Source organism: Sus scrofa, chromosome 14 (genome assembly GCF_000003025.6).
Source record: "Sus scrofa isolate TJ Tabasco breed Duroc chromosome 14, Sscrofa11.1, whole genome shotgun sequence".
NCBI lineage: Eukaryota > Metazoa > Chordata > Mammalia > Artiodactyla > Suidae > Sus > Sus scrofa.
The window spans coordinates 104,618,268-104,741,143 of NC_010456.5; the positions used below are offsets into that span (position 1 = coordinate 104,618,268).

A 122,876-nucleotide genomic window follows, 5' to 3' on the forward strand; every position below is an offset into this window, starting at 1 on the left:
CTAGGATGGCTGCTAAGTCATGTCCTTAGAACCTTGGTGTCCATGGAAGAGTCAGAAAACAACTGAATCAGGTAATGTTTGATATTCCTCTAAGCATTACCAAACCATGAAAGACCTAGATGAGTAATGCCTCCATTTCCTCAGTGGGACTGGAGGTCTATGTGTGTTATTTTGTGTGTGTGTGTTCATGCATAAGTGTGAATTTATTTTCCTTTTTATAGCCACACCTGTGGCATATGGAAGTTCCCAGGGCTAGGTCTCAAATCAGAGCTGCAGCTAAAGCCTACCCCGCAGCCACAGCAAAGCCGCATCCAAGCCACATCTGTGGCCTATCCCACAGCTTGTGGCAATGCCAATCCTTAATTCACTGAGCGAGGACAGGGATCAAACCTGCATCCTCATGGACACTATATCAGGTTTTTAACCCACTGAGCCACAATGGGAACTCCAAGAGGGTGAATTTATCAGGGGAAGCATGAAGTGCCACAGTTAAAATGCTCTAATCCAGCCTCTCCTTAATCAGCCCTGCTTCAGTTGCAAGTGTCAGAACCCAAGTCAAAACTATCTTGTGTATCAGGGAAATCATTGTTACATTTAACTAGGAAGTCCCCCCCATGGATCCAACTTCAGGGCAGGGGTTTACACCTATGTCATATCAGGATGCTAGTTCTTTCCACTTCTCAGTTCTTCTGTGGTCTGCAGGCTTCCTTATTTGGCAGGTGTTTCTCATGATATGGCCACCAACAACTCTAGGCCGACCTGCTACCAGCCCAGCAACCTCCCCAGAAAGAAAGAGCGTCATAGTTGATAGTTCCTATGGAAGTCCCGTATGTCTGCCCTCATTGGCCAGGTGTGGGTCACATGCTCAGCTTTGAACCAATAGCCGTAGCCAGGGGAATTCAGACCCGTAATTGGCCATCTCTGCCTACTTAAACCGTTGGACACAGGCCTCTCCTGTTATTGGATTTAGGTTCCTTTTGCACTCACATGCAACAAGCCAAAGTGCTAAGATGCTGGGCTTTACAGCAAAGAGAGGGGTTATTCTCAAGACAGCCAGGCAAGGAGAACTAATCTCAAATCCGCCTCCCTGAAGGCATAAAGCTGGTGCATATATGAGGTAAAGACTAAAGAAGCAGGGTGGTCTGAGGGTGGGGAAAGGTGAATGGAAAAAGGTTCCGTAATTGTCATTCTGCGCAGGTGTAACTAGGCTTCCTGCCGCTTGGGGGATAAGCAAGTCTTAAAAAGACTTTGATTAGTTAAGCAGGTGAAAAGGATTTAACCCACAATTTCAATTCTTCAAACATTTAAGGGGCTGCTACAAAGAAGGAGGAAAATATTCTCAAGAGAGGAGCCCTGCACTTGCAGGGATGATAACTTATCATCCCGACTGGAACCCTTTGGAGATTAAAGGGGGCTCCATTCATGGTTACAGCAGGGTGATAGATGTAGACGGTCCTGTTCTGGGCAAACTAGAACAGATGGTCATCCTAACACCCCTTAGAGCAGTTAAATGACTTTGCCAAGCTGGTGAATGAGACAGCTGGGTGTAGAATCCATTCCAGTATTTTCCATGAAAAGGTCATTATTGCCCACCAGAGACTTGCCTAGGGTTGTCTCAATGCAATAAGTTTTCATAGAGCAGGTATTGCTAATAGCACCTCTGATGAAATTAGGCCAAGGGAGGCATCGTTTGCAGTGTTATGTCAGTGACCATCTGCAACAACTTTCCATCTTTGACATATTCAGACATCCTGCATTAAATATTCTGGGTGCACACAAATGAGCCTTTCCACAGAAAAGAAGCACATGGACTTGGAGAACAGGCTTGTGGTTGCCATTGGGAAGGGGGAGGGAGTGGGATGGACTGGAAGTCTGGAGTTAATAGATGCAAACTATTGCATTTGGAGTAGATAAGCAATGAGATCCTGCTGTATAGCACAGGGAACTATATCCAGTCACTTGTGATGGAACATGATGGAGGATAATGAGAGAAAAAAGAATGTATATATATGTGTATGTGATTGGGTCACTTTGCTGTACAGTAGAAAATTGACAGAACACTGTAAACCAACTATAATGGAAAAAATAAAACCCACTAAAAATAAAAATAAATATTTTGGGTGCTAAGACAATATACCGGAATGGGATAGCATAGTCAGTGGTTAAGGACTGGGGGCTGGAATCAGCTGGGTTTAAATTCAGCTCTACCATTCATTAGCTGTGTGGCATTGGGCAAATTACTTAACCTTTCTGAGTCTGTTTCTCTTCTCTCTTAAAAAAGACTAAGAGCAGCACCTCCCTCAGAAGTTTCTTGTGAGGATAAAGTGAGACATTGTTTATCAAGGGCGGCGCTGGAACGTGGTCCATGCTCAAGAAAGGTGAGTGTTTTTAGAAATTCTATTATTAGCCTGCCTAGAGAAACGTGTGCGGTTCCTGGCTTGGCCTCCCACTCACTGTTGGTAAAGTTTGGATTTCAGACACTCTTTGGGGATATGTGTAGGAGGGCTACTGGACCATGCGGCAGGCACAATGACCTGCTTTGTATCTGGCCGCACACCTGCCCAGGTGTTTCTCCTCCGTGGCCAGCCCTTCTGTGCTCCGACCAGGTATTTACAGTACCAGCAAGTGGGGAGTGGTCAGCTGGCCTATGCGGCACTGACACGGCATCTAGAAGCGTTTGATAGGAAACTGCAGGGATTTTATAGCATCTCTGGGGAGGGTTAAACTGCAAGGAGGAAGAACGAGGTAAAGGACAGATAAAGATGAATCTAAAAAATTCAAGTTAAGCCATCACCGACTCGCCACTGTTTTTACACTATTAAATTCCAAGCCCCAAAGAAAAATACAAGCCAAATATTTTAGTGAATGTCTTGAGCCTCAGACACCTGGTTTGGAGACACATCACCACCTGTGCTGCATTAAACGTGCGAAAAACCCAGGAAGGAAATACAGTGTGTGAGGCCAGAAAAGGATGGGCTCCTGGATCCCTTAGGTCAAACAGCAGGCTGTAAATGACTCTTTTCAAAACAGACATATTACTTCCCAAGATTGCGGCCTGCCACAAAGGAAGGTACACACAGCGGTTGTTCCCAGCAAGAGTTATACTATATGGCTATTAGGGGGAATGGAAGCAGCTTGATTCTCACCAATGACAGGAAATAAGGTCAAGTAAAGATAACAGGTCTTTGAGTTAAGGAGGCTTTAAACACACATCCTGGCCTCACGGCTTTAGCAGCGAATAAGAATTATGGAATGAAGCCTCGGGTTTTTTTCACTCCCTTTAGGCTGGACTTTGGAAACGCACCCCTCCCCTGATGAGCACGAAGGAGGGCCTGTGTGGGGAAGGCACCAGCTTCCTCATACCTTCAGCTTGTTTACGCTCTTTCTAAATAGACCTCACGGCCACGTTGCTAGAGAGATTTGGGCTGGGATGGTTTCAGGAGTTAGGTTGCATAAGTAGCATGGTTGATGGTCTTGGTGGGAAATAGCTTCAGATTTAGCGGTCAAGATTGCATAACTTCTGTCTAGGTAACGGGGAAGGGAGCGGGAAAGGCCCACAAGTGCTGTGGCCAGTATCTTTCTTTGTTGCTCTATTCTTCAATGACAAGGTATCCAACAGACTTGACTTAATTCAATGCGACAGAGTATCAGGTCAGGGGAAACACACACACACACAAGCAAGACTAACATCCAAAGCTTGTTTAAAAATGTACAGAAACACCTGGTTGTTAGCTTGGATTCCCTGCCCTGTCATGCAGGCTGTGTTTATTATATACTCACTTTGATTTTATTCCTCTCTGGGTGGGAAGAGGGACTTGAAGGGGGGAATGTAGTTCAAGCAACCAATTATAACAGAAAAAAAAATCCTATTAAGTCAGTTAGCCAACTGGTTAGTCTACAAATAACTAACTGGTTGACCAAACTCAACCTTTTCTTGATGGCTCACTGGTATTGGTTCTTGCACACATGACTGTGGACCTGGGTTATTGCGCCACCGCCCCCACTCCCCAACAGTAACTGCTTGAAGAAAGGACACAGATTGTTTGTGCTTTTAACGTGTTTCTTTCCTGGTAATTAAAAGAGAAAAAAGAAAATCTTGATTTTTGACAGTTAAGCGAGGACCCTGGCAAACATGGCTGAGAGATGTTCTTTCCTGGTGACATCCATAGGTGTGATACCTGGAAAGGTCAAATGAAAGGATTTGCATCTATGCAGGGCCAGAGGTCAGGACTGTGCTTGCTAGCTGTGGGGCGTTAGGCAAGTCACTCTACATTCCCAAGCTTCAGTTTTCTCACCTGAAAACTGGGAATAATGGCAGGGTTGCTTGTTGGTTGGTTTGTTTTCTTTTTAGGGCCACACCTGTGGCATCTGGAAATTCCTAGGCTAAGGGTCCAATCAGAGCTGCAGTTGCCATCCTATGCCACCACCACAGCAGTGCCAAATCCAGGCCGCATTTGCGACCTACACTGCAGCTCCAGATTCTTAACCCACCAAGCAAGGCCAAGGATCAAACTCGTGTCCTTATGGATACTAGTCAGGTTCATTACCACTAAGCCACAATGGGAACTCCCTTCAAGGTCGTTGAAAGGTTGAATGAGATAAACCAGTGCTTAGCCTGATGCCTGGCTCAGAGTAAAGAAGAGTTCTGGAAATGTTGACTGTTCGTCATGTCATCGTTGGGATCTTTGAGGCTCATACACCTCATTGGCTTCATGGAGAGTCTATAAAGCTGTAAGTTTCAATTTCTGTTGTGTAGAGAATGGTTTGAAGCCTTGCTGAATTTTCTTGCTGTGGTTTGATTTTTAAATAGATCTTCCATTCCTTGGTTTTTACCTGAATTAAAAGCACAATTTTAGGAGTTCTCTGATGGCTCAGTGGGTTAAAGATCTGGCGTTGTCACTGCTGCGGTGCAGCTTCGATCCCTGGCCCAGGATCTTCTGCATGTTGTGGGTGTGGCCAGAAACAAAACAGGAAACAAACAAAAAATACAAAGCACAATTTTAGGTTCTGGCATGCTTAAAGATTTTTAATATGTATAGATGAGCTTTTTTTGCTTTTACACAAATGCAATTCATATGCATTGATTAAAAAAGCAAATGAATATCATGAAAAAGAAGAAAATAATGGATAATTCTACCATTTAGAGATTACCACTGTTCATATTCGGGTGAATTATAATTGTACATGTTTTGCAATTTTTTCCCTAATTATCAAATGTCTCTCACATCATTAACGAGTCTTCAATGTTATGTTTCATGTCAATAGAGAATTTTATCCATGAGACACCTCGTTTATTTTAGCAATCCTTTTATGGACAATCAGACCCTTTCCAGTTTTTCCACTGTGGAATAACATCATTGTTAAACTCCAGGTCACCAGATCCTGAGATGTGGTTTCCAGCTTGGGGCCCTCATGCCTCTATAAACATATGGGTTTTTCTGAAAGTTAGAAATCCCTTACATCCAAAACTAGCACCAAGGATTACCCCTTCAAGAGCTTGGGAAGTTAAATTCCTCCCTCCTTCGGAAGTGAGATGGGGCAAAATTGGGGTCATTTTCATGACAGCTTTTACTGCGGCTGAGGTGCTCCAAGGAGGCTCTCCCAGCCTTTTGCGTTTTCCCTTAATCATAGGCAATTTCCTTACTGAGGCAGCAGCTCCACCTTTCAAGAGCCGGTCAAAATGTGTCACCCAAATAGATGGTCCTGAAGTCAAGGAGAGAGTTCACACACGTGTGTTCTGTGCAAGCTCTAGCGCCCTCAGACAATATGTCACCTCTCATTCCGGGGCGGAATTGACCAGTGAGGCCTTTTCCTGTGATTGGCATTTGGACTCATTTGAAGGATATACATGACTTCATTTGCAGCTGAGGACAGGTTGTTCAGTCCAGGAGTGGGGACACCAAAGAGATTTGGAAGGATGAGATAAGCTGCTCAAGAAAGAGAAACGGTTCAGGAGGGCAGGAGGTGTTGGTGGGCAGTTTTGGTTGGCTTCCCAGCCGTAGTTAAGACCTAGGCTAGTCCTGGGCAGAACCATCAAGGAAGTGAGGGCTATCTTCTGGGCCCTGCCTTTTCACTGTCCCCATTCATTTAAGAACATCACAGACTTCTGGCTCCCACAGGGTCAGCTGCTCAGGACACCTTTTAGGGAAGCCCCTCAAGGCAAGTTAGAAGAGGCTCAGCCTTGTGCTAGGGGAGGGGAAGCCTTTATATTTTTGCTTTTTTTTTTTTTTTAAAGGGCTGCACACAAGGCATACAAAGTTCCCAGGCTAGGGGTTGAATCAGAGCTACAGCTGCTGGCCTACACCACAGCCACAACACCACCAGATCCTTAACCTACTGAGTGGGGCCAGGGAGCCTGCATCCTCGTGAATGCTAGTCGGGTTTGTTACCTCTGAACCATGATGGGAACTTCCAGGGAATGCTTTTCTTTCTGCCAGCAGACAGAGGTCAGTCAGGACACAAAGGTTACTGTAAAGACATAACTCCTTCTTATGAGTAAAGCTGCTATTTGGGGATCTCAGAAGAAGGAGTCTGTACAGGGCTCACCAATGGAGTGGCTGATAAAATACAGGACACTCAGTGAAATACAGATTTCAGAGCAATAACAAATAATTTTTTTAGTGTATAAGCCACTTTACTGGGCTTGAATACCAAATGCTTGTATACTTGGAAATAAGACACTTGACTCCTGAAAAGCACAGGACACATTCACAGGAACAGGATGAAGGAGTCTTTTAGAGGGAGGCCAGCTGGGCTGGATGTGCAGCTTGCTGTGGGCAGGACATTTTACAGAACAATGATCAGTGGTTCATCAGTGAATTTATGTGCCACAGACTAACTACCAAGAGAGTGACTTCTGTGCCAAGTTCTCAGTGTCAGGCACGCTGCGAGTGTTCTATTTGTTACTTTTAATTAATCTGTTGTTAGAGGCTTAATTTGTTTATAGTTTTTTAATTCTATAAGCAAGAATGTGATACTCTTGTTTAATCTTTGCACAAATCCTTTGTTGTTTCCTTGGGATAACTCCTAAAATTTTATAAATGAGCCAAATGAGATGTAGGTCTGCTTGTGAGAGTGAATTGTTACATTTCCAGGAATTTTGTAATCTGATTGATAAACACAGCTGTTGTTAAAAATAAACTTTTAGAAACATAACTATAGTTAAATAAATTGCATGTGAGGTAAGTAAACAAAAATGATAAATATTCAAAACTCATTCCTCCCTCATTATTTGACTCTGTTTTACTACTGCTGAAACTTTTGAGCTTATACGTGTCTATCGCGTATGTGTAGGAGAAATACTAGAAAATGATGGGCTATTGCATGTCTCCAGAAAGCCAGCCATGGTACAAGTCTTTACACCATGGGTATCAGCAAGGGATACAATTTAGGGCCATATATTACTAATGTTAAGTATTTAGAAAAAGAAAAAAAGAAGAGAAAAAGGCGGGGGTGGAGGGGGGGAGTTCTGGTTGTGGCTCAGTGGGTTAATGACCTGACATTATCTCTGTGAGGATGTAGGTTTGATTCCTAGCCTGGCTCAGCGGGTTAAGGATCCAACACTGCCACAAGCTGCAGCATAGATCACAGTTGCGGCTTGGATCTGGTGTTGCTGTGGCTGTGGTGTAGGCCTCAGCTGCAACTCTGTTTTGATCCCTAGCCCAGGAACTTCCATATGCCATAGGTGTGGCTGTGAAAAAAAAAAAAAAAAAAAATTCATGCCATTGCACTTATGCCACTTTAGAGTAGTGAAATAGCTAAACTGTTAATGTCAGAACTGGAAGTGGAATCCAGTGCTGTTGGCTCTTGTCTTGAAAAGTTGTTGTTTTTCAATCCTTACCTTACTAGCATACTCTAATGTCTCTAAACAATCTTCACCCCAAAGCATGAAAATGTTTACACAAAGGCTATTGAGAAAGTCATAAAACTTCAACATTTATTGCGCATCTACTGTGTGCTATATACAAGGAAGACAAAGATGAATAAGACATCCCAGGTTCTTAAATAGTAGGTCACAGATTTCCTAAAAGTTGTTTAAGTCATTGTCTTGTATTAAATTAAATGGTATGAATGATGTATACATTTAATATTATTAACATATAAAACATATATATAGTAATATAAATCAAATGTATATATATACACGCAATTGCTGTACTATCATGTTCTGATCTACACTTAAAAAAACTATAAGTAGGAGTTCCATCGTGGTGCAGTGGAAATGAATCCTACTAGGAACTATGAGGTTTTGGGTTTGATCCTTGGCCTCACTCAGTGGGTTAAGGATCCGGTATTGCTGTGAGCTGTGGTGTATGTCGCAGATGCAGCTCGGATCTGGTGTGGCTGTGGCTGTGGCTGTGACCGGCAGCTACAGCTCCAATTAGACCCCTAGCCTAGGAACCTCCATATGCCATGGGTGTGGCCCTAAAAAGCAAAAAAAAAAAAAAAAAAAAAAAAGTAAATAGAGTCCTATAGTAGAAAGAGTTAAGGGAGATAACAAAAGTGTCGTGATTGAGACCTTGAGCTTTCAGGTCCAACTAACTCGGGATCAAGTCCTGACTGATCCCCTACTAGCTGCATGACCTTGGGAAAATTGCTCAACTTCTCTAAGTCCTGGCTTCCTTGTGAGAATAAAAATGGTAAAATCCCCTCAAAAGGTTTACTTGAGGATTTCACAATAATGCATGTAAAGCACTCTATTACTAGTATGGAGTCAGCGCACAATAATATAAGCTTAAAACAAACCTTGAGGAAATAAATCTTAGAAGAGAAAGAGAACTAATTCTTGGGAATTACAACCAATTCATGTATTCCTGACGTTTGAATTTCTGTTAAATGAGCCCCATTTATTCTGGGAATGATCACCTCCAGATTTAGAGAAGGGGCTCATCTGAGGTCTTTGCAGACACCCGGGGCACCCTTAGACCTGTGTCTATCCTTGCGCCCATTGTCCTCTGGTGAACTGACCCCACAGGTCACATCTCACTCATTACTCACCTCTCTATCACTCCTTAACACAGTCTCACTCTCAGTCTCCACAATCCATGGAAAGTGCTCTCACTCAGGGCACTAGAGATGTTCCAGTCGATCTTTTATGGCATGTGGTACCCTGATGACTCCTTCCATCTATAAGCAAGGTCTGGCCAATGGAGCTTTTAGCTGTACCCAAAGGTGGAGAAACTATAAGCAGGGAGGCTTGAGGGACAAGCAGGGAGGGGCAAAAATGTATATGAAAGCTGAGTTTTCACTTTGGTTTCTCTTAAGAATGAATATAATTCCTTAAGGTTTCTCATCACAAGGAAAAAATTTTCGATTTTCTCAATGTTATATCTATATGAGATGATAGGTGTTCCCTAAACTTACTGTGATAATCATTTTATGATAGCTCTAAGTCAAATCATTATTCTATATATTTTAAGCTTATCTAGTGCTGTATGTCTGCTATATCTCGATAAAACTGCAAGAAAAAAGAGGAATGGATATAATTCAGAGAAATTTTAGAATGGAGCATTGCCATATCTTTTAGAAAGTGAAGTGCTCCTTGTTGACATTATTCATGGTGATTTACACATTCAGAATCATACAGAGCTGCTCACACCTGTACCGTGTGCTTCAGCCCACCTTCTAAATCTGCGAGATCTCGCTGGGGTAATTTACCTTTTGGAGGTCTATCCTCTAAGAAACACTTTTTGTGAGAGTCTGTCAGTGAATTTTCTCCGTTTTTGTTTCCTAAAACTATCTTTACTCTCATTTTTGAAAGGTAATATCTCTAAGTACATACTTTTAGGTTGAAAATTTTTCTTTTCTCTTAGCACTTGGGAGACAGTGGAATAAAGTCTTTAAACTTCTTTCATTGTTGTTGAGAAATCTTCTGTTAGCATTATTTCCATTCTTTTGAAGGATTCCATCTTTGTTTTCTGACTACTTTGAACATCTTTCCTTTGTCTAGGACATATCCTGCTTCACATTCATGGAATTCCTGAATAAAAGGTTGGAATCATATCCATTTGGGAAGGTTCTCAGCATTCTCTTTACCTCCTTCTGGAATATCAGTTAGGTGTCTACAGACCTCTCACTATCCTCGTGCTTAATTAACCCTCTCTTTCATATTTTTAGGTTGTCTTTCTCTGTTGTTTTCTGTGTAGTGTCTTTAGATCTATTTTGTTTCTTTAGTTGTGATTGTTTTCCCTGTAGTTTAACCCTTCCATTGAATTTTAAATTTAAATGTTCATATTTAGAGGTAATGGTTTATTTTCAGATCTTTTGTGTGTGTGTGTTTTTAATTTTTCTTATGAAGAAGTCTTAAACATTCTTATTTTATGTTTTGTATGCAGAGGTTCTAATAAAGTCTTTGAGTCATCTTCTGCTATTAATTGTTTCTGCTAACTTTCACCCTTGGTGGCTTGTTTCCTTTATTTTATGTATTTTTTGATTGTGAACTCATTTATGAAAATCTTATTTTGAAATAAAAATTTCCTTGCTCTTTTTGTGGGCATTGTAGGTACTACTATTTGTTATCCCCAAAGCTCTGTGTGTAGCCAAATTTATGGTTACAAAATCTCAGGGAAATTTTATTGTTATTTTGTTACTCTTAGCTCCACCCAGAGCTGAGGCTGACACAGACCATTTTCTTTGTTGTTTGCCACTGCTAGGTGGGTTTCCTTCTATCTCGTTTTCCCCAGGGCATAGCTTACTTGAGTTGTGACTTTATGCAGAGAGGTCTGTTTCTTCACCCTAGTTGAGATACTTGAAGATCCATAGATGCCCACAGCAGAGGCAGCAGTGGTAAGCGTCACTTAGCTCTGGTCCCCTACTTGAGTCTTGGCATTAAGGAGGTAAAGTATGCTTATTTTATTGGAAGCTAATCTATTTGAAGAGGGCTTTCTGCATCTTTGTCTAGACTTTTAAACTTCCTTTGTAGCCATATTTCAGGCCAAAGATGATCTGTGGGCTTTTCTCTGATTGCTGACATTCTGAGTATGCTTTTATTTAATCTTACATTTGTTATTTCTTGCTAACTCCACAGTCAGTGAGCTTACAAAGGTTACCTTCAACATGCATTTACTTAGCACCATGGCTGGTAAGGAATGGAGGAGATAACAGACACAGGGAAGCCCTCCCATTGATAAGAAATTCACAAATCAGCATTAGTGCCATGATGCTTGGATAGGAAGGGCCAAAAACTCCCTCAGACTAGCTTCTTATTGAATTGGTAGCTAGAGAGAGCATTTTGTTCTGGCTACAGAGCTGGTGAACAGCACCTGAGACCTCCCTTAAAGCTATAAATGTAGAATTCATTCTTTTTTTAAAAAAATTGCTTATGAATTCACTCAGACTTTGGGTTACTGAACATTAATTAGACACCTCCTCTCTGCTATGTCCCAGCATGCCCTTTGGCCAGTAAGTACTCAGGAAATGGGTCATGTATACACACATTTGCCTGTATTTGGAAACTGACCCTCAAGTGCTTATAAGTATCTCTCTTGCCCCTCTCCCTACCTCCCACCCCAATGCTTTACTCTTGGGACCATGACCCACAGAGGGAATGAAATCAGTGAGAACTGGCTGCTGGCATGTGTTTGAGTCTGGACACTGCCACACACTAGCTGTTAGACTAGTTCTAAACCTTAATTTCCTCTTCTGTAGAATGGGAGTTCCTACTGCTGAGTGCTAAACACTCAGGAGATGCTCTCCTTACCTTTAAGAACTTTTTTTTTTCTTTAAGAGAAAGAGATTTACACAAAATCTCTTTTTTGAAAAAAAAAATCATCCTTAGATCTACATGAACATCTTTTTTCTTTTTCTATTTTGCTTTTAGGGCTGCACGTGTGGCATATGGAAGTTCCCAGACTAGGGGTCGAATGAGAGTTGCAGTTGCTCTGACCTACGTCACAGCCACAGCAACCTACACCACGGCTCATGGCAACGCCGGATCCTTAACCCATTGAGCAAGGCCAGGGGTTGAACCTGCATCCTCATGGGTACTAGTCAGGCTTGTGTTCATTTCCGCTGAGCCACAAAGGGAACTCCCACATGGACTTCTTGGCATTGTGATCATTCAGCCAGGATGGATGTTTCTACATCCTGACTGAAACTGGCAAAGATGGGCAGCCATTCCTGTGAACCAGCCACTCTTCCTTCTTAGAGATGGAAACTGCCAAGTATTGTCTTTAGCTCTCACTCCTCAAATGGTAGCACCGCGTAGGCTGCTGTTACCTGGCCACTAGGGGGCCAGAGTCATTCATAAAGGGCCACACTTAGCAATAAAATAATAAAACTCTGAAAATATCTTGAAGCTGGGGAACTTGCTTTTGTGAAACAAAATCCCCTTTGAGTATAGAAGCCTACAAAAAAAAAAGCAACAAGAACAATAAACAAAACTAACATGTTGACACCCCAGGAAAAAGCCATAGCATGCTGTTTGATGAACTAATGGTTCCAAGTCTGCTCCCAAAGACAATGCTGCTCATTCAAAAACTATGAAGGGCAATTTTTCATGACTTCAAAGTTTGGTTTCAAACCCCCTTCCACCGTGGCAGTGGGACTCCTGGACAGGTCCATTTGAGACAGCCTGTGTATGAACAGTGGAACTAAAGCTGGATGGGGAGTTGGTGGACTGGGAAATGGGTGTGTAAGGGTGGGTGTGGACACCCAAGGGCTATGAGAAATGTGGGTGGGCTGGGGTGAAAGGTTCCCTTGCAGCAAAAACCTCTTATGCCCCATACATGGAAGGTGACATTCCAGATGGGCCTCTGCTGGGTCCAAGCCCATGAAATGGATGTGCCGGATCTCTGACCCACTCTGAGGCTGAGAAGACAGTTCACTTATTGAGGAGAATGAATTGGACACAGATGCTGCAGGTCCTGGGCTTGCCCCGGCTTGCCCGTCTTCCTGGCAGGACAAGCAGTTATTAGAGCCTGGTGACGACTCCCTGTGTCTGGGGACGTGCTGTCTGCATTTCTAGGAGCCGACTTCTTCCCAAGGGGAAAGAAAGGTGCCAGACTGTGGAAGGGTCCAATTATTGGTGGCTTTATTTTGCAGAATGATTGTCTTTGAGTAAAGTATGTGTTGTAGAATCAAACTTGGTATTTTTAATTAACATAAAAGAATCTTCATTCTTACCTGCCATACACATACCAAAAAAAGGCATTCTTTATACATTTCTCAGGAAGTGGCTTCAGAGCTGCTTTGAGGCTCTGAGTCTTCTCAGACAATGACCCACAGGTAATTGCAAACACTTAATTTTGTAACTGGGTTTTTCTAATTAATTTGTCTTTGAATAGTTTTTAAAACTTTTTTGGGGGATTAAAAAAATTCCTTAATATTGCTATCAAAGGTAGTTTTTTTCTGCTAACACTGTAATCAGATCTGAGGGGTTGGATGGGCCATGGGCATCTTACCAGGGCCAAATACCTCTGAGAGAAGAATTTTCCAGGTGCTTAGGGAGATGTATGGCCCAGAAATACAAGCTGGAGAACTGGCAGCCACATTCCTGGGTCTCAGAGTGGGTCTGTGCTTGATGGATCATGGTTCAGAGGACAGTTCTGACCTTGACCTTTGAGTAAACCAGTGAGCTAATGCTATTGACCTAGCACCATGACTGCAAAAAAAGCAATTCTGGATTTTGGAATCCCATTTGACTTCTTTTTTTTTTCATTTTTTAAATTTTTTTTAAGTTTAGTTGATTTATAATGTTGTGGTAATTTCTGCTGTACAACAAAGCGATTCAGTTATGCATGTACTCTTATATAATGTATACATCCATTCTCTTTCAGATTCTTTTCCCACATAGATTATCACAGAATATTAGGTAGAGTTCTTTGCTATACAGGAGGTCCCCATTGACCAATCATTCCATGTACCTTAGTGTACATATACCAATCCCAAACTCCAGTCCATGCCCCACCCCCACTATCTGTCCCTTTTGGTAACCATAAGTTTTCAAATTCTGTGGGTCTGTTTCTATTCTGAAAAATAAGTTAATTTGTACTCTTCTTTTAGATTCCACATATAAGTGATATCATATGATGTTTGCTTTCCCCTAACTTCACTTAGCATGATAATCTCTAGGTCTATTCATGATGCTACAAATAGCATTAGTTCATTCTTTTTTATGGCTTAGTAATATTCCATTGTATATATGTACCACATTGTCTTTATCCAATTCTCTGTTGATGGACATTTAGATTTTTTCCATGTCTTGGCTATTGTAAATAGTGTTGCAATGAACATTGGGGTACATGTATCTTTTCAAATTACGGTTTCCTCCAGATAGATGTCCTCATTTGACTTCTAATCCTAGCTCTGCTCTGTACAAGCTATGTGATCTTGAAAAATCTAATTACCTTCTCTGAGTCTTGTAAAATGGGGAGATAATCCTTTCCTTACAGGACTATGGGGAGAGAATGAAATGAGATAATATATGTAAAGCACAAAATTCAAAGCCTATCAAGTGGACAATGTCTGATAGTGTTCCAGCTACCTCTAGCCCTTGAAGTCAGCCCCACTTTGAAAAAAAGAGCTTCAGGTTCAGAAGACTGTGGGTTCTGTCTTTTTTTAAACTTTAGGTGCAGAGAACAATTTGATCCTCCCAAGGTAGATGATCCCCACACTTACAATTCCAGCCTTGATATCTCTTCCAGGCCTCACGCCTATGTGGAATGTTTACAAATGATAGCTGTAGCACATAAGTCATCTCTGCTTCTGTTTCCCCACCCAGGACAAATACATGCAAACCCCAACCAGCAAACCTTTTTTTCTATTAATGACAGCACCATTGTGCAAGATGCCCAGACTTCAACTTAGAATCTGTTATCTGTCTCTTTTTTGACTTGGATCCCTTCCAATTAGCCTCCAAATCTGCCTAAAGCCTCCTTACTTCTTCCTCTTGTTCTATCCTCCCACCCTATCCTTCCTTTTTAAGCCATCGTCAGAGCCAGCAACTCAGATATGATTGAAAGTGTCCATGGGGCTATTCAGGTCTTCTCAGCCCATCCCAGATTATAAACTTAGAGGCTTCTCCCATCTACTATGTTGTCCCCTGCCCCCCATTTAGTTGTCTATTCAACTTCCTTTATGCCATTTTCCTGCTTTTGATCCTTCAAAGCCTCTACATGGTCTACAAGGAAGATTTCTTGGTTCAGTCTGCCCACCTTCCCTTTCTGACCCAATCCCTCACTTCCTCTGCTCCAGCCATATATGCCCACTTACTAGAACTGTTATTCCTTTCTCTAGTCAAGCTCTTCCATCTAACCGCCTACCCACCTCTTCCTGTGGTTCCCATAAGTCTCAAAGGCCTCCTAGACTCTCTTTTCAATTGGTTGGAGCCACAAACCTTCCTGACATTTGAATACTCTTCAATGTGCATTACCTCATTCCATTCTTGAGGCTACCAGCGTGGAGTCAAATAAGACATGATTTGTGAGATATTCCAACAGTTACTATGATACCCTGGGAGGTATTGCAATTTAGTGGTTAAGAATTTGCTGCTCTGGGAGTTCCTGTTGTGGTTCATCAGTAAAAAACCTGACTAGTATCCATGAGGACAGAGGTTCGATCCCTAGCCTTGCTCAGTGGGTTAAGGATCCAGCATTGCTGTAAGCTGTGGTGTAGGTCTCAAACACAGCTGGGATCCCACATTGCTGTGGCTGTGGTGTAGGCTGCCAGATGCATGATTCAACCCCTAGCCTAGGAATTTCCATAAGCCGTGGGTGAAGCCCTAAAAAGACAAAATAATAATAATAATAATAATAATAATAATTTGATGCTCTGGGGTCAGATGGATCTTGGCCCAAATCCCAGTTCTACATTTATAGTTGCATGAGCTTGGGCTAATTCTTAGGCCCAAGAATTAGCTCTCTGTTCCAACATCTATAAAGCTGAATAATAGGAGTTCTCTTGTGGCAGTGAGTTAAGGGTCTGGTGTTGTCACTGCAGTGGCTCAGGTTTCTGCTGTGGTGCAGTTTGATCCCTAGCCCAGTAATTTCCATGTACTGTGGGCATGACCAAAAAAAAAAAAAAGGCTGAATAATAATAGTGCCTACTTCAATGGTTGTGGTAGGTATGCTGAGAGGAAATTGCATGGTAAAGCACTGAGCACAGTGGCTGGAACCCAGTAAGTGTTTGATAAATAATGGCCATTATCTTTTACTTCTTGCTTTAACTTTCCATGGCTGATATATTAGATATATCAGTTATGAAGACTGTGATTCCAAATTTCTTGTTCTAAGGCTGTATAACATTTAAGATGGTCAAAAGATTGCAGATGGAAGTCAGAAATGGAAGTGATAGCTCCTTGGGTTGTAAGATTTTCAAAAGCAGTGATAATATTACTTTTATTGGGTATCCCCAGCCCTAGCAAGGGAATGTAGAAAGCATTCAAAAAATACATGTTTCTTTTAAGTTTCAGATAACTATTGGAAAATAATGCTACTTAACAAACAACCCTAAAATCTCAGTGGTTTACAACAACAAATATTTACTTTTCCACTGATGGGTCTGTGGGTTGTTTGGGTTGATTTTGGCTGAACTCAGTCAGGTTTGGCTCTGAGCAACAGGTCTGGGTTGAGTCCATGGAACTTATTTGGAGCCCCAACTTAAGAGACAGCACTACCATTTTCCAGTGAAATGATATGAAGCAGGTATGAGATGGGCTGGGAAAGAGTAGGTGGGGCTATAAGTGAAACAGCATCAACCATAAATTGCTAATTACTGAAACTGGGTTTGCTATACTCCACTCTTTTGTATGTTTAAAAATTTATGTAATGAAGAATTAAACTTGTAATATATATACGTGTGTGTATATATATATATATTTTAAGTCAACCAAATGTTGAGTTGCAGAAACTCAGTCGTAATCACCTGTGGTCAATTTTCCTTTCTATTACTTGTGGTTGTCAAAGTGAATTTCCAGAATGCTGGGATTCACTAATCCCTGTTCTTAAACAACAAAAGTGTGTCAGGAATTCCCATCATGGCTTAGAGGTTAACAAACCTAACTAGTATCCATGAGGACACGGGTTTGATCCTTGGCCTTGCTTAGCGGGTCAAGGATCCGGCATTGTCATGAGCTATGGTTGTAGGCCAGCAGCTGCAGCTCCAATTAGACCCCTAGCCAGGGAACTTCCATATGCCTTGGGTGTGGCCCTAAAAAAAAAAAAAAAAAAAAAGTGTGTGTATGCATGTTTGGGTATGTATTGTGAATACACATGTATACATTCAAATTCCCACAATTCTTTTATTTTTTTTTTTAATTTTTTTTTGGGGAGGGGTCTTTTTGCCTTTTCTTGAGCCACTCCCACGGCATATGGCAGTTCCCAGGCTAGGGGTCTAATTGAAGCTGTAGCCACCAGCCTACGCCAGAGCCACAGCAACAGGGGATCCGAGCCGCATCTGCGATCCACACCACAGCTCCTGGCAATGCCGGATCCTTAACCCACTGAGCAAGGCCAGGGATCGAACCTACAACCTCTTGGTTCCTAGTCAGATTTGTTAGCCACCGCGCCATGACGGGAGCTCCCCAACAATTCTTTTAGTTTAGCTTCCTTGGGTTTAGTGTGTGTCCCTCTTCCTGTTTTCTCAACCTAGAGTTTTCAGGTTTGGGTCTGACCATAGGTTTGTAACTAAGCCCCAAAGAGCTTTCCTGGAAGGAGCGCTACCTGCATCTGACCTTCCTGAGTTTGGCCCTAGTGTTAAATCTTCAGGAAGTCAGCTTCCACAGTGAGCTAGAAGAGGTCATGGAGAAGCCCCTTAGGTCTGCAGATCATCGACAAGCTGTGCCATTTCCTTGAATATCAGCTGCCTTTATATCTGGGTCACTCCACTGGGCTTGTCACAATATGGTTCCTGCACTGTGTAAGTTCCCAGTTAAGATGTATAAATGGGCATTCAGAATGTTTGCCTTGTTGGCACTCCTTAGGTTCTGGGAGCTTAAAAGATAGAAATTTAATGTATAAATTTTAATGCAACTCACACATTCATTGAGTGTTCATATTATGTCAGGCACCTTTTCTGGAAGAGTTAAGATTCTTTTAACACTTAAATAATTACTAGAGTGATGAGTGAATGAAGGCTGGGTTTTTCTTTCCCCCTCATTTCCTCCTTTCCGTTCCCTTCTATACTTTTTCAGTGTAGAAAAAAAGAGACTTTGAGAGGAGGACAAGGCATCAGAAGTATGGCCACTATGCCCAAGACATGCATTGGTCTGTATTGTAGACGTTTACTGAGGAGAGCCTGGTGTCCCCCTCCCACTCCCCCAGGGGGCAGGGTGGCTGGATGACTTCAAGGATCTGCTCTACTCCTTCAAATGGAATCAAGATCCCGAGGGAGGACCAAGGTGGTAGAAAAGACTCAGGTGTTCATGAGGATGGAGGGAGAAAAGAGAGTAAGGAAGGACCTTAGAGTCTCCCTTTAGTCTCCATCATTGGGATGGGATACACTCATACTGTGAATTTGGACAGCATCTTGGTAAGGTCTGATCATGCTATTCCTTCCTGAGCCTTTGATCCTCCAAAACTATTATTTTACTCCAGCCATGGGTTAAATTCATTCCAGTTCTGTGGCTTTGGTTGAGCTGACAGGGGTTAGGCCAGTGAAACTCTGAACTTCCATGTTTGATGTTGGGTGTGCAGGTTGGCTGCTGACCTGAGTGGAGGGTTCCTGAAATGTAGGCCCTGCTGATGGCTTCCTCCAGAGACTGAGGGGACTGCCATGGACCTACAGTGTCTCCTCCCCCATCAAGGAAGAGCAGAACCATCTTTCTGAGGGCATTTTTGGTGGAGAAGACACCTTCTTCTTTAGGTGCAGCTTTGCAGTTAGATAGCCCTGGGCCCTTATTCAGGCTTTGCCAGCTGTTGGCTTTATGGCTTGAAACCTCTGGCTTAGGAAAGGATAGATGTTTCAGGACTAAACTTGGGAGTGGAACAGGCAAGATGCACCCCACCCCCACCCCGTTAGGGGTGGGAGATGAAAAGGAAGCAGCAAATGGGACTGAAATTGTAATGAGAACTTGAATTTATAAAATTTATTAAATACTAAAAAGGAGTTAGGAGTTTTTTTGCTGTTCATAGCCAAGGATAAGAAGGACAGCAAGAATGTGAATCTTCTAGATTGTCCCCTGCTGCCAAGTGGCCCAGAAGGGAAGATGCTGTGCAAAGGGTGCTGTGCAAGGTCAGCAGAGACCATGGAAGTTGGAAGGTGCAGAACTGCAAGGAAAGGCACATGTTATCCCTCATGCGGGGTCAATGGTTAAGAGGGCTTTTCCCAGGAAGACACATGTGAGAAATTTAGTTCTTATGCTAGGATTCATGCTCCCGAATTTACAAACACTGTCTGAAACTCATTAACAAACCCATGTCCTTAAATTTCATGCCTGTGAAGGAAAGAGTCTAGAGCTTGCAGAATAAGAGCTCAGCTCTGGATTAGACTGCATGTGTTTAAATTCTGGCTCTGCCACTTGTCCGCTATGCAACTTGGAGTGAGTGATTTTTTCCTCTCTCAGCCCTAATTTTCTGATTGGAAAAAATGGAGAGGATAATAGTACCCACTTAGTATTGCTATTGGGAGAACGAATGGGTTAGAGTCTATATAAACTACTGGCATGGGAAATGCCCCCCCCCCAAAGTAGGAATTGTTATATTAAGAACACCAAAGTTTTAATAGCTTTGTTGAGTTAGCTGATACGCATTCATAATTTCTGGTCATGCCAGGCCATCTTGCCCTGGCTTTAGAGTAAAAGCTACATCTCGTGTGTATGTGGGTAGGTGATGGAGAAGGTATACACTGGGGTCTGGTGTGTGGTGGGGCTTTCTCTGTCTCCTATCAGAGCTGTCAGCACAGACCTAGCCCTCAAGGGAGACCTCAGAATTATAGGCCTGTGGCTATTTCCACATGGAATAGAGTATTTGGGATGAGAGTGAAAGTAATCGTCTCTGGAGGGCTTCTGTATACTCTGAGCACAAGCGTCTCTATTGTAGAATGCTATGGAAACTTCTTTCATGGACTATTTAGGAACATGGAACCAGAGATCCAACCTCATCCTGTACTTCGGACTTGGACAGGAGACATGAACTTGGCTCACAGTTTGGGTTTGGATCTGTTATGTTCTCTCTGATAGCCTGGGAGGGGGTCTTCCAAGGAGGTCAGGCTTGAGGGAGGACCACAGCGTCCCAGGAGACAAAGTGACCTGGAGTGAAGAAGCTGGGCAAAGACAGAGTAAACAGCAAGGCTAAGAGCAATCGGGGGTTCCCAGGTGTGCATTGCTTCCTCCCTGACCCTCTTGCCAAAGCGTGCTCCAGAAGAGAGCTGGGTGCTAAAGTCAGAACAGTCACCTTGAACCCAACACCTTTGCTGTGGGAACTCCGGGGAACAGGAGAAGTTCCTGGCAGGTGTGTCAGAAGGAGCATGGTGGCAGCTCAGGCAGCACCCCATGGGAGTCAGGACAACAGCAGCTAACACATCGCAGGGTGGTGATAGTGACAAGCTGCTGGACTCGTGTGCTGTGTGTCCACCTCTCCATAAGGCACCCGCTTCCTAGAGTGCAGAGATCTGAGCACAGTGCCAGGTACACAGTAGGTACTCAGTCAGTGTTAGCCTTATTTTTGGAGAACCTTCTCCCAGGTGGAGCTCCTGGAGGGAATAGTTGTGAGTGAATTCTGGGAAAGGACTGGGCCTTTTGGAGAATGGTTGCAATGTGACCCATTATGCCCACACAGGGGTTAAAACGGCATCAGTGCACACAAAATCTACCCTTTCATCCCCTTGGCCTGGGGTCTCAGGCTGGTCCTAGAGGAGGCACATGCTTGCATAAAGCTTGTGGTTGAGCCATCTACCTGAAATGGATGGCTCTGTTCTGGCTGGGCTGATGGAACAGCATTTTGCAAAACCTCTGACTATTCCCTGTGACTTGCCTTTGGGGCAGGGGTCTATATTAGGACAAACCTTGCTTGGTTTCTCTCACATTGTTCTGTCAGCAGGGAGATTATTCTCTTCATTGCTCTATTACAGTGACTCGTTTCCCCCCATTCTGAAACCCCTTTCCTGCTGAGATTTCTCTCGGTTTTCAAGGTCCAGCTCAGGTCAGGATGAATCATTGCTTGCTCCCAGAATTCCTTGTCCACATACTACCATTGGTCATTAACCCATTCATTCTGCATCAGTGTATGTACCTCTGCTTTCCTTATTGTGTTGTAAATTCTTTGAGAGGGCACATGTGCAGGTGTGTATCTCTTAGTCACTATTTTACCCCCATGGGGTCACGTGATATTTGCCCAAACTAATATGAAGTCCATGAAGTAAGCAGTATCCCCATTTTACAGATGAGGGAACTGAGGCTTAGGCTATGTGCCTTGCTCAAGAAGCCAAGATCCAGCAATCCAGGATCCTAGCCTTACCCGCTACCCTCTACTGATTTTATGGGAGGAACTTAAATATGCCATGAATTGAATATGGTCAGTTTCACAGGCCTTGTTCTGAAGGTGATCCAAGATGTTTACTCCTGCCATGTAGGGGTGATAAATCACTTCCCCTTCTGAAAAGACTGCATCCAAAAGATTGCCAAGATCAGCATCTTCAATTGACTGTCATTACTAAAAAAAAAAATTGAAGGTTCCTACTGTGGCACAGTGGGTTAAGAATCCAACTGCAGTGGCTCAGGTCACTGCAGAGGCATGGGTTTGATCCTGGGCTGGTAGATTAGAGGATCCAGCATTGCTGCAGCTGTGGTGTAGGTTGCAGCTGAGGCTCAGAGTCATTCTCTGGCCTAGGAACTTCATATGCTGTGGGTATGGCAATTTAAAAAAAAGAGAGACAGAGGATTTAAAACAAAACAAGGAGTTCCCATCGTGGCGCAGTGGTTAACGAATCCCGACTAGGAACCATGAGGTTTCAGGTTCAGTCCCTGCCCTTGCTCAGTGGGTTAACGATCCGGTGTTGCCATGACCTGTGGTGTAGGTTGCAGACACGGCTCAGATCCTGCTTTGCTGTGGCTCTGGCCTAGGCCGGAGGCTACAGCTCCGATTTGCCAAGGGAACCTCCATATGCCGAGGGAGCAGCCCTAAAAATGGCAAAAAGACAAAAAACAAAACAAAACAAAATGATACTGCCAGAAGATTGAAAAGAAAATGTCATGTGGTGACAGTGCTGCTTCATCTGTAGTATAGTCAGGCCTCTCTGGGACTCTGAGATAATAAGCAATATCTCAAATTATAAGCCCCTAGTTTGAAAGATTTTGAACAAGGCTGCTTATGATCAGCACTGCAAGGTCTTTCTTCTGTCTTCTTCCAGCTAACACTGCAGTTCTTCTAGCAGAGTAATTTATCCTGGAACATTAAGCTATAGGGTCTGTTCATGTCTCAGGAAAAAAAAAATGTTCTAGTAACTCATTTTCTCTTTTCTGTTAAAGTCATTGAATTGAATCATCCCCTCAATGAAACTCTTTTAAAAACCATTAATGAAAATGTTAGTACGTTTGTACCACAACATCCATCTAGATTTAAATACTTCTTGGGCAAACAGGAGAAACGATGAAATCCCCTTATGAAAAATCAATCAAAACTGCCCCCCAAAGCCTCATCTTGTACATAGTGTCACATACCAGCCACACTCACCCTCTCATCTGCTTTTTGGCGCTAAATTCAGTCAGCTGAGACCAAGCTACCATGTAAGGAACAGATTAAACTAACATCCATCAAGGTGAAAGATAATTATTGCTTGTGTCAGACAACACCTGTTTTTGCAGCATTCCTCAACTTAGTTAAACTGGAGACAGGCTAAACTTTCCACTGAATTTTCCATTTGACAGTTGCTCCAGGCAGTGTGTCTGCAGAACACCCTTGCTATGTTTACATTTTTGAGGCAGATTAAAAATGCCATCTGTAGAATAAAACCTGAAAAATCTCAAACGTTAATATATTAACATATACAAATACGGGGGTTGAATGGGAATCACACTGAAGGAGAAAGCCAACCCTTTGCTGCTTTTCAAGCAAAAATCTTTCATCATCCATCTTTTATGATCTTCCATGAGCAGATTGGCCACAAATATCCTTCATACTTCAGATCGTGGTGGTGTTGATCACCCCTCACTTGACCGATTGAGGACTATGAATCATTTCTCAACAGCTTCTGGTATTTTCATACCCAAGGAGAGCCAGAAGTCAGGTGCCGTGTTTTGAGCACTGGGTTTCCTTTTTGTGACCCCATTTTCATGGCTATGACAATATATTTACCTAAGAAAGGAATCTCTGACCTGGGGCAACAATCTGAAGTTCTTCTTCTTCTTTTTTTTTTTTTTTTTTTTTTTTTTTTTTACTGAAAAGTGACCTTTGGTGGCTACTGCAGAAGTGCTAATGTCATTGCCAAGTATGCGGCTTGGGTCATCCACTGATGGAAGACAGAACAGAGAGACAAGGAGAGGGCCTGGTGCACCTCCAGATGTTGATACTGGGACACGTTTTGGTGTATTTTCCAAGGTGGAAGACGAAGGGAAAACATGGGGTTTCCTCTCTGAGGGAAGGTTATGGACTCTGCAGCCTTCTGGGGCGTTACTGTCATCCTTCACCTCTGCATTGACTTCAGTCACTGTTTCTTTTGACGTGCTCCAAGGACAGGCTCCAGCTCAGCTGAAGGTAGAGGGGAAGGAGACTTGAGACATCCCTTGAATACAAGCGTAGACATTAAAAGGCATTTAAGATATTTAAGTTTTAGGATTACAGTAACGAGCACATATTTAAAACTCCTGTAGTCACCTCCAGCTTCTCATCCCCATGCTCACTCAGTTTCCAAGCCCTCCGAGGGCTCCTGAATCCATCCTGTCTTTTTCCTTTTTCTCCCCACCCCAAGCCACCGTTTTGCTTTTGTTCAGACCATAATCTCTCACCTGGTCTGGTGTGGTGGCCTTCCATCCTTCTCCAATCCAGTCTCTCCCCAGTCTCAGTTTTTCTTATGGGTACCAACAGTCATTAGTCCCAAACACAAGTTAGAAGGTCGCTGCTCTGTTAAAAAGGTCTAATCCCTTGAAGATAAATGACTGTATTTCTCATCCTTTATGTGTGGCCTGATGCAAGGGTTTTTTTTTTTGTAATCTGGTTTTAACCTTTTTTTAAATTTTAATTTTATTCATTTATAATGTGGTATTAGCTTCAGATTTACAGCAAAGTGAATCAGTTATACATATACATATATCCATTCTTTTTTCCCCCATATGGTTTATTACAGAATATTGAGCAGACCTCCCTGTGCTATACAGTAGGTCCTCGTTAGTTATGTTTTATATATAGTAGTGTGTATATATTAGTCTCATCCTCTCAATTTATCCTTCCCCCCATGGTTTCCCCTTTGGTAACCTTAAGTTTGGTTGAGAAATCTGTGAGTTCATTTCTGTTTCATAAATAAGTTCTTTTGTATCATTTTTAATAGATTCCACACATTTAAGTGATATGTATTTTTGCCTTTATCTTTCTTCACTTAACATGAGAATTGCTAGGTCCATCCTTATTGCTGTAAATGGCATTATTTCATTCATTTTATGGTTGAGTAATATTCCATTGTGTATATTTTCTTTGTCCATTCCCCTGTTGAGGAACATTTAGGTTGCTTCCATGGCTATTGTAAATAGTGCTGCAATGAACATTGGGGCGCATGTATCTTTTTGAATTGTGTTTTTTTGGTTTTTTTTGGATATGTGCCCAAGAGTGGGATTGTTGGGTCATATGGTAGTTTTATACTCAGTTTTTTGTTTTTTTTTTTTTTTTTTGTCTTTTTTGCTATTTCTTGGGCCACTCCTGCGGCATATGGAGGTTCCCAGGCTAGGGGTCGAATTGGAGCTGTAGCCACCGGCCTACACCAGAGCCACAGCAACGCGGGATCCAAGCTGTGTCTGCAACCTACACCACAGCTCACGGCAATGCCGGATCGTTAACCCACTGAGCAAGGGGAGGGACCGAACCTGCAACCTCGTGGTTCCTAGTCGGATTCGTTAACCACTGCGCCACGATGGGAACTCCTATACTCAGTTTTTTAAGGAACCTCCAGACTATTCTCCATAGTGGTTGTACCAGTTCACATTCCTACCAACAGTGTAGGAGGGTTCCTTTTTCACCATACATTCTCCAGCATTTATGGTTTGCAGACTTTTTGATGAATGCCATTTTGACTGCTGTGAGGTGATACTTCATTGTAGTTTTGATTTTCATTTCTCTAATAATTAGTCATTTTGAACATCTTTTCATGTGCTTTTTGGCCACCTTCTTGTCTTCTTTGGAGAAATGTCTAGATCTTCTGACCATTTTTCAATTGAAATTTTTTTTAATATAAAGTCATGCGAAATGTTTGTATATTTTGGAGGTTTTAATCTCTTGTTGGTTTCTTCTTTTGCAAAATTTTTCTCCCATTCTGTGGGTTTTTTTTTTTTTAATGGTTTTCTTAGCTGTGCAGAAGCTTTTAAGTTTAATTAGGTCCCATTTGTTTATTTTTTTTTTAATTTTTATTACTCTAGGAGGTAGATCAAAAAAGATACTGCTGTGATTTATGTCAAAGAGTGTTCTGCCTATGTTTTCCTCTAGAAGTTTTATAGTATCTGGCCTTATGTTTAGGTCTTTAATCCATTTTGAGTTTATTTTTGTGTATGATATTAGAGAATTTCTAATTTCATTCTTTTACATATAGCTGTCCAGTTTTCTCAGCACTGTTTATTGAAGAGACTATCTGTTTTCCATTGTATATTCTTGCCTCTTTTGTCATAGATTAGTTGACTGTAGGTGCATGGATTTATCTCTGGGCTTTCTATTATGTTCCACTGATCTATATTTTTTGTGCCAGTACCATACTGTTTAGATGACTGTACTAGTAGTCTGATTCCTCCAGTTCTGTTTATATTTTTCAATATTGCTTTGGCATTTGAAGTCTTTTGGTTTTTTTATACAAATTTAAAAAGTTTTTGTTGCAGTTCTATGAACATGCCATTGGTAATTTGATAGGGAGTGCAGTGAATCTGTAGATTGCCTTGGGTAGTACAGTCATTTTGACAGTATTGATTATTCTAATCCAAGAACATGGTATATATTTCCATTTTTTTGTTTCATTTTTGATTTCTTTTACCAGCATCTTGTAGTTTTTAGGTGTTTTGCTTCCTTAGGTAGATACTTTATTATTTTGGGTGCTACAGTAAATGAGATTTCTCCCTTAATTTCTCTTTCTAATCTTTTGTTGTTAGTGTATAGAAATGCAAAAGATTTCTGTGTATTAGTTTTGTATCCTGCAACTTTACTGAATTCATTGATGATCTCTAATAGGTTTCTGGTAGCATTTTTAGAATTTTCTATGTATCATGTCATCTGCAAACAGTGACAGTTTTACTTCTTTTTTCCAAATTTGGATTCCTTTTATTTATTTATTTTTCCTCTGATTACCTTGACTAGGACTTCCAAAACTATGTTGAATAAAAGTGGTCAGAGTGGAATCCTTGTCTTGTTCCTAATCTTAGAGGAAATGCTTTCAAATTTTCACTGTAGAGAATAATGTTAACTGTGGGTTTGTCATATATGGCCTTTATTATGTTGAGGTAGGTTCCTTCTGTGCCCAATTTCTGGAGAAATTTTATCAAAAATTAGTGTTGAATTTTTGTCAAAAGCTTTTTCTGCATCTCTTGAGATGATCATATGGTTTTATTCTTCAGTTTGTTAATGTGGTGTGTCACACTGATTGATTTGGGGATACTGAAGAATCCTTGCATCCCTGTGATAAATCCCATTTGATCATTATGTATGATCCTTTTAATATATTGTTGGATTAGGTTTGCTAACATTTTGTTGAGGATTTTTACATCTGTATTCATTAGTGATATTGGCCTGTAATATTTTTTGGCATTATCTTTGTATTTGTTTGTTTGTTTGCTTTGCTTTTTAGGACTGCACCTGTGGTATATGGAAGTTCTCAGGCTAGGGGTTGAATTGGAGCTACAGCTTCTGGCCTACACCACAGCCACAGCAATACCAGGTCTGAACTGTGTCTGTGACCTATGCCACAGCTTACAGAAATGATGGATCCTTAACCCACTGAACGAGGCCAGGGCTTAACCCACAGCCTCATGGATATCAGTAAGGTTCATTAACCACTGAGCAATGAAGGGAACTCCTATTTGGTTTTGATATGAGGGTGATAATGGCCTCATAGAAAGAGCTTGGGAGTATTCTTTCCTCTGCAAGTGTTCCTTTTTTGGAATAGTTTCAATAGAATAGATGTTAATGCTTCTCTAAATGTTTGATAAAATTCACCTGTGAAGCCATCTGGTCCTGGACTTTTGTTTGTTGGAAGTCTTAAATCACATTTTAAATTTCAGTACTTGTGATTGGTCTATTCATATTTTCTATTTCTTCCTTGCTTAGTCTTAGAAAATTGTACTGTTTTAAGAATTTGTCCATTTATTTGAGGTTGTCCACTTTTTTTGGCATATAGTTGTTTGTAGTAGTCTCTTATGATCCTTTGTATTTTTGTGGTGTCAGTTGTAACTTCTTTTTCATCTCTAATTTCATCGATTTGAACCCTCTCCCTTTTTTTTTTCCTTGATGAGTCTGTCTAAAGAATTATCAATTTTGTTGATCTTTTCAAAGAAGCAACTTTTGGTTTCTTTGATCTTCTTTCTTGTTTTTTTTGTCTCTATTGCATGTATTTCTGCTCTGACCTTTATGAGTTCTTTCCTTCTACTAACTTCAGGTTTTGTTTGTTCTTCTTTGTCTGGTTGCTTTAGATCAAATTGCTATAAACGTCCTTCTTAGAATTGCCTTTGCTGTGTTCGGTAGGATTTGGATTGTTGTGTTTTCATTGTCATTTGTCTCTAGGTATTTTTATATTTCCTCTTTAATTTCTTCAGTAGTACATTGGTTGTTTAGTAGCATATTGTTTAAACTTTAGGTGTTTGTGTTTTTCCTGTTTTTTTTTTTTTTTCCTTGTAGTTGATTTCTAGTCTCGAAGTGTTGTGGTTGGAAAAGATACTAGATGTAATTTCAATTTCCTTAAATTTACTGAGGCTTGATTTGTGGCCCAGCATGTGATCTACCCTGGAGAATGTTCCATGTGCACTTGAGAATGTATATTCTGTTGCTTTTGGATGGACTGTTCTATAAATATTAATTAAGTCTTTCTAGTCTAGCATGTCATTTAAGGCCTGTGTTTCCTTGTTGATTTTTTGTCTGCATGGTCTGTTCACTGATGTAAGTGGGGTGTTAAAAAGTCCCCTACTATTACTGTGTTACTGTCAACTTCTCCTTTTATGGCTGTTAGCATTTGTTTTATATGCTGTGGTCCTCCTATGTAGGGTGCATATATATTTACAATTGTTATATCTTCTCAAATTGATCTTTTGATCATTATGTAGTGTCCTTCTTTGTCTCTTTTAACATCTCTATTTTATTCTTTTTTTTTTTAACATCTCTATTTTAAAGTCTATTTTGTCTGATATTAGTATTGCTACTCCAGCTTTCTTTTGATTTCTGTGTGCATGGAATACCTTTTTCCATCCCCTCACTTTCAGTCTGTATGTGTCCCCAGATCTGAAGTGGATCTCTTGTAGACAGCATATATATAGATCTTTTTTTTGTATACATTCAGCCTGTCTATGTCTTTTTGTTGGAGGGTTTAATCCATTGACATTAAATATAATGGTTAACATGTATGTATTCACTTCAATTTTAATTGTTAATTGTTTTGGATTTGTTATTTTAGGGTTTTTTCCCTTCCCTTTTGTTCTCTTGTAATTTGATGACTATCTTTAATGTTATATTTGGTTTGATTTTTCTTTTTTATATGTGTGTGTTGTAGTTTTTTGGTTTACAGTTCCCATTAGATTTTGATGTAGCAGCCTATATATGTACGGGATTGTTTTAGGTTGCTGGTCTCTTAATTTCAAGTGCATCTTCAATATTCTTCATTTGTATTTTCGTCTTCTCATGAATGCTGGTTTTGCTATCATTTGTTTCTGGATGATTTCTACTTTTATGTTTACCTTTACCAGTAGCATTCCCATTTGCAATTTTCTGGTTTCTCATTGTGGCCATTTCCATCTAGAGAAGTTTTTTTAGCAGCTGGTTTGATGGTACTGAATTCTCTTAGCTTTTACTTGTCTGAAAAGATTTTGATTTCTCTATCAAATCCGAATGAGGGCCTTGATGGGTAGAGTATTCTTGGTTGTATGTTTTTCCTTTGGATCACTTTAAATATATCATGCCACTCCCTTCTGGCCTGCAGAGTTTCTGCTGAGAAATCTGCTGTTAACCTTATGAGTTTCCCTTGTGTGTTATGGTCTTAACCTTTTTTAATCAGCTATATCAGTTAGGTTGTTTTTAACTGCAAGTGAGAGAAACCGTGACTCAAACAGTGGCAAAGTGTATTCTCTCACAATAGAGGGGGTCTACTGGTAGAGCCCCCTTCAGGTTGTTTGTTTCAAGGACTCAGTCATATTGGTAAAGAGCTAGGTTCTTCCCAGGTCACCTCTATGTTCTTTGTGTGTTGACTTCACCCTCAATCTGGATAGCAATATGGCAGCTGGAGGGCTTCTGGGCATCAAAGTCAGACCTCACAAGGTACAGAAGAAGAGAGGAGCCCCTCCCAGAAGACATCCTTTCATCTCTCACTGGCCATAAATGGGATAATACCCAATCCCCAATTAGCCACTGGTGAGGAACTAGGCGTCACTCTCAGGCCAACCAGGCCCCTCCCACCCTCACATCGCAGGTCATGCCAGCTTCCACTGAGGCACATGGCTTCATGGGGTAAGAGGTGGGGCCTGAACAAAATAGATTTTTGTTAAGAAAGAATCAGGAGGAACTGATGCTGAGTAGGCAACACACAGTGTCTACTACCACATTTGCTGGCACATGAAGGAGTTTATTGTATCCCCAATCCACCATGTTTTGCCACACCTATCATGATGTTTGTGTTTGTCCTGCTTCCCCGCTTTTTTCTGGAAAACTCTTATTCATCCTTTATGACTATACTAGTTTTTTTTTAAAAAAAAAAACACCTATTTTTAAAGACTTACAATGACTTACAATGTTGTGTCAATTATTTATATATATGATTATATATATATATAATTTTTAAAGCACATATTATTTTTCATCATGTTCTATCCCAAGAGATTGGATATAGTTCCCTGTGCTGTACAGCAGAACCTCATTGCTTATTCATTCTAAATGTAATAATTTGCATCTACTATTCCCAAACTCCCAGTCCATCCCACTCACCCTTGGCAACTACAAGTCTGTTCTCTATGTCGGTGAGTCTGTTTCCATTTTGTAGATAGTTTCATTTGTGCAATGTTTTATAGACCACATATAAGTGATATCATATGGTATTTGACTACACTAGTTTCTTAATGCTACTGTAACAAATGACTACAGACTTTGTGGATTAAAGCAAAGCAAATTTATTATTTTACAGTTCTGGAGGTCAGAAGTCTGAAATGGATCTTATGGGGCTAAAATGAAGGTGGTGGCAGAGCTGCGTTTGTTTTAGAGGTTGTCTAAATCCTCTGCTTCTGGCTACATCATTCTGACCTCTGTTTGTGTCATCACACCTATGTTTCTGATCTACCTGCCTCCCTCTTTTTTTTTTTTTTTTTTTGCTTTATAGGGCCACACCTGCAGCATATAGAGGTTCCCAGGCTAGGGGTCAAATCAGAGCTACAGCTGCTGGCCTACGCCACAGCAACACCAGATCTGAGCCGCATCTGTGACCTACACTACAGCTCATGGCAACGCCAGATTCTTAACCCACTGAGTGAGGCCAGGGATTAAACCTGCAACCTCATGGTTCCTAGTCAGACTCATTTCCACTGTGCCATGACGGGAACTCCTACCTGCCTCCCACTTGAAAGAATCTCTGTTATGACATTGCACCCACTCAGATAATGCAGGATTTTCTCCCATCTCATGATCCTTAACTTAATCATACTTGCAAAGCCTCTTTGTGAGATAACATGGGCACAGGTTCTGGGTATTATGACATGGACATCTTTGGGGGGAGCATTATTTTGCTTATCATAAGGACCTAGCATAAAAACCACGTTCTCTGAAGGGTATTCCCTGATTTCATTCCACAAAGGCCACTGTGGCAGAAACAAAGAGATTGGAAGGAGGAAGGAAGTTTGCCAATCCTGGGGCATGGTCTCAGTGCTGCCTCTCCTGGCTGTCCAGGTATGGCTGGATGGTGATGATCTAGGGCTACACTTCTCTCAGACCTGCTCTCAGGGCATGTTCTGTCACTTCCCTTTCCCTGTTCTTTGACCTGATGTTGAACTTCCTTCAGGTCTGAGTCAAAGAGATTTTATACCCAACCCATTGTGGTTTGTGGAGGCGTTCACTAAAGGAAACAAAGAGGAAATTCTACCCACAAGACAAAGTATTGGCTTTATCTGCCCCCAGGTTATGAGGATTTTTCTAGAGTGAGCCTTCTCTTCTGACCGCATGTCATCCTGGCCAGGCTTGGGTTCTGGTCTGTGGGCAAAAGTGGTTCAACTCATATCAGAATGTCCCTGTGTCTCTATCTCTCTCTCTTAAATATTTATTGTGCACCTGTGGGCACTGTGGTGATAGGGACATTGCTCAGCAGCACACAGATTTCCTGAGATGTGGAAGATCCTTGTCAGGTGATTTGTTTACAAGGGCTCCCAGCAAAAATCAGAAGGAGATGAGGAATAGGTCAGGGAGGGGAGGAAGCCAACCAAGGGTGCCCTCTCAAACAAAGCCCTGCCCAGAGTAATTTTGGATCAGTCTTCCGGGGGCACTCTGAGACATGTATGTCATTCCCAGCTTGTCCTGATCAGGTGCATTTGCCATTTATTAAGGGCTGCCTCCAGGGAGACAAATTCCCAAGCACTTCTGGCTCTTCAGGGCACCCAGGGAAAGCAATTCTGACAGCCTGAATGGGGTCCACCATTGAAAGAGGCACAGGTGCTGTTGAGAATGAAAGACCAGTGAGAGCCAGTATGCCTGGAGATGGTGTTGGAATCTGAGCAGGTCTGGACAGAGCACTGACATCTTCTGCTGCACAGGGAAGACCCTGTATTCAAGCATTCCCTCTTCTTATATGGCCTAGTGTCTCCATTGCCTAGCCTGTGGCATTAGCCCCACTCCCAGTTAGGAATTCTGTAACACCATTATTTACCTCTGGGGAAAGCTGATATTTCCAAGCTTGGGTATCCTGAATAGGCTTTAGGTCATGCCATGCTACTTTTCAGTTTGTCCAGGTTTTGGAATCCTAAAGAAAGAAGCCAATTTCCTTTTAGAACCGTAGTTTCCTGTGCTGACTTTCTAGTCACCTCGGGAAAAGCCTATTCCTACCCAAAACTACTTTACTGATTGAGGCTGGTGGATATATCTGTCTCTGAGCAATGCCAGGGCTCTACTTTCTGTCTGTCACTGTGATCCAGCAGCTGGCTATCCTCCTGGGCATCCAGACAGCAGAGGAGGCCATTCTGTCCCTGAATGGTCACCTTGTCTCCTTTGAGCATCTCTCTTCCCTTCCCCATCCTTGGAGTGTGACCACACTCTTTACCCTGCTGTCTTGGTTTAGACCTCCCTTCCATTCAGCAGAGGTCAGTTCTGCATTTGAAGCTTTCTAACTTCACTTCTTTTCCCTGAGGCTCTATAGTTCTTAGGTGCCACAGTCACTTTCTTGGATATTGACAAGTGATCCTGACCATTCAAGTAACCCAACTGGAGGACTTTCCCAAATCAAATCATTGTTTTAAAAAAATGCAATAGCTACTTTAGCATGAACTGATATGTATGCAATAATAATTACATCAGCTAATTTTTTTCTTTTTTAATTTTTTTTTTTTTTTTTTTTTTTTTTTTTTGCTTTTTGCTTTTTGCTTTTTAGGGTTGCATCTGTGGCATATGGAGGTTCCCATGTTAGGGGTTGAATCAGAGCTATAGCTGCTGGCCTATACCACAGCCATAGCAATGTGGTATCCAAGCTGCATCTATGACCTACACAACAACTCATGGCAATGCCAGATCTCCAACGCACTGAGCAGGGGGATCAAACCCGCATCCTCATAGATACTAGTCGGATTCATTTCTGCTGCACCACAATGGGAACTCCCAACAGCAGCTAATATATAAGCATTGTGCCATATACATTACATGTATCATATCATTTCATTCCCCCCCCCCCAACAATCCTATCAAGTGGAAATTGTCCTTATCTTAATTTTACTGGTGAAGAAATTGAGGCTTAGAGAGGTTAAATGATGCTGCAGGGCTTTCAGAGCTGAAACTTGAATCCAGGTCTATCTGAATCCATAAGCCTATGTTCTGAATCATCAACCCTATATTGCCTTTTACCTCATAGTGAGAAAGGAATCTCCTACTTAAATTTGAGGATGTTGAAGAGGAACGGATAGATCTGACAAATCAGTGTTTATTCTGAACTTTTTAATTCCAATGGTACTTAGTCACTCCATTTATTAGATTCCTTATCCAAGAATTATGCAGAAAATAGGTTCTTTCTCCCAAATCCCTTTCAGATGTGTTGGCCACCAAAGCAGGCTTCATCATCCCAAAGTGAGTCACTATGCAAACCAGCTTTATTTCAGTTGTGCTTTTCTGGAAGGGGGCTTAGACCCTCCACATCAGCTCTTTTAAAAAGAGCTTTCCTGGAAGCCCCACCCAGCAACTACTGCTTTTGTCTCTTTGGCCAGACCATGTAAAATGACTACCCAACCCTAGATGCAAGACAGACTGAGAAATAAAATTGGTGTTGTTAGAGTTTTTTTAAGTTTGACCTCCCAAAGTACCCAATGAAATCAGCATTTTCTTAGGAAGAAGGGGCTAATGGAGACTGGGTAAACAACTACCAACATCTGTTAGATCCTACTCCTATTTTTACTTCATTTTCAAATTGAGAGTTTATGGCCAATTATTTCAAACAATCTTGGCTCAATGTTTTAAACTCCCTGTCATTTATGCTTTCAACACGTTTGGAAATGTGTCCTCAACAGAATTTATCTTCTTCGCAAATATATTCCCACTAATCTGAGTAAACGGCATTGCTGTCAACCCAGTTATTCAAACTGGAAATATAAGCATCATCCCATCCAATCAGTCTCAGAGCTATGATTTGGATTCCCATTTCTCTAATCTCTCCTTCTCTATCCTTTGCTTCCTCTATCCAGCAGTGTCTCAAAAGCATAATATTGTCATGCTTGTATAAGGTTTATGCTAGGGTTACAAAAATGGTTCAATTTTAGGAAGTTTATTAGTGTAATTCACTATATTAACAGAGTACAGGAAAATCCATAAAATCATAGACTGAGACAAACATTTAATAAAATTTACACCTTTTCCTGCACTTAAAAACAAACAATAAGAACAAAATATGTAGAAATTAATTTTACTGCTATGTAAGACTTGTACACTGGAAAACTGGAAAACATTGCTGAAAGAAATGAAAGAGGACCTAAATAATTGGAAAGCCTTCCTGTGTTCATATGTTGGAAGTCTTTTTTTTTTTTTTTTTTTTTTTTTGTCTTTTTGTCTTTTTTGTTGTTGTTGCTATTTCTTGGGCCGCTCCCGCGGCATATGGAGGTTCCCAGGCTAGGGGTTGAATCGGAGCTGTAGCCACCGGCCTACGCCAGAGCCACAGCAACGCGGGATCCAAGCCGCGTCTGCAACCTACACCACAGCTCACGGCAACGCCGGATCGTTAACCCACTGAGCAAGGGCAGGGACTGAACCCGCAACCTCATTGTTCCTAGTCGGATTTGTTAACCACTGCGCCACGACGGGAACTCCGTATGTTGGAAGTCTTAATATGGTGATACTACCCAAAGCGATCTCCAGAGTCAATACAATCTTTATCAAAATTTCAGGGTTTTTTTTTTTAGAAATGGGAAAGCCAATCCTAAAATTCATATGAAATTGCAAAGGGTGTTGAATAGTTAAAACAGTAAACATTTTTGAAAAAGAACAAAATTGGTGGGCTTACACTTCCCAGTTTCAAATATTAATTACAAATTTCAAAGCTACAGTAATAAAAATAGTGTAATCCTAGCATAAGGATAAAAATATAGATCATGAGACTAGAACTGAGAGTCTAGAAATAAACTACACACACACACACACACACACACACACACATAATCAATTTATTTTCACAATGGTTCCAAGACCATTCAATAATGGAAAATTAGCTTCTTTAACAAATGGTGCTGGAGTTCCCGTCGTGGCGCAGTGGTTAACGAATCCGACTAGGAACCATGAGGTTGCGGGTTCGATCCCTGCCCTTGCTCAGTGGGTTAATGATCAGGCGTTGCCGTGAGCTGTGGTGTAGGTTGCAGACGCGGCTCGGATCCTGCGTTGCTGTGCCTCTGGCGTAGGCCGGTGGCTACAGCTCCGATTCAACCCCTAGCCTGGGAACCTCCATATGCCGCGGGAGCGGCCCAAGAAATAGCAACAATAACAACAACAACAACAACAACAACAAAAAAGACAAAAGACAAAAACAAAACAAAACAAAACAAAACAAAACAAAAAAACAAATGGTGCTGTGACAACTGTATATCCACAAGAAAAAGAAGAATATTGACCTTTACCTCACACCATATACAAAAATCAACTTAAAATGGATAAAAGACCTAAATATAAGTGCTAAAACCATTAAACTCTGAGAAGAATACATTGAAGTAAACCTTATTTACTTCACTTAAAAACCTTGGGTGTGGAAGTTCCCGTCGTGGCGCAGTGGTTAACGAATCCGACTAGGAACCATGAGGTTGCGGGTTCGGTCCCTGCCCTTGCTCAGCGGGTTAACGATCCGGCGTTGCCGTGAGCTGTGGTGTAGGTTGCAGACGCGGCTTGGATCCCGCGTTGCTGTGGCTCTGGCGTAGGCCAGTGGCTACAGCTCCGATTCGACCCCTAGCCTGGGAACCTCCATATGCCATGGGTGTGGCCTTAGAAATAGCAAAAAGACACAAACAAAGAAACAAACAAACAAAAAACCTTGGGTGTGGTAGTGGTTTCTTAAATATGACACCAAAAGCACAAGCAGCAAAAGAAAAAAAAATACAATGGACATCATCAAAATTAGAAACTTTTGTACATCAAAGTACACTATCCAAAAAGTGAAAAGACAGCTCACAGAATGTGAGAAAATACTTATAAATCATATATCTGACAAGGGTCTAATATCCAGAATATATAATATATATGTGTATATATATATGTCATTTAACAGCAAAAAGACAATTAATTTAAAAAATGGGTAAATGATCTGAATAGACATTTTTCCAAGGAAGATATGCAAATGACCAAAAAGTATGGGAAAATATGCCTAAATCATTAGTCATTAAGAAATGCAAATTAAAACCAGATGAGACACTACTTCACACCCACTAGGATAGCTATAATAATAAAAAGGGAAAATAACAAGTGTTGACAGGCATATGGAAAAATTGGAGCTCTTATTATTACTGGTAGATACGTTAAATGGTACAAACACGGTAGAAATCAATTTGGGGAGTTCCCGTCGTGGCGCAGTGGTTAACGAATCCGACTAGGAACCATGAGGTTGCAGGTTCGGTCCCTGCCCTTGCTCAGTGGGTTAACGATCCGGCGTTGCCGTGAGCTGTGGTGTAGGTTACAGACGCGGCTCGGATCCCACATTGCTGTGGCTCTGGCGTAGGCCGGTGGCTGCAGCTCTGATTCGACCCCTAGCCTGGGAACCTCCATATGCCGCAGGAGCGGCCCAAGAAATAGCTAAAAAGAGACAAAAAAAAAAAAAATCAATTTGGCAGTTCCTTAGTAAATTAAACATAAATTTACCATATGACCCAATAATTTCATTCCCAGGTATATATCCAAAAGAACTGAATCAGGTGTTGAAACAAAAACTTGTACATGAATGTTCTTAGCAGGACTATTCACAATAGCTAAAAGAAAGAAACAACACAAATGTCAAACATCTGACAAGTGAATAAGCAGAACATGAATAAATGAAATATTATTTGAATAAAGGAATAAAATATGATATATGCTACAATACAGATGAACCTTAACATTATACCACATGAAAGGAATCCGTAACAAAAAGCCATATTATATGATTCATAAGTATGAAAAATTTTAATTTCACATGTATGAAAAGGATTATCATATGATCCCATTTATATGAAACATCCAGAATATACAGTTACACTAGAGACATGAAACATATTGTTTCTGTGAAGAAATGGGGAGCAATAGCTTACTGGGCATGGTTTTTTTATGGGGGGGTTGATGAAAATGTTCTAGAACTAAATGGTAGTGAGGTTTACACAGCACTGTAAATGTACTAAATATCACCAATCGTAAATTTTATGGTGTGTGTACTTACCACAAGCCCCAATGTAAGTAAACAAAGAAATACCAAGCTTTTAGTAAGGTTAAGAGTAAAAGCTGACTTCCTCAAATTGACAAAGGGTATCCACTAGAAATCTACACTTATAATACTAAATGATAAAGCATTAGATGTCTTCCCACTAGTTAGAAATAAGCCAGGATGCCCATATCATCCGTACTACCAGCATTGGATTAAAAATCATAGACAATGCAGTATGACAAGAAATAGAAATTTCTTTTGGATCTTTAAAACTGAAGGTTTTCAGTGTCCTCTGTGTAAAGTTGATAAAGTTTTCAGCATAGGTGAATCCCAAAGGATATAGTGAAATGAAAGAATAGCCAGAGGCCTAAATTCAACTTTGAAAAATGCTGATGTGTATAGGGGTAATGGGACAGGGAGTGGAGAATAAGAATCGGGAAAGTCTATTCTGCAAGTCTGTGATTTTCTTTTCTGTGGAAAGGTTCATTTGTGCCTTATATTAGATTCCAGATATAAGTTATATGGTTGGGGAGCTTGGGGTTAATAGATACAAACTATTACCTTTGGAATGGATTAGCGGTGAGATCCTGCTTTGTAGCACTGGTAATTACGTCTAGTCACATGATGGAGCATGATAATGTACAAAAATAGAATGTGTACATGTATGTGTAACTGGGTCACCATGCCGTACAGTAGAAAAAAAATTGTATTGGGGAAATAACTATTAAAAAATAATAGAATTGCCAATTCTTAGATTGAAAAAAAAGAATTGGGAAAGGACAGAAGAAAAGAACTAGCATAATACATCACCATAGAAGCCAAACATGGCAGTGTGGGGAGTTTCAGGAAGATTGCAAATTATACACTCAGGATATAAATTCTATGGAGATACCAAAGACAACAAAAACTGAAAATGCCATTTTATTTGTCCAGTAGAGGCTATTGATGGCATTTGTGAAAGTGAAGGAAATAAAAACTGGCTCAGTGAGGGAGCAGCAGTGCTACAGAACATTGCTTTGAAAAGATGGTTGGTGTTTGATAAACAGTAATGGTGACTGAGATGTTTTGTGTGGCAGGGGATGGATTGGGGCTGTAGTTTCCTGATCAGCTCTGTCAATGCTCACAAAACTACTCTAGGAAAACAATCTAAGTAAAAATAGTGCTCTTCAGAAAAGCTCCTAGCTCACTCTTCTAACTAGAATATTATCAAAAATCACTTATACATTGAAATCCTGTAGCCATCACCATTGAGAAATTATTTAAATTTACTTGTTTAAGCATATGCCCTTAGCATCTCTGTCAGGGCACATGCTGAATTGTTCTCTGTGCTTGGTGATAAATTTCCAACTACATGGCTGGGTTAGCAATAGGGGTCATAAACCCAAGCAAAGGTCAGTTGGAAGCAAGGCACATCCTCCCAAATTTCTCATTTTCATCTTTCTGTATGATGTAATGAAAACTATCCACCATTTGCATATTTCATTTTGGGGGGTTGACAGTTACATTCTTTGTCTTACTAATAGATTGACTTATTTTTCAAAATGATATATGTTGTTTAAAAAATACCACATCACAACATTCCTTTGTAATGTTTTTGGTTCAAATGTAAGTTGTGATGAATGATCCTAAAAGAGTAGATTGTATTTAATCTCTCTTTTGGCCAAGAAATAGTATGCCCCTCTTTTATGCTATGCAGTAAGTTTTGACTCTATTTAGTCTAGTATATGTCTGGAACAGAATTTTTTAAAGGATTCTGTAGATGAAATAGCCCTAATCTCATTTCTCCTCAAGACTGCGAAGAAATACATGTATGAACACTCCTGTGGAATGTTCTCCTCACCAGTTCTCTCCTTATCCCATTAGTTCACAAATTTATACTCATTTAGTTATGCTCAATTCATCCATTTCTGTGATGGTTTCCCTGACTTCTCCAGACTGGTTTGACCTTTCTCCTCTTTGCATGTTTGATTTTTTCCTATAAATTGTCAAATTTTCTGATATATTTGTGACTGGTGCATTGGTGTTATTGTCTTCACTGGGCTGGGAGCTTCTTGAGAATAGAGACTCTGGCTCTCATTGTCATGGCCCCAAAGCCTAGCTCTTTGCTCATTGCTTGGTTGTTCATGAAGTATTTGTTGAATTGGATTGCAGTGAACCAATGTTAATGAGGATACATGCAAAAGCCACAGGAGCGCTGAGAAAAGACTAGCCAGGTCTCAGATTCTCTAGGCATGAGGAATAAGTTTTCTTGGCATAAGAAACAACAGGTGTAAATGCAAGGATTTAAGAAAACCCATGATCACTCAGAGAAAGATGGGAGATTTAATGTGATGGGAATGTAGAGATGAAGCTGGAGGAGATGCTATGATCCTGATGAATTGTACCCTAAGAGATGTAGACTTCAGTAGCATACACCCAACAGAGGTTTTTTAAGCAAGAATAATGTTTATTTTTCAAAAAGCTAACTCTAGAACCTTGATAAAAACAGTGGACATTGAGTAATAATGGCGTGTCAACATAGACTGGTCAATTTTAACACATGTACCACTCTGGTAGGGGATGATTATAGTAGAGAAGCTATGCATGTGTAGGGGCAGGAAGTATGTGGGAAATTTCTCTTGCTCTCAATTTTCCTGTGAACTTAAAACTGCTCTAAAGAATAAAGCCTATTTTTTAAAAAAGCTAACTCTAGCAATAGTGGGCTTCTAATGGGTGGCCTTTTAAAGATCATTTCTTTTATGTGTTCCAGAAGTGGGAAGAGCTATATTTTTCACTGGGTATGATGACTGTCAGTTGTCACAATCCTGCAAATAACACTGGGTCCAGCCATGGTCTTGTGACCAGAAACCTGAAGTGAAATGGAAGACCTTAGCAGGGTGTCAGAAGTTTGAGCCCAGAAAAATAGATCTCATGTTTTTCAGTGAGAAGGATTAAACTGGATGAGTAGAGGGCCAAAAGGACAAGGTTGTGTCCAGAAGCCACCTGGCCAAGAGACAACAGAGAATTGGAAGGGATGGGAACAAAGGCAGGAGTATCCATGAAGCTGGGAGGTTCTGCAAGTAGCCAGAAGACGTTAGTTTTTTTTTGTTTGTTTGTTTTTGTTTTTGTCTTTTTGCCATTTTCTTGGGCCGCTCCCATGGCATATGGAGGTTCCCAGGCTAGGGGTTGAATTGGAGCTGTAGCCACCAGCCCACACCACAGCCACAGCAACGTGGGATCCAAGCTGCATCTGTGACCTACACCACAGCTCATGGCAACACCAGATCCTTAACCCACTGAGCAAGGCCAAGGATGGAACCCGCAACCTCATGGTTCCTAGTCGGATTCGTTAACCACTGAGCTGCAACAGGAACTCCAACAGTTAGCTTTTTAAAGATTACTGATGAGGACATTTAATGAATCTCTTTTTTGTATCTAAGTGAATCATTGAAAAAAAAGCAGTGTGGTTTGGGTTTTAGACCAAATAATCTTCATTTTTAACCATTTCTCCATGGTATCCCAGTGGTGTTCTTTGGATGGGTTTCTTTTTTTTTTTTTTTTTTTTTGTCTTTTGTTTTTTGTTGTTGTTGTTGCTATTTCTTGGGCCGCTCCTGCGGCATATGGAGGTTCCCAGGCTAGGGGTTGAATCGGAGCTGTAGCCACCAGCCTACGCCAGAGCCACAGCAACGCGGGATCCGAGCCTGCAACCTACACCACAGCTCACGGCAATGCCGGATCGTTAACCCACTGAGCGAGGGCAGGGACCAAACCCGCAACCTCATGGTTCCTAGTCGGATTCGTTAACCACTGCGCCACAACGGGAACTCCTAGACGGGTTTCTTAATTTCGCTAGTCCTCAATCTTCTAACCTGTAAAATGAGGATGATGACACTTCACATAATGATGCAAGATTATTGTGAGAATCAGAAATAATATATGTACAAACATTTAGTAAAATTCCTGGAAATAATACAGAAATTGCTATTATTCTTATCCTGCATTTAAAATTTTTGACTTTCTGAAGGATGGATGGTGTATTGAAGTTTCTTTTCTTTAGAGGATTGACATGTTCACTTATGAAAAGCTATTTCTCTGCCAGTCTGGGTTTTCTGAAGTGGGTGGGTCATGGTTCTCATGCTGTATCTTGTCTGTAGAAGATACTGCTGGTGGCTTTGCTCCCGACTTGGGCTGCCCTGAGTGAGGAGGCCTCCAAATGGTATGCTGTGGGAGGCCTGGCCTTTGGTTCTGTGTGTGCCCAGTGTCTGCTGAGGCTGCTCCTGTTTGTGGCTTGGCCTTTCTGCTTCCTACTCCGCCTATAAGGAGCCACACTGTCTGTTCTGGGAGCCAGGCCTGTCTGCTACTGCTGGTTCTTGGGAATCAGCCACTTCCCTCTTCTGGGGAAGCATATCGTCACAGCATGGATGGCCGCCACTGGGAAATTTACCCCTGCCTGAAATAAGGTAATTTCAAAGCAGTAACATGGGAAAGCAAATCATAAGCTGAGTATATTGTGGTGTATCAACTGAATGTGTCTTCCAGACTCAGTTATGGTGGATATCTGTGTGTGGGCAGAGAGAGTAAGAGGACCTCAGATCACCACCAGGTCTCTAAAGAGTCAGCTTATACCCAGGACTATTGACATGGGACAAGCTGCCCATAAAATTCAAGTTAGTTGAAAGTAGGGTGAGAAATCGAATAAAAACAAACAAAAATTTCCTTCAAGTAATAAACTGTCTTTGTTTAAAGACACCTTAAAAAGCCTCTCCAGGCAGAAGATGAGATCCTGAGAGCATGAGTTAGCAAAGTCTAGGGAACAAACATGACAGGCAACTTGGTTATCATTAAATTGGAGCAGAAAGAGAGAGAAAGGAAGGATGAAGAAAAGAGGGGGAATTGCAGAGCAATGGCAGAGAAACTGAGAGAAGTATTAGGGCAGGCTGGCAGGAGATGTTAAGGAAAAAACATCTAATTTAAAGTTTAGGTCAGAGCATTTGGTTTATCATGGTGAATGGTCCATGGGCATTTGGAGAGCATGTGCATTCTGCAGTTGTTCAGTGCTCCATAAACATTGATTAGGCTAATATATTTAATAATGTTTAAATCTATATCCTCACTAACATTTTGTCTTTATGTACTATCAGCTGCACAGAGAGGAATGTCAGAGAGTCACTCAGAGAGGAGTCTACAATGGTACTTGTGGATTTATTTCTCCCTTTAATTCTGTCCTTTTTTTTTTTTTTTGGTTTTGGCTTGTGTATTTTGAAGCCTCATTACTGGGTACATATACAGTTAGGACTGTTACATTTTCTTCATTAATCATTGTGAAATATTCTTCTTTATATCTGAAAATTCTCTTTATCTTGAAGTATACTTTAATATTAACATGTTTAGTGTTTGCATTTTTTTTTTCATCCTTCTTTCAACTTGTCAGTGCCTTTATATTTAATATGCATCTCTTTTGAACAGGACAAAGTAGGGTCTGACAATCTCCGACTTTTAATTGGAGTGTTTACTCCATTTATAGTTGATGTAATTATTGGTATGATTGGATTCAAGTCTGTAATCTTGCTATTTGTTTTCTGTTTTTACTCCTTGTTTTTTGTTTCTCTGTTTGTAATTTTCTGCTTTCTTTTGGGTTAACCAATTTTTTTTCTTTTAGTATTCCATTTTGTTTCTTATATTGAACTTTTAGCTCCATCTTTTTTATTCTTTAAACAGTTATTCTAGGGACTAGAATTTGCATCTTCACTTTAATCACAGTCTACATTAAATTAACATACTATCCCTCTGCATATAAGAAACTTGCTACACAATTGATTGCATTTTCCTCCTCTCTCTCTCTCTCTTTTTTTTTTTTTTTTTTTTTTTGCTTTTCAGGGATGCACCTGGGACATATGGAAGTTTCCAGGCTAGGGGTCGAATTGAAGCTCTAGCTTCCAGGCACAGCCACAGTAATGCCAGATCCAAACTGCATCTGTGACCTACACCACAGCTCACAGCAACACCAGATCTTTAACCCACTGAGCCAGGCTGGAGATTGAACCCACATCCTCATGTATCCTAGTCAGGTTTGTTATGGCTGAGCCATGAAAGGAACTCCCCTCCTCTCATTTTTATGTAATTATTTTCACCTATTTTTCTTCTACTATACAATAAATTGGTATTATTTTTGCTTTAGTCAATTATCTTTTAAGGTATTTAAGAAAAATTAAAAATAGCCCTTTCTATGTACCCACATATTTGTCATTTCCAGTGCTTTTCATCTTGTAATGTAGATTTCTGTGTCCATTTCTTATCATTTCTCATCATCCCAAAGAATTTCTTTAGCATTTCTACAGTTTAGCTCTGCTGGTGATGAATCCTCTCAGCTTTCCTTTATCTGTAAGTATCTTAATTTTATCTTAATTTTTGAAGAATATTTTCTCTAGATAAAGAATTTTAGAATTATGGATATTTTCCCACAGCACTGTAAAACTGTATTTCATTGTTTTCTGGAATCCATTGTTTCTCATGAGCAGTCTACTGTCATTTGTATGAATGTCCCTTTCAGTGTTTTTAGTGGAATGCTCAAGGTGTTTACCAACTCCCTGTAACTTGCTGGGACCTGAACTGAAATTTTGGATCCCCAGAACCCCTGTGTAGCTGATTAGGTTTTTTTCAGCCTTCTAATTTTTGCTTTCCATTGAGCTCCTCTGGTCTTTCCCATGAATACACAGCTCAGGGGTTGGTCAAGGATTTGAGGAGAATTTATATGGAAAATCTGAGGCTTCTTCTCTGTGACTCACTATTTCTGGGATTTCTCACTTCCATTTTCAGCTGCTATGACAACTCTGAATTTCAAACTCTGACTCTTCAGCCTGATAAAATCTGACACTTTCTGCTTGAGCTCCATCTGTCCTGCACCATGCAGACTGAGGTGTGCCCTTAAGTGAAAATCTATATAAAAATAGATTTTATCCACTTAAACTCTCTTCTTTAAGACTCCCTCCAGTTTCTTCCAGCTTTTGATTGCTCTGTAGTGCCTTCAAACTGTCATTATTTTTGTTTTGTCCACAGTATATAATTACTGATAGAAGGTTAGTCCAATATAAGCTACATTCGCTGGAAGCTAAAAGTTCCTGAGTGATTTTTTAAAAATATAAATTATTCTTCAGTGGCTTCCCATCTTTCTTGGTTTGAGTTTCCTCAGAAGCAGATTCTGAGATAAGGATTTTTAATGAAAATTATTTACTTGGGAGGTGATCCCAGGAAACACCTCTAGGGCATGGAGGCATGAGATGTAGAAGCTGACAAAGGGTGTGTTATTAAATAATGAGCTACAATTGGAACTCAGTTCTGCTGAGGAATTCTGAAGGACAGTGAGACCATGCATCAGTTATACCAACCAAAGTACATGTTTGGGTTTCATCTACCAACTCCGTGTAATTATCTGCAGTGGTGGTGACACTTATCTACCTATACCCTGCCAGAGAGTGGTTTCTAGGGGCATTGATCCCCAGAAATTGACTGGCCATGCATGCAGTCCTCAGGTAGAAAATCACAGGTTTTTGCAGTGAGCAACCTTTGTAATTTAGATGTGAATTCTAAGACAATATGGGTGGGGCCCTACACATCCACTACTTCATCCTGCTGAGGACAAAACCCCCTATCTTATCTTAAAAAAGCACTGCCTGCTGTTCTTCATTCCTCACCATTCTTCTTCTCACCACTCATGCCTGAACACAGGCCTTTGTTTTTTTTCTTGAACATACAAGCTTGTTTTCTCTTTAGGGTCTGTGTACCTGCTGTCTGTCTGCCTTGAATGCTCTTCACATGATGGCACCTTAATTACATTCAAATTTTAGCTTACTGTTTCCTTCTCAGAGATATCTTCCCTGTGTACCCTGTCCAAAGTAGCCTCTAACTCACTTCTATCACATCACCCTATCTTAGTTCTATGCATATCATTTATACTAACTTTTTCTATAATTTGTACTATCTGCTTCTCCCACCAGTATAAAAGCTGTTTAAGAGCAAGAACCTTGTTTTTCTTGTCACAGCTCTAAACTCCTGAGCTTACAATAAGAAATCACAGATGTGTATTGAATGAATGAATAAATAAAAAGATGAATGAACATATGAAGGTTTTCAAATAACATAAATTGTAAATAAAAAAGGTAAAGTGGAAGCAACTCAAGTGTCCATGAACTGATGAATAAATGAACAAAACATGGTATATACATAAAATTGGATGTTATTCAGCCTTAAGAAAGGAAGGAAGTTCTGACACATACTATAACATGGATAAATCTTGAATGTATTAGACTAAGAAAAATAATTCAGGAAGTTCCCTTGTGCTGGTTAAGGATCCAGCATTGTCACTTCAGTGGCTCAGGTCATTACTGTGGTTAGGTTTGATCCCTGCCCTGGGAACTTCCACACGCTGCAGGTGTGGCAAAAAAAAAAAAAAAAAAGGAAAAAAGAAAAATAATCTAGTTACATAATGACAGTTATTTTATGATTCCACTTATATGAGGTACCTAGAATCATCCAGTTTATAGCAACAGAAAGTAGAATGGTGGCTGCCAGGGGCTGGCAGGAGATTTGAATGGGGAAATTAGTGTTTGATGGGTACAGAATTTCAATTGGATAAGAGAATAAATTCTGGAAATGAATGGTAGTGATGGTTGTACAGCAATGTGAATTAATGGCACAGAACTCTACACTTAAAATGGTAAATTTTATGTATACTTGATCACAATAGAAAATAAAAAATTTAAAAGTTACTCCTCAATCTCCAAAGAAAAATTAAGCCTGGATTTGATATCTGACTCAGTCCTTAATTACTGCACCACCTTGAGCAAGTTACATTATGAAATGTCTATGAAACAGTCTCCTCATATATAAAATGGGAATAATAATTGTACCCACCCTAAGTGTTATAATAAACTGTACTTATGAATCATTTTATTAATCATTAAAACTTCAAAATAATTTTTGGGGCTGATGTTCAAATGACATTATTTTTGTCAAATAAGATAGTTAAAAACAGAACACAACTCAAAAATTTAATCTACTCTGATCACTTCATAAAAGAAAATAGATTTTTAATGCAAAAAGAAATATAGAAAAGAAGAGTCTCCAAGTAAAGAATTTTTTTTTAATCGAAAATTTCCAATGTCAGAATTGAGGTAATCCTGACCAAATCACCTGCTGAGGATAACTAATCCTCAACAAAATATTTTTGAAGACATTGCGGAGGCAAAGAGATAGTGAAGAACTACAGGTCCAAGATCCAAGCGAAGAAAGAAACCCAGAAAAGTGATTCTGGTACTGAGAATATTTGTGAAATCTGGATGAGGTGATTAAGAGGTTGATCGGCACTTTTAACTGTTTCATGAGGTTACCAAATTTGGAATTTTAGACCTATAATAATGATTTTCTGACCTCTCCCACCATTGTCCCTTTGAACTGGGCTCTCGAAAGGTCATACCTTAGAAGAAAGAGTAAACTTTGGGCTTTCCCAAAACAGCTAGGGATGGTATTAGTCCTTAAAATTGGATTAAAATAATTCTGTATTGCTCATGTCCCTATGCACCTGCAACAAACAAATGTAAATTCTCTCTGGTGGAAGGTAATATCCTAGGTCTCAAAATAATTCTATAAGTAGTTTTCCAAAATCAACATGTAGCACACAATAAAAAATAACCAAGCACACTCGAAGACACGAAAACATGAATGAAACCAAGAGAAATAACATAATAGAACAAACATAGTAGAGACTCATATGGGCCCTAGATACTGGATTTTTTTTTTTAATGGCCACAACTGCAGCATGTGGAAGTTCCTGGGCCAGGGACTGAATCTGAGCCACAGCTGCAACCTAAACATCAGTGGCAATGCTGGATCTTTTAACCCACTTCAGTGGGTCAGAGATCAAACCTGAATCTCCACAGCAACCCCAACTACTGCAGTCAGATTCTTAACCCACTGTACCACAGTGGGAACTCCAGATATTGGAATTCTTAAATACAGACTTTAAAATAACTATGCTTAATATTCAAAGGAATAAATGATGAGCCTGAGACTTTTGGCAGAGATCTTGAAACTAAAAGTACATAGTAGATTTGAAAAAGAATCAGGAGTCCCCATCGTGGCGCAGTGGTTGATGAATCCGACTAGGAACCATGAGGTTGCGGGTTTGATCCCTGCCCTTGCTCAGTGGGTTAACGATCCAGCATTGCCGTGAGCTGTGGTGTAGGTTGCAGATGCGGCTCGGATCCTGTGTTGCTGTGGCTCTGGCATAGGCCAGTGGCTACAGCTCCGATTCAACCCCTAGCCTGGGAACCTCCATATGCCATGGGAGCAGCCCAAGAAATAGCAAAAAGACAAAAAAAAAAAAAAAAAAAAAAAAAGAATCAAATAGAAAATCTAGAACTGAAAAACACAATAACCCAAATTAAGAATTTAGTTGATAGGCTTTATAGATTAGATGGGGTTGAAAAGAGGCTTAGTGAAATGGAAGATTTGTCAGTGGAAAGATCCAGACTGATGCATGGAAAGTCAAAGAAATAGAAAATACAGAAAAGAGGGTAGGACATACAAAGAGTGAGATCTAATATACATGTATTTGGAATCTCAGAAGTAGAAAGAGAAAATGAGGCAGGAATAATATTTGAAGAGATAAAAGCTGAGAATTTCCCTAAACTAATAAAAGCATTAGGCCACAGATTCAAACCCAAACAGGTTAACTGTAAAGATATACACATGTGGATAAAACTGCTGAGAACCAAGCACAAGATAAATCTTAAAAACAGCTAGAGAAAGAATATAGATTACTTTAAAAGGAAGACTATTTAGACTGACATCTAACTTCTCAAATGAAACAAGGAGCGATTTCTCAATGACTTCTCAGTGGAAGCCAGAAAACATTGAAATGATATCTTTGATGTGCTGAAAGTATAGAATTGCCAACCTATTATTCTACGAATATTCCATAAATATGTATTTTAGAACTACAAACAAAATTTAAGAAAATGTATCATCAGTAGACTGTAAGAAAGGAAATATAAAAAGGTATTCTTCAGGCAGAGAAAAAATAATTGCAGATGGAAGTTCAGAGAGGCAGAAAGACATGAGAGCAACAAAACAGGCAAATATTTGGTAAATCTAAATTAACATTGACTGTATGAAACCATTCTAATGTCTAGGGTAACTGAAAATACAGACATAATCATGGCATAGCATTTTGTAGGAGAGGTTAATAAGGAAGGGGTAAAAATTTTAAATAACACTAGAATTTAAATCAAGGACACATGTTACAATCTCTAGGGTGGCCCCTAAAAATTAGTCTAAGTATATATAATTCCAAGTAAATTGTGGGACAACTAGACTAATAAAACAATATTCAACTAACCCGAAAGAAGACATAAAAGGAGGCAAAAGGAACATAGAAGAGGTATGATAGTTTAGGAAGCAAGTTAGAAAATGATAGACTTAAACCCACATAAGTCAGTGCTCAGTTAAAAGATGAACTTGTCAGAGTTCCTGTTGTGGCTCAGCAGTAATGAACCCAAATAGTATCCATGAGGATGTGGGTTCTATCCCTGGCCTTGCTCAGGGGGTTAAGGATCCAGCATTGCCCTGAGCTGTGGTGTATGTCACAGATGCGGCTTGGATCCCGTGTTGCTGTGGCTGTGGTATAGGCCAGCAGCTGCAGTTCTGAGTTGACCCCTAGTCTGGGAACCTCCATATGCTGTGTCTGCAGCCCTAAAAAGAAAAAAAAAGACAAACTTGTCAAATTAAAAGAGAAAATCTAGGAGTTCCTTGGCCCTCGTTGTTAAGGATGCTGCCTTATCACAGCTGTGGCTTGAGTCGCTGCTGTGGCACAGATTCAATCCTTGGCCCAGGAACTTCTGCATGCTGCGGGCATAGCCAAAAAAAAGAAGAGAAAAGAAAATCTAACTCCATATAGTTTACAAGAAGCATATGAAAAATATAAGAGAGAAAGTCTGCTGGACCTAATATGGCAGGGGTGTGTTAGTGGGAGCATCCATGTCCTTTTTTTCAAAGGAGGAATAATAAATATATAATAATAGGTAATTTTGTTAAGTGGTTACTAAAGGGCTAGACTAAGCATTTTATGCAGCATATCTGAGTTACTAGTATTAGCTTTTTCAGGAGCACTCCTGCAAAATGGTGATGGTGGTGGGTACACAGCAATAATAGGAATTAGCACCACACTGCAGAAAAGCTTTCTGAGCATATTTGCTCCCAAATCCAGGAGGAGATGTTTTTGTTTTAGAATATAAATTCTGCAGGAATCAATCTTATATTTAGTCAAGCAAAGTAAACCTTCCTTCCCACCCCAAGGCTGCCAATCCTTACTTTTAAACTCAATCCAAATTTGGGATATGGAAGCAAGGAAATCCGAATGACATCATGCTGACTTTGCAGTCAAGAGACAGAAGGAGAATAAGCTTTAGAGTCAGGGATTTTTTTGGGAGTTCCCTTTGTGGCTCAGCAGTAACGAATCCAACTAGTATCCATGAGGACACAGGTTCCTGGTCTCACTCAGTGGGTTAAGTATTCGGCATTGCCATGAGCTGTGGTGTAGGTTGCAGAGGTGGCTCAGATCTGGTGTTGCTGTGACTGTGGTGTAGGCTGGCCCCTGTAGCTCTGATTAGACCCTTAGCCTTGGAACTTCCATATGCCACAGGCGTGGCCCTAAGAAAGCAAAAAAAAAAAAAAAAAAAAAAATTATTGGTGTATAGTTAACTTACAAAGTTGTGTTACTTTCAGGTGTACAGCAAAGTAAAGGAGTTTTATATATATATATATATACACCTATGATTATATACATATATTCCTTTTCAGATTCTTTTTCCTTATAAGTTTTACACAGTATTGAGTAGATTTCCCTGTGCTATGCAGTAGGTCCTTGTTGTCTATTTTATATATACTTGTGTGTATATGCTAATCCCAACCTCCTAATTTATGCCTCCTCCATGTTCCCCTGTTGGTAACCATAAATTTGGCTTAGAAATCTTTGAGTCTTTTTCTGTTTTGTAGGTTATTTTGTATCATTTTTTTAAGATTCCGCATATTAGTGATATCACATGATATTCGTCTTTCTCTGTCTGACTTACTTCACTAAGTATGATAATTGCTAGGTCCATCCATGTTGCTGCAAACAGCATTATTTCATTCTTCTATATGGCTGAGTGATATCTTGTTGTGTGTGTGTGTGTGTGCGCACACGCACACACACACACACACACACACCATATCTTCATTATCGAATCCTTTCTTGATGGACATTTAGGTTGCTTCCATGTCTTGATTATTGTAAATAACGCTGCAATGAACATTGGGATGCATTATCTTCTTTTTTTTTTTTTTTTTTTGCTTTTTTAGGGGTGCACCTGCAGCATATGGAGGTTCCCAGGCTATGGCTTGAATCAGAGCTTCAGCTGCTGGCCTACACCACAGCCCCAGCAATGCAGGGTCCGAGCCACGTCTGCAACCTACACCACAGCTCACGGCAACACCAGATCCTTAACCCACTGAGTGAGGCCAGGGATTGAACCTGCAACCTCATGGTTACTAGTCAGGTTCGTTTCCACTGTGCCACAATGGGAACTCCCTGTATCTTTTTGAATTATAGTTTTCTCTGTATATATGCATACAGTGGCACTGGTGGGTCATATGGTAATTCTACATTTAGTTTTTTAAAAGGGAACCTCCAGACTGTTCTCCATAGTGGTTGTGCCCATTTATATTCCCATCAACAGTGCAGAAGGGTTCCTTTTTCTCCACACCCTCTCTAGCATTTATTGTTTGTAAACTTTTTATGATGGCCATTCTGACTGGTCTGAGATGATACCTCATTGTAGTTTTTATTTGCATTTCTCTATGTTGAGAGTCTTTTCATGTGCTTTTTAACAAAAATTTTAATTAAAGTATAGTTGATTTACAGTGTTGTGCCAATTTCTGCTGTACAGCAAAGTGATTTAATCATATGTATATACACATTCTTTTTCTCATACTATCCTCCATCATGTTCTATCCCAAGAGATTGGCTATAGTTCCTTGTGTTGTACATCAGGGCCTCATTGCTTATCCATTCTAAATGTAATAGTTTGCATCTACTAACCCCAAACTCTCAATCCATCCCACTCCCACCCTGATCCCTCTTGGCAACCACAGGTCTGTGCTCCATGTCTATGAGTCTCTGTTTTGTAGATAGGTTCATTTGTGCCATGTTTTAGATTCCCCATATAAGTGATATCCTATGGTATTTGTCTTTCTATTTCTGACTTATTTCACTTAATATGAGACTCTCTAGTTGCATCCATAAAAACATTTCATTTTTTATGGCTGAATAGTATTCTATTATATATATGTACTACATCTTCTTGTGCTTTTTGGCCGTCTGTGTGTCTTCTTTGGAGAAATGTCTATCTAGATCTTGTTTTTTGATTGAGTTGTTTGTTTTTTTGATATAAAGCTGTGTGAGATGTTTGTATATATTGGAGATTAATCTTTTGTTGGTCACTTTGTTAGAAAAAATTTTCTCCAGATCTGTGAGTTGTCTTTTTTTTTTTTTGATGGTTCCCTTGGCTATGCAAAAGCTTTTAAGTTTAATTAGGTCCCATTTGTTTATTTGTGTTTTCATTTTTTATTTTATTATTTTCTTTTTACAGCCATACATGTGTGGCATATGGAAGTTCCCAGGATAGGGATCAAAGTGGAGCTGCAGCTGTGGCCTATGCCACAGCCACAGCAACACTGGGTCTGAGCTGCATCTATGACCTATACCACAGCTTGTGGCAACTCTAGATCCTTAACCCTATCAGCAAGGGCAGGAATCAAACCTGCATCCTCACAGAGATTATGTTGGGTCGTTAACACACAGGCACAATGGGAATTCTGTGTGTTTTTATTTTTATTACTCTAGTGGGTAGATCAAAGAAGATATTGCTGCCATTTATGTCAGAGATTGTTCTACCTTTGTTTTCCTCTAGAAGGTTTATAGTATCTGGTGTATGGTGTTAGACTGTATACTAATTTCAGTCTTTTACATGTAGCTGTCCAGTTTTCCCAGCAGAGAAAACCAAAGAGACTGTCAGTTTTGAAGAGACTGTCTTTTATCCATTCTTGCCTCCTTTTTCATAGGTTAGTTGACCATAGGTACATGACTTTATCTCTGGGCTTTCTGTCCTATTCCACTGATCTCTATTTCTGTTTTTGTGCCAGTACCAAACTGTTTTGATTACTGTTGCTTTGTAGTACATTTTGTGTTGCTTTGTAGTACATTTTGAAGTCAGGGAGCCTGATTCCTCCAGCTCCATTTTTCTTTCTCAAGATTGCTTTGGCCATTCAGCATCTTTTGTATTTCTACACAGATTTTAAGAATTTTTTTGTTCTGGTTCTGTGAAAAATTCCATGGGTAATTTAATAGGGAGTGCACTGAATCTGTAGATTGCTTTGGGTAGTATAGCCATTTTGATGACGTGGGTTCTTCCAATCTAAGAACATGGTCTGTCTTTCCATTTGTTTGTATCATCTTCAGTTTCCTTCATCAGTGTCTTTTAGTTTTCAGAGGACAGGTCTTTTGCCTCTTTAAGTAGGTTTATTCCTAAAGATGCTGCCAAAAAAGATGCTACCAGATGGTATAGATATATACATCTATACAATGGAATAGAGGTCATCAATGAACTTGGTAAAGTTGCAGGATACAAAATTAATGCACAGAAATCTCTTGCATTCCTATACACTAACAATGAAAGATCAGAAAGAGAAATTAAGGAAACAATCCTATTTATCAGCACATCAAAGAAAATAGAGTCAGGGATTTTATCCCAACTCTGCTTTTGCCAGCTGTGTGATACTGGGCAAGTCAATTTACCCAGCTAAACTGGATTTCTTCAGTAATGTGAGGGGTAACCCTACCTGCCTCTAGTGTTAGGGTTAAAAGAGACACTGCGAATGAACTCTGTCTTCGGCATGGAACTCTCCCTCTGCAGTGCTCCATGTGCCTACACACCAGCACCCAAACCTCAAATCTCAGATCACTTTGTCCAACTTTTTGTTTTGTAGATGAGAAAACTGAGGCACAGAGAGGCCACATGCTAGCTGTATGGTCTTGGGCAAATTGGTTAATCTCTCTGGTCTCAGTTTCTTCAGCTATAAAATAGAGATGGTAAGATCAGCTTCATTGAGTTTTTGTGAAGACTGAATGGAAAAAAAAAGCTGTAAAGGATCTGGCACTTGGTAGCCATTTGATGCTTGGTAGCAGCTACTGTTTTTTAAATGACTATTATTATCATTTTGTGTGGCATATGAGAACTAATCCTGCTCTGAGGTATTAAGAGCTGGCAGGCTGTGGCCATCTGGTCACAAACCCTGGAGTTGGTGGCTTATCCTGGGAGGACCTTCCTCATGGGGTCAGGTAGAGTTCAGTGAACTCGCAAAGAAGCGTGATTTTAGACGCTCCAAGGTACATCCACTCATCTCCTTTCCACTCCCTCTGCCTGTTATTAAACTGGTAGTTTTTACAACATCAATAAAGAACTTTCCTACTCAATTACCCCAGACAATAGGCTGAAAAGCAGTTTCGACTATGAAAACTTCGTGTTGGGTTCATTTAGATTGTTTTGCTGTGTCAAATCCTCACTTGAGTTCAAAAGTTCAGCTGAACCATGAACTTTGTAATTTCACAGCAGGCAGTTCTACAAATATAGTGGGAAGTGAGAAAAACATACAATATTTAAGGTGGGCTTGCCGTATTGTATATAATCTGGTTAGGAATGGGTGAACATGAAATAGCCCTTAATTTACAGCGCCTGGTAACACATCAAGAAAAAAGAGAAACTAAATTAAACCAAACTATTCCTTGAATTACCTGACCTCCGAGGCTTCTGAGGGAACGCACATTTGTGACTAATCATTAGTGGACAAACTCAAGCCAGCTAATCTTCTTAATAAATTGTGAAGTCTTGTATACCTCTTGGTTTTAGTGGTGGCTTTTCTGCCTGTCTGGAACAGGCAGCATATCCAAACAAAAGGGTCATGACTTTATGTATTTGTTAAAGTTAAAATCCATGTTCTCATATAACTCAGGCTTGATTTGACCTGGTTACACAAGTGGAGGTGGAGCGAAAGTTTCACAGGAATGAGAATAATGCTGTGCTTTCACTTGTCTACTAATAAATACACACACATAGACACAAGTTCAAGAACCCCTCATTTTGTGTAAGACTTGTGTTGTTTGTGCAGCTTACATACGGGGTAAAGCAAATAAGATAACTAACCCACTTGGGCTAGGCTGTCTTTCAGCTGGTTTCCAGAGAGTCCTCAATACCATGGAACGTGATTTTATGTTGCATCAACATTTTCTTCATTTGTTATGAGGAGATGGGTTTCTCCTTGGCATTGATGGTGCAGTGTGTAAATGGAAGGGACAATTTAGGCAGACAGTTTAGGACAGGGGGTCAGTCTGAGCAAGGTGTGTTTTTATACAAGTGCTGTTTATTCCCCTTTCTTTTCTGAGGGCTTGGTCTGTGGGGCCACAAGAGGAAGACTACATTTGGTCATTTGTGGAAGCAGAAAGGAAGAGAGGGGGTGAGAAGGTCACGTCCTGTGATGGATGGCTCCTTATGAGTTAAATGAGACCGGCTTTTTGCAAACAGTTTCCCTTTCTCCTGACTTTTACCTTCAAGTTGCCGGGAATCTAGCTCTAGCCAGTTCAGAACACTTTTTAGAAAAATCCCCCAGTGGAGATAGTCTGATGCTGTCCTTCTGTCCTCACTGCTGTGCTTCTCCATACAGGAAGGTCTTGTCCAGTTTAGTCAAGAATTAGTGAAACACTCTGTTTTTTCCTCCAGACATAAATCATCACATTGAATTTCGTGCCTCTGACCAAGAACCAGAATAACAAAGAGCGAGAGAGTGGAACGGAGATTGTGAATCTGGTTGACCTAGTTAAAGGTGGTCTGTCTTCCTGGGGTTGTGAGGATGGAAGGAGAAACAAGGGTCACTGCCTTTGTGGCTGGATGAACCGTGCTGCCCAGATTTTATGGCCTGGTTTCTGGTTGACTTGCCCTCCACAGTGGGACTGCATGTCTCCTGATGAGGCCAGGACTGGAGGGAGTTGGTGGCATTCTTTTCAAGGGCTTGTAAGATAGTGAATAGCGACAGGGGTTTTTGTTCCTTCAGAAAGCATTTGTGGAGAACACACTTCAAGGGAACAACGGGGGCTGGTCAAGCAGAGGTCGGCTGGGAAGAGAAAGAGACTTCTGCAGGAGGCACTAGGAAGTGCAAGCGGGGAATGGGGCCCACGGTCTGGTCTGCACCCCTTTGTCGTGTCTGTACAAGAGTGAGGAGGGGATATGGGTTCTTGAGGGACCAGAGTGTGTGTGGCAGTGACCCCAGAGTAAAAGGAGGATGTATGGGAAAACAAGAAAGGAACAGGATTTCTGAGGGGGCCAAGCTGAGCAGGTCTGTACAGGCTTAGGAAGGGCTGAATTTAGGGTGTGTTTGTGTGGTGGTGATGGAGGTGATGAGCTGGAGGAGACGTCATTTCAGATACACAAAGTCCAACTTTCAGCTCACTATGGAATCTCTGTTCTGTCCTGTGATTTAACTGCCCGGATGGATCTTACTTTGCATTAGTTTTTAGGACCCTCAACAACTGTCCAAAGGTCACTATAGCTAGCAGTTACTTGCCATCTTCTCTGTATCAATACCTCTCTTTCTCCTCTCTCTCTCCATATATGTATATCCTCTAATTTTTAAATAGTCCTTAAAGGTAGTTTATGACTGAGAGAATTGAGGCCCTGAGGCCCGGAGGTTAAATGACTTAACAGGTGTACCCACTAGAAAGTGGCAGGGATGGTCTGGGAACCAATTCCCCTGATATTAGGCCTCAAGGAGAGAAGGTGGTCCATGGTGGAGACAGAAGTAGCTGCTTTGTGGATGGCCATGGCCCACTGTGAGGACTGCTTGGGTCTGTGCCTCCATGCTTTGGGATGGATTTGAGAAGCCCCAGAGACATTCTGGGGTGACATCCTTGGCCAAGTGCATCCTAGCATCGTTTCTGCAACCACAACAGGCAAAGTTTTGAGTCTGGATTCCTGTCCAGCAGGACTTTGTGGAAAGGGATAAAGATCTTTTTTTTTTTGCTATTTCTTGGGCCGCTCCTGCGGCATATGGAGATTCCCAGGCTAGGGGTCCAATCGGAGCTGTAGCCACCGGCCTACACCAGAGCCACAGCAACACAGGATCCGAGCCGCATCTGCAAACTACACCACAGCTCATGGCAATGCCGGATCGTTAACCCACTGAGCAAGGGCAGGGATCGAACCCGCAACCTCATGGTTCCTAGTCGGATTCGTTAACCACTGCGCCATGACGGGAACTCCAGGAATAAAGCTCTTTTTAAAGGGACTCATTAAGTCCAGGATAATTTGTGAGACCTGTCAGGGACGAGAAAAGAAAATGTAAAAACCAAGCTCAGTTCGCTTTGCACGTTCCATGTCTGCTCTGTTCTCAGCAGCTGGCCAAGGTGATGCTGAAGGCAGTGGCTCAGGTAGCCACGTTTGGATTGTGCCATCCATCCTTCACAGTAGAGCTGATTGGATGTGAAGGTTGCTGAGTTCTGAACCTGGCTGAAGAAAATAAGTTGTGCCATTTGGGAGGAGGATTTGGCTTTGGGAACCTGAGCAACTTGAGTGAGTGTGCAGAAGAAATTGAAAATGAAAAGGCAGGATTTGGAGAAGTAGAGAGAAATGGGAAGCCATTCTAGATAATGAGAACAGCGTGGTCAAATTCACAAAGGTGACAAGGCCTTTCCACTCTGGGGGATGATCAGTGACCACTTCTCCTGGAGTGGAAGGTTGATGCAGGGGAGTGGTAGGAAGTGGGGAGGAGGCAGAGTTGGGGGTGACCCTCAGATGCCAGGCTAAGGATGTTGGGCTGTAGGTTATGGAGAACTCTTGAAAGTGAGGGATGAGCAAGGAAGGCAGGAAGTATATTTTCAGACAATGAACCTTGCAACAGTGTGCCGAACAGACTGAAGGATAGGAATGTGGTAACTAATTAATGTCAGGCAATAATCAAATGTCATAATCACAGTTTGGGATGCTGATTAAGCTGACGCAAAGATGATCATTATAGGAATAACTTGTGTCTCTGCTCCCTCCTCTATTCTCAAACTGATTGCAGGTTTCTATTTATTTACCACATATTATTTGAGTCTTCTAGCCGTGTGCCTGTCCCTCTGTTCAGCACCAGCAGCCTTCTGTTTCATATAGTTATTTATATGTCTGTCTCCACCACTATAGCACCTCCCTGAGGAATCCAAATTTCCAATTGGAGTCTGTTTCCTAGAGCATGCCTGGACTAAGATTACTGGAGCCAAGGAGATCTCTATCAAAGAAATAGCAACCCTGCCTCCTAGTTCCTGAACTTGGCTTCCAGGGTGGAATCTATTATTAAATAAATAAGGTATTAACCAAATCAAACAACTTTTAATGACCCAGAAAAAATAATTCAATTCACAGAGAAAAGTAAAGAGAAGAGCAGCCATCTCAGCAACACAGCTCCCAGTGGAGTCCAAGCATGCTGGTAGCAGTGTGATTTCACAGTTAATCTTGCAAGAAACCCTTGCAGTTTCCTGGAGACGAGGCCCACCTGCCCTCCAGACTTGGTTTACTTGTGTTCATAGATAAGAAAGAGAGCTTGAGGTCATCCTTCTTTTCTTCAGTATGAACTAAACCGCACTGAGTGTCAGGGACTGTGTTAGGCCTTGAGGATGCAAGACAAAGAGGTCTCTCTCAGTCTTTGGGTTGCAGATGTTCCAAGTAATCCAGTGTGAACAGGGGTCCCCTGGAGGCTGATTCAGAGGACAGCTTAGGAAAGAACCATCAGTTCTGCTGTTGGGAAAGTTCAGGGTTCCAGGAAGGCTTCTGTGGGGAGATCAATTTCAAACTAGGACTTCGCGGATGAGAAAATCAGGTGGAATGGAGTGAAGAGAAGAGCATTTTAGGTAGGAACAAAGACAAAGAGGGGCTCAAGGTTTGTTGGTTGGTTGGTTTTAGCAGGGCTGCTACTGGCATTTTGGCCAGGACTGTTCTAAGACACTGGCTACTCCCCAATTATACTGCACAGTTTATATGCCTTCCCTACCTAGAACCCCAGCATGACAGTCAAAGCTTTCCAGACATTTCCAGAGACCCAGGGGAAGGAGGAGTGGGTGAGGGTATGTGTGTGATTCAGTGCCACATGGCATGAGAACCACTGGAGGGAGTGCTAGAGACTTGATGGGGTGGGGGGTGGGCACCATATTTTATAGACCCTTGTTTGAGGAAGGTTGGGCCTTTTCCTTAGAGTGTGGGAACCAGTGCAAATTCTGGGCAAGGGAGGGATCTGTGTTTATAAAGCTCATGCTGACCTCAGAGTGAGGAGTAGATTGGAAAAGGTAGAGGCTGAAAAATCCAAAGTAGATTCCCTCCCTCCGTCCTTCCTTCCTTTCTTGTGGACATATTTTTTTTCTAACACACAATTAGTAAGTTTGTTATTCTCTGCTTTTCCTTGGCCATTCACGTAGGAATTTCAAAGGATGGAGCATCTCTCCCATGAACTTCCATGCTGCCTGGAAAACTGCTTTCCTGAAATGGTTGTAAATGATCTCAGCTGTTATACCCAGGTCTTGTGCTTTGTCTAATCTTTACTTGTGAGGCAGGAACTGTTGTACCTACTATAGGGATGACAAAACTGAGGCTCAGAGGTCTGAATTTAAATTCTGCTCTTAATCACTCTACTATAGTGACTGGGGAGTTTTGGTTGGCATTTTATGATTAATTTAAAAAAAAATCAGGAGTTCCCATCTTGGCACAGTGGAAACGAATCTGCCTAGGAACCATGAGGTTTCAGGTTCAATCCCTGGCCTCACTCAGTGGGTTAAAGATCCGGCATTGCCGTGAGCTCTGGTATAGGTCGTAGACGTGGCTTGGATCTGGTGTTGCTATGGCTCTGGTGTAGGCCAGCAGCAACAGCTCTGATTAGACCCCTAGCCTGGGAACCTCCATATGCCATGCACGTGGCCCTAAAAATGCAAAAGACAAAAAAATTACAATAAAAAATAAATCAGCCCTGTGGTCCCCAAGGAACATCTCTGAAAGCTTGGGACTGGTTCTTTTGCCTTGCTTTTCTCCTTTCCATCCACTTTCAGAGATCCTGGAAACCACCTCCTGTAATCCTCAGCTCTGGGCCACCATGCTTTCGTGATCACCTTTGCCTGATGTAAGAGGCCTAGGCCTTCGGTTCCCCTTGGGGTAAAAATTATTTTACTGAAAATCACTCACTGCCCCCAACATCTTTAGCCAAGATGTTCTCATTTTCTCAGAGCCAGAATAAACTGGCAGGGTGCTAGAGTCAACGCCGGCTGGGTCCCACGTGTGCTTCCGCTGGCCGAGGAGTGATAGACCAGGCGCGGCATCCTTCAACTCAGACTTTCTGCGGGCCTGATTTATTGCTCTCGTCTCTTGCTCTGGCTTTTTGCTAAGATTCCCTTCCAAAAGCTTCGCTGCCGATCCAGGATTGTCCATGTGCGTTTTCACTTTGCCATTGTTGATGGAGAGCTTTGGGTAAATGCCCTGACACCGTCCACTCGGGCCTTATCTGCAGGAGCCATCTTTAATCTGTCAAAACCCAGGTGGACTCACATGCTACACAAGGTGGCGCCTGTCCAAAGCCACTTCCACCCCCTTCCCTTGCTCTGGCCTCATGGCGGCTGCACAACCAGCTTCAGAAGCTTGAGGACATGGCCTAGCCTCTCTGTGAATTCTGACCCAGCAGGTCTCCTAGTACACTCTCTGGTCAATTGCATCAGAGATCTCTTTTGTGAAAAAAAATGCAATAATGTTTTCTAAAGAGAACCAGAGTAGCCATTTATTTTGGCTCCACCCTATCGATTCAAGGAAAACTCTTCTCTCTTCTTTAAATTGTCCCTGGAGTCGACAGGGTTTCTGTGCTCTCCTGTTCGCCCAGGGCAAACCCCCTTCCATCTGACTCCTCTGGATCACATTTGCCAAAGTGGGAAAGCACTCAAGCAAAATATCTTCCCCAGAATTAGTGAAAGACTCCCTTTAAGGATAGTTAATAAAAATCAGGCATCTCTTTTGGTGTAATTTTTCATTTCAAAAGCCAAAGCATAGCCTTACTTTTAAGACATGCAAGCAGCAGAAGGTTTGCGCTGGGTGGGTTGAAGGTTTCCTCCCAGACGCCTGGAGCTCTGGAGTTCCCACTTTGAGAAGCTGTCTGTGTGCATGTCTGACTCCTCTCCCACATAGTTCACATTTTCCTGTCATTGCAATGTCACTCCAGCTGCACTGTACGCAACTAGTATTTTTATTTTTGACCTTTGGAATTTTTCCCCTCCTAACACCTACAGACAGTAGAGCCGGACTATGATTCTTTGTGGAAAAAAAAATTATCTTGTGTTTCCCCAAAGTGCAGAGTGTCTGAGACTGGTCTCAGGATCTGCTTGTAGCAGCAGCTGCCACTCAAGCCTTGTTCTTTACGGTGGTGGGGAGGGCAGGTATGTGTAGTTTGAAAGAATTCTCAAGCTGATTTTGATAAACACCATCCCAGTCCCCTGAGAGTCTCCGGTCTAAATAGAGGCACAACTATTTGCCCCATTTGAGTCAACTCACAGGACTTTCAGGCAAGGTTTTACCTCTGAAACCATTTCATAGTTTTGATATGGTCAAAATGGTTGAACTGGTTATGTATGGGTGTCTGAATAGGCTTTATTTCAAGTTCTTCCGTCTTTCTGGGAATCTTCTTAACTGTTCCCACAGTTTCTGCTCCATGGGGCATAAATTCCTTGGGATGATGTTGACAAAATTGTGAAGCATTTGGTGTCAGGTTCTTCATCTGTAAAATGGGAGGGATGGGTACCTGGCACTGCTGTGAGGGCTGGAGGCAGGGTATGTATGCCATCCATCATGGTGCCTGGAATATAGTGGGGCACTCAATAAATGACTGCTGAAACCAAGATGATGATGGTGATATTTACAACGGAGAGTAAAACAGCCTGAGTTTGCTTCTCTCCAACACATTCAATCTCTATGGGCAAGGAAACCTGAGATTCCCCAAACGGAAAACAAGGGTGACAATAGATTGAGCTTCATTGCCATGGTATGGGGTTAGATGCCTTTGTGAGCTCTTTCATCTCAGTGTTCTGAGATGACACCAGTAGTCCCATTTCAAAAATGAGGAGACTGAGTCCAAAGAGGCTGTTAATACGTCAGTCAAGGTTCTTGGTTGCAAGTGACTGATTGAAGCAGAAAGGGAATTTGTGGAAAGGCTATCAGGGAGCCCACAGAGTCCTTGGGAGAGTTACGGGACAGGCTTAGAAATCAAGGCAGGAGTAGGCTCAGAATAAATGCTTTCAGGACAACAGCCAAATCCACACAGCAGAGCTGTTCACCAAAACCACTAACCCTGGACTCTGGGAGCTGCCGCCGTCAGTGCAGCCGTTTAGAGGCTGGATGTTGCTGTCACTGCTGCTGCTGAAAGAATTCTTTCTTCATCTTGTTCACGAGTCCCTAGTTCCTGATTCTAACCTGAGATGGGTATCTGCTTATCCTAGTTGGGGTCACAAGCTCCCATCCTACTGCAGGGGAAGCAGGGAAGATGACTATCTGGCTTTGGGAGAAGAGAAAACACTCTTCTAAGGTGCATTTGGTGAGGAATTTCCCCAAATGGAGAAAGGGAATCAGACGCTAGGGTGGCCCAAGCATTAAATACCTATCTCGTTGAGAAATCGGGATTTGTGGCCAACCTGGACACACCTGAACCTCCCTTACTTCGACCTTCTGCAGGCGGTGTGAAGTCCTATTTGCCTTCTCCAAGTCAGATATTTCACTGTTGCCAAACCAAACCCCAGGTTCTTTCCCGCAACAGGTATTTTCTTGGTCTGTATAAATATTGGTGCTTATAATCAACAAAACACATGTTAATAGCTCCAAGGAAAACTGTGGTACCCAAATACATGAGGAGGACTGAAAGCTGAGGATCCCTGAAAGCACAATCTTTGACTTGTGGAGTCATGAGAGATTTGGATGGAAAGCATTCCTGAGTTGGCTAACCCACCTCTTCACCCATAGAGGAGAAAAGGACCTGAGAGATACCATCTCCTGTCACTGATGACTTGTGGGACTCAGTAGCCCCACCCGGCCCTAGAATCTCAACTCCTGGATCACTCAGAAGGAAAGAGGCAAACTTCCTTCAAGGATAAACTAAAACCAACAGATAAAGTCAAATTTGGTATCACCTTTCTGGGGGGCATTTGGACAGTATGCGTCAAGAGCTTCAAAAATGTATTTTTGATACACTAATTTATCTTTTAGGAGTTCCCGTTGTGGCACAGTGGAAACGAATCTGACTAGGAACCATAGGTTGGGGGTTCCATCCTTGGCCTCTCTCAGTGGGTTAAGGATCCGGTGTTCCCGTGCGCTGTGGTGTAGGTTGCAGACGTGGCTTGGATTGGATGTTGCTGCGGCTGTGGGGTAGACTGGCAGCTGTAGCTCCGATTCAACTTCTAGCCTGGTAACCTCCATATGCCACAGGTACAGTCCTAAAAAGCAAAATAAAAAAAATAAATAAAATAATTTCTCTTTTAGGACTCAAGCCTGGGGAAATATAGACAAAGGTGGAGAAAAAGCTGATGTTCTGGGATATTTGTTTATAACAGGGTAATGTGAGCTAGAAAAGTATTGATCTTGATTTTTAAAAATGCATGCCTATACCCATGTATATCCACATCAAAATCCTATTAAGAAATATACCAAAAAGTGAGTTGCAAGATTATCTCTGGGTAGAAGAATGATCGTTGACTTTAAGTGTTATTTTTATGTTTTCTTGGGATTTCTAGAACTCTCTTCAATATGTGCTTCTTCTATAATTAGAAAAATACTATGTATTACTTTTTTAAAAATTCCTTCAGATAATACCATCTTCAAAGAAACCAAAGAGAAAAAAGTTAAACCCATTTTTAGGGGGGCAGGGCTGCTCCCTCCATCCCTAGAGGCCTTCTGGGCAGAGGGCAAATTAAAACCTGAAAGTTTAAAGTCAATCAGTTTGTCTTCATGGGCCCTTGTTGGGGAAAACTTCAGTCATTTCCCTTGCCTGGCACTCTTGTGGTCAGAGAATGAAATCCAATCATGGGGTCAGTTGGGTTTATACATTCCATGGCAAACCAATTTGGCCATTTCTCTGCATTTCCCAAAAGTTCTCTGACTTCCTAGACAGGAATTGTGAACACAGGGAGACCTTTATGCTGGTTGTTGCAGCACATCTGGTTTACGGCGTGTTCCAGATGGGATCCTTTCATCTGGGGAGAGGGGCAGAAGCGGACACAGGAGCCTCTGTAGGCCCAAGGAACTTCCTCCGTGGAGGCTCTAGTTTTTGGTGAAGTGTTTCCAGTTAAGATGTAAGTCTGTCACATTGGAGTCACAGTGTCCTTTAACTTTAGGAGCATGTGCTTTTTATTAGATGTTGCCCACCTGACCTTTAGTTTCAATGCTCAGCCTAAAGATCTTTTGCACAAGCTATTGGTTGGTTTCTGACACCATCATGCATTACATGAATATTCATTGAGCATCTATTATAGGCCCTGCACTGAGGACACAGAGATGAACAATACAGATGGGATCTCTATTACTTAGGGAGCTCACTTCTTCTGGGAAGAGGATACTTTGCCCTCATATGTCTTCTTGCACTTGAGGGCAGACTTTCTACCCTTACTAACCTCAGTCTGTTATTTGGTCTATACCTAGCCTCTGATCATACCAACACTCCATCACCTTAGACATGCCAGGGTGGAAATAAAACCCTAGACAATGCTCAAGTATACAAGCCCAAGAACAGTGAAAGGAAAGATACTGCTGGAGGAGGGTGAGTGACTGGGTTCATGCAGAGGCTCAGAAGAAAAGGATGAGATGATTGAGTGGCCAATACCAACAAGGGCAGAGGAACAAAGGAAGTAAGGAGGGCTGCAATGTAGGTGCCACTGCAGCCATGTTGGGCCTTGGTTAATCTGAAGCATGGAGACCATGCCCAATCTCTTTCCAGGATTGTCTCCCTGCTGTGCCTTTGCCCACTGCACTGTTCTTTCATTCTTCATTCTCTGCTGAAACTCTGGGGGAAAGGAAGCCAGACCCATTCTCCCCTTTCTCTACTTACTACCAAACTCCTCTTTTTTCTTACCCCAACAGCCTAAATATTCCTACTGAGCATTTTCTAGACAACCAGCCCAAAGGGGCTTGGCCAACCCTCATGTCTCATCACAGGACACTTCTCTTTATCCAGAAACCAAACAGCCAGAAGCCTAACCACTGAAAGCTCACAGTCCTCTACAAAAGTAAATGCTATTTAGAATGACTCTGAGACTTCTCACGAACTTAACATGCCATTTAATTTATTAAGGAGAAATGAAATGGTGCTTTGAAAAGTTGTTGGCTTACATGTTTGGTGCCACTCTTCAATTAAAAAAAAAAAGAAAGCTAACATGCATATGCTTTTATATCCAGGATCTCGCATTGTCCAGGCAAAAAACGTGGTTAAAATTAGGAAGCTTTCTGGAAATGAAGGGACCCCTGAGGGATACTGAAGCAACAGTGAGGATCCATGACCACCTCTGGGCCTCAAGGAGGAGGAGGGACCAGTGTCTGAGGAGGTCAGGGAGAGCTGGAGCCATAGCACGGGGAGCTAGTGGGAGCCAGTCTTAGGGAAGTGCATTGTCTGCCAGAATTCGGGTGTTGAAGCAGAATAGGAGCAGAGAAGAAATACCCTGACCTCTTTCTCCTCCCACCCCCTAATTTCCATTGGCTAAACTCAACCAGAAGCCAGATGGCCAAAGGGAAAGGTCAAAGGAGGCAGATGATACAGTCCCTAGAGGTCAGCCTCCAGGGACACAGAATGGGGTAGAGAAAAGTAGAGAGTGGATTGGGTGGGGTAGGGGTGAGTGGAATTCAGAGAATAACTGGCATAGGTAGTAACTCCTTCCCATACCCAGAATATGGAATTACTCAGAGCATTGTTTTCCATCACTCTTACTAAATGTCATTTTATTGGTCAAACCTCCCAAGAGCTGTGGGTTTGTTTTGCTTTCTTTTCTTTTTCCCTCCCACAAATACTTTCTGAAAGATATGGCTGGTTATCCCTGTAACAGTAACATTTTCATTTATTGAAAAATATTTATTGGGTACTTACTATGTACCAGATACTATTGGAAAAGACACCACATTTGCTCCCTTCTCATCATTCTCATTCATGGGGATCATTTCACTTCCTATTTTTCAACAAAAATTCAAATAATCATTACCATTTGGACCAGTATTTGTATAACCACATCTGCTTTATTTTTTGGTAAATCTCAGTTTTGTTTGAATTGACAGTCTGTCTTGGACAACTGAACCCCAAGCATCTCTGAATCTAACAAAGTTTACAGCTTTTTTCTGGACTATAACTCAAGTTTTTGGTGGCTCCATATATTTATTTTTAAATGAGGAGGCAGTTCTTTTGGTTCTGGAAAGAACTTTCAAAATTAAAGTTATTCTCATTAAATGTAGATAATACTTTTATATGAAAAAAAGTCCTTTTCAAATCAGTGGTATTCAAAATTTTTGGCTGCATCCCACAATAAAAAATTTATTATATATATTATATATCCCAATCCAGCTTTATGAAACAATACTCACCATTACCTTGTTTGAAGCATTCTGTTTCTTTCTATTCAACTCTCTCTCTCTCTCCTTTTTTTAAAAGGGCCACAGCCATGGCATATGGAAGTTCCCAGGCTAGGGGTCAAATCAGAGTTGCAGCTGCCAGCCTACACCACAGCCACAGCAACAAGGAAGGATCCAAGCTGTGTCTGCAAACTACACCACAGCTCAAAGCAATACCAGATCCTTAACCCTCTGAGCAGAGCTAGGGATCAAACCCACATCCTCATGGATACTGGTCAGGTTGATTACCACTGAGCCACAACGGAAACTCCAATCTTGTTTTTTTTAAATGCTGATAGTAATGAACTAAGTTGATTTTACAGTGTATTAGTGGATTGCACTCTGCAGTTTGGAAAACATTGGCCTACATAATAACTTGAAACTCTTTTTAAAATAGACCTAGCACTAGAATCTCTATTTAAAGGATGGTTAAGATGTCCTACCTGTTTATTTTTCAGTCATCAACAAATGTGTCAGTCTCACCATTTTCCTCTGATTTGAAGAACTCCAAACTGGTCTGATGAGCAGCTCTTCTCTATCTGCGGAAGGGTCGTGCCAGTTTTGCTTGTAGTTGGAACTGATTGGCAACAGAGATGAGCAGCTGGGCTTACCAAGAAGTCATCTTCATAAACACAACCCATGTTTTTTATTTTTATTTTTTTGTCTTTTTGCCATTTCTTGGGCCGCTCCCTCGGCATATGGAGGTTCCCAGGCTAGGGGTTGAATTGGAGCTGTAGCTGCCAGCCTACGCCAGAGCCACAGCAACGCGGGATCCGAGCCGCGTCTGTGACCTACACCGCAGTTCATGGCAACGCCGGATCCTTAACCCACTGAGCAAGGCCAGGGATCGAACCCGCAACCTCATGGTTCCTAGTCGGATTCGTTAACCACTGCGCCACTACGGGAACTCCAACCCATGTTTTTCGCTTGTTTGTTTTAACCTGAGGAAATCTGCTTGACTTGCAGTTTTGGGAGGAATGTTTTCTTTGCAAAGACAGTACAAGTGGTCCTGGATGGTCCCCTGACTCATTGCCGAGGGGTTGGGGGGATTTAGATGGGAATAGTTCTCTCCCACCACTGACTACATGGGAGGAGGGGCATGGGAGTTAAAGTTATTCATCAGGCACTTAACCATGTGCTGAGGACATTCTATACATTATCTCATTTGAGTCTTATAACAATCCAGTGACTAGGTGTTACTCTCTTCATTTTAGGATGGAGGGAAATATTACTGCTATTTAGACAGGAGGAAACAGAAGTTCAGAGAAGTTTCATAACTTTCTGAAGCTCCCACAGGTAGTGTGTAGCAGAGCTAGAAATCAGTTTGATCTCTAACTCGCAATACTATAAAACTTCCTTTGTTTCTGATTTGGAAAGAGGAATAGGTAAAATAATTCTTTTGGCTACTGGGGCATTAGATGTGAGATTTGGGAGTGGAGGTTTGCTTCTAGTATCTGGGGTTGCCTTGGGAGAGATACCATCCCTGTGTTCAGAGTCCTCAGTTAAAATTTAGAGTTCAGGAGTTCCTATCTTGGTGCAGTGGAAATGAATCCAACTAGGAACCATGAGTTTGGGGGTTCGCTCCCTGGCCTCGCTCAGTGGGTTGAGGATCTGGCATTGCTGTGGCTATAGTGTAGACCAGCGGCTACAGCTCTGATTAGACCCCTAGCTTAGGAACTTCCATATGCTGCAAATATGGCTCTAAAAAAGCAAAAAAAAAAAAAAAAAAAAATTAGAATTCACACAAGGAAATAATTGGAAACTAGAGGGCAGAGGTGTAACAGAAAGAAATAATTGGAAACGAGGGAAACTAATATTATCATTCATCTTGATAGTAAAAACAACATACTTCAATCATTCATAACATGGTCTCTATGAAAAAAAATTTTAAAGCACGTCTGGTTCCAAATAACATAGTTGAGGAATACACTTAATTTTTGAACTGGTGAATTCATGCATTTAATGTATGCAAAGTGTGATTCCATGGCTGGTTGTTTTCTCCCCCCAGATGATAATGTGTTATGCATTTACATAGTTGGAGATAGAGAATTGGGAACTATGGAAATAAAGCAACATCATAGGCTTCTACTATAAAAGTTAGAGTAGATACAGAATAAAGTGGGAGAGAATTGCTTCAGGCCCTTCAGGGAAAAACAGGTGTTGAGACTTTTATGTATTTAAAAAAAAAAAGACAGTAACATATTTGGTAGTTTGAGAACCAAGAAAGAATCATCAGGTACATCAAGGGCATTGTGACTTTTAGCCAATTTAGAGGCTAAATAATGTTAACATCTTATAGGCTTCAGTGGTCTTAACACATATTATAAGGACCTTCTTTGCATCTTTGCTTAAATGAGCCAAAGCAACAAGTTTATAGTCAATATCAGAGATTAAAAACACCTTTTTGGAACTTAAGACTCTTTCATTTTCTCTATGTGATGTTGTTACAGTTATGTTTAAGTGAATTAACTGGAGATTTTAAACCCAATGGATATGTGCCTGTCCTATATAAACATTGGTAAAATATCTCTTAGGGTTTTAGCTTTCCAGGACTTAAATTGTCCATGAAATAACTGTTTTGCTCATTACATTAGCAAGAAAGAAACCAAGGTGGATCAGTTGATGATTATAAGTTGAGATGAGGGTGAGAGTAGGGCTCCTTTTGACACTTGCCCCCCAAAATTAAACATGGACAATAAAATTACAAAAAAAAGAAAAAAATCACATACCATTATAAAATTCTTAAATTACCTAAATACTACAAGTTCCAAAGTTGTGGACTCACAGAATCAAACACTTGTAGTGGCCTAGGAAATAATATGTATCCTAAAAAAATGCAACGCTGATCCTTAGCTCAGCAGGTTAAGGATCCAGTGTTGTCACTGCAGAGCCTTGGGTTGCTGCTGTGCTGTGGGTTCAAGCCTGCCCCGGGAATTTCCACATGCCACAGGTGTGGCCAAAAAAGAAAAAAAAAATTCCAGTGGCTTTGGAAACTTCTTTTATGTTGCTACACAGAGAGATGCCCCAAAGATTTGTGATAAAAAGAGTTGAAACCATGGTTCTGTGAAGACTTCGCCTTTGAAAACCATTCATAATGACTTTCTGCTTGGTTTTGTCTTTGAGAACAAAGATGTTTCCTTTAGATGTGACACATCGAGGAGACAGAGGGAAGGTCAGCATCCTATGCATAGCATCCTTCCAGTGTCCAGCCTAGGTCTTCTGTCTTGGGGGATGGACCACTGTGGTTCTTTCTATAAGCTGTTGATTTGAAACCAAATACTGAGGAACCAATATTATGTTCTCACCAAAGTTAGTATTAAGGACTAGGAACCATTTCCCTGGGTAAGACACACTATCTGACAGGTGGGTTCTGGATTCTCCAAATAGGTTCCATTTTCTTCCCTGTCTGTGGTCTTGGTGCCTGTGTAGGGAAAAGGACAGAAAACCAGGTTTGAGGCCAACATGAAGCAATGACTGATTTGCAGGGGGAGTTAGAAGAGTCGGCTCTCACTAAATGGGATTTGCTCTCTTCCAACTGGATGTGCACAAGAGTTGGTTTTTTAAAAAGTATTAACTTCTTTTTTTTCTCCTTCAAGCTTAGCCAGAGACCTCATGGAGGTCTAAACCCAAGCCAAGCTTGATCTGTTTTAATTCAACCACTGTTGATTTATGGCTTAGCAAAAAATGTCTGAGAATTTTCTTAAGCTAAAAAAAAATTTTTTTTACCCTGACTCTCTCACATCTCAAATACAGTTGAAGGGATATTTCTCAGACTTTGAAAAGACAAAGCCATCTTGGGAATGGAAGGGAGCTTTCAAAGTTTCAAATCCCAATAAGAAATCCTATGATCATTTATATACAAGTGAATACAAATATATGGAAAAGCCATATGACACTTTAAGTACGTTCGTTTGCTTCCTCTCGAATAGAGATGGGAAGAGAATCAACCCAAGGCCGAAGGGGAGGTATGGGGTGGTTGGGAGCATTCTCAGAGTTGCTGTCTCGTGCTGCAGGAGGGACATGAAATTCCTCTTCTTTCTTTTATCTCCTCTTCCTCTTCTTACCACCCCCTGCCCCATTCCAAAAGCAAAACCCCTCCCCACAAACAAATAAAAAAGTCTCTCATTGTCCAGGCAGAAAACAATCCATGGTGGGTTTTCTTCCCTACCTGGCTCTGGAATGGGTGTCTTAATACACTCTGAACAGGAACTGGACTGATACGCAATTACCAACCGCAAGAAGAAAACCAATACAAAGCTGCTCATCCCTTCCAGCTCTAACATTTTCTGGGTCTAAGCCAGTTTACAGGGAGCAATCCTTTCTCAGCCTCCAGTAGCATTCAGCCTGTGTAGCATGATTTAACCATTCATTACCTGTGGCTTTCTAGTTCTCACCTTCGGTTTTTTCCTGTGTGAACATCATCTTTCCCAGAGGATTGGAAGCTCAGTGAGAACAAGAACTGATCATATGTTTTTTCTCATTTCCCATAGCCATGGCCTTCAACCTCCCTCCCAAGCTCCCACACGTTAGCCTAGAGACTGTCAGAGACCCCGGCATCAAAGAACATGTGGAAGGAACAAAGGTTAAAAAGTGTCTTTCTTCTTCATACTGGGAGGAACCAGGTATGTAATTGCTGATAATTGCGTCTTCTTCCTGGATGTCTTTGAAAAGCAGGGAAGGGGCCATTCTCTGCCATCATATATTTGTGAAGTGTGTGTTTCTCTACTAAGAGCATCTCTTTGTGAAAAAATTACTGCTTATGCAGCAGCTCTGCTCATGAAGGTTAATATATATCCAAAACTCAGAGCACCTTGGCCCAGACCTAGAATTACTGATTTGACTTCTAATGCTTTAAATTCCTTTCATGGTTTTAGTGTTTCAATTTCACGCTACAATTGACTCCTTGGAGCCAGCACCACATCTGTGCTGTATGTTAGCTTTCTTGCCTCAGACATCATCCTGGTTGCATATCAAGTAATGGATTAATAGTAAGTAGACCTGGCCATAAAAAGAAATGAAATAATGGACCAGAATCATGATTAAGTATTTTTTTAAAAAAGTCCAATTATTGGCATATATACTTTTCACCAAAACATGCCGCCAGGTTTAGGAGTGAATTTATAAGGACAAAATAGCTGACATTTATCAAGCATTTATGTCTTATTACATGTACTGTGCAAAGCACTCCATGAACATGTAGCCCTCAGAACAATTTTAGGAGTCATTGCTATTTACAATTGGGTACTATTGTTGTTTAATATATCACCAATACTCAGTATGACTCATTTGGTCACATGGGTTAATGATGATGTTTTTGTATGTTATACTGCATGAAGACTAGAGTTTTTTTAAACTTTGGCTTTGGATTCTTTCTTTTTATCGAAGAATAGTGGGTCTACAATGTTGTGTCCTAGTGTTGATCATCTATCTCATCTGTGTTTGTTACATTAGTTGCTGTAAGATAAAAGTACCCAAGACCAGGGCGTAAAGAACAAAAACATTTACTTCTCTGTCATGTAAAAGTCCAGGAGGCAGGTTTCAGGTTGGCTAGTAGCTACACTCCACATGGCCATTCAGGGACCTTGGTTCCTTCCATATTTTTCCTCCATCATCTCTTAGGTATGGCCTAATGTTAAGGTATTGGACCAGTAGTGATGTACATCATTTCTACCGACATGGACAAAACTTGGTAGTGCAGCCACATCTAACTTCAGAGGATCCAGGTGTATGGCTACAGTTCTGTCACTATGAAAAAATGGGTGAATAAAATTTTGTGAGTAGCTATGTTCACCACAGTCTTCAATAAGCATATTGTAAACAATTGGAGAGCTAGGCCACTGTCTTATTCACATTCACCTCAATGACAGGATGAAATACCTGCTACGAAAATAACAAACGCTTGGCTCATGCACCAGCTCTCCCTACTCTGGTGCTAATGGCAGACATCACTAATCAAGCATGGACCTCTTTCCTGCTGAACCTGGATGTGCCCTCAGAATCCTTTGTAACACAAGTGCCTCTGGAAGCTACTATCAATCAATGGGAGTTTGCACAAGATTTGAATCCTATTAGCCATTCATGATTGTAGGTATTCAAATATTGAATAAAGGGAAGAAAGAACCATGGTAGTTTTCCCCTTATTCCTTAGAAAGAGATAGGTTGGTTGCTGTGGTGATTTTAAAGTATGTCTACAAATTCTTTGATATATCTTTCTCCAAAAGGTAGAGTTTAATTCCCCTCCCCTTGAATGTGGGCCCTTGGTGACTTCCTTATAACAGATAGAATGTGGTAAAAGGAATGCTATGTAGCTTCTAAGACTATCATAAAAAGGATATAGCTTGCACCTGCTCACTCTAGGGGAGGCCAGGCATCATATCACAAGGACAGTTCAAGCACCTTTTTAGAGAGGTCCATGTAGAGAGGACCTAGGACCTCCAGCCAATAACCTTTATCCATTTACCAATCAGGTGAGTAAGCCACCTTGAAATGGGCTCCTCCAGCCCCAGTCAAATCTTCAGAGGATGCAGCCTCGGCTATTATCTGACTACAACTTTATGAGAGACCCCAAGCCAGAACTGCCCAACTGAGCCATTCCCAAATTTCTGACCTATAGAAATTATAAGAAATAATAAATGGTTATTGTTTTAAGGCACTAAGATTTGGGGGCAACAAATAACATAGACTAATAGATGTTGAATAAAGAATTAATACAATAATTGCCTTCTCAGAATTGGGACTTGTACAATGTCAGGAAATCTAAGACCAAGAGAAGCTGGGCCTGAACATTAGATCATGTGGGGATGGAGGAGGGAGTTGGTGGAGGACCCAGATGCTGGTGTTTGATAGAAGCCAAGGCAGGAAGATAGAGCAAGACATCTACTTCTTGGTTGGAAAGCAGGGGGCATTAGGGCTATCCATGGTGGGAGCTCCCCTTCAGAGTGGCCTGAATGCTAAGAGTTGTTTAAACAGTATCCATTTTATCCAAGGGTGCTAAAAGGGGGAGCAGAGGGACAAAGATTTATATTTATATTTTGGTTGTTGGACTGTTGCTTCAGTGAGAGCAGCTCCTTGCTTGTACTAAATCAAGAAGGCATTCATCTTTATGAGGTTACACAAAGCTGACGATATTTAAGGAAGAATCAATAAGTTCACAAGAAATAGAAAATGACAGTTATTCTGTGGTTTTCCAACTAGCTAGATCACAGGAACTGCAATAGCTTGGCATTCTTCATTTTGATCTGTAAGGAGACTCTAAGATACCTCCCAAATCATACTCATATCCTACATTCCCACATGGTCTTGTCACAGTCACCCTTAAGTGCTCCTGAGGTATGTGGTCACCTCTAGTGCTGTCCCAAGATCCCATCCATCACACAGGGTTACTGAAAAATGCTTTCTTCTTCTCCCTTCTGCATGGTCCTGTTTTCCAATCTAATCATCCCTTAGACTCCACCTGAGTGAATAGAGATAAATCCTGTTCACCACCATCTTTGTGCCCTAGTGCATGGTTTAAATGTGCACAGAATTTACATAGTAATACAGTTAATGCTGATTTAACTACAGTAGAAGTGACAATAATGGGATTATGCTGGAAAAGTGTGTGTGGAGCAGGAGGGGGGTGCTGAGTCCTCACCATCCATAGCAAAAAGCCAATAGATAATCTCTAAAACTGAGAGAGTCATGAAAGAGTATTATAAGCATGCTCTTTACAAAAATACAGTAAATGTGAGATATAACAAAGTAGTTGCCTCTGGGAGCAAGAATTAATAGTGGGGAGAGATGGAGCTGTTTTTTTTTTTTTTAATTATAAACCTAGTAGTACTATTTGAATTTTAAATCAGTGTGATAGCAATTTTGTATGTCTATATATACAGCTATAAACATACAAGTATATATAGATGATGTGCATACCTATATATATTTATGCATACACATTATATGTAATACATATTACAATCTATATGCATATTATGTAAATATTGCATTGTTTACCTATATCTATGCACAGGAAAAAATATAGGAGAAAACATACGAAAGCCAACCATATTGTGTCTTAGGAGGGGGGAAGATTAGGGTTGGAGGTAAGTTTTAGTCTTAGTTTAGAGGTTATCGCTATTTCACAAACTAACTGTAAGGAAGACACGTTGGTTTGTCATCATAATTGTTTTTAAGAGGGAGAAAAAGAAAAGACAGGAAAAGACCCCTTTCTGGGAAGTGAGAGATCTGGGTTCAACCCCAGCTGCACCATGAATTCCCTGTGATCTTAAGCAAACTGTCACCCCCCCGGGCCCCTGTTGATGAAGCTATAAAAGCAGGATTGAACTGAGCTCTAAATAATAGCAACGCTCAGAGCTACCATTATCTAGGGTTTATTATGTTGCCAACCCTGTGCTAAATGTTTCACTTATACCAGTGGTTCTCAAACTTCAGTAGTCATGAGAATCACTTGGAGGGCTTTTTCGAACACAGATAGCTGGGCTCTCCCCCAGAGTTTCTGGTTCCTTGGGCCTGGGCTGAGGCCTGATAATTTGCATTTCTAACAAATTGCCAGGTGATCCTGCTGCTTCTGATCTGGGGACCACACTGTGAAGACCACTGACATATCAATTCATTTAGGACTTATAAAAACCCTTTATGATATTCCAGTTGTTTAGATGGAGACAGTGATATTTGAGAGGTCATATAAATGGGGTCAGAAGTGTGACTTGAACCCAAGACTATTTAAAACAGAGTTCTTGCTAAAACCACTCAACATATGCTTTCTGAGGCTCCTGGCCACTTCAACTTCCTATATTTCTAGTTTACAAATGACAAAACCCCCATGTCCAAGACCAAACCGGAGCTCTTCAGAAAAATCCCATGTGCAGATCTGCCCATGATGGAAGAATGGGTGCTGAACCCCAGAGCAGCTGTGAGAGGGAGAGGGCAGGACCACAGAACTGGACCTGAGCGGACTAGCAAAGGAGTTAGGGCCTCATTAAGACACCCCTGCAACTGACTTGAACTTTTCTTTCCCTTCTCCTACAGTTTATTTGGCATTTTCTGGGTCCCTAATCCATAGTCATTTGAGTGGTTAAAAAAAAAAAGTGGCAATGAGCTTTCTTCAATGTTGACTTTTCTTTCAAATTCATGACGAAGTGGTGTCCCCAGGAATGGTTATTTTCTTCCCTTTCTCCCTAGCGTGAATTCTCAAGTAAGTAGCAAATGATTTCAAATGCATGCCGACTACAGTGGACAGCTGCCAGGGGAGAAGTGAAAATAAACTGGTGACAGGAAGTGTCACAGTTCACAGAAAGGGCAGCGAGGATATAGTGGAGCAAGCCTATGACACTTCTGGGTCCACATGCTGAAAGACTTACCCGGACGGGCTGCGCAGCCACAAATCTCCTAGTAATTCATTAAGTAAGGGGAAACGCTCCCAGAAACATTGCTCTCCTTTCCTAACACCCTTTGTCTTTTAATTTCCAAACTCCGGGTTCATTCCTATGTCAAGCAAGCCTGAGTGTCTCTCTAAACAACCCCTTCATTCGTGATGGAAGACATTGTAGCAAACTAATGCTTTCACTCTAAGTGTTTTAACAGGCTGAGGAGGTTTCCAAGCTTTAGGATCCCAAGATGGATATATGATCGGTGTGAGCTACAAAAGAGCATCAAAAACAGCATGAGAGATGGTGAAAACAAAAGCAATGCCCTAGCAAAGGGCTAGAAGGAAAGCTACAGGGACAAAAAATTATACTAAAAGTTAGTGACAAGATAAAATAACAGAGTTGAGATCAAACATATCAATCAATGTAAATGGCTAACTTGCCTATTGAAAAAAGATTTTCAATTTGGCTAAAAAAACAAAATCTCACATTGCTCTACACAAGAGACATACTTAAAACAAGAGATCTTGAAAGATTAAAAATAAAAGTATAGACAAAAATATTAACACAAGTGCACATTAAAACTTAAAAGTAGAGTTGCCGTCTTAATATCTGACAAGATGAAATTCAAACCAAAAGGCATTACAGGACACAAAAAAGGAGACTATAAGATGCTAAAGGGAAGTTGCCCTTTCAGTTTAGGAGGTTAAGAACCCAACACAGTGTCCCTGAGGACGAGGGTTTGATGCCTGGCCTTGCTCAGTGGGTTGAGGTCTGGCATTGCCTCAAGCTGTGGGGTAGGTTGCAGATGCAGCTCAGATCTGGTGTTGCCATGGCTGTGATGTAGTCTGGCAGCTGCAGTTCCAACTCAACCCCTATCCTAGGAACTTCCATATGCCACAGGTATGCCCCAACCCCCCCCCAAAAAAAGATGTTAAAGGCAGCAATTCACAATAAGGTGACATCAGTGGTTAATATTTATGTATCTAACAATTGGAGATGCAGGAAAAATAGACAGAAACCCACTACTAATAGGTTATTTAATCCTATTTTAAATAATCCTGTTTTTAAAATAATATCTTTTATACAACACAGATCAAGAATGCAGTATGAGTATAGGAAATTGATATGCATAATAAAGTAGGTCTTATAAATCTATGTAGAAATCTGAACCCAATAGTAAGGAAATATCATCTTCTCTAGTAACCATACTTTGGGACACAAAAAAAACCTCAGTAAACTCCAAAAAACAGAAAGAGCACTCTCTGATCACAGTACAATGAAACTAATAATTATCAACAAATAAAAAACTAAAAAGAGGAGTTCCCGTCGTGGCGCAGTGGTTAACAAATCCGACCAGGAACCATGAGGTTGCGGGTTCGATCCCTGGCCGTGCTCGTGGATTAAGGATCCAGCATTGCCATGAGCTGTGGTGTAGGTTGCAGATGTGGTTCGGATCCCGCGTTGCTGTGGCTCTGGCGTAGGCCAATGGCTACAGCTCTGATTCGACCCCTAGCCTGGGAACCTCCATATGCTGCGGAGCGGCCAAAAGAAATAGCAAAAAGAAAAAAAAAAAAAACAAAAACAAAAACAAAAAAAAAAAACTAAAAAGACCATGCCATCTGAAAATTACAAAAAAAAAAATTGTGTTAATAAGCATCTGTTTGTCAGAAGTAGAAGTGCAACATGCAATTACAGACTTTTTAATGATAATGGAAACACAAATAATCAAGACTGTGGTATTCAGCTAAAGCAGTTAGTAGAGGGAAAGTTTAGCATTAAATACCTCTGTCAACTAAAATGAAAAAAATTAATCAAGCACCCCACCCAAAAAGCTAGAAAAGAAAAACAAAGCCAAAATAATCTAGAAGAAAGGAATCAGTGAAGACAACAACAGAAATTAATGCATTAGAAAATAGAAGAATTAATAAACTCAGAGCTGAAATGATCAACAAAATATACAAACCACCAGCTAAGCTAATTAAGAAAATAAATGGTAGAAAGCAGAGATATACTACGTAAGAAATAGTAACAGTGGGTGGGTAGGGAAAACCATCAAAGCAGAGGAAATCTAAAATAAGAACATAACAGATTGTTTTTTCAACTCTATGCAAAATTACTTGAAAACCTAGATGAAACAGATCATTTTCTAGAAAAATACAATTCACTTAAATTAACCACAGTAGAGAGAAAAAGTCCTACCATATCAATTACCATAGAAGACATAGAGAAGATGATTAAAGAGCTTCCCTACAAAAAAAAGCACCAGGCCCAAAAGGTTTCACAGGTGAATTCTACCAAACCTTTAAAGATCAGACAATCTCAGTGCTACTTAAGAGAAAAAAAAAAATTCAGATAATTTGAGCATTATAAGAAAAAGAACTGCAGTGGACTTAAACATGTTAACATATGTTTGTTTCCACAAGTTGTTGATATAGGTACCAACAGGTAGTGATTCTAGAGAAAAACAGCTACAACAACAACAATAAAACCTCCTTGTCACCTTTGGAGAATGTTCTAGTCATTATTTTGAAAGCTGGCCATTAAAGGGAAAGAATATAAGCAGTTACCTTTCTTTTCCTGTGTAGACTGTATCTCACGATAAAGATAAGTTTCTCTTTATAGAAACATTCCAGCTAAAAAAGGAAAAGTACTGATAGGTTTAGATTACCACTATTTTGTAACCTCTAATAAAATCTGTAGATCTGGGCTAAGATCATGAAAGCCTGCTTACTTCTCAAAGGGACAGATCAAGAGACATTATGCAAGGGTTTTTTGTTTTGTTTTGTTTTGTTTTGTTTTTTGCTTTTTAGGGCCTCACCCGAGACATATGGAGGTTCCCAGGCTAGGGGTCAAATCAGAGCTGCAGCTGCCGGCCTACACCACAGCCACAGCCACATAGGATCCAAGCTGTGACCCACACCACAGCTCACAGCAACACCAGATTCTTAAGCCAATGAGCGAGTCCAGGGATTGAACCTGCAACCTCATGGTTCCTAGTCGAATTTGTTTCTGCTGCGCATGACAAGAACTCCAACATTATGTAGCTTTTGATGGAAGGCCACTGCACCAACCATAATGCATTTCTGGTACAAAATCAAATCTGAATCTGACCACACCTCTAGAATTACTAATGTATGAGAAACACATGGTCTAGAGGAGTATGTGAAGTGATGACACAGGAATGCAATCAACAAAACCCAAACTATGGAGATTATATAGGACAAATGATTCACTTTCCAAAACAAATAAATTGCAAAGGGGAAGAAGAGAGAGCAGGGGAATCTATTAAAAGAAATCGAAGAAACATTAACCAATCCAACACGTGGATGTAATTTGCATCCTGATTCAAACAGGTCTATCAGATGCCTCCAAACACAGTGACTTTGTCAGTGTCAGAATCAGGCAGCTGTAGCCTGCTTGTCTCCATGGCAACAAACCCAGAGGGTCTAGCCTGATTGAGTGGTGAGGGAAGACCAGTAGCTTTGCTGCTCTTCTGAGGGGGCCAGGATCCATGTCCCTGGGGTTGGACATCAGCATCTCTCTCCCAAAGAGGCTTTCCCAGCCAGGCAACACTGCCACCCTTTTCACAGCCACTTTGTCTGCAGTGAACCCAGAGGACTGCAAGGGAAGCTGGAAGTACCACTCCCACTAATTATGAGAGCCTGAGATGTGATGGGTCAGAGGTCAGAGACACAATGGAAACCAAGAGAAGAACATTAACACCCCAGCAGGAGAGGGGTCCTGAGTCTATCCTGTGGCCCTCAGGGCTATCTTTTATCTCTTTCCATCCGGAGGGACTTGGGTCAGGACCACACTGCTGGTAGATACCAAATGAGAGAACAGGCAGAGACTGCACTGCCATGTGTTAGTTTTCTGGGACTTCCACAACAAAGGATCACGAATGGAGTGGCTTAAACAATAGAAATTTATTCTGGAGGTCAGATGTCTAAAATTAAGGTGCTAGCAGGCCATGTTCCCCCTGATGTTCCTAAGGAAAGATGTGTTCCAAGCCTCTCTCATGGCTTCTGGTTGTTCCTTGGCTTTTGGCAGAACCATTCCAGTCTTCATATGGCATTCTCCCTCTGTGTCGTCCTCTCTCCAAGTTTCCCTTTTTCGTAAGGATACCAGTTATATTGGATTAGAGACCCACCCAACTCCAGAATGGCCTCATTTTAACTACTTCCACCTGCATTGGCCTTATTTCCAAATAAGTTCACATTCTAAGGTATTGGGGGGGGGTATGACTTCAACATATGAATTTGGGGGGCATAATTCAACCTATAGCAGACCCCATGTTTGGAAAGTGGTTTTGGTGTTGCTAGCCCAATAGGAAGATCTGCTTCACACTGAAAGTTCCTGGATGCTCACAGATGCTTATTGGCAATGGAATCAATAGATATGTTTAGATATCTGGAGGTGTAGATACCCATCTCCTGGGGGCCCCTTGCCCCATTCTGTACCTGGAAGAGGTAGGGATGAGGGGGCCACTCTGGAGACCCACTTGGACCAAAGGGGACTTAGGCAGAAGAGACACAAAGACGGAGACACAGAGGGAAGGTGATCACATGGAGCCTGGGGCAGAGATGGGAGTGAGGCTGCCACACAGCAAGGAACATCAAGGATTATGGCCACTGCAGGAAGCTATGAAGAGGCAAAGAAGGATGTGCCCTACAGCCTTCAGAGAGAGCGTGACTCTGCTGACACCTGGATTTGGGACTTCATTGCCTCCAGAACTGTGAGAGAGAGATTTTTGTCATTGGAAGCCACTCAGTTTGTGGTACTTCATCAGGGAAGTCCTACCTCATGCACCCCCAGGAGGTGTAGAGTTCCCCAGGTGCCCGAGAAAGCTTTCAGGAGAGAAACAGAAATGCAGGTACTAGAGGTAGGACGGCGTCAGGAACCCGAAACTGTTCCATCTGTAGTGAGCTCAGGGGTGAGCAATGGGTAGATCAGCAGTGTCTTCTACTGTGAGTATTCTTACTAAAAATAAGAGGCATTATGTCATAGTTTTCTTACTGAAAATAAGAGGCATTATGTCATAGTTTTCTTACTAAAAATAAGAGGCATTATGTCATAGCTAAGTGCATGAGCTTAGAAGTCAGGTTCAAACCTCCACTCTATCACCAGTTTCAAGACCTTGGGAAAGTTGCATAACCTCTTTGAGACTGGATTTCTTTATAAAATGGGCAGGAGGTCATACTTCACAGAAATGTTGTATCACTGAGTTGACTTTTATAAAGTATCCAGCATGGTGCCAGGCACACGGCCCAGTGCAGTAAACATCATCTATTCTCATTAGGTATTACTTGTGGAAAGAGTGCAGGCTTTGGATTCAAACAGACTTGAGTTTAAATTGCAGCTTTGTCACTCCATGACCTTGAGCAAGTTATTTTAGTTTCAATTTTTCCATGACGATAATAACACTATGTGCGAAGCCCCGACTAGTTTTAACTTTTCTTCGCTTCTCTAGGAAGCATGAAACAATCATCCTAGAAACATAAAAGGATCTTCCTGGAGGTATCTTGCAAAGCTATCCCTTCCTCAGAGATGAGGTTCTGGGTAGTATTTCTGAAACCCAGGGACACCCAGAGTGCATGTTATAATGCAGAGCCTGGAATGGTGTGTACTCTTGACTTTGCTTTCTGATACTTATCTTTCACCTGCTGTCCCTCTGGTATCTTGTCTCCCCACCTCCCATCACCCTGCTACTGACTTGTGCTCATAAAGCCCAAATCCCCAACATGACACGTAGAGTCTGGGCTGCAGCCTTGGCCAGCTGCCTGGCGGGCATTCCTTTGGGTAAGAAAAGGAAGCTCAGACGCCTGCTCGTGCCTCTGCGTCTGAGCTGGAAATGTGGCCACCGCCTGTGGAAAGGTTGGCAGCGGCTCTGTGGAAAGGAGCTAGAGACTCTTTCCATGGGCAAGGTGGGTCAGCCTTTTCTCTTCCTTCTTGGCACGCAGACGGCAAGGTGGTGGGCAGGTGTTGATGGAATATCATTGGCCATTAAATCTTGCCACTCTTCATCTCATTCTCAACTAGCAGTTCGTCCACTTCTCTGTGGGTAAGAGTGAACGGAGAAGAGGGGAGCCCTCTGTAGGAGTCCTGCTTATCTGCCCCCATGCCCCAGTCCCCACTGTCCAGATGTCCAATATGGTAGCCACCAGCTGTCTGCTGCTATGGGACACAGAAATGTGCCTAGTACCACTGAAGATCAAAATCTTTAATTTTACTTTAGGGGTAAATGCTTGATTCAGTCATTGGAAAAAATTTCTTAAATTTGTTTGGAACAGCTTAGGTATGCAGATCATACCTTTTACTTTTACAACTGTAAATTTTTATAAAAATCTAAAAACAGCTTCAATATTTCCAACGAAAACTTAGCATCCGAATGGAGACGTGCTGTAAATGTAAAATACATACCAGATTTTTGAAGACTTAGTTTAAGAAAAGAATGTAAAATAGATCATGATAATTTTTAAACATTGATTCTTTGATGAGATGCTAATATTTTGGAGACGTTGGGCTAAATAATATATATTATTTAAACTGCCTACCTTTTTGGACTTTAACAGGACAACTAGAACATTTTAAATTATGTATGTATGGCACAAATGAACCTTTCCACAGAAAAGAAAATCATGGACTTGGAGAATAGACTTGTGGTTGCCAAGGGGGAGGAGGAGAGAGTGGAGTGGACTGGGAGCTTGGGGTTAACGGATGCAGACTATTGCCTTTGGAATGGATAGGCATTGAGATCCTGCTGTGCAGCATTGGGAACCATGTCTAGTTACTTATGATGGAGCATGATAATGTGAGAAAAAAGAACCTATACATGTATGTGTAACTGGGTCACCATGCTGTACAGTAGAAAATTGACAGAACACTGTAAACCGGCTATAATGAAAAAAATAAAAATCATTATATAAAAAAATTATGTATGTAGCTTGCATTAAATTTCTATTGGACATTGCTGCTCTATAGATGTGTAGAAGCATAAAACATCCGAACTGGAAGGAGCCTCAGACACCATCAGGCTCATTCTCTCTTTATCAGGATGAGGAATTCTACCTAGAAGGAGCTTGAATGGCATTCCCAAGAACCAGAAGTCAGACTTCTATTCTCCTGGCCGCAGTTACACAGAAGCTTGGACATGACAAACAGGCCAAGTTGCATAAAATGAGATAATGCCTTGAAAGTATGTGATTATAATACCATGACGACAGTATCCTGAAGTGTTTTGAATGTGAAGTGTTTTTGCTGTTATTTTTGCCCATTTCCAATGAGCATAAATTGAACCAGGAACTATCCCTTGAGATTACTCTGAGGGGCAAAAATTTTTCCCCCAGACATCTGCCTCATTCTGGAACCCAGATATCTAAGGCTCCTTCAAGGGACTAGATGCCAGATCCTATAGGAATGCTCTCTTTTCCTTGGGGCCAAGTAGGAAGCAGGCTCAGGACAGAGAAGCCATCTATTGCTTTGGGTTGAGTATCCCCCTTCTTCTTTCCTCGTCTCTCCCTCAGTTTCCTTTCCCATCCCCCACTACTTTTTGGAGGAGGGGCAAAGACATCTTTATTGGAAGGCAACGACCCTTGTCACATGTCTCCTAGCTTTGTGTGACATGCGGACACTCTGGAGCTGGTGACAGGGATATGACCCCTACCAGCCAGTCTAACACTGGCCACATTCGCATGTGAATTTGACCAAAGCAGAGACCATCAGTGTGATTCCAGGTTGGAAGAGGGGGTAACTATAAACATAGTTACAGAGAGGGGTGGGGGCATTGGTTGTCTGGCCTGAGAATCCTTGCATGTTTAACTTTGTACATTGGGCTGTAATGCATGGCTGTAACCTTGGGGGTGTGGTTGTGTATCTGAGTCTGTGAGTTGAGTGCAGTGTGGAAGTGGTAGGGGGCTGTGAGTGGAGGAGGGCCATCCCAGTGCCCGGGTGAGTGGAGAAGCAATCGAAGGAGGCTTTGTAGACCCAGGTGGAATTGGGGGCATTGAGCCTATAGTGTGAGCTTGAATGCCTGCCCAAGTGGGTGAGGTTATGGATGGTGTTGGCTATGGTTATGGATATAGTAGGTGTGGCTGTATGTCTGAAGGTTGAATGGGCCCCTAGAGTATGTATTCTGGGGCCTTTTTATATCAGAACTTGAAGCATTTCCTTTTGGCCCCAAAATATTGCAAGAAACTGCAGTAAGGAGTTCCTGTTGCAGCTGAGCATGTTAAGGACCTGACATTGCCTCTGTGAGGATGAAGGTTTGATTCCTGGCCTCACTCAGTGGGTTAAGGATCTGGTGTTGCCAGAAGCTGTGGTGTAGCTCATAGATGCGGCTTGGATCCAATGTTGCTGTGGCTGTGACGTAGACATACAGCTGCAGCTCTGCCTGGCCCAGAAACTTCCATATTCTGCAGGTGTGGTCTTAAGAAAAGAAAAAAGAAAAAAAAGAAATCACAGTGAAATTATCATCTGGTCTCTTCCACCCTCCCTCCTTCTCTCTACCTCCTTCCATCTTTCCCTCCTTTTCTTCTCTGTATTACATCTCAAGCTTACAGAGCTCTTGCTTTGTGACAGGCACTGCATCGGGATTATTTGTCACTTGTTTTCTCTCCCCATAAACTAACCCCTCAACACGCCTTGATAACTGACCTCCTTCAGCAACTTCAACATGAAAGCATCTTCACAGCAGGGATTAGGTCTTTCCAGCTCTGTAACCCACGGTTCCTGGCTCTTTGCCCCCCTTGATAAGTCCTTGTTGATGATGATAGGCTGTGGCACCTCCTCTCCAAGAAGCGGATGTGGGAAAGGGCTGCGGGGCCTTGATTGAGTGGCTTGTTTTTGGTGGGGACAGGACAGCTGACCAGCAGGAGATTCGAGCCTGATGGCCTATGTCCCTGCTGTTCTCTAGCAGGCCCATCACAGACCCTGGAGATGCCAGGCCAGGTCTGCAGGGTCTCAGTCATGGTCATTGTCATGTGCTGGGGGTTAGGATTTCAACATAGGAATTTTGGGAAGATACACTTCAGCTCATAGCAGTCTGAATGTTGATACTATTAATCTTAAACTTACGGTGTATGACAAGGCATTGCAGGCATGTAGAATGTCCTTGTTCTTGAGATATATTTGCTGAAATGTTTAGGGGTGAAGGGTCATGATATCTGCAACTTTCTCTCAAATGGTACAAAACAAAGAAGTGTGTGTAGACAGGGAGCAAATGTGACAAAACAGTAACAACTTCAACCTGAACGAAGGATATAAGGTGTTCCTTGTAATATCCTTGCAACTTTTATATAGGGTTGAAAATCTAAAAACAAAACCTTGGGAAGGCAGAACCCTATTTCATCCTCAAGGCCTCAGACCCTCAAACTAGGATGGCCGTTTCCCTGTCATGTGCTTATAGAGGGATCATTCTTTTCTGTCTTAGGACTTATGGTTTTTAACTTTGTATTTTGCTCATTTGACCTGTGTCTGTCTGTCTGAGCCCCACAAGGGCAGGCATTGACCTGCTTGGCTCCTGTCTGTGCCCTAGCATCCAACACAGGGCCTGGCACTCAGTGTTGATGGAATGAATGAGTGAACATAAACAGAGCCAGTCAGGGACAGACCAGAAACGTGAGGAGGGGAGGAAGAGTCTAGATCCCAGACAGGATCTTGAGAGTTTTTAAAGATGAGCCCATCCTTGCTCTCCTCTTCCTGATTCCTCCTCCTTCTCTCCTCTCCCCCCTTCCCTCTCACTCTCTTTTCCTTCCGGTCTGTTGCTGTTGATTCCTGGGTTCCCCTCCCTCCCTGGGCCTGTCTGGGCTGTTAAGGAGACCCAGGGTCCCTTGGGAATTCCAGGTCCTTGGAAGAGGAGCAGAGGAGAGCAGACCGGGTGGAGCAGGTGGGGATGCAGAGCGTGGATCCATCATGCACTGCTGGGGTCTCACCAGGGGCTGGACCTGTAAGCGCGTCCTTATGGAGTGGGTGCCAGACCTGGACCGGGAGCGTGGGTGAGTGTGTGGCCAAGGGATGTCTCACAACCTGTTTCAAGCTTTAAGTTTCTGGGAAGGAAATCTGTTCCTCAAAAGGCTCCTAATTCCTCTCCCGCAAAAGACAGATGTTCTCATCCTGGGTGTGCTGGATTCTTTTCTCCAAGAGCAGACCAAATTCCTCTCACCCGGCAAGGCATGGAACAGGGACCCACCAGCTCAAGGACACCCAGATGGGCTGAGCGCCAGGCTGCCCCCTGGAGCCATGGGTCTTGATGAACATGGGTTGACTAGGTGTGCGGGAAGCTGCTTACCTGGTTCCTGGAGCCCAGGGAGGCAGAGTGACCTGGTCTCAGCACTGCCCTGCCACTCCACAGCTGCGGCCTTAGACAAAGCCCTTTGCTCCAGCCTCAGTCTTCCCATTCCTGAAATGAGGCAATTGGTCTCCATGGGGACTCGAGCTGAAGATGATGAAGGGACTGCCACCCTCTGAAAGGATGCTAATGAGTACACTTTGGTTAGACAGCATCCCTAGCTCCCATGGGATTTTCAAAGAGGTCTCTAACCACTGCCTTCCCTCTTCCCAGTGCTCTCAGTCTCTGAGCACAGTAGGTCTCTGTTCCAGCTTTTAAGGTAGGGTCTTGCTTATCTAGACATATGCCGCCACATATGATCTGGCAGGCGGTGCCCTGCACAAAGGCGCTAGCCCAAGGGGAGCTGAGCCTTGTTTCCGGATCATCTTCACTTGCTAAACCACCAGCCCTGGTGGTGCCTTTTTAAGAAGGAAGTCTCTGTCCCCGTCTGCAGTTTCCTTAGGAGTTGCCATTAAGTCGTGGCTTATGGCTTGATGACCGTGGTACTTTCAAGGCAAGCTGACAGACACTCCAGCTGGAAGGAACTGCAGAAATACTCTGAAGACCTCAATTGCATCTCAGATCTATTCACTCCTCTCCAGCCACCTTCACACTTGCCTAGACCACAGGAGCATCCCTCTTGGGGTTTCCCTGCTTCACCCCCTTCTCCTCCCACAGCAGCCAGGGGATGCTTTCAAACCCACAAATCAGCCCACATCACGCTGCTCCCACTTAAAACCTTCCCATGCTCCTTGAAATTCCCTCCCTCATGACACTTTGGATGAAACTCAAACTTTTTTCTCACCACTCAAGCCTCAGCTCAAAACTCTTCTCAGAGAGGCCTTCCAGGACCGCCCCATCTAGTAAGTACCCAATAGCCGGCCCTCCATCATTTTCATCTCGATGGTTTGAATTCCATATTTACCTGCTCCCTGGTTGCTTGTCTGTCTCCCCCACTAGACTGATATGAGGTCTGCACATGAGGGCAGAGCTATCATGAGCTGGGTCCATGGCTTAACTCCTGTGACCAGCAGAGACGTGGGAGCTGCTGGATAAGCTTTCCTGACCCAGTGAAACAACAGACATTGTCTGGTTCCCTTTCTTACCTCTTGAGTTCCAGAGCTGAGCAAACTGAAGCCCAGAGTGAAAGGTGGGGTGTGTGGGGTAAACTGAGTTCACCCCACACTGTCCACCTAGTGGTGGCAGAGCCAGGACTAGAACCCAGTCCACTGACTCAGCTCAGGGCTGCCCTGCTAGGGAATTTTCAGGCTCCTAAGGATGTCTGATGCTCTTAGGTTACCTGAGTTGTGACTTCGGGATGTTCCCATAACCCTCAAAGGAAGTGATCTGATGTTACGTTGCAAGCCCCTGACTTCCCTCCAAACATGAACCTTTTAGAGAAAAAAAGTAAAACAAAAACCACTGGACATCAATGTCTAACTTCTTGCCAAATGCCACACTGACCTCAAGTCCAATCTACTTAACTCTGAAGATCCTAAAGTCACTAAAAGCTTTTCAAATTAACTTGTTATCAAAAAAGGAATTGAGCAGAGTTTAAAGCATCAAATAATGCTAACAAACTTAGAACTTAAAAGGAAACACCACAGTTAATGTTGTTTAATGCTCCGCCAAGTGGTGTACTATTATGACATTTATTTTCTTGTATAACATTTTTTGTTTCCTGGGGCTAATTATTACTCATTTTTTTCATTGTTTAGATTTCTTTGAACCCTGGGCTAAGTCTTCCCACATCCTCTAATATACCAAAAGTGTTTCTCCGTACCGTTTTTCCCATTAGGAAATCTGTCAGCTAGTTTCTCAGTCTCATGTTTCTCCAGAGGTGGTGCTTCTGGAGCCTTCTTTCCTCTCCCTCTTTCTCGGACCCATGGCACTCTCGGCCTCCTAGCCCTGGTTAAAGGGAACCAGGAAAGCTTAGAAGATAGTGACAGCCACATCTCTACTCTCCCTTGGGTCTGTGGTTCCAAACCTTGTGTTCAGCCCCCTTCCGTTACTTGTTTCCTTAAAAGGATGTTGTCAGCACCTCACTGCATGTCAAAAATCCAGCGTAGGGTGAAGGGAGGAGGCAAGATGTCACACTTTGCCTGGGCCCTGCCAGTGCTTTGATTTTGTACCGTAATTGGATGGAATGTCTGAGGCGGATCTGAGTGAGATTTTGGCCTGGTTGTTGCTGAAGGAAATTTTGTGGTGCCCCTTGAATTTACTCAAGCCCTCAAGTTTTATGGTAACTCAAAAGATTAAATCAATTAGGAAGAAACAGAATCCTCCCAGCATCCCTCAAATGTTGTTATTCCACGCAGAGCCAGGCTTCTAAGTGGTGAGTGCCGTGATTCGAAGGGAGTCCTGAAGAGTTCCCGCCTTGAATATCAACTCTCCTTGGAAAAGGCTGCCTGAATTTCTACCATTAGTGTTCTAACCTCTCCTGCCTAAGGCTCTGTTGTTGAAATTCACGTGACTCTTGGAGCCTCACACTTTGAACTGTGTCTGGGTTCTTTACTTTAGGGCCACGGTGTATTAACTGCTTTCTAGGAAGTAGAGGGGATAGAGCCGTAGCAAAGCTCTTCCGCAGGCTCACCGCATCCTGCAAAACTGATGATGGGCCATGCATTAGCACACTTGTTGGGGAGAGCAGTACCAAGGAGGGGAGGAAGCACATGTGCAGAAACTATGGGCCCCCCCGCTTTTTTTGTCTTTTTAGGGTTGCACTTGCGGCATATGGAGGTTCCCAGGCTAGGGGTCAAATTGGAGCTGTAGCTGCCGACCTACAGCACAGCCACAGCAACACCAGATCTGAGCCGCATCTGCAACCTACACCACAGCTCACGGCCATACCGGATCCTTAAACCCACTGAGTGAGGCCAGGGATCGAACCCCATCCTCATGGATACTAGTCAGGTTCGTTAACCACTGAGCCACGATAGGAACTCCACCCTCAGCTCCACTTTATCTTCACCCCTCACCCAGGTTTCTCACTCCCAAGTCAGATGTGAACTTTCTGGCTTCCTTTTGTGCCATGACATGACGTCTGCTGGATGCAGACATCAGAAAGGATGGACTCCTCTTCCCCTTCTTCCCCGCCCGTGGCAGGTCCCGTGAACGTGCAGAGCCCTAGTTTGAGCTAACTCACACCCAGGAAACTAGGGAGGGAGTCTTACAAGGACGCCAGCACCACCCTGTGGCATCCTGATAACACAGGCTTCTGCCCTGACACCCATAGCTGCTGCCCAGGGCTCTCTGGGCCCCGCTGGACCAGAGGCTTAGCCCAGCAATGTCAGCCACTGTGGAGCACCAGAGCTTGCCGGGTTCTTCCACATACCTAATTAGCCCAGGCAGGAGGCCAACCCTCCAATTCAAACCCACCTCCTCTGTAAAAGAAGCCAAGGAAGGTTCATGGCAGATGGATGCAGTTGAGGCTTTGTAGGGCACTCCATAGCCCCAGTTCTCTGTGGACACCATTCTCTCCATCTCTGCTTTTCCCTCTCCCGATTTTCTTTCCCCTTCTTCCTTTTTGTCCCTTCCTTGTCTCCATTTGCCTCTCCCTCATGCTCTCTAAACCCAAGGTTCCTTTCCCAAATCAAAGAAGCATTGAAACAATAATGCAAATCTGGGCAGGGAACAGTCTGAGCTGGGACTTCACTTGGCCTTAGCTCTGTAGATGCGTGGGTGTTTGCCGATACTTTCAGGTCCTGTGGGGGAGGAAGGATCTTGGTTTGTTTTCCTAACAGGGTGTGGACCCTCCTCTCCTCTCGATGACAGGAAGCACGAGTTTGCTCTGAGTTATCAACTTGGGTCTTTGCCCTCCAGGTTCCGTCTGTGACTATAACCCTGAACGTGTTCTCAATATTTATTAAAAGCTTAGTTGAACCTAATGGTAGATGGAGTTGAGAGTACAACCACGCAGAAGAAAACAAAGAAGCCACCCAAGGACCTTGAGAGCACAGTTTTTACTGCACACCCTTGTGGGCCGCAGGCCAGGATTACTGAACTGCAAAGCGCTCCCCCTTCACTTAAGCGGTTTGTGGTCAGTGGTGATTGTGGTGAAGTAATTCCTGAACCATTTTGAGAATATTGTAGTGAATGAGCAAATAGATTGGTATTTGAGGGAACTGAGATTTTTTATGGTGGAAAAAGGGAGAGATGATGACTGTGGATTGGGGGAAGGGGAGGGAGAACTTTTGGTGCTGGGTTGAAACTGGCATATCCGTACAAACACACTTTAAAAATAGATATATATATATATATTTCCTAGTTCTGTTCCTTCCAAAGGCTTGGAAGCAGTGACACTCCAGTGGTAATGAGCTTTGAATGGCACTGGAGCTCCTTGGAGAAGTAGCTAATTCCATGGCCAGGGAAAGGAAAGTACCAGGTTGGTCTGGAATGTCTTGCTACGCCAGAAAATGCTCAAAGTAAGGAAATGTTCGAAACTTGAGGAGATGTCAAAAAGACATAGGAGCCATCTTGAAGGAGCAGACAATGGCTAAATCTGAGTCAATGGAGCATCAGAAAGAAGAGTGAAAGTCATAAACAACAACACATCAAATAAAAGATCAATGAATCCATTGAGATACTAAAATAATCGTCGTCATAATAATACTATAATGAAGTGTGGGGTGAGATGGGAAAGCTCTTCTCCCATAGAACAATGCCACCAAATAAATGTATAAGGAGTGCAAAATTAAGAAATCATGATTTTCCAACCACCATTTGATAACTGAGGCAAGTAATGTTTCCTGAATGGGTGTTCAGCCGTTGGATAAAACCATTGGAGTATAGGATATTCACACAGCATTGAAGTATCCACCTGTAGATGTCCATGCATTAGAAGAAAAAAAATGCTTTTGTGCCAAATGATCAAACTTAACCTCATCTAAAATGTGACAAACTGACCACATGTGCCTTCGGATAAGAGACACTGAGAAGGACCCACGGGTGCCTCTGTAATATTCCTGCCCAGCATTTAACTTGAACCTAGTCTTGAAGAAGCAATCAAATTTGGGGAGAAACTCAAAACTTTGAGGACATTCTACAACACAACTTACCTCTATACTTTAAAAATAGCACTATCATGGAAGGCAAAAAGAAAAAAAAAAGCTGTTATGACAACTAAATACAATGTGCGATCCTAGATTGGATCTTTAACGCATTTTTTAAAAGCTATAAAGGGCATCTGGGGGAAATTTTTGGAAATGTCTATGTTCTTTGGAAATAATGCAGAAGTCCTTAGCCATGAAGTGTTATGAAGTCTGCGACTTACTCCTGAATGATTTGAGAGGGAAAAATATTTATATGAAGAGAATTGAGGAAGAAAGGAAAATGTCCTGGCACAAATACGATAAAGTGTTAACTGAATTTTCCAGGTAAAGAATATGTAGATGTACATTGCATTACTGTCTTCACCTTTGCTGTAGACTTGAGAATTTTTGAAATAAAAAGTTTGGGGAAGAGTCATCTTATGGCTGGAAACAAATGTCCAGAGGCTTATTCAACCTTGTTCCACTTGGTCCAGTCCAGACCAAGTATGACTGGTGGCCTCTGACAGCCATGCTCTTTTGGGAACAGGAAAAGGATTCACACACATACACACACACACACACCCCCAGAAGACCTGTTCCCAAACACCAGTTGCTTCCTGTCACCCCCCAGGGACCTGATGGAGTGAGGAAATTCACCCTGAATGACTGAGCTCCAGCCCCTGCCCTGGAACAGGTATTTCTGACTAAATCCCAGATGCCTCCCATAGTACAAGTTCCTATAAGGTAGATCTCCTTTATACCCAGCACTGGATTCCCACAGGAATATTCCAGATTCTAGGGCCAGGTCCATAGCAGTGTGTCCTAAACCCAGCAGCTCATCGTGATTACCGACAGAACCTGTTAAACCACAGGCTGCTGGGTGGGCCCTATGCTCCAAGTTTCTAACTCAGTCTATCTCAGGAAATCCCCAGAATCCATATTTTCAGAGAAATGCCCAGGTACATCCAATTTGGAAATGGGGAGTGAGACCCCAGGGCAGGTAACCTTTAAGGAACTTTCCCACTCTTGAGGTATCTCTACTTAGAAATAGAGAATAGAAAGAGATACACTTAAGAAAATTTCCCTTGATTGGTCTATTTATCTGATGGTAAATCTCCTGCCTGATTCAAAGTCTGCAGTGTAGTAATGCCTCCTGCATTAGAGTAGATTAAATAATTGAGCCACAGCTTGGTCTTGAAGTTAGAAAGGTACTTTCAAATGTCGCAGACGACGAGTGTTTGGATCAGGGCTGTGGTCTGGGTGCCTTCCAGACAGAGCCTGCCTGTGCCAGGCTGGCAGGTTCTCAGCAGGGCCCAGCCCCTGTCTCCCCTGGCTTCTGAGAGCTTTGTCTCTGCCATGTGGGAAGGAAGCTGTCTAGGTCTAGAAATATAGCCAAGTACTGAATATATCTGTGAAAGCTGGAAGTCTGGAATCAGGGACAATTAGCACTCAAAAGAAATGAAGGATTGTCATGTTCCCCTCTGAGACCATTTTAGGAGTCGGGGAGCTGAGACCCAAGCTCTGTCATGGCTGGGAAGGGTCAGGGATGGGTCCTGACCAGTGACCTAGAATGGAGATGGGGAGGAGGGGGAGCTGCAGTGCACCCCACAGTCTCTGCAGCTTAGCTCTGTTTGGTCCAAACACCCTTCCCCCACTTTTAGGCTTATGTGAAGGTAATAGAAGTCAAGCATCGGGTGAAGTGGAGACTACAGAAAGAGCTCACTCAGAAAATTTAGGCCAAGTTCTCTATAGCAAAAAAACATGCTTAATAAGATGTGGAATTTTTCCACCCTTTATTTCTTCCTTGGATCTTTCTTCCCAAATTAATGCTTTCAGTGTCTGCTTGTTCTTCAAAGAAAACATTGTTTAGGACTTTGTGATAATGGGGATAATTTCTTTTGCTTTCAGGTTTTGCCTGATTTGGGTAAACTGAAAAAAAAAATTGTTTAACTCTCACATGGAAAATCCTTTAAAATGATTAGTTTGTAACTCCATTTAAAAATGGGTATTTAGGAGTTCCCATTGTGGCTCAGTGGTAAGGAACCTGACTAGTATCCATGAGGCTGCAGGTTCAATTCCTGGCCTCACTCAGTGGGTTAAGGATCCAGTGTTCCCGTGAGCTATGGTATGGGTAGCAGACATGGCTGTGATCCCTCATTGCTGTGGCTGTGGCGTCTGCCTGCAGCTGCAGTTCAGATTCAACCCCTAACCTGGGAACTTCCATATGCTACAGGCGTGGCCCTAAAAAGGCAAAAATAAATAAATAAAAATGGACATTTAAATTTTGTTAATCAAATATTTACATGGGAACATAGCAGTGAACAAATATACTAAAAATCAAAAAGCCCTTCCCTCTTGGAAATGATAATTTGGTGGATAAAATAGCGGTGACTCCAATAGACAATTTGATTATCTAAATATAAAGTTATCTTACTTTAAATATTAACTATCCAACACAATAATGTTATGTGAAAACAATATTACAGATAATACATTTTCTTGTTCTTAAACAAGACTATATATAAGATATATAACATGGTAGACAAAATTATTGTATATATTTGCACATCTATGTTGCTTTTTAAAAACTAAAACAAAAAATTGTCCTGTTTGAGTGTTAAGTTTCCTGGAGATTTTACTTCTTTTAATAGGGCTTCTAGGATTTAAAGGATTATCAGTGTTTGTTTTGAGCTAAACTGATGGGGCAGTAGACATTGGTCCTTAGAGTTTGGGGGATTCTATGGAGAATCCTTTTGGTTTCAAAGAACAGAAACCTGCTTGAATATGCTCAAGAAAAGGGGCTTCAGTTATGAGAACCCACAAGGAAAATAGCAAAATCTGTGGACCAGAGCCCAACAGAGGACATCTCACTGGTACTAGAATGGGAAACCCTAGAGCATCACAAACAAGGACTTGTCTCGGCAAGGCTGCTGCTCTCTCTTCCCTGCCCCTTCCCCCCTACTCTTCTCCCTTTCTCATAGCTTCCTGGCTTTTTTCAGGGCATTCACTCTCCCCTGCTTCCCTCCTTGGCTTTCCTGTGTGGTTCCAATTTCTCCTTTCCCCCAAATCTCAAAAAGCCAGAACTGGACCAAGGAACTTAGTCTTTAAAACAAAAACAAAAAACTGCTCCCCAGTTGTCTGTGAACACTAAAAAAAGCAAAATGGGGAGCGGAGAGGTGCCTCATCTGGATTCCTGGGCCTCCTCAGTTGTTCTTGAATCTGTATCTAATCCCAAACAATTGGGTTCAGGTTAAGCTTGGGCCAGGGTGAACCCTTGGTGGTGGTGGTTAAAAGGAATGACACCCCATGTGGTTAATTTTCAGATTGAGCTCGTGGTGGAACATGAGGGAAATCTTTTTGGCAGAGGTCTGCTTGGAATGAGATCAAGAAGGTGATCTCTTGGGAACACATAGTGAGACTTGGTTTAATCCAGCTAGAGAAGATGGTTGGGGCCATAGAAGAGGCTAAAAAATAAGTCCAGCGTGTTCTTGTCAGGGAGAAGATAGCAGAATTACATCCTGAAGCCTAAGTGGATTTAGAAGGAGATGGAATATTTAGTATTCCAGGAAAAATGAGAGGGCTAATTAGAAGGCTGCTGTGCTTTTGATCAGGTGGGCTCACATACAATAGGTTTTGTAAAGCTGGTCATTGACAAGGCCTGTGTTGACCATAAAGTGGGTAAGCCAGGAGTTGAGAGAGCTGACTTTTGGGCCAGACCGAAACTTCCATAATGGCATGATTTGAGTAAGCTTCAGTTTCCTCATCTGTAACCTGCAGATAATTTCTATTTCTCAGAGTGGTTAGGAGGGTTAAATATCATGTTATCTGTAAGGTGGAAATGCTGGCTATTATTCAACAAACTACAATTTTTATTGACGAAACACATTATCATATAATATTTCACTTGGCGTTTGCCCTTTGGAACTGCATTTCCTGAACTTGGCAATGAGCAGAAATTAGGAGAGAAGGCAAACACTTTCAATACTTCCTTTGAAGTTGCCTCTTCTTTCTGGAATTCTCTTTAATCTAGCATCAAAGCTTCTGTTCTGGAATTGAGGGCTAAAACTTCTGGGAAAGACATGACTTGAATAAAATTCACACCAGAGCTCTAAATGACTGATATAAAATTTTTCTGATGAAAATGTTTTTGGTGGTCAGGGCAGGGATGGAGAAGAGGAAGACATAGGCATGTTGGGGACTTAAAGGAAACAGAAGTGAATGAAAACAGGTTAAGGGAACCAAAGACCATCTGTTCACTTTTTCTTAAGAACAGGGTGGGCTGAATGCTTCTCGGAAGGTGTGCTGTAAATGCTATGACCTCGCTCATAAATTCACAATGTGATCTAGCTCTGAGAAGTCCTATGGCCAAGAAAATACCCTCATTTCAGCTGTCTCAGCATTTCCAAACATATTCCCCATGGAACTCTTTTTTTTAGACCTAGATCACATCAGCCTCCTGAAGAAACAGGAAACTGTTTCACATCTAATCAAGGATGGGTACATCCCATCCTAATTTCTCATTTTTTCATTATAACTTTTCTAAGTATATGAGAGAAGACAGGATTAGACAAATAAGATAATCAGCTTCAAATGTATGAACAGCTGGCCCTTTAGACAGAGAGATTAGATTTGGTTGATATAGCTCCAAATAACAGAGCCAGTGTCCGTGGTTGGATTCCAGGAAAGTGGACTTGTCTTCTGAATAAGAGATAATTAAAATTTCCTTATCTTTGAAAAGGTTTTTATAAACACATAGTATGAAATTCAAAAGGTGTTAATATCAAGTAAGGATGTGGGTCAAGTGAAATCCTTTCACATGGTTGGTGGTATAACCACTTGGTGACTATTACACAGTCTATGACCTAGCCATCAACCATGGAAGATATGCCCCATAGAAATTCTTGCACATATGTGCAAGAATATGCGTATAAGAATGTTCTGGGAAAGACTGTAAGAGCCCCAATGACCAAATGTCCACCAACAGAATGGGTAAATAAATTATAGTATCTCCATACAGTGGAATAGTGTATAGTGATGGACATAAAAGAAAATCGTACTTGTATATGCAGGAACATGGAAAAAATTTTAGAAACTTAAGGTTGCTATGAAAAAGTAAGTTATAGAAGACTACTTATAACATGATACAGTTCAAGTCAGATGGAATAATGTGTTACTTAAAGATTTATCTATATAATACAACTACTTTTAAAAGATAGTGAGAAACAGTGTTATTTATAATAGCCAAAAGGAGGAAACCACCCAACTGTCTTTCAGCTGATGAATAAAATGTGGTATATCCATACAAGGAAACATTACTTGGTACTTAAAAAAAAAGCTAAAAGTACTGATACATGCAGCAACATGGATGAATTTGGAAAACATTATGCTGAGTTAGAGAAGTCAGCCCCAATGATTTCATTTATATGAAATTCCAGAATAAATACGTCCATAGAGACAGAAAGTAGATTGCTGGTTGCCTACGGGCTGGGGTGGAAAGTACTTGGAGGAACTAGGAAGTGACTAGTAATGGGAGACTAAGAGCCTCTCTTGGGGGTAATGAAAATGTTCTAAAATTGTGGTGATGGTTAGACAATTCTATGAACATAGCAAAAACCATAGACTTGTATACTTTAAATGGGCAAAGTGTATGATGCATGAATTGTATCTCAATAAAGTTGTTATAAAAAGTAGCAGAAGGAGTTTCCTGTGTGGCTTAGTGGGTTAAGGATCCAGTGTTTTCACTACAGCGGCTTGGGTTGCTGCTGTGGCACACGTTTGATCCGTGGCCCAGGGCTTTCCACATGCCGTGGGTGTGATCAGGAAAAAAAAAAAAAAGGTAGCAGAAAAACAATAGACATGAAATTCAGGAAAGTGATACTTGTGGGGGAAATTGGCGGCACAGGAATTGGGCAGAGGAAGAGTCTGCATGTGGCCTCAGTGGAGCTGACAATGTCCTAGTGGAGAGAGAAGAACACTCTGGGGGCATTCATTAGTATTTTGATTTTTTAAAAAAAAAATATACTCCATAACCTGCCTGTGTGTTGCACATATTCTTTTGTAGCTGTCAAATAATCTATAAGAAGATTTTAACACAAAATGCACAAAAAGGCATGTGGTCAAAGTAGATGTGACCCCCTTTGCCCTGGTTTGAAGGCAGCCTCTGTTTCTTCCGTGTCCTTCCAGAGAATCTGTGCCTTTACAAACGTTACACCTGTGTACCCAACCAGAAGTGACTGCACGCTCTTCCCAGTCTCCCCCATTGGTTCAGAGAGAAACTTGGAGAACCTTCCCAACCTGTGCGGAGTGGCTCTGATCATGTTAGTGAATGAGAGGCTTTCAGTCCTATTTGGGAAGAAGCTCATTCTGGAGTCAAACTGCCCTTGGTCAGCCTTGCCGCTGGCTCCTTGACCACCTTCAGACCTGTGAAACAAAAAGCCCCCTTATCTAAAGTAGCATCCCTCCATCATCCTCTTTCCCCTCCCTCCCTTGTGTTAATTTTCTCCTCAGCACAACTTGTATGCCTTTGTGTATTTGTTTACTGTTCATCTCCCCTACCAGAAAAGCAAACTCAATGACAGCAAGGACTTTGTTCCGTTGCCACATAGGGTGTATTGCAGTAGGCACACGATAAATATTTATCGAACCGTCACACTAATAAACACACGAATGAATGAATGAATGAATGAATAAATGCCAGCTCCATTGTGTACTAGCTGTAAAATCTTAGACAAGTTACTAAATCTCTTTGCCACAGGTTCCTCACTGGCACAATAGTATAATAATAGCCATGAAAGTGAAATAAAGTTATTGTATTGTCTTTTAAGGAACACACCCATGGCATATGGAGGTCCCCAGGCTCGGGGTCAAATCGGAGCTGTAACCACTGGCCTACGGCCACAGCCACAGTCACACTGGATCTGAGCCGCCTCTGTGACCTACACCATAGCTCACAGCAATGCTGGATCCTTAACCCACTGAACGAGGCCAGGGATTGAACCTGCATCCTCACAGATGCTAGTCGGATTTGTTTCGGCTGCACCACGATGGGAACTCCATGAAATAAATTTATACCTTCAAAATACTTAGAACAAAGCCTGGCTCCTAATAACAGTCATTTTATGTTGGCTCTCACTATTAGAGTATGCCATTGTAGGGATATACCGTAATTTATTTAACTGATCTTCTAGTTAGGTTGTTTCCAAATAGAGCTATAATGCAGAACTTTATACATAATGCATGTTGCATATGGGCAGGTCTAGTGCTTGGCTGAATTTTTAGAAGCGGAATTTCTGGGTCCAAGGGTACATGCCTTTTTGATTCTGAGAGAAATGTCAACTAGAGGAGATCAGTAGTGACGAACCAAACTGGCCACCCTGGAGGATGCTTTTCCCTCACTAGATATGCTTATTTAGTCACTATGCTGTGTGACTGGCTCTCAGTGATGTGGTGGCAACATTTCCTTCTGCAGACGGGAGCCTGGGCTCTCTGACCTCAAGGTCCCTGCAGATCTGGGACATAATAGTGCGTCTTGTACTATTATTAGCTAAAGTGTCTGACCTATTTGCAACACAAAAATGCAAGCCTAAAATGTTCCGTTTTATGTTCAATTGATGGTAATGGGAAAAAAAAATACTCAGCTTATTTTTAAACAAAGAGCCAAATTTTTTCGGATTCACATTGTTATATTGGTTTTTTTTGGGGGGGGCATTTGCTTTATTTTGGAGGGACTTTTTGAAGGTATTTGGTGTGAAAAAATTTAAAACATCCCTTTACTTCTTTAAAAAAAATGTGTGGTCAATTATTTGAACTCTCCCTATACAAATTAAATTTTTATATAATGATGAAGTTTGGGGTGGGTCAAATATTGTATTTCTTTTTTTAAACTTTATTGGCTTTTTTTTTTTTTTTTTGCCCTGTTGAGTCTAGTCAATAATCCACATTCTCCAGCCACTCAAATGTCAAAATGTTTCAAAAACATAAAAAAATAAAGAAATGAATAGAAGCGTCCTTGTTCTTTAAATTATTTCTGTGTTACCCTGAACTGTAAGTGAACCCTCCTTGCTTATAAAAGAAGCAGCTGTTCATGCAATTGAAACCATGGTTCATTACAAGCTGACCTCGGATTCAGGAGTAAAACTTCCTCTATTTTACTACGACTATTCAGACAGGGACTGGAGATAAACAATAATCAAAATCAGGATGGAACTTGACTGGGAAACCCTCTATGTTCTTTGGCAGAATTATAGCAGCTCTCGAATTGCCAGGAGTGAGGCAATGTGAAATGACCCTCAAACATCCCCTTCTGAAATGCAGTGGGTCCAGGCTGCCAGCTCCAAGCAGACAAAGGCTGATTGTCACGACTTCTTAAGCATATACTTATAGAAACATTAATTATCACCAACCCTATTTTAAACATTTAAAGAAAGTCGAGATGAAAGGGCCCTTTTAGATCCATTTTTATATTCCCCCTTGCGAGAAACTATGATTACAGTATTTTTTTCTCCCCTCTCTCTCGCCTTGGAATTCTTCTTTCTAGGTCTTATCTTTAAAACACTAAGTTTGGTTTGAGGCTCATGTGCTCATCAAGTTAGAGATGAGATGATGGCAGGGAAATGCAGTGGGTAAGGGGGTGTGATGGGGAAGGGGCATGCTGCATGGCGGGATGGGGGTGGTTATAAGCACCTTGAGTGCAGAAATGACCCGTTTTGGAAAGGTCGATGTTCAGTTTGCTGAGGTGCCACTGGAAGCCAGTTTTAGGTTGAGCTGGTTAAGGACAAAGGTGGTGGTGCTCAAACATTGGAGTTCATCAGAATCTTGGGGTACGACTGCTTTAACAATGACCATCATGGGGTCCCACTGTGAGAATTAACATACGTCTTTTCTCTCAAAGGAAGTCTTGTGAGTCCATTTTGTTCCTGCTTTGCCTGAGACAGTCTCCTCCACCTCCCTCTTTCCCTCTTCTCCCAGTAACAATTGGTTTCAAATTAGCCAACCGAGAAGAAGGTGCACCCTGACCTGACCAATGGAAAGGGGACAGGGATACCCCCTGCGTTAGGGATAAATAGGGAGGGTCTTTTCTTCTTTGCGCATGCTTTTGGAGTACCCGCGCCCTTCTGCAGAAGTAAAGAGCCTTGTCGAGATCTCCCCGTGTTCACGTGTCTCACTTTCCCACACTGACGATCCCAGCCAGAGTCATTTTAATTCTCCAACACCGCCCCCGAAGAATTTGATTCAGTCTCTCCGAGCCAGATGTTAACTAAGACACCTGGGGAGTCAGATGCAGGTGGCTTGAGGCCACACCTTGAGAGGAGACTGGCTTAAAGGTGAGTTACTCCCAGCCTGTTCCTCAGAAGACCCCGGCACTGTGTCTCCTCAGCCCCACAATTTTCTTCCTTTCTGGAACCCAACTTAACGTTCCCTCCCACGTCTCCTTCACAGCACACAGCATTATGCACTATACAGCTGGCTCTAAAAATGGTGTGTGGCAGGCCGTGTGCAAGGGTCTTCTTGGCTGAGGCTGTCCCTGAAGAATGCATTGACCTCTTGAAGTCAATGGTAAATCTTTCTAGAGTCATGGGGGAGGGAAAAAGAGGAGAGGGAGAAAGAGATCACAGACCAGACTCTCCACTGACAGGGAGTCAATGTCCTTGGCACAGAGGAGGCTGACCTGGGCACGGCGGGGTAATCCAGAGCCCCTGAACTTGTCCCTGAACTTGCCTCTGATCTTGTCCATTGAGCTGGCAGTTCAGTGGACACAGTGTCAATATGGGGACCCATTTAAAGAGCGAGGAGGTTTGTTTGGAGGAATCACAAATTCCACCGAGGCCGCAGAAAGAGACTTGGCTCTGCTCTGGTTTCCCAGGCCCTACTTCCTCCTTCCACCTCCTCCTGTGCTCCCATCACCCGGCCCAGAGAACACACGTCTGTCACTTCACCTTCTCAACCTCTGCTCTGTGCATGTGAACATGAATAATTGGAAATCCCAAATAGGGTGTCAGGAGGCCAGGACTTTACCCTCCACTGGGACCAGCCTCTCTTCTGTCCAATTCCATGGTGTCTGAAAAGAGCCACTGGACCGGTGCCAACATGAACTCTTGCTCTTCTCCCTCCTTCTGACTCCAGGTTCCTGCCAGCGATGTGGGCACATTCCATCAGACAGGAATCGGTGATGTCCATTTGGAAAATAAAGTTCTTTCTCCAAATTGCCAAAACAAGAGGTTCCAATTTAGGGCAGAGAGGGGACTATAATTTATTAAGTACCTACTGCATGCCAAGTCCTAACAATAACCCCATGGGGTAAGCAGCCGCCTCTCGTTACAAGTGGGGAAACAGGCTGGGGATTCTACAGTTTATTCAGGGCTGCACATGTAGGGCTGGAATGCGTGAGGTATAGAGAGAGCTTTACATTTTCTATTTCTTGTTGCTTCAGTGACTTGTCTAGCTCTGAAGCATTTACTATTGTGCATTTTATGCCCACCTGGGACACGGAAAGGTTAAGGATTGGGCTCTGGAGACAGACTGCTGAGAGTTTGGCACTCATTAGCTGTGTTGTATCCCTCTTTTGTCTTGGGGATAACAAGAGTAATGCTAATATGTTATTTACCTCATAGAGTCTAGAAAATAAAAAGGCAATAATAGGCTTAGCATAGGGCCTCGTACAGTGTCAGTGCTTCAACTAACAGTAGCAATTCCTATTGTTACCGCCACCATCATCTTTGCAATTTGCCTTAAAATGGGGTATGGATGAACCATGGAAAAATGGCCAAGTTGTGACTGGGTGAATTCATGAAGGATGTTTACATGAACAAAAGAAAGGGAATATTGGAGTTCCTGTCATAGCTCAGTGGTTAACAAACCTGACTAGGATCCATGAGGTTGCAGGTTCGATCCTTGGCCTCACTCAGTGGGTTAAGGATCTGGTGTTGCTGTGAGCTGTGGTGTAGGTCGCAGACATGGCTCGGATCCCACATTGTTGTGGCTCTGGCGTAGGCTGGCGGCCGGCCATAGCTCGGATTGGACCCCTAGCCTGGGAACCTCCATATGCTGCAGGTAAGGCCCTAAAAAAGAGAGTGAAGATTGGACAGTGAGAGGGAAGAATGGGTCGTAGGGTGACTAAGTTGCTCTCACTGATCTGCTGAGACATTTTGTGGCTGGCCTCTCAAGGAATGTCCCTCGCCCTGAGTGGCCTGGGCAGGTGATCCAGGTAGCACAATTACAGTGGCCATCTGTGCTGCCATCTGCTGGGTGGGTGGAGGTGGGGTGTTTCTGAGCAATTAGAGAGCATGTGTTGAAATTCTCATTGTGGCTCAGCAGGTTAAGAACCAGACTAGTATCCATGAGGATACTGGTTCGATCCCAGGCCTTGCTCAGTGGGATTAAGAATCCAGTGTTTCCGCGAGCTGTAGTGTAGTGTAGGTCACAGACGTGGCTCAGATCCCACATTGCTGTGGCTGTGGCATAGGCTGGCAGCTCTGGCTCCGATTCGACCCCTAGCCTGGAAACTTGCATATGCCGCAGGTACGGCCCTAAAAAGACAAAAAAAAAAAAAAAAAAAAAAAGAGCTTGTGTTTCCGACCCTGCCCAGCCGGTCAGGTCCTTGATCAGCTTCAGGCATCCTATTCCTGAGGCTGAGCGTGCATCCTGGCCTGGCCACCCTGGGAAGAGAATCTGGGACTGGATTAGACCAGGTGTGGAAGATGGACATTCTGCCCAGAGCAGAGGGAGAGGCAGCAAAAAGCACTCCTGGTTGGTCCTCATTTTCCAGGTGGTAAGTCAAGTGTTAGACAATTAAATCACCCACATGTGAAAGCAGAGAGGTTGAGGGCACTTAAAAGATAGGTCCTGCCTCCTCGAGGAGGAAATCCTGATACTCACTTAGTTCATGCTGTGATAACCATCCAGGGAGTGATAACTGTCTCTGTCCTCATCCATGTATCCAATACTTACTATGAGCCCCGGAGTCTGGAAATCATTACTGTGTCTATGGTTCTGTGGGAGACATACATTTTCCATCCACATCCTTGAGATATTTATTATCCAAGAGAATAAAACTGCTAATTACCACTTACTTACTATCTACTATGTATCTGACTTTTTATGTTTATTATTTCAATGAGTTGGGACAATTGTCATGGAGTGGCTATTGTCAGCCTATTTGATAAAGACACTGAGTATCGGGGAGGTTAAGTAGTTTGGTCCCCATCAAGGACACAGAGCTGCGGGTCAGTGCCAAAGTCAAGGTTCAGAAACAGACCGTCTAGGGAGTTCCCATCGTGGTACAGCGGAAATGAATCTGACGAGGAACCATGAAGTTGCAGGTTCGATCCCTGGCCTCCTTCAGTGGGTTAAGGATTCAGTGTTGCCATGAGCTGTGGTGTAGGTTGCAGACGTGGCTCGGATCTGGCATTGCTGTTGCTGTGGTGTAGACTGGCGGCTACAGCTCCAATTAGACCCCTAGTGAGGGAACCTCGATACGCTGCAGGTACAGCCCTAAAAAGACAAAAAGACAAAAAAAAAAAAAGAAAGAAAAAGAAAAAAACAGACTAACCCCAAAGTTCTTATGCCAAGTTCTTACTCTGACTTGCTGGTCAAGAGGGAGGTATATTTATAGTGAAGGATTACACTCTCCTTGAAGGTGGATTCTGCCTGCTGAGGGGAGGGGCAGTGATGAAGGGCAGGGACAAAGCGGACAGTCACACCTGCCATCATCTCCTCTTATCTTCTCAACAGCCCCTGAGGGATGAGGGTCGGTGTGAGGACTGAAGCTTCCTTTTCAAAACAACAGAAGTTCAAGGAGGTTATGTGACTTGCCCAAGGTCACTCAGCTACTAGGTGATAGAAATAGGCTCCTGGAGTCTTTCCATATTACAAACAGCAGGGAGCGGTGGAAGTTTGGTGGGTAGCATATGGGAGATGGAACACAGACTTTCTTCTATCACTAGAGGTGGCATTTTCCTTATTTGTATAAGAGCAGATGTCTTCACTATTTTTTGTGCCACAGACCCCTTTGGCAGCCCGATGAAGTTTGTGGATTGCTTTGCCAAATAATACGGTTTTAAAATTTTTTTAATGTGGTAAATACATATAAAATTTACCATCACCCACTTTTAAGTGTATAGTGTAGTGGCATTAAGTACACTCACTTTGCTGTACTGCCCTCCACAGAGCTCTGGGCAACCACCATTCTATTTCTATGTCCATGACTTTGACCACTCTAGGTCCCTCATGTAAGTATTTGTCCTTTTGTGACTGATTTATTTCATTTAGCGCAATGTCCTCAAGGTTTATCCATGTTGTAGCATCTGTCAGAGTTTCCTTCTTTTTTTTTTTTCTGTCTTTTTAGGGCCAAACCTTCAGCATATGGAGGTTCCCAGGCTAGGGGTCTCATTGGAGCTGTAGCCGCAGGCCTACACCACAGCCACAGCAATGTGGGATCCGAGCCTCGTCTGCAACCTGCACCACAGCTCATGGCAATGCCAGATCCTTAACCCACTGAGTGAGGCCAGGGATCAAACCCCCATCCTCATGAATACTAGTCCAGTTCGTTAACTACTGAGCCATGATGGGAACTCCAGAATTTCCTTCCTTTGTAAGGTTGAATTTCGTAGTCATGTCTATACTACATTTTGTTTATACATTATCAATGGACACGTGTTGCTTCTACCTTTTGACTATGGCAAATATACCCCAAATAATGTTTTAAAATGCATAAAATTATGTATGTATATATTATGATGTATATAAGTTGTGTGTATATATATAAATTAGGAATGTCATGATTATAAAAATTGTGTTGATATACTGTTATATACGCAATTTAAAAATCAAGTTGTATCATAGAAATATATCAATTCCTTTACTAATGCAAAAAGTAAGACCTAGGAGCAGGTCCAGTAATTGTCTTAATTTTGAAATAGTGATGAGTATAAACAATGATTTGAGATTTGTGCAGTACCTAGAATATGATATGAAATAGTCATGATTTTGGTGACAAAGTCCCAGGTCCCAAATACTGTAGTTTGTTGCCTACATTGATAATTGAAGGAAATGCTGAATTTCAGTTGGAGATTCCTGAAAAGAAAGCTGGAGTTTCTTGCCCTTGTAAGTCTGGGGTACCCTGGAATTCTCTCTGCAGATCCTAGGAAATCACAGCCTCCTGGGACCGAAATGAAGTTCAGCTTCGGGCTTGAAGAAAAGTTCTTTAACCATCCTGTTCTGAAGTGACAGCTTCAGCTTCTCTTTTTTTTTTTTTTTTTTTTTTTTTTTTGATTTGGGTGAGCTTTTCCTGGCTTGGCCCAGATGTGTGAACTCAGGCAGGTTGTATATCTTTTTTGAGCCTCAGTTTCCCACCTGTGGTTAGATACCTATATGCATCCTACAGAGGTCGCAGCTTCCGATACTTCCCCAGCTTCCTTTAAAAAGATGGCTAAAACCAGGCAGGGATCTTGGCTCAAGTTTATCTAAATCTCAAAATCCTCTTCTCCATCCATAATGGATGGTAGGACGGCAGGCCTGTTATATCCATGTTTTCCAGAACCTCTTTTTTTCCTGCTGTCCAGGGTAAACAACACAACCAAGCCAGACCCTGACTTCTCCCACCATCCCAGCCTTTGGGGAGCCAAGATTGGCATCTGTTTTTACAGACTCTAAGTTGTCTAAAACTTTTACAAACCAGGGGTGGTCTGGGATCCTATCAGGGGTCATAAAAGACCATTACCAGTAAAGATAGGGGATCAGAAGGGATATTCTTAAACAATTAGCCAGAAAAAGGAAGCCACAAAGGGAAGTTTATATGCAGGTGTCCAGGCATTCCAGCAATGTGCCTTGAGATAACCAGATCCCTGGCTGGGGACAGATGGGGGTTTGCTCCACTTGCTGCTTGTTGGATAGGCTTGGTCTGCATTGTTTTAATACTGAGCATCTCTCACTGTACTTTGTGAAATGGGATAATGCTAGCTAGTTCCCAAGACTGGACAAGAGGAGCTGATGTGTTTGAAAGCTGCTGCCCAGGCTGAGCTGGAGCTGGGACATGGCTGAGGGGGGCGGGGGTGGGGGACGGGGGGAGGGGGCAGGGCCTATCTGTGAGTTGATGGGCCCAGCAGTGTGGTTCTTGGTTGATGCATGGAGGAGGATGGAGGGTTTTTGCAGTGGTTGTGTTTTATTTTCTCCTCGGGATGACTGGAGGAAGGAAGAGTGGAGGGAATAACCACTCTTTCTGTCCCCCTGTCAGAGACACCAGCCCTCTGCAGTGGGGAAGGAGCTGTGTTTATGGACTTTCAGAGACTGTGCCCAAGCACTGTTGGTTCCAAGCCTAAGGGACAGAATGTTATACTGAGTGGGAAGAGGGCCAGGCTCCCCCCTGGACCCTTTCCTTTCTGTCCAGACTGCAGGGCAGCACTGGAGATGCAAAGGGGCCACCAGCAGAGTCCCTGTGGAGGGCAGTGGCATGGTGGGGACAGGGCGCTGTGCCTCTCGGAGGCAGAAGACAAGAATAGGCTCCTTGCTGTATCCACGGAGACCAGGCTCCCCTGGGAATTCCGGAAAACAAGAGTTGGGAGACAGAGGAGATGTCAAACAAGGCCAAATTTGATGAGCAGATGGGACTGGGAGCTAGCAAGTGTCAACTGTGAACATAACCACATTTGCACCACTGCTATTTTGAGCTTGGGACGTAATAAGTAAGACCTCGTCCTCATAAAAAAAAAAAAAAAAAAAAAAAAAAAAAAAAAAAAACTGAGAAATTCCTCTTCTTTTTATGAGTCTGGGACATAGTAAAGTGTCACACACATAATTGCTTACTAGTAATGCCATGGTTGTTAAAGTATTGGTCTTCCCTCAACTGTGGAGGAGAAAGGTTACCAGGTCAAGCAGCTGCTTGCCAAGGAGCTGGCATTCAGTCAGGTTTCTCTGGTCCCAAAACTCATACTCTTCATTCTAAGATAACTTTTCCCTTTTATCAAAGGTAACTTTGATAAAAAGAAAACATCTTCAATAAATTAAGCAGAACTACCGCCTGCCCCAGCAATTCCACTCCTAGGCATGTACCCCAAAGAACTGAAGGCAGATGATCAAACAAAAACCTGTACATGAATGTTCATAGCATCCCTGTTCACAGCAGTGAAAATATGGAAACACCCCAAATATCCACAAACTGATGAATGGATAGACAAAATGTGGTCTACCCATACCATGGAATATTATTCGGTCATAAAAAGGACTGGAATTTTGAAACATGCTATGACATGGATTAACTTAAAAAACATGATAGTAAATAAAGAAGCCAGTCACAAAAGAACACGTATGAAATGATTCCAAATATGTTATGTTCAGAATAGGCAAATCCACAGAGACAAAAAAGCAAACTTGCAGTTGCCAGTGGCTGGGAGGTGAGGGGAATGAGGAGTGACTGGGTACAGAGTTTCTTCGGGGGGTGATAAGACTCTTTTCAAATTAAACAGCTGTGATGCTTGTACAAGGTCATGTATGTACCAAAATACCACAGTATGTTTTAAGATGGTTCAAGTGCTAAATGTGTTGTGTTTATTATACCACAGTTAAAATAAAAAGAAAACAGCAAGGAACATATTTAAACAGAAAAAAATAGGGAGTTTCCACTGTGGCACAGTGGATTAAGAACCTGACTGCGGCATCTTGGGTCGCTGCAGAGACACAGGTTCCATCCCCAGCCTGGTGCCGTGGATTAAGGATCCAGGGCTGCTGCAGCTGTGGCGTAGGTTGCAGCTGTGGCTTGGATTCAGTCCCTGGCCCAGGAACTTCCATATGCTGTAAGCGTAGCTGTAAAAAAATTAAATAAACAAATAGAAAATATCAAACACATTTTGGGTGCTTTCTTTCTCAGCAACCTATTTTTCTCAGTTTTTAGGACAATAATATCTTGCTCATCTTGGAAGTTCTTAGACAACCTGGCTTCCGCAGTACCCTGTTGATAATCAGGAGGCAAAGGACTCCGAGGCCCTCCTTCAGTGCCCATGGGAGGGGAGCCTGTGAGCCAAGTCCATCTGGGTCCTAGGACCTAGGCCATGTCCGGATCACAGTAATTCTCTGAGTTAGCAAGACAAGGATAATCCCCCTCTGGGTCTCTGCAACACAACTGTAGGCCTCTTGTTTTCTTCCTTGTTACATAGCAACCTGTGTATTCCTCGATTCATTTCTGAGAACTTTCAAAATTTTAAAGGCCTTCTAGGAACAGACTCAATTTTGTGATATAAACTCATGTCCTCCAATGTGCCTGACTAGGACATAATTCTACACAGAGGACCAAGTGCTGAAAGACGAGGGTGCCACCTAACAGCCACAGCACCTCCAATGTGGAGTTTTTCAACTGTTGGGCAAAGTGGTCTCAACGCAGGGCCATTATACAAATCAAATATCATTATGTATGCAAAAGCCTTTTATGAACCATGAGATGCTTTACACATGCCAGCTACTAATTATCGTGTTGGCAGCAAAAAGTCCCTGTGCTAGCTCACTGCTAATCATAATAGATAACGCATGCTACATGTATGTGCCAGGCATGAGGCTAGCACTTCACACAATGTCCATGTATACGTAGGAGATAGGTTCTGTTTTAGTGCCAGTTAACCAGCGAAGAAACTGACAGGCTAAATGGCCTGTCCAATGGAGTTCCTATCATGGCTCAGTGGTTAACGAACCTGACTAGCATCCATGAGGACTCAGGTTCGATCCTGGCCTCACTCAGTGGGTTAAGGATGTGGTGTTGCCATGAGCTGTGGTGTAGGTTGCTCGGATCCTGTGTTGCTGTGGCTCTGGCGTAGGCTGGTGGCTACAGCTCCGATTAGACCCCTAGCCTGGGAAACTCCACATGCCGCTGGTGTTGCCCTAAAAGACTAAATAAATAAATAACGTGACCAAGGTCCCAGAGCCAGTGCACAATAGAGTCAGGATGTGACTCCAACAGGCTGGCTCGGTCTTCACCCAGCCTCTTGCGTATAGTATATCGCATTCTTCATAGAACAAAGAATAAGTCAAGCAGAGCCGAGGGATGTAATCAATGCTTTTTTTTTTTTTTTTTTTTTTTTTTTTTTGTCCTTTTGCCATTTCTTGGGCCACTCCCAAGGCATATGGAGGTTCCCAGGCTAGGGGTCTAATCGGAGCCGTAGCCACTGGCCTATGCCAGAGCCACAGCAATGCGGGATCCGAGCCGCATCTGCAACCTACACCACAGCTCATGGCAACGCCGGATCGTTAACCCACTGAGCAAGGGCAGGGACCGAACCTGCAACCTCATGGTTCCTAGTCAGATTCGTTAACCACTGCGGCACGACGGGAACTCCCTGTAATCAATGCTTTTTAAAGTGAGTATGGGACTTCCCATCATGGCTCAGTGGAAAAAAATCTGACTGCTCAGTGAGTTAAGGATGCAGCATTGCTGTAAGCTGTGGTGCAGGTTGCAGATGCGGCTCAGATCTGGCACTGCTGTGGCGTAGGCCAGCCACTACAGCTCCAATTCGAGCTCTAGTCTGTGAACCTCCATATGCCACGGGTGAGGCCCTAAAAAAATAAATAAATAGAGTATGCTTGGATGAAATGACACCCACAATCACTGGGACAGCTTGAAGCTGCTTGTTAGCATCACTTTCCAAATACCACCTTCAGTGACATTCAGTAGCTCAAAATCAGCCATGGTGGGAGTATTTACACCATAGAAATGAGCAAATGCTCTAAACCAAGGCTTTTTTCCTTCTCCTTTTTTGAAGAGCCTGTTAAATATTTACTAGCAAACCACTGGCTCTAATAACTCCTGTTGGCAGAAAGAATTAAATAACATCTGATAATGATAATGAAAACATTTTTTTTAAATTGCAACCTTGCAAATGTAAACTTGCAAATGCAAGAGGACTTCCCTTGATGAGTCTCAATTTGGAAGATTCAGAAGAAAATCCTAATAGTCAGAAAAGACACCTGAGAGCAGCACTTGTGCTTTTTCTGGGCCACAGCTGCCATTCTTTGAGCCAGACTCAGAACACCCACCTCGTGTTGTCCTGTTTAATTCTCCGAACAAAGTAGGCAGTATGTACTGTTACCACCTGAGTTTTAAGCATGAGGAAACTTAACCTAAAAGAAGTAAAGAAAGTGGCAGAGCCAGGATCTGAGTCCAGGAAACATCATTCCAGAACTCATCCTTTCAAGCTTGTCACTCTCTTTGTATCCAGCATTTCTCTTAAGTATCCTGGGGGGAAAAAACAAAAGTTAATGCTGCTGGAAAAGCAGCCAGGGCCATACTATGATGATTTGGTCACATATTTAAAAAGCCCACTTTCTCTCAGACTTGTCCTAAAATGTCAGGAACCCCCTAGCGAACAGGTGCTAGAGAAAAAACAGAACCCAAGACTGTTGGGTAATTAACTCAACACATATATTTTGAGCACATACTGTGTGTCAGACACAGTTCTTATTGTGTGCTGGGGATAAAGCAAAACCAAAACAGGAGTTCCCTTTGTGGCATAGCAGAAACGAATCCAACCAGGAACCATGAGGTTGAGGGTTCGATCCCTGGCCTCGCTCAGAGGGTTAAAGATCCGGCGTTGCCGTGGGCTGTGGTGTAGGTCGCAGACACAGCTCAGATCCCGTGTTATTGTGGCTCTGGTGTAGGCTGGCGGCTACAGCTCGGATTCGACCCCTGGTCTGGGAACCTCCATATGCCATGGGTGCAGCCCTAGAAAAGACAAAAAGACAAAACAAAAACAAAAACAAAAAAACTCGAAGCAGTCAAGTCTTTGCACTCCATGGAGCTTATATTCAGCAACAACAACAACACAGCAACAACTAACATGTAGTGAGTGCTTGCTGTGTGCCAGGACTCTGCTAAACCTTTCTACTCACTATTTCACCTAATCCTCGAAACAAGATGCTGGGATAAGAACACAACCAGTTGGTAATCTTGGCAAATTACTTAAACCTCTGTGGTCATTTCCCAGGTCTGGATGACAGTGTAAAAAATAAGTGTAAATTGGGATAACAGGGTAACAGTGTAACGGTGTGTTATTGTGAGAATTCAATGAAGTAAGGATGTGTGTGAATGTGCTTAGCAGAGTGTTTGGTACATATTAACCATCTGTGCTAGCTTTCATTGTTAATAACCTGTAAGAGGTAGCATGATTGAAACTTTTAAATGTAAATTCTATTTATTTAAACTAAAAAGCAACTAGAACAACAAAAACAGATTACCTGTTTCTGACAGCTCACCCCCTGCCTCAGGTAAACCACCAGTCTGTGCTCTGTATTTATTAGCTTAAAAGAAGTTTTGGGTTTGGGTTTTGCTTTGGCTTCCACACAGAGGAGAGATCATATTTGTATTTCTCCATCTGACTTTTTTTTACTTAGCATAATGCCCTAGAAATACATCCATGTTGTCACAAATGGCAAGATTTCATTCTTTTTTATGACTAATATTCCAGTGTGTGTGTGTGTGTGTGTGGGCACGCATGTGCACACACATCTTTAGCCATTCATCTATCAGTGAACACTTAGGTTGCTTCCATATCTTGGTTGTTGTGAATAATGTTACAGTGAACATGGGGGTGCATATATCTTTTCGAGTTAAAATATTCATTTCCCTTGGATAAGTACCCAGAAGTAGAATTGCTGGATCATATGGTAGTTCTATTTTTAATTTTCTGAGGAATCTCCATACTCTTTCCACATTGACTGTATCCATTTACATTACCCACCAATGGTGCACAAATGTTGCCTTTTCTCCACATCCTCACCAATACAAGTTCCTAGTCTTTTTTGAAATAGCCACTCTGGCAGGTGTGAGGAGGTAACTCGTTGTGATTTTGATTTGCATTTTCCTGATGATTAGTAATGTTGAGCACCTATTATGTACCTGCTGGCCATGCTGTATGTCTTCTTTGGAAGAATGTCTACTCAGATCTGGCCAATTTTAAATACAAATTATTTGGTCTTTTGCTATTAAGTTGTATGAGTTCTTTAGATATTTTGGATATGAGCCCCTTATCGGATATGTGATTTGCAAACATTTTCTCCCATTCAGTAGGTTGCCTTTTCATTTTGTTGATGATTTCCTTTGCTGTGCAGTAAGTAGCATTTTAGTTTGACGTAGTCTCCCTTGTGTATTTTTGCTTTTGTTGCTTAGATATTATGATGGATGCCATTTCTCAGATGTGAGACTGAGGCTCATGTCTCACAATTCACACTGAACACCTAGCAACACTGCCCTTGGAGCATCGGAATGGGAAGTAGGGAGGGACCAAGTGGAACCGGCTGACTGCCACCCACCGACTTGGAAGAGAAAAGAGGAGAGAGAGAAAGTCCCAGGCACAGATAGGAGTTTTACGCAGACTTTTATGATGCAGGGTGAGGCAGTGTCGGCACCAGCTGCCAAGGATGAGAGATCCCAGAAAGACCAGGCTCTCTAACAGGGCTGCGCTCTCATCAGCTCCTCTAGGAAACCTTACCTCACTGCCCCCACTACAGCACTACACGCCCCCTTTGTCCTGCTAGCCTGGATTAGGTTGCTCCCTCCCTTCACTCCTCAAATGCTACATTCACAGCTCTATAAGTTTCTCTCTCTAAAGCAAACAGCACATTGCATTAGGATTGTCTCTTTGGGTCTCTGTGAGCTTTTCAAGGCCAGGGACCTGTTAACTTCTCTAGTTCTAGCACTCAACACTCCATTAGAGCTCAGTAATGTCTGTTAATCCAGACAGAAGACTGTACTTATGATCAGGAAGAAAGTCGGCATCACCTCAAGGAGAAGTTTAAAGAAGTTTCTAGAAGTAGAGCACAGGGGCCATTCTCTGCTTAATACCCAATAAGGAAGCTTGTGTTTCTGCTCCATACAAAGCAAGTTGTCACAGTGTTTAGGTCCCTCAAAGAGATCTTTGAACAAAGTGTCCAGGTTTCTCCATGTCCTGGAAATATCCCTCAAAACACATGCATTTTTACATCTCACAGAGCCCAAATGAACTGCCTTTTGGCTGGATGGACTGTGATTTTTCTAACCATTGTAGATCAAATAGTTGTTTCCATTTGTGACTCTTTGAAACAATGTGGCAGGGGTCGCTTCTGAACCTATAGTGTCATCTTCTTGTGTAAGTGCATTCCTGGAGGGGGAACTGCAGGGTCAGAAGCAGTCCCTTAAAGGCTCCGTCTTAAAAACTCAAATATTAGAATGTGCTCATGTGAAATCTTGGCTAGTGACAGCTACCTCCGAGGCAAATACCTCAAGTACCTTTTCCGTGACGTGTTACTTATCTGTTCTGACTCAACATCAGGGTTCACAACTCTTGTAACCCAGTTTTCTCTGAGACTGACATTGCAGTAAGCAGCAGGAATGCCCAGGAAAATGTGTCAAGAGAAAGGAAAGACAAAGTTAAGGGCAGCAAGAAAAACAACAATGAAGAAGCTGGAATAGAAAGGATGATTTTGACCTCAAAGGAAAGTAGGATAAGGTCAAAGAAAGAAGGAAAATAAAACTAGTTTCTACTTGCAAAAGGATCTCATACAAGTTTTCCTTTGAAAAGCCTATAAAGCTAGGAAACAGCAAGACTCTGGTAGGAAAAGCAAGGTTTTGAAGTAGGAGAATATCTTAGGATTCATCGCCTTATTTTGTAGATGAAGAAACAAGGGCAGGAGTTCCCATTGTGGCTTAGTCGTTAATGAATCCAACTAGGAACCATGAGGTTGCAGGTTCCATCCCTGGCCTCGCTCAGTGGGTTAAGGATCTGACGTTGCCGTGCGCTGTGGTGTAGGTCGCAGATGCGGCTCTGATGCTGGGTTGCTGTGGCTGTGGCGACAGCTCCTATTAGACCCCTAGCCTGGGAACCTCCATATGCCGTGGGTACAGCCCTAAAAAGCAAAAAAAAAAAAAAAAGAAAAAAAAAAAAGAAAAGAAACAAGGGCAGAGGGGTTAACTGACTTGCTCAAGTACATGTAGCTAGTTCATAGCATTGAGGCCCGGGGCCCTTGCTTCTCAGTTGTGCTGCATCATGGCCTTTATTTTTCCTTCCATTTTTCTCCGCTTATCCCTTTATAATTGCTTTGCTTAGGCAATATGGATAATTCATTCAGAGCTGGAACATCGCTTTCTCATTTCACTGAGTTTAAATAGAGATGACAGGGCCTATTCTTAATGTGAAACAATCAAAACCAATTATGACTCTTTCTTTCCCTCATGCAAAAAACACACTGTCCCTTTCAGAATGTAGTGTTTTCATTCTATGGCCTAAACAGGCCAATGAGAACAATAATATGGCAATAAAGCCTCCAGAGAAGATAAATACTAAATATAATCAAGTAAGCCCAGTTATTCAGGGTTGGGGAAATAATGCTATGGATACAAGATAAAGAATAAAAATAGCTCAAAGGACACTGAACTCATGGGTATGAGTCAGGGCACACTCATGTGATATGACCAGCTCCAACAAGTTCAAATTTCCTTATACCATGTGGAAGAGACCAGAAAGCCCCTAGATACATCCCTGGTATAGAACCGATGTCTCTAACTGCCCAAGTTATGCTTGGCTAGGCTAGAAAGACTTCCCACTTTACCCCCGTAGCAGAGGAAAACTGAGTCAAGATTCACCTTAAATATAAGTTCAATTAATCCATCCGCCTATCCATCAATCCCTCCCTCTATTCAAACCTCCATCCTTCCATCTATCAACCTTTCTTAAACTCACACCATGTTGGAGTCCAACATGAATTGGATTTTTTTTTTTTTTTCTTTTCTAAGGCTGCACCGCGATATATGGAGGTCCCCAGGCTAGGGGCCCAATCGGAGCTGTAGCCGCCAGCCCACACCACAGCCACAGCAACGTGGGATCCGAGCCGTATCTGCGATCTACACCACAGCTCATGGCAATGCCGGATCCTTAACCCACTGAGCAAGGCCAAGGAAGGAACCCGCAATCTCATGGTTCCTGGTCGAATTCATTAACCACTGAGCCACGACAGGAACTTCATGAATTGGAATTTTGAAATAACTTCATGATTAGAAATAATAGCCAAGTCTTGACATTCAGCTCTACAATATCCCTAGGTATTTGTTCCTTTTTATAGAGGGGGCAGTCCATCCTCTGCGGTCTTTGTCCATCTGTGGAATTTATATGGATGTGATTGCTTTTCTCTTTGTCATCCTAAGTAGTACAGCTAGAGAAATGAAGCAAGACAAATTACTAAATATAAAAAGGAATCCTATTTTTCTTGGACTCCATCTCAAAAAAGTCATTCTTTTGGAAATCCAAGGGAAAATATTGCCAGTGAGCCCTTCAATGAGGCATAAAAAATTCCAGTGGACCCTGGGAAGAGAGCCATTGTTTATGAAAGAAATACTCTTGGGGGTCCCTTTCTCATGTATATTGCTACTGGCTTAATTCAGCATTAAAGGATTTGACACCAGTGTCATTGGGAAGCTGCATCCTCAAGGTATCTAGGTGGCTCTGGCCATGGCGCTGCCCTTGTTTCTTTCCTTGGCAAAATTGCCAGCGTTTCAAGTTTCAGGAGACTGAGGAACCCAGAGTACTTGCCTAAGATCCTAGGATACGTTCATAAAATGTGACTATCTGAAATTGAGAGAAAAGTGATACAAACTGTATAGGATAAGCCACCTCCTTGATGGTGAGATCTTGATAATCCTTTATCTCTAGTGTCTGGCATTATTATTATTAGTGTTACTATTATTTTACTCTATCTCTAGTGTCTAGCATTATCTCTAGTGTCTGGCAGTATGATGTTCAGTAAATATTTGTTTCATTCATAAATATCATTGTTGTAGTCTTCCTGGGAAATACTGTAGCTCTTAAACTGCTAATCAGTAGGAAGCACATCAGATGTGAAGTAAGAAAGTCTGATTTCTGGCATTTCAGCGAGCTAGCTGTGAGCAATAGTTTCCACATCTTTAAAAGCAGTCAACAGCACCTAACTCACAAAGCTGCTACTTGTAAAAGTAAAGGGACCAGCATATGTTAAAGGCCTGAGCACAATGACTGGTGCCATGATGTGAGCTTAATAAATGTGAGGTCTGTTAAATAAAATTAGAGAACTGCGTAAATCTTAGCAAGAGGGCTACAGTGACCCTAAAAAGGAAGCACCAGTTTAAAATGTAACCAGTAAAAGAGAAGCTGAAATCACAAATATTCCAGACTGTCCTAAAGAAGTATTATAATCGCAGAAACATTTGGTGATGGATATAAAGAATATTTTTAAAAGGGAATTAATGGATAAAATTTTGTAGTGTTTCTTTGGCAATTTTCAGTGCGAATTTTATTTGCATATAAATAAAACCACTTTCCTGAGTTATCTAGTGATGGCTCATTCAAATGCAGCATTCTTGGAGTTTCCTGGCAGCCTAGCAGTTAAGGATCCAGCATTGTCGCTGTAGCGGCTCAGGTCACTGCTCTGGCACAGGTTTGATCCCTGGCCCTAGAACTTCTGCATACTGCAGATGTAGCAAAAATCAATCAATCAATCAATCAATCAACATTCTTGCTAGGAAAAATTACCCAAAATTTGGAAATAAGGTCAAGAAGTCACGGGATACATTCGTTTCAATGTCATATTAGAGAAGTGTCTAACGCACTCATTTAAGGATCATCTGAGGCTCTGGGGAATTAGAATTTTATCTGACATGCATTTACTGTCTGTTAGAGACTAAATGTTTGTGTACCCCCCGAATTTATCTTGAGGTCTTAACTCTGACTGCAGCTGCCATTTGACATGGGGTCTCAAAGGAAGGGATTAAGGTTAAAAGACAATGGGGTCCTGATCCAATAGGATTATTGTTCTTATAAGAAGAGACACCGAAGTGGTTTCTCTTCTCACCCCTTACCTCCCACCTGCACACACCAAGGAAAAGCCACTTGAGGACATAGTGAAAGGGTAGCCATCTACAAGCCAGAAAGAGAGTCCTCATCAGAAACTGAATCAGCGGGAACCTTGGTCTTGGACTTCTAGTCTCTAGAGTTGTGAGAAAATAAATATCTGTGGTTTGAGTACCCAGGCTATGGCATTTTGTTATGGCAGCCCAAGCTAAGGCAATTTTTGCTTTAGGTCCAAACTCTATAACTTTGGATATTAGCTTATAAAAGATCGATAGATTGGTTATTTTCCCAGTAGGCATGTAAATGATTTTTGTTTGTAGAAATGAGAGTTCCTGTCGTGGCTCAGCAGATGTGAATATGACTAGCATCCATGAAGATGCAGGTTCGATCTCTGGCCTCGTTCGGGTTAAGGATCCAGCATTGCCATGAGCTGTGGTGTAGGTCGCAGATTCAGCTCAGATCCTGCGTTGCTGGGGCTGTGGTGTAGGCTGGCAGCTACAGCTCCAATTTGACCCCTCGGATTTGATCCATAAGCCATAGGTGTGGCCCTTAAAAAAAAAAAAAAAGAGGGAGAAATGAGAGCCCCAAAGGTTACAGTTTTATTGACTTGTAGGATGTTAACTCCTCTTATTTAATGTTGTGATCTGTGCCTTGGGGTTTCCTGCTCTGAAATGCTATTAATGGTCCTCCTTCATAGCACTGCCATAGGATTAAATATAATGCATACAGCCCTTGAAGGGCACTGCCTAATACATAACAAGCTCTCAAATAAATTATACACACTGTGATTATTTAGATCAGAAATTCATAGCTGTATTAGATTGTCTACAATGTTTTAAAATGTTAGCAACTAATAGGTAAATGTCAGGACATTTCATACGTTTCCAATTTTGACTTCTCTTAAAGAAAATCAAGATCCTGCTGTATAGCACTGGGAACTATATCTAGTCTCTTATGGTGGAGCACGATGGAGGATAATATGAGAAAAAGAATGTATATATGTATGTGTGATTAGGTCACCTTGCTGAACAGTAGAAAATTTACAGAACCAGCTATAATGGAAAAGATAAAAATCATTTAAAAAATAATAATAATAATTTTAAAAAAATCAAAAGGTCAGGCAACACAAGACTTAGATTCCCACAAGGCAACCGACAGCTCTAAGTGGGTGGCATCTTCATTGTCCCACTGCCATCGGCCACACCCAGGCCCCATTGTTCCTTTACATTCCCTGCCTGGCCCTTGAGGCTTCTGTCTCTGGTTTAGAGCATCACCCCTCATTTCCCAATTGAAGTAACCTTTAGCACAGTTTCCAAAGGCCCCAGAACTAGGGCTCCCACCGAGTAGAGCCCCAGTCCTACTTTAGGGGTACCCACAAGAGCTCATGGTTCAACCTGATAGTACAGGTGGTGGTCACAGAGCATTGCTGCTTCTCCTCTCTTCCCCTGCCTTGCGGAGCTGGTGTGGTGTTCTCAGGCTGAGGGCACACATAGGACATCTTCCAGAGGGTCTCTGAGATTGTCATGTCCTGCTCGGATACTCCCCATGACTTAACAGCTTGTGGCATTGTGGCTGAGCACCAGACTAGCTGATCATAACAGTTAACTGTGATACAGAGCTCCCACTTATGATGGTCATTTGAGGTGGATTATCCTGTAGGCTCTTCCAGACCATTTGAAGTAGGTACCACAGGTCCACGATCTAAAATTTCAGAGCTCTAAAAACCAAAATTCTTCTTATGGCAAAAATCAAACCTGAACCAACATGAAACCATATATAGTCTTCATTTCTCCTACTTAATGTAAATACCTCACATTTTGCTGCAGAAATACGACTATATTTGATGACTAGGTACTGCCTCAGACCTTACTGAGGTACTAGCTTTCTAAGGTCTGAATACCTGGCTCAAAGAGTTTTAGATACGGTATTGAGGATAAATATCATTCCCATTTTACAGATGAGGAAACTGAGTCCTTGAGAAAAAAAAAAACATTTTTTTTAATGTAAGTGCTTAACTATAATGACCACCCATCAGACAGTCCTTCCTGGATGGCCTGGGGCAAGCCACCTCTGTGGACCTCAGTGATTCCATTTTTAAAATGAAGGGCAGGACTGTTAGGTGTGTGCCATACACTTAATAGACTTTAGACCTATTATCCTATAACATGGGTGCTGTTGTTCTGTATCTTTTTCTGATGAAGATACGGAAGTTCAAAGAACTGAAATAACTTTCGGGAGTTCCCGTCGTGGCGCAGTGGTTAACGAATCCGACTAGGAACCATGAGGTTGCGGGTTCGATCCCTGCCCTTGCTCAGTGGGTTAACGATCCGGCATTGCCGTGAGCTGTGGTGTAGATTGCAGACGCGGCTCGGATCCCGCGTTGCTGTGGCTCTGGCGTAGGCTGGTGGCTACAGCTCTGATTCAACCCCTGGCCTGGGAACCTCCATATGCCGCGGGAGCGGCCCAAGAAATAGCAACAACGACAACAACAAAAGACAAAAAAAAAAAAAAAAAAAAAAAAAAAGAAAAATGAAATAACTTGCCCAAGGTCATCCAGCCAGTCCCTGGAGAGCTGGCTGATGAACCAGGGGTGTATGACTTTGGCATCACGCACCCTTTCATGGGGTTCAAAGGTCCTCATAGTTCTGAAAGGAGTCCCTCTCTTATATATCTATCCAATTTCTTCACTGAAAAATAATGCCTGGCCCATTTTATCTCTCAGTCCTCACGTTCCAGCAGTCATTGGCTTGACTGAGAGGCCAGGAAAGCTTAGAAAATGGTGTTTACTGGAGTTCCTATCGTGACTGAGTGGTTAATGAATCCAACTAGGAACCACAAGGTTTCAGGTTCGATCCCTGGCCTTGCTCGGTGGGTTAAGGATCCAGCGTTGTAGTGAACTGTGGTGTAGGTTGTAGACGCGGCTTGGATCCTGCGTTGCTGTGGCTCTGGCGTAGGCCAGTGGCTACAGCTCTGATTAGACCCCTAGCCTGGGAACCTCCATATGCCTTGGGAGTGGCCCTAGAAAAGGCAAAAAAGAAAAAAAAGAAAAAAAAGAAAGAAAATGGTGTTTACTATTCCCTACCTCCCACATCCCAGGGGAGAGTTCCAGCCGTTCAAAAATGTCCACTTTCAGACTATTGCAGGTGTTTTCTAGGGTCTCATTTTCCAGGATGCAGTGGTCTGTCTCTCTCTCTTCCTGCTGTAAAGAGTTCTGCAAGTTGGTGCAACATTTCTCTAGGGACTTTCAGCCCCAATAAGTCTGAGCCCAACAACCCAGTTCTCCAGCCTCTGTTAACAAGGTCTGTCCCTCCTCCTTCCTTCCATCTCTCCTGCATGATTACTCTTCCTCTCACTCAGCAGCTTCTGGGCTGGCTGTGCCTGGGAACCCTGGCCTCACTGCAAGAGACATGAGGGCCTGTTGTCCTCCAGCCAGTTCAAGCGACCAGGGAAGGTATGGCTCTTTCCCCAAATGTCATGTTTCTCAACCCATCTGCTGAAAGGAAATACATCTGGGGGATAAATACGGTGGTTTATGAAGTCAGCTGTCTGTAACCATAGGCAACAGACATTGGATTCACGCTCCACCAATGAAGAGATGCTACGTGGAGACAGCAGCAGGGTCTCTTATCTCCCGCCCCATTCTTCACCCCTCTGACATTGTGCGAGACACTTGACTTGAGTGAAACTGTGTTCTTGTCTGGAAAATGGGGTAGCGTGATCCAGTTCAGTCAATCTCAAAGGACTGCAGGGGTGGGTCATGGTAGTAATGGATGTGACAACCTTTGTAAACATCACATACAATTATCATGTAAGCCCAAGGGCAGTGGGTGAGTTATAGCTTAAGGATGAGGAAGGAAGGTCACAGGAAGTCAGCGCTACAAAGAGATGAGATCAAAAGTTCAATAGACTGAACTCCAACAGACCTTGACAGATGATCCTGAGCTTACACATATATATCCAACACATATCCCTTTTTCCCACTTCAAAATGAATATGAATTACTAGATCTAATTTTATTTTTTTCAAATTTCATCTCTCTTTCTCTCTCTCTTTTTTTTTTTTGGCCACCCCATGGTATATGGAGTTCTGAGGCCAGGGATCAGATTCTAGCAGCTGTGGCAATGCTGGATCCTTAACCAACTGTGCTAGGCTGAGGATTGAACCTGCATCCCAATACTCCAGACACACTACAGATCCCATCGTGGCACAGAGGGAATTCTGAGTTACTGGATATTATGAATGATTGGGAAATTTTGTTTCTATCTTTTAAAACATTTTTATCCTTTAAGAGTTTGAGTAGTACAAGGAATGCATCAGGAGTGAAAATCAAGAGAAACAACATACAGCAGAAATAAACCTGTACCTACTTTCGTAGTGAAGTTAGATTATGAAAAAAATTATGTACTGTGTAAATTATAGGGGAGAGGGATAAATTAGGAGTTTGGGATTAACATTAAACACAACACACTACTATGCATAAAATAGATACCCAACAAGGACCTACTGTATAGCACAGACAACTATGCTCAATATTTTGTAATAACCTATAAGGGAAAAGATTCTGAAGAAAAATGTGTATAACTGAATCACTTCGCCATACACTTGAAATGAGCACAATATTCTAAATCAACTATACCTGAATTTTTAAAATTATACATTTGTACATATTTACAGAGAATTTAAAAAAAAATCTAGCAGATATTTAAAAAGAACCAAATAGAACTTCCAGAAATGGAACCTATAGAAACGGAAATTAAACACACAGCAATTTCTTGAACAAATTCGGGGATTATTCTGGCTGGGAAAAGATAAGAAGCAAGGCCTCCCATGGGCAGGAACATTAGGCCTGCTGTAGTCAGAGCTGTTGGGTGATGGCCGAAGGGAAACGTGAAAGACCTCTGGTTTCTCCTAGTTTCAGGAATCTCACAAGCATTGACTGCCTTGACAAGAATAGTAGTAATCAGCATCAGTGACAGGTCCTCTGGCAGCAGAAGCCAGTACGACTTTGGGAAAAATGGAAAAGGGATGGAAGAGGGAGGCATTACCAACTCTTACCAAGGCATTCAGAAGTAGGCAGTGTCGGAGTTCCCATCATGGCACAGTGGAAACTAATCTGACTAGGAACCATGAGGTTGTGAGTTCAATCCCTGACTTTGCTCAGTGGGTTGAGGATCCAGCATTGCCATGAGCTGTGGTGTGGGTCACAGACGCAACTCGGATCCTGCATTGCTGTGGCTGTGGTGTAGGCCAGCAGCTGTAGCTCCGATTCAACCCCTGGCCTGGGAACCTCCATGTGTCACAGGTGCGGCCCTAAAAAGGAAAAAAAAAAAGAAGAAGAAGAAGAAAAAGTAGGCAGTGTCTGCCTATAAATTCAAACTCTGATCCAGAACAAGAAAACGTAATTAGCAAACGCAGGAATTATTCTTAAAAATCAGCTCTAATTGAACAAAGGCCGTTTGCACTGTTTTAAAATGGAAGCAAGTAGGCAGCCACAGGACAAAACATATAATGTAAGTAAAAAAAAAAAAAAAAACCAAAACACTACGTATGTATTTGTTGCATGTATATATTCCAGAAGAAACTACATTAGGAATTCCCTTCGTGTCTCAGTGGTTAATGAACCCTCCTAGGATCCATGAGGATGTGGGTTCCATCCCTGGCCTCGCTCAGTGGGTTAAGGATCTGGCGTTGCCATGAGCTGCGGTGTAGGTTGCATACGTGGCTCAGATCTGATGTTGCTGTGGCTGGCAGCTGTAGCTTCCACTGGCCCTCTGGCCTGGGAACCTCCATATGCTGTGGGTGTGGTCCTAGAAAGCAAAAAAGAAAAAGAAAAAAAGAAACTACATTAAACTCTGGGCGGGGGCGGGGTGTGTGTGTGTGTTCATTTTCATGGTCTTCTGTGATGTTTGAATGTTTACAATAAGCATGTGTTAACTCTTGTCATTTTAAAGCCCCAGAATCCATAGCTCTGAGGTTATCATTTATTGGGTTTATTACCTCTGGGCACTGTGCTAGCATATTCTTTCTCACTCCTGGTAGCGTCTACTCAGTTGTCCTGTTCTCTGGGCACCAGGGGACCAGACCTTTCAACTAGCTCAAGTCTGTGCCCGCCCCACCCAGACAATCTTCAGGAGGAACCTCTTTGGGCTCCCTGAATCATCCTTCCAGGTGTGGTCAGGTTTTCTGAGCAGGAAACATACTGCAGGTTATTTTTCTGCCTT

General features: G+C 42.1%; 1 long non-coding RNA gene across 1 annotated transcript; it reads left to right on the plus strand.

Annotated features, from left to right (window-relative positions):
• On the plus strand, positions 979-72,216 carry LOC110256854. The gene is made up of 4 exons (XR_002338906.1): positions 979-1,117; positions 2,282-2,378; positions 70,598-70,729; positions 71,975-72,216. It is a non-coding gene; the product is annotated as an uncharacterized LOC110256854 (long non-coding RNA).